At 43.8% G+C, this 144179-nt stretch overlaps 4 protein-coding genes and 1 long non-coding RNA gene across 5 annotated transcripts in view; 4 read left to right on the forward strand and 1 right to left on the reverse strand.

Annotated features, from left to right (window-relative positions):
• Positions 1-15085: 15085 nt before the first annotated feature.
• LOC308394475 (uncharacterized protein F54H12.2-like) lies at positions 15086-16327 on the forward strand (the record flags this gene model as incomplete). The annotated part of the gene is made up of 1 exon (XM_080878832.1): positions 15086-16327. The coding sequence occupies one exon, from the start codon at positions 15086-15088 to the stop codon at positions 16325-16327; it is 1242 nt and encodes a 413-aa protein (XP_080734958.1).
• Positions 16328-28264: 11937 nt separating this feature from the next.
• plcd4a (phospholipase C, delta 4a) lies at positions 28265-92568 on the forward strand (the record flags this gene model as incomplete). Its single annotated transcript, XM_080877192.1, is given in 17 exon segments — positions 28265-28290; positions 28292-28440; positions 41977-42024; positions 42531-42689; positions 42896-43124; positions 50782-50911; positions 51464-51695; positions 51841-52042; positions 59190-59334; positions 63234-63386; positions 63530-63697; positions 84041-84197; positions 84282-84398; positions 89454-89632; positions 89745-89877; positions 90337-90486; positions 92303-92568. Coding segments are annotated over 17 exon segments (2469 nt in total). The 3' UTR covers positions 92395-92568.
• A 6653-nt stretch (positions 92569-99221) lies between these two features.
• Positions 99222-111491, forward strand: slx9 (SLX9 ribosome biogenesis factor). Its single transcript, XM_080876913.1, has 7 exons — positions 99222-99616; positions 100154-100274; positions 103605-103637; positions 107153-107221; positions 109118-109292; positions 110626-110691; positions 110784-111491. The coding sequence occupies exons 1-7, from the start codon at positions 99446-99448 to the stop codon at positions 110908-110910; spliced, it is 762 nt and encodes a 253-aa protein (XP_080733039.1). The 5' UTR covers positions 99222-99445; the 3' UTR covers positions 110911-111491.
• A 3713-nt stretch (positions 111492-115204) lies between these two features.
• LOC308393998 lies at positions 115205-116802 on the reverse strand. The gene is made up of 3 exons (XR_013971077.1): positions 116714-116802; positions 116344-116424; positions 115205-115884 (listed from the first exon to the last, which is right to left on the reverse strand). It is a non-coding gene; the product is annotated as an uncharacterized lncRNA (long non-coding RNA).
• Positions 116803-128242: 11440 nt separating this feature from the next.
• Positions 128243-144179, forward strand: part of LOC308393506 (double-stranded RNA-specific editase 1-like) — a 20551-nt gene continuing 4614 nt past the window's right edge. The window contains exons 1-7 of the mRNA XM_080877313.1: positions 128243-130262; positions 132987-133101; positions 137823-137991; positions 138765-138919; positions 139036-139204; positions 140990-141171; positions 144061-144179. The exon at positions 144061-144179 is cut by the window's right edge and continues 60 nt beyond it. Coding sequence (XP_080733439.1) covers positions 129189-130262; positions 132987-133101; positions 137823-137991; positions 138765-138919; positions 139036-139204; positions 140990-141171; positions 144061-144179 — 1983 coding nt within the window. The 5' untranslated portion in view covers positions 128243-129188. The remainder of the gene's footprint in view (positions 130263-132986; positions 133102-137822; positions 137992-138764; positions 138920-139035; positions 139205-140989; positions 141172-144060) is intronic.

Raw genomic sequence — 144179 nt, forward strand, 5'->3', positions numbered from 1 at the left:
TGCTGACCAGCTAGCAGGTGTGTTCACTTACATCTTCAACGAGTCCCTGGCGAAGTCTGTGGTCCCCACATGCTTCAAAAGATCCACCATCATCCCTGTGCCCAAGAACAGCAAACCCTCATCCCTGAACGATTACCGGCCAGTTGCACTGACCTCAGTAGTAATGAAGGTGTTTGAGAGGCTGCTGAAGAACATCATCTCCTCCTCCATCCCAGACACCACAGATCCGCTGCAGTTTGCCTGCAGATCCAACAGATCCACAGAGGATGCCATCGCCCACGTCCTACACACCACTCTCAGCCACGTGGACAAGAAACAGGGTAACTATGTGCGAATGCTGTTTGTTGATTACAGTTCAGCGTTTAACACAATAGTGCCCTGCAGACTGTTCACAAAGCTCAGGGTCTGTGTGCATGGGTGTTGGACTTCCTCACTGGCAGAACTCAGGTGGTGAGGGTGGGCAGGTGCTTCTCCAACAGCATCACCATCAACACAGGAGCACCTCAGGGATGTGTCCTCTCGCCACTGCTCTGCTCCCTCTACACTTCAGACTGTGTGGCCACCCATGGCTCCAACACCATTGTGAAGTTTGCTGACGACACAGTGGTGTTGGGTGCCATCTCCAACAACGATGAGGCGGCCTACATGGATGAAGTGAAGAATCTGGCATCGTGGTGCCAGGACAACCACCTCCAGCTGAACGTCAGCAAGACCAAGGAGCTGGTGGTGGACTTCAGAAGGGGTCAGCACAGAGACTACAAGCCCATTATCATCAATGGAGCTCCAGTGGAGAGGGTGCAGTCCTTCAAGTATCTTGGTGTCCACATCTCCTCAGACCTGGCATGGGCTGCCCACATTCAGGTCCAGACCAAAAAGGCTAGGCAGCGCCTGTATCACCTACGACAACTGAGGAAGTTCAGGGTCTCTCCAGAGATCCTCAGGATTTTCTATACAGGCGCTGTGGAGAGCATCCTCACACAGAACATGACATCGTGGTTTGGGAACAGCTGTGTGAAGGACCAAAAAGCTCTCCAGAGAATGATCTGTACAGCAGAACGCTGCTGCAGGATTGCTCTCCCCCCGCTTCAGGACACCTACACCAGGAGATGCCGGACTAGAGCAGCGCAGATACTGAAGGACCCGTCCCATCCTGGCAACAAACTGTTCCAACTTCTGCAATCTGGTAGAAGGTTCCGCATCTTCCGGGCAAGGACAGAGAGACTCAAGAGGAGCTTCTATCCCCAAGCCATCCGTGCCCTAAACACACACACCCGCCCTCTCACATTATCTATAATTGACTGAGACAGGACTCTTCCAGACACTAAACCAAGGCACAATGTACATTTCAATTCCTTTAATTTTAAATATGTTTATATTGTCTATCCTGTAAAATAGTCAGATGTCTATTCATATTAATGTACAGAATTCACCTGCTTGCTGCTACTACTGCACATTCACCCAGTGTATATACTATATGTAATGTTCTTCCTCTACACCCCCCCCCCCAATTTTTGCACATGTCAAGGAGCGTGTCAGGCTACATTTCACTGTGTGTTATACTTGTATAACTATGCATGTGACAAATAAAGAACCTTGAACCTTGAACCTTGATTGAAGAAAATAAGAACAACCCCAGGTTTCTCTTCAGCTCTGTAGCCAGGCTGACAAAAAGCCAGAGCTCTTTTGAGCCAACCATCCCTTTAACGTTAACTAGTAATGACTTCATGAACTTCTTCACAAATAACATTTTAATCATTAGAGAAAAAATTACCAGTAATCATCCCACAGATGTAATATTATCTACAGCTACTCTTAGTACCATTGATGTTAAGTTACACTCTTTTTCTCCAATTGATCTTTCTGAGTTAACTTCAATAATTACTTCCTCCAAACCATCAACGTGTCTTTTAGACCCCATTCCTACAAAACTGCTCAAAGAAGTCCTGCCATTAAATAATGCTTCGATCTTAAATATGATCAACCTATCTCTAATAATCGGCTATAATAATGACAACATATTAAACGAACAATATTTGTCTCATATATATAATACAGCTATACATACACTGTCAAAGATACTTGTCTTTGAGTGAAGATTTAAGGTGATAGGAAATATAAATAACTTTAAATAAATAGCTTGAATCTTTGACACAGAGTTCAAGCTCACTGCTGTAATATCTCATAATAATCTGACAATAAATATAATATTGGCCACATTGTATTTACATTACCAAAGTGAGATGATTTTAGTCTCATGAACAACATCAGCTAATTGTTATTTACTAACAAACCTTAAAATGACTGTTCAGTACAGAAATGAAGCCCAACAATCATCTTTTACTAGGGGTGCAACGATACACAAAATTCACGGTTCGGTTCGATACTTTGGTGTAACGGTTCGATATTTTTTCGATACAAAAAAAAATGTTTGTGCCTTTTTAATTTGTCATTTATTAAAATTATAAATATATATTTTAACTCAAAAGTACAGTTTTTAAATTTAATGTTGCTGAAACAACAAAGTAATAAAATAATAAATCTATCTGATTGAGGAATCACTCATCTTTGGAAAAGAGTTTATTACAGAGAAATGCCTCTTTCCAAAATAAAAGCTATACTATACACTTCTTCTGGGCTATATAGGGCTTTGGAGTTGACGTCACGCCGCAATGCATTATGGGAGCGCAGCGCCATTTTCGGGGTCTACGAATCAAAACAAACACACTGTGTTGGAACGACGACTACAAGAAAGATGCTTAAAAGCAGCTCAAAAGAGAATGAACTGTATAGAGACCGATTGCGTCCAAAGGCGAAGCAGCGGTACTTGCAGAAAATAGCGTGCATTGGAAATGTGGACCCGTATGAAATACGGCCGTGGAGTAGAAACCCTGAAGACCAACCGCTATTGACGTAGCCTGACATATTTTCGTACCTTGTCTGTGGAGTCAGCGCGTACAAGTCGTCATTCAAACAAAGGTAAGTCAGCTCGAGTACTGCGAGTAAAATGCGTTTGATTTCCCTGCAAACATTCACATTAGTGCAGCATAAATTCATTCATGAGGGGAAATTACAGTGAGAACATGTGGAGGCTGTTAGGTGGATAACATAATGAGTTCAGTGCATTGATGAGACATTGTCCTGAAGGATTTAGTTATTCTTTATGGTTAAAGAAATTGCAATGATTTATTCATATTTATTATAAATAATCCTAATTATACATCTTGCTTCCATGTTTGTATCCTGTGTCACTAAAAATAAATTTTATTTTAGTTTCATATATTGATTAATGACCTGCAGAATCTCATTATCATATTAAGTGATTCATAATTGTCACTTTATGCTTTCTCCATCTTGAAAGTGATCACATCCTTGCATTACATACTTTAGGTTCATTTTCTGCAGGCAGGTTTCTGACAGAGAACAGGCAGATTTAGAATATAACATGCAGCGTTCTATACAGGGAGTGCAGAATTATTAGGCAAATGAGTATTTTGTCCACATCATCCTCTTCATGCATGTTGTCTTACTCCAAGCTGTATAGGCTCGAAAGCCTACTACCAATTAAGCATATTAGGTGATGTGCATCTCTGTAATGAGAAGGGGTGTGGTCTAATGACATCAACACCCTATATCAGGTGTGCATAATTATTAGGCAACGTCCTTTCCTTTGGCAAAATGGGTCAAAAGAAGGACTTGACAGGCTCAGAAAAGTCAAAAATAGTGAGATATCTTGCAGAGGGATGCAGCAGTCTCAAAATTGCAAAGCTTCTGAAGCGTGATCATCAAACAATCAAGCGTTTCATTCAAAATAGTCAACAGGGTCGCAAGAAGCGTGTGGAAAAACCAAGGCGCAAAATAACTGCCCATGAACTGAGAAAAGTCAAGCGTGCAGCTGCCAAGATGCCACTTGCCACCAGTTTGGCCATATTTCAGAGCTGCAACATCACTGGAGTGCCCAAAAGCACAAGGTGTGCAATACTCAGAGACATGGCCAAGGTAAGAAAGGCTGAAAGACGACCACCACTGAACAAGACACACAAGCTGAAACGTCAAGACTGGGCCAAGAAATATCTCAAGACTGGTTTTTCTAAGGTTTTATGGACTGATGAAATGAGAGTGAGTCTTGATGGGCCAGATGGATGGGCCCGTGGCTGGATTGGTAAAGGGCAGAGAGCTCCAGTCCGACTCAGACGCCAGCAAGGTGGAGGTGGAGTACTGGTTTGGGCTGGTATCATCAAAGATGAGCTTGTGGGGCCTTTTCGGGTTGAGGATGGAGTCGAGCTCAACTCCCAGTCCTACTGCCAGTTTCTGGAAGACACCTTCTTCAAGCAGTGGTACAGGAAGAAGTCTGCATCCTTCAAGAAAAACATGATTTTCATGCAGGACAATGCTCCATCACACGCGTCCAAGTACTCCACAGCGTGGCTGGCAAGAAAGGGTATAAAAGAAGAAAAACTAATGACATGGCCTCCTTGTTCACCTGATCTGAACCCCATTGAGAACCTGTGGTCCATCATCAAATGTGAGATTTACAAGGAGGGAAAACAGTACACCTCTCTGAACAGTGTCTGGGAGGCTGTGGTTGCTGCTGCACGCAATGTTGATGGTGAACAGATCAAAACACTGACAGAATCCATGGATGGCAGGCTTTTGAGTGTCCTTGCAAAGAAAGGTGGCTATATTGGTCGCTGATTTGTTTTTGTTTTGTTTTTGAATGTCAGAAATGTATATTTGTGAATGTGGAGATGTTATATTGGTTTCACTGGTAAAAATAAATAATTGAAATGGGTATATATTTGTTTTTTGTTAAGTTGCCTAATAATTATGCACAGTAATAGTCACCTGCACACACAGATATCCCCCTAAAATAGCTAAAACTAAAAACAAACTAAAAACTACTTCCAAAAACATTCAGCTTTGATATTAATGAGTTTTTTGGGTTCATTGAGAACATGGTTGTTGTTCAATAATATCATTATTCCTCAAAAATACAACTTGCCTAATAATTCTGCACTCCCTGTAGATGGATACATAAAAAAATGAAAAATTACATGTATGTGCTAACTTTCTAAACACTTTGTTACATTTATGATAAAGTAGATAAAACACATTTATGTCGGCCTTGGCTCATAGTTCTTGTCTTTAAATGAACTTTGTGTGTGTTTCAGGTCCTGCACTCTCAAACACTGAATGAACCAGCATTGCAGCCATGGGTCACTGTGAGCATCACAGGAAAGGTTGAAGCCGCCCGCTGCACCTGTATGGCCGGAGTCGCGGAGACCTGCAGCCATGTCGCTGCTCTTCATTTTAATGTAGAAGCAACAGTGCTGATCCATGGCACAAGGACTGTTACAGATGAACCTGCATACTGGGTTTTGCTGGGTAATATGACCAAGATACAGCCAGAGGTTGGCCATAAGATAGACTTCTCCTCTTCAGCTGCCCAAAAAAAGGCTCTTGATCAAAACATAAACAGACCATCTGTAGTGACAGGTAAAAGGAGCCATCCTCAAAACAGAAAAATCCCACCTGCTACTGTGGAGGAGTTGTCACTGCTATTGGATACTTTGCTGGAACGAGCTAACTGCGCTAACGCTCTAGTTCCCACCAATGTAATTGAGCATTGCGTGGCACATCCAACATACTGTTTTACTTTAGTCCATGACGCGCTTACCTTCAGGGTCATACATCACATGAAGACCAAAATAGTTCCAAAGGCCAGATCTGAATGAGGGTGGGGGAGGTTCAGTTTGCCATGTTGCAAGGAGACCTTAGCTTCTGTCTCGCTAGCTTGCCCTGTGCTCAGATCCACTGAGCGCTCAACACAGACAGCATCATCAGAAGGAAAGTTGATAAAATAAATTACAAATGTTGTATTGTTCGATACGAATGCGTACCGAACCGAAAGCACTGTTTCGAACGGTTCAATATCAATACGAGTATCGTTGCACCCCTAATATATATAGATATATATATATATTAGGGGTGCAACGATATGTAGCTGGGTAATTATGTCATTGGCATCGGTGAGCCACTGTCAATATGTGACATATTGAAATCGCGTTTGAATTTGCGCTTGTTTTTTTGCTTTCACTTTGCAATCGCGCGAACTGTGTATAGAGAGCGACAGCACTGATCTGTGAGTGATGATAATTTGCGCACCAATTCCTCTGACATCGTCTTATTAATCGTTAGCTTACTATGCAAACATGACAAGTGAAATCTCCCGCAGCTTAAACATGTGAGAGGTTGATCGCGCAGAGAATCGCTGAGCTTATGTGAGTGCGTGTGTAAAAGCAGGAGGATTTATATTTGACTACAATGACCTGGATGACTGAGAACCTTCACAGACAGATATATATTTTAGTTCTGCTGAGCCAAATAAGACAGGTCAGGGTGAAGAAGTGACAGCCAAAGAAAAGCTTACCACAAAACGGAGAAGTTATGACAAATCAGACTATAAGGCAAAAAGAAAGTGCAGCTTCATGGTTTCATGGACAAAATAATTTCTGTGGCTGCAATATGACGAGCTAAATAACCAGGGCTGCACATAAGTGGTCCGCAGGTGCGCATTCGCTGTCAAAATAAAAAATGCGCACAAGGGTTAGGGTTAAATTTAAAAACTGTACTTTTGAGTTAAAATATATATTTATAATTTTAATAAATAACAAATTAAAAAGGCATGAACATTTTTTTTTTGTATCGAAAAAATATCGAACCGTGACACCAAAGTATCGAACCGAACCGTGAATTTTGTGTATCGTTGCACCCCTAATATATATATATATATATATATATATAACACCCAGCACGCCCCTGCGGGCGGTTTATCCTTCAAGCTCGGGTCCTCTACCAGAGGCCTGGGAGCTTGAGGGTCCTGCGCAGTATCTTAGCTGTTCCCAGGACTGCGCTCTTCTGGACAGAGATCTCCGATGTTGTTCCCGGGATCTGCTGGAGCCACTCGCCTAGCTTGGGAGTCACCGCACCTAGTGCTCCGATTACCACGGGGACCACCGTTACCTTCACCCTCCACATCCTCTCGAGCTCTTCTCTGAGCCCTTGGTATTTCTCCAGCTTCTCGTGTTCCTTCTTCCTGATATTGCTGTCATTCGGAACCGCTACATCGATCACTACGGCCGTCTTCTTCTGTTTGTCTACCACCACCATGTCCGGTTGGTTAGCCACCACCATTTTGTCCGTCTGTATCTGGAAGTCCCACAGGATCTTAGCTCGGTCATTCTCCACCACCCTTGGGGGCATCTCCCATTTTGACCTCGGGACTTCCAGGTTATACTCGGCACAGATGTTCCTGTACACTATGCCGGCCACTTGGTTATGGCGTTCCATGTATGCCTTGCCTGCTAGCATCTTGCACCCTGCTGTTATGTGCTGGATTGTCTCTGGGGCATCTTTACACAGCCTGCACCTGGGGTCTTGCCTGGTGTGATAGACCCCAGCCTCTATGGATCTTGTGCTCAGAGCTTGTTCTTGTGCTGCCATGATTAGTGCCTCTGTGCTGTCTTTCAGTCCAGCTTTGTCCAGCCACTGGTAGGATTTCTGGATATCAGCCACCTCCTCTATCTGCCGGTGGTACATACCATGCAGGGGCCTGTCCTTCCATGATGGTTCCTCGTCTCCCTCCTCTTTCTTGGGTTTTTGCTGCCTGAGGTATTCACTGAGCACTCAGTCAGTTGGGGCCATCTTCCCAATATATTCTTGGATGTTCGTTGTCTCATCCTGGACTGTGGTGCTGACACTCACCAGTCCCCGGCCCCCTTCCTTCCGCTTAGCGTACAGCCTCAGGGTGCTGGACTTGGGGTGAAACCCTCCATGCATGGTAAGGAGCTTTCTTGTCTTTATGTCAGTGGCTTCTATCTCCTCCTTTGGCCAGCCTATTACCCCAGCAGGGTACCTGATCACGGGCAGGGCGTACGTGTTGATGGCCCGGATCTTGTTCTTACCGTTCAGCTGACTCCTCAGGACTTGCCTGACCCTCTGCAGGTACTTGGTGGTTGCAGCTTTTCTAGTGGCCTCTTCATGGTTCCCATTCGCCTGCGGGATCCCCAAGTACTTGTAACTGTCCTCTATGTCTGCAATGTTGCCTTCTGGTAGTTCAATCCCCTCTGTTCTGACTACCTTCCCTCTCTTTGTTACCATCCGACTACACTTCTCCAGTCCGAACGACATTCCAATGTCATTGCTGTATAGCCTGGTAGTGTGGATCAGTGAATCGATGTCTCGTTCACTCTTGGCATACAGCTTGATGTCATCCATGTACAGGAGGTGGCTGACAACTGCTCCGTTCCGTAGTCGGTATCCGTAGCCAGTCTTGTTAATGATCTCACTGAGGGGGTTCAGGCCTATGCAGAACAGCAGTGGGGACAGAGCATCTCCTTGGTAGATCCCGCACTTGATGGTGACTTGTGCTATGGGCTTGGAGTTGGCCTCTAGTGTTGTACGCCACATCCCCATTGAGTTCCTGATGAAGGCTCTTAGGGTCCCATTGATCTTGTACAATTCTAGGCATTCCAGTATCCAGCTGTGGGGCATTGAGTCATAGGCCTTCTTGTAATCAATCCAGGCAGTGCACAGGTTGGTCAGTCTGGTCTTGCAGTCTCGGCTGACTGTTCTGTCTACCAGTAGCTGGTGTTTTGCGCCTCTGGTATTCTTGCCAATTCCTTTCTGTGTCCCGCTCATGTATTGACCCATGTGCCTGTTCATCTTAGCCGATATGATGCCTGACAGGAGCTTCCATGTAGTACTGAGGCAGGTTATTGGTCGGTAGTTGGAGGGGACCGGTCCCTTCTTGGGGTCCTTGGGGATCAGGACCGTCCGGCCTTCAGTTAGCCATTCCGGGTGTCTCTCGTTAACTAGCAGCTGGTTCATTTGTGCTGCCAGACGCTCGTGGAGTGCAGTCAGCTTCTTCAGCCAGTATGCGTGACCCATGTCGGGCCCTGGTGCTGTCCAACTCTTCATACTGGAGACCCTTTCTTGGATATCTGCCACTGTGATGGTTACTGGACCCTGTTCAGGGAGGTCGCTGTGGTCTGCCCTCAGATCCTCTAGCCACTGAGCATTGCCGTTATGGGTTGCATCCTTCTCCCATATGCTCTTCCAGTATTGCTCCGTCTCCAGCCTTGGTGGTGCTGTTCTCTTATTTTCCCTTGCCACTGAGAGTACACCTTTGCTGGTTCTGTGGAGAACAGCTGGTTTATTCTCCTGCCTTCTATCTCTCTGGTGTACCTCCTCAAGCGGCTGGCCAAGGCTGTGAGTCTTTGCTTGGCAGTTTCCAAGGCCTCAGGTATGGACAGCTTGCTGTATTTCTTAGGCACCTTATTTGTCGCACCTTTCTGCAACTCCGTTAGTTGGCTAACCTCCCTCCGTGCTACTTTGATCTTGCCCTCTAGCCTCCTTCTCCATGGAGGGTACTGCCCCTTGTGGCTGTTCAACTTGTAGCCAAGCATCTCACTGATCACTGCTGCCGTATTGTAGATCAGCTTGTTAGTGTCGGTAATCGTGGTTGTAGGTATTGCCCGTAGTGCTAGAGAGATACTCCCATACAGCTTATGACAAAATTTAATCCGAAGTGATTGATGGCCCTAATCATGACCTTTTGACCTCCCCCCTCCCCCCCCCGGAAGTGTGTAATGAGCGTGACGAATTGCATCCGGAGAAGGGGGGGTGAACCCCGGAAGCGCGCCATCTGTTGCTAAGCGTGTCGAATTGCATCCTGAGAAGGGAGGGGGAAACCTCCAGAAGCGCGCCATCTGTTGCTAAGCGTGTCGAATTGCATCCTGAGAAGGGAGGGGGGAAACCTCCGGAAGCGCGTCATCTGTTGTTGGGAAAAAAAAGTTTTTAGAGGGAGGGTCTGCAGCAGGGGAGGAGAATAAAAAGCAGAGAGGAGGAGTCCGTCACAATTTCTAAGTCACAGACACACAAGATGGATTTCCTTCTGCAGCCCAGCAGCGCTCCTGTTTACTTGGACGGCGAAGAAATCTGCTCTCCCTCCGAACCCTCGAGCATGGGGGGCAGCAGCAGCGAGTGGTCCTCGTCGATTATCAGCGATACGCCCGTCTCTGTCTACAGTAGCAGATCCGAAGCAACCGCCACTCCGCGGAAAGAAGGAAGAAGTAAGAGCGTCTTCATGTGCCAAATTCCAGCACCGAGAAACTTGCGGGGAGAATGGACTCTGCCTGCTGAGGGTTGTGGAAAGTGGGGCTACATATTCAAATATGAGTCGGGGGAGCTCTGGCTTTATCAGCTTAACGAAGGGGAGAGCTTGACGGAATCGAGCAGCATTGTGAAGCTGACTCCCGGTGACTGGGCCGTGCTGAAGCTGCTGGTTGCGATGGTTATCGGAGAGGCAAACGAGGATTTTCCCATTCCTGAAGAGGAAGATGTTGCCGCTAAAAGACGCCGGAGAGAGGTAGATTCTCCTTCCCCTCCTCCTCCTTCTCCTTTCGGCTCCGATGATGAAGAAGAAGAGCATGATGCTGCTGATGATGAGAATGATGAAAAAGATCCCCCTTCCCCTCCTTCTGTCTCCTCTGATGAAAAAGAGGATACTGACCCTGCTGTTGAGAATGATGAGGATAAAGAAAAGACCCCCTCTGTAGAGGATGTTTCCTCCCCTGATGAATCAGCTGTTGAATCAGCTGATGATGATGATCATCATCCTCTCTACACAGTTACAGAAGAAGAAGATGATGAGCCCCTGGATGAAAAACTTCCAGAAGACGACGATGTTCCCCCAGCTCCAGAAATAAAAGAGGAGAAAGCAGCCCCTGAGAATAAAGAAAACATTCCCCCAGCTCCAGAAATAAAAGAGGAGAAAGCAGCCGCTGAGAATAAAGAAAACATTCCCCCGGCTCCAGAAAAAGCTACGGAAGAAGAAATAGAAGCTATTCCCCCTCCTCCGCCACGGAACGGGGGCATACGCTTCAATGATGAGCAACTGATCAAGACTAAAACAATCTTGTCAACCGTCTGGTCTTCAGGAACCACAGCCACGGGGAGATGGAGAATGAGAGCCAGCCTGCGCTCAACGGATGAGTCTGATGCGCCTGACATTTTTGTCATGGAGAAATTCAACTCCGACTGCGGATTATTTCGCAGCATGATGGTTTTACCAGCCAAAGAGTGGGTCGTAAGAATGCTGCAAGTGAGGAAGGATATTACAATTCTTTTTCAAACTTGCCGCTGCTGGAGGGATGCTGTAGGAGTAAGGAAATGTCTCAGCTTTTGAAAATCCCCGCCCCTCCCGGACCACGCCCCCCTTCCTTCTGTTTTAAAAAAGGAAGCCCGATCAAAAAGCCTTTTTTAGCTCAGAGAGAGATGGACTCTGCACCCCTGCTTCGCGATGAGGAGACCAGCTCCACCGATTGTTTTTCTGACGAGGGTGAACTGGTACCCGACACTCCTGGCTACTACGGGCCTCTGAAGCGACAGCGGCGGCAGCGGCAGCAGCAGCATGCCGACGAGATGGACGGCTGGGCGTCTTCTTTATTCATCGACACTGTGAAAACGGCTGTGTATCATCTGGTCAACTTGGTGATAAACAAGTACCGCACCGAGGAATGTAACGGCTGTAAGATAGATCATCCCAGCCAGAGACAACACGAGTGTCTGCAAATTCTGGAGGATGATTTTTACTCCGACAACTATTACAACATCAGAAAGAAACTGCTCACCCCTCGCTTTGTCCCTTCCATTCAACGTCTGCTGATTGCCCGCAACATCAAGACTGAGGACGTTAAAGTTGGGATGGTTGCGGAGACTCTGCTTCATGAGCTGAAATCGGTGAGGAAAGTCTTTGACGCCATCACAGACGCTTATGACGATTTGGTGGGGCAAGACGTGGTCAAAATCGGGGAATTCCGTTTGGTTACGGAGTTTTACAAAGGTTGCTGATTCTTATCCTGCATGCTTCCTATATTTAACCTTGGTTTTTAATCATGTATTCTGTTTCTTTTAAAAAAAAAAAAAACTACCTCGTTTTTTAATCCTGCTTTATTTTAATCATGTATTCTGTTTCTTTTTTTTAAAAAAAAAAAAAACTACCTCGTTTTTTAATCCTGCTTTATTTTAATCATGTATTCTGTTTCTTTTTTTTTTTAAAAAAAAACTACCTCGTTTTTTAATCCTGCTTTATTTTAATCATGTATTCTGTTTTTTAAAATCCTACCTCATTTTTTAATCGTGTATGCTTTAAAAAAAAAAGTATCCTGTTTGTTTGTTTGTAACCTTTTAGCATGTTTACCTCATGTTTTTAAAAAAAAGAAAAATAAAAAAAAAGAGTTTTTGTATTCTATAAGTGTGTTTTATCTCAGGGTTTTGAATAAAAATGTATTCCTGTTTTTTGCATGTTAAACCCTCTGGTTTTGAATTAAAAAAAAGAGTTTTTGTAACTTAATTGTATTCCTGTTTGATTCTATAAGTGTGTTTTATCTCAGGGTTTTTGAATAAAAATGTATTCCTGTTTTTTGCATGTTAAACCCTCTGGTTTTGAATAAAAAATATTTAAAAAGCATTCATCTCTGGTTTTTGAATAATGTATTCCTGTTTTCTGCACATTAAGCCCTCTGGTTTCGAAAAAAAAATAAAAAAAATAAAAAACATTCATCTCTGGTTTTTGAATAAAATAATAAAAGCCGACTCCTGCGACGCTATAACGCAGACGGGCTTTTTATCAGAAGACGAGATGGCCGAGAAAAGTGAGATGAAAAAAGTGTATTACGACCCACATCACCCCGGTAGTTTCGGAGGGGTAAATAGACTCCGACGTGCTTTAGAAGATGAAACTGGTAAAAAAGTTGATATCCGCAAGGTGCAGAATTTTTTATCCGAGCAGGACGCCTATACTCTACACAAGCCGGCGCGAGTAAGATTTAAGAGAAATAGAGTGTTTGTGACCAAACCCCTGAAGCAGCTTCAGGCCGACCTGTGCGACATGAGACACCTGTCTGAATACAACGACGGATTCAATTATTTATTAACCGTCATAGACGTATTTTCAAAAAAGGCTTACGCCCGCCCCCTGAAAAAGAAGACGGGTTCGGAAGTGACTGAAGCTTTCGAATCTGTGTTGAGAGAGAGTGAAATACCGGAAAATTTACAGACCGATGCGGGAAAAGAGTTTTTCAACAAGAGTTTTCAAGCTCTGATGAAAAATCACAGCATCTCCCATTTTGCTACCGCCAGTGACCTAAAGGCCTCGGTGGTGGAGAGATTTAACCGCACCCTGAAAACGAGGATGTGGAGATATTTCACCGCGCACAATACCAGACGCTATCTGGAGGTGTTGCCCGACCTGTTAGAAGGATATAACCGCAGTTATCACAGCAGCATTAAAATGGCACCTGCAGAGGTGCGCCCCGAGAACGCGGATCAGGTGTTTCGCAACTTGTATGGAAAGACACCCGCCCGTCCTAAAATAAAGTTGAAATTTAAGAGGGGGGATCTGGTGAGAATATCCAAATTGAGAGGAGTATTTGATAAAAAATACGAACAGAGTTTCACGGACGAAATCTTTACTGTGATCCGGGTCCTTCACCGATCGCCACCCGTGTATAAGCTAGAAGATTATGACGGCGAGCCTATCGAAGGGTCGTTTTATGAGCCCGAGCTGCAGAAAGTGAAACTGACCGAGGACAAAGCGTTTCATGTGGAGAAGATTTTAAAGCGGCGCACAGTCAGAGGGGAAAAACAGGTTTTTGTCAAGTGGAAAAACTGGCCGGATAAATTCAACAGCTGGGTGAAAGCCTCGGAAGTGGTAGGCGTATAAAAAAAGAGACCCCTCGCATCATTCGGCTCATTTTTTAAAATTCATCATGGAGTCCGAAGGGTTTTACGTGACCCTGCCTTCCAACGCCAGCAAGGACTTATTTAAAGATAACACCAGCGGCTGCTACACGGTGGATCTGGCCAAACCCCTCGAGCTGACCGGAGAATGGAGCGTGGGCTTATGCGAATTCATTTATCCGCGCACATGGTACAATCTACCGCCGGACGCCTCCTACTTGGAGCTGATGCGGACGACGGAGGAAGATCAGCCCCTGGTGATTTTAAAATTCGGCAGGGGAGGTCATTACGGACACGTTAAAGATCTATTGGATCACCTGGTGCCGGCGATCCAAAAGTACGACCCCTCCTTCGAGGCCTCTTTCACCAACATCACCAAACGTCTGGATGTCAAAGGAGTCGGGAGCCATAAAATAAAGGTCTTCCCTCCTCTGGCTTACATGCTGGGATTGAAAACGAACGAGTGGTGGACTCTGTCGAAGCGCTCTACTCCGTATCCGTGCGATATGAACGCGGGCGTATATAACCTGTTTCTCTACACCGACATCGTTCAGTACCAGCCGGTCGGTGACAGTTACTCACCGTTGCTCAGCGTCCTTAACGTGAAAGGCGATTACGGAGACGTGATCAGCATCAGACATAATACGGTCCATTACTTGCGCGTATCTAAAAAATACATTAAAACCATACGCGTAGAAATTAAAACGGACCGCGACAGATTCGTGGATTTTGTTTACGGGAAAACGATAGTCAAGCTGCACTTTAAACCGGCTTGAGAATGGCGGCGCGTCTCCCACAGGACCCCCACCGTTTTGTGAGGTATTATGAGGGGCAGGTGGGAGGTTCCCTTCCGGGTTTTTACGGCGCGCCCGTGATGTACGGCAGAGGGATAGGATCCATCTTCTCCAGACTGTTTCGTTTCGTGTCTCCTCTCTTCAAATCCGGGTTCGCCGTAGCTAAACCTCACCTGAAAACGGCCGCAACCAATATGGCTACAGACGCTGTGAAAAGAGTGATGGGTAAGCTGACCGAGCCTCGCCAGGAGGGGGCGGGGGGTATGATGGTCCTCTCCCGCAGGAAGAGGAAACGCCCTCCGGGCAAGCGGATTAAAAATAAAAGCGCCGGAGTAAAAAGTAAATCAGTCAAGACCAGCGGTGGGAAGAGAAGGAAGCCCCAGAGGAGCTCGGACATATTTTAGAAGAAAATAAATAAATAAAAAATGTCTCTCTTACACAAGAAATCTGCCGAATGCACCCTTGCCGAACTGGATCTATTTTCGGCTCCCATGACCCAGCTATCCATAGAGGATAAAAAATATCAAGAATGTCAGCCCCTCTCTGTTTTGAACGACAACTCACCCATTGAATTTTTCATCCCCGGAGACGGGGAAAAGTATCTCGATCTGAACGACACCATGCTCCATCTGAGAGTGAAAATTACGGAAAAGGACGGGAGCAACATCCCACCCGATGCAGGGGTAGCCCTCATCAATTATCCTCTCAACACAATTTTCAGTCAGTGCGACGTTATTCTGGGGGATCGATTGATTTCGCAGTCCAGCGCCACCCATCCTTACAGAGCCATGATCGAGACGCTGCTCAACTTTTCAGAAGACACTCTAAAGAGTCAATTCAGCGCCGGTCTGTTTTACAAAGACACGGCCGGAGACATGGATTCTATAGTTATAAGCAACGGGCCGAACAAAGGGATAAAACAGAGAGCCGTTTTCACGGCCGAGTCGCGAGAAGTGGACCTGCTGGGTCCCCTCCACGCTGATATTTTCTTCTGCGAGAGGCTCCTGCTGAACTCTGTGGATTTGAGAATTAAATTGATACGCAACAGCGACGCCTTCAGTCTGATGGGAACTCGGGATTCGCAGTTTGCCCTGAAAATAACTTCGGCCTCTCTGTTTGTTAAAAAGGTCACGGTCTCGCCGGCCGTCAGGCTGGGGCACGCCGCGGCCCTGATGAAAGGAAACGCCCTCTATCCTCTTTCGCGCGTTTCTGTGAAAACCTACTCCATCCCTGAAAATTCCAGGATCTGCAACCAAGAGAATCTCTTTCTGGGAGCCATGCCCAAATACGTGGTCCTGGGCATGGTTCATCACGACGCCTTCACCGGGAGGAGGGATCTGTCGCCTTTCAACTTTAGACACAACGATGTGGAGTATCTGGCGTTGTGTCAGGACGGCAGGCAGGTGCCCGCCAAAGCTTTCCAGCCACAGTTTGACCGCGGAAATTCGGTCAGGGAGTTTTATCACATGTTTTCCGCCACGGGGAGACACCTCAAAGATTTACCTCTGAGCATCGACCGCCGGGAATTTAACGAGGGGTACGCCCTGTTTGCCTTTAATCTGGAACCCAGCGAGGATGCTGACGCCCTGTCTCCCGTCTCCAACGGGAATTTGAGGCTGGAGATGAGATTCAGAGTTCCTCTGCCTCAGACCACCACTCTCATAGTGTACGCCTGCTACGACTCCATTTTGGAGATTGACTCTAAAAGACAGGTGCTGGTGGATTATTACTAAAAAATATACATGGATAACCTTCAGCTGGAGCACATTCTACATCGCGCCTTGGGAGACGTTTTCTGCGGGGTTTGGGCCTCGGACCAGCTGGCCTTTTTGAGGCGCGACTTTAAACCCCCCGCCTACTTTATAGTAAACACTCACCCCTCGCACTTGAGGGGAGAACACTGGCTGGCTCTGACTCTGGAAAGGGACGGTTCCTCCACTTTTTTTGACTCTTACGGATTCCCTCCCGACTTTGCTCACTATCCCTCGGTCATCTCAGAGTTTCTGGAAGGCCGCTCTGACAAAATACTCTATCACGATCGTCAACTTCAGCACCCTATGTCTGTCGTTTGCGGGCAACATTGCATTTTTTATCTATGTCACAAGGCTCAGGGGTTATCCGTCGGTAAAATACTTTCTCTGTACTATAACGATGTGTTTAAAAATGATGACATGGTGTCTGACTTTCTGAAAGGACGCTGCCCCGCTCGCTCTCGCAGAGGTCATCACGGGGTGTGCTCCTTACAAAAGTTTAAAGATGCGTGTATCGAATAAAGAAACGTAAACAAAAAAAAAGTTTGTTGCAGCGTTTTTTATTTCATTTGTAAAAAACAAAAAACATTTGATTTTACATAGAGGTCCAGGTCGGGGAAAGCGTTATTTTGACCCGAGAAGGTTTTCTCCCCCTTCGCGCAGGTGTCTGTCCTCCCTCCTCCTCCTCCTCCACAGATTTAAGACGCGCATACTGGTCGCGAGCTCTACGGTTATGTATTGAGGATGAGGGAATGTTTGTTTCGACCAAAGTAGTTAAAAACGCGTTCCATCCTTTCGGTCGCGTTTGGTTTTTACTTTTAAAAGAGAGGGAGAGGTTTTTAAATAGATCGATCATGTGCGAACCCCGCACCGCATCCCCCTTGTAAACAAATTCACCCCTCTTTGTCCATCCTCCTCCACCCTCAGCTAATTTCTGCATAATGTAGCGGGCGTTTTTGCGATCTCGAGGGGGTAAGGATTTTAATACTTCTTCCATCATTTCATCATCCTCCTCTCTGGGCCGCTGCACTTGTTGCTGCACCTGCTGATGCACCTGCTGCTGCACCTGCTGCTGCACCTGCTGCTGCGCCTCCTCGGGCGGGAGGTGGAAAGTCACCCTACTCTCCTCGTCCCGGCCCTGTTTAGAGAGTGTGAGATATCTCCGCAGCAGAGACTCGTATCTTTTGATTTTTTCGTACGAATTTAGCCGCGGATCCTCCAGTATGGCTTTCATCTTTTCGTCCAAATCGTCTTTGGCAGTTTCTCTGACGGTAGGCTCGGTGGGTCGGGTCAGTTTTTTCAACTCGTGAGAGGGAACGAGAATCATTTTTTTAAACATCTCAGCGTTTTTGAAATATTCCTCCCAGCAGGTTCCCCAGAATGGGTACGGCTGCGGACAACAGAGGGAAAAGAAACCCGCCCGTTTGTTTCTTTAAAACTTGACGTTTACGGTTTAAACTCGTTTTCTTGTCGGCCAGCAGCCTGATGATCTTTTTCTGGCGTTTCAGTTTTTGGTATTGAGAAGCGGAAAGAGGTATGTTTCCCTTTAAAAGATTTAAAGCTATCTCGCACAGCGCCTGGAGGAAATCCGGGGAGCTGTGAGCGAGAATGTCTTTGCGTTTCTGCGGCGACGCGTGGTACAGAGCTTGCAGTAAGACTGCGTTTCTTTTTATACACTGAGACATGGCTACTTGGGTTTAGGCAGGTAAATGACGGGGTACTGCCCCGGAAGCAGACCGGCGCGCACTCTGTAGCGTTCTGGGCACGAGGGAGTGAGATCGAGGATTAAATACCCGTGGGGCTCCTCGGTGGCGTCTTTGAAACTGTCGGAGAAAAATGTTTTTTGCGAAGGGAAAATCTGACGGGCCAAAATCTCAATCTGCAGCTTGTCTCTGGGGTTTTTAAACAACACCATATAATTGGAGTTTAAGCTGATGGTGCGGCTGTATTTACCCTGATGGAAAACATTCTGGGTCAGCATCATGACCGAGACGTTTTTATGGTGGCGGTATTGAGTGAAAATTTTAACCACTTCCTGGTGATCCGAGGCCTGAAAGATGACGTCATCCAGCACCACCAGAACGTCTCGGAAATCTTCGAAAGAATCAGGCAGCCCCTCGACAAATTTAATGTTTTTATTGGTCTTTGAAAGCTCCTCGTACATGGGTTGAAAAGAAGTATAAATCCACACAATATTCGCGGGCACAGTTTTCCAAAACACACTTTACAAAATGAGTTTTCCCACACCCGCTAGGACCCACAACGAGACAGGAAAAAGGCACTTTCAGTCTGTGATCAGACTGAAAGTGCCTCCATTTTTTTTTTTTTTTTTTTTTTAGAAGAAAACTAAAACAAAAACACTAGTACCCAAAAGGCAGAGTTGTGCCGTCTGGAAAGAGACGTCTCTTGTCGTAAACCACGCGAAACTTTTTCTGAAATGTTCTGTTTTTGAGCACAAAGCCTCTCTTATCCCTCTGAATCCCGTTCTGAGGGGTCTCAAGCTCCGCCTCTTTCATACCAGAAAGGTAACTTTCCACCAACCCGCTCATACTGTCGAAATTGACACGTTCGCAACATTCTCTCGTCTGCGTTATTCCTTTCATTTTTACCACCAGTTTCTTTTTGTTTCTGGTCCGGTAGGCGTAACTCTTTGGACCCGCGGAGACAAATTCCTGGATGGTGTCCCCGTCTAATTCGTCCGTGAGATCCCCTAGATAGTTGCCCAGCTCTAAAGGTTCCTCCCCCTCTTTCACTACGTAGATCAGAGAGTCGGTGTCGGTGTACAGAACGCTGCGCTGCAATTTTTCTAAATACTCGTAGAGTTTTAGACGGGCGTAGGCTGTGGTGAAAGCGGCGATGAAAACGTTATTGGTCGCGCCGGGAGGTATCACGCACCGCTCGTTATAGCTCCACTGAATTAAAGCCACTTCCTGTTTTTTGGTCTTTAAAAAAGAGACGTGTTTAAAGTCGTACTGTCCTGAAAAGACGTAGTTAAAAAACTGACTCGGCTTTCTGACCAGAGTGGTCTGAGTCAGGTTGGTTCTCTGAGCAAACTTTCCCCAGAAACTGTTGAGACACAATTTCGAAACTTGTCTTTTGGCCGGATTCACCTCTATTTTTGACGGGTCTAAACGTATGCCCTGATGCCTGTGGTACTCTTCCACGTATTTGTTCCTCTCATCCTCGTCGCGAGCTTCCGGAGGATAACCGGAGGCTTCCTGTTTGCCTTTGAGAAAAGTGTTAATATAACCGGCGAAAATATCGCTGCTGCGGCTATCAAAGTGCCAGACCTCTGTGATTTTAGCCACTCTGTAACCTAATTCTAAGGCTTTGTTAAACTCGACGGTGACCCAGACCCCGGTGAGAGCTCTGGCCTCGTCGTCGTGAAGGCACGGACCGCTTTGTTGATTAGTCTCGGCGCAGGTGCGACAGAGGGAGAATATTAATTTACCTCCGGGGGTTTTGTACGGTAGAACGGGGAAATAGAGCCCGCGCGGCGGGTAAACGGTGGCTCTGATCAGCCCGAAATAACTGCGAGGGTCTGCAAAATTCTCTCTGATGATTTGGGGGTGATGCAGAGGGTAAGCGCGCTTGGCGTTGACGTAAGGGTACAGGGATGTGACGTCTACGTAATACACATTTTCTCCTGGCGAGGCGCTGTAACGCAGCCTCAAGGCCGAAGTGCGGCCTCCGTAAAGTCCCGAGCGAGGAGTCAGAGGTTCCGGGGCTTCGTAGCTCCGCATAAAATTTTTAACCTCCTCGTTCGATTTTTTCATCTTGTTCCATTCGTGCTCCCACAGAGTGACCGTGCGGACGCTGTAAACGTTTCTCAGCTCCCGGAGCCTCGCCTCGGCAGAGGCGTGCAGGTCCCCGTAAGGAGCGCGGGTCAAAGGGCAGATTTCCTCAGGCCTGTAGCATTTTGGACAGCCGTGATAAAAGCATCCCAGAAATTCCCACACCCGCTTTTCCCCGTTAATCAGCGCGTATCCGTCGACAAAGTACAGGCCTATTTTTTTCTCCCCACCGGTTGTGAGAGCGTGTTGAACGGGAATTTTCTGAGAGCGAGCTACCCACTCCAGCCACTGAATGGACGCGTGCGAATAGGCTTTGAACCTGCGCCCGTAGTTGTCGGGCGAGGGAATGGCCAGACTGTTTTCGGGTAGGAAATTGGTGAGAAACACTTTCATGCAGGCTGAAGCTATAGTGACGCAGCTGAAAGGGTCTACTTTAGTTTCGCCTATAAACCCGTCTCTGAACTTTACGCACGCCTCCCTCAGGATATTAACGTCGTTTCGGCAGTAATACAGGGACTCTTTTTCAAAGTTAAACACTCCCCGGGAGGCCTCGCAGTGCCAACGCAAAAACTCAGCCCGTTCAGGGAGTGACATGCGCTCCACCCCGTAATCTGAAGGAGGAGGGTACGGACCCAAGTATTTTAATCGGTCCCGCGAGCTGAATTTGTGAGGAAAAAATCCCTTGGATTTGTCCTCGAAGCCTAAAGCTTTGGGCATAGCGCTGAGACGCATGGTGAGAAAAGAAAGCGAGTCTATGAATTTGAGAAGGAAATCAGATTCTGTGAAACATATAATTTTACTGCCTTGCATGATGAGAGAGGGCGTCATCCCCTCCCCCACCAGGTGACTTAGAATTAAATAGCTGTCAAACCCTTTCGCGTTGTGCGCAACGAACGTGGTCTCTCTGTATCTTTTCCTTCTGTATCTTTGGAGAAACTTTTCAACACAGTCTACACCGTAAGCGTGCCACTCTTCTCCTTCTAGAGATTTTGTGCACACTAGGTAAGGGACGTGCGCCCCCTCCCTGTCTGGGAAGGTTTCAAAGTCATAAAAGATTATGGAAGCGTTATCAGAGTTTTCATGTTTCAAAGGTTGGATGTAACACAGGTGTTGATCGTTGTCGGGAGGAAGCTCCGCGCGACAGATTTTACATCTGGCGGCTGTGCACCTGTGCTTTTCGCGACGGGAGAGGAGTTTGCAGTCCGGACATTTATACAATTGTTGACAAACGCTGAGGCCTGAACCGGAGTGAATTCTAGGTTGTTTGTGCTTTAAATAACACGCGCGTGTGCGACATGATCTGTTACAATCCGTACAGATTACAGAGTCCAGAAAGTGAGTGGGGCACGCGGGGTCAAAACAGAGGTTGCAGCGGTTTTGACAAAAGTGTTCCTCTCTTTTATAATACCCGCGGTGACACTCCTCGCAAATGTACTGGATTCCTAAAAATGTTTTTAGATTTTTTATCCCGTAATAGTGATGCTGGAATAAGAATAAGTACAGCGGGTGAGGCGTGTTCGGGTAGTCTGTTTCGATTAATGAAAGAGTTCTGTCCTCGGGCGGGCGGTAAAACACGACGATTTTACGATTTAGTATTTGTTCGAATTTACCTATGTCGGTGAGAGTTACCTGAGTGCGATCGCTCAACCCCGCTAAATGCTGCAGCTCTCTGCCGCGTTCCAGGGCCTGTTTATCTGTGAAATGAGGTTGAGTGAGGTGAATCAGGTTGATGGCAAAACACAGATTATCGTTTTTGTTTTTTACCACGTACAGACAGCGACGCTTTTTGACTAGAATTTCATCATCTAACATTTTGCGAATCTTTTTACGCGGGTCATTACTGCCACCGCCTCTAGGATTTCTAATTACTTGCACGACAATTTCTAGGGGAGAGCCTGCGACGATCGCTCCGTTTGATTGTATCAGCCTGGCTAGCAGGTCCTCAAAAACCGGTACAATGTTTTCAACGCTTTCGTCGACGTTAAAAACAGAGTGATTTTGCGCGTGCTCGCTGATGATCTCCAGTTGAACCCGGTCGTTACGACTAACTTCCGGTCTGACCCTATCCGCTAGATCTACAAAATTATCCCTGACGTCGAGGTAAAATTGAGCGAGGTCGCTCGCTTCATCCGGAGAGGGAATGTTAAATACTCGCTTTATTTCGAAATTATTAAATTGTTCGCGGCGAGTCACCGCATCGTTCTGTACCCGAGATCCTCCTCCTTGTTGATGCTCCGCAGGCCGGTCCTCCTCCCTGGGCTGCTGATGATGCTGCTCCACCTGCACCTGCTGCACCTGCTCCTCCCCCTGCTGCTGGTCGTAGAGCTGAAGAGCATTTTCTATCGGCTGCAGAGGGTCAAAGTTCAGTAGACCGGCAAGCCGTTCGTTTTCAATGTTTTGAAGGAGGACCTGCAATGCGTTTTCTAAAGGTTGTAGTGGATCGTTCGGTGGTGGGGCTATATTGTTTTCTATCGGTGGGGCTAAATGTTCATCGTTTCTGTTTAATTCTGCCACGGCTTCCAACAAAGCCTCAGGAATGCTGCGTTCTTCCGACATGATTTTCTTTATTTCTTAATTCACAGACTTTTACATGCGTATGCTTTTACTTTACAGGTCCTTGTGTCTGTATATCGATGCATATGTGCGAACTGTTATGGCGTACATGAAAGCGAGGTCTTCAAGGATTCTCTTCTTATGAAGCAGCCGTCGAGCTGTAAGAAAAGACGGACAGAATGTATTTTAAACCTTACATTTTTTTTTTTTTTTTTTTTTTTTATAGAGCGGAGAAGTTTAATAGGATCGATTCATCCCCCCGTCAATTACCTCTCAGTCTCCTGAGAGGAGGAGCTCTCAGTCTCCTGAGAGGAGGAGCTCTGGACGGTTCCTCCTCCGCCTGATTTTCTTCCGCCTGATTTTCTGTATCGGTCTCTGTCGGGGAAATAAAACAGAAGAGATTTAAGAAAACAATCTCCTCCTTCCTATTTTTTGAGAATGAAAAAAACTTTTTATTTACCTCGCTCCTCCGCCTGATTGTCTTCCGCCCGATTGTCTGTAGCGGGGGATTGGTTAGGTATATCCGCAATCTCGGCTGTCGAGAAATAAAACAGAAGAGATTTAAGAAAACAATCTCCTCCTTCCTATTTTTTGAGAATGAAAAAACTTTTTATTTACCTCGCTCCTCCGCGCGATTGTCTGTAGCGGCGGTTTGTATAGGTATAGTCGCAGTCTCGGCTGTCGAGAAATAAAACAAAAAGAGAAAGATTTAATAAATAAATAAATAAATAAAAACTTTCTAGCACGCTTTATACCACTCCAAGTCGGGAGGGGCGGTATAGCACACTCGGATTACTCCGTCACATCCTGTTATTTATCGAAATGACGGATATTGCATCATATTGTTTATCTTTTGGTTTAAAAGGTATTTTCCTGCAGTTCTCCGGGTATGCGTTGACGAAAATAACGTCGTCTTCTTCTTTTCGCTGCGGCGGCGGCGGGGTCTGTATATTCTCGATTACCTCTGTCGAGAAATAAAGCAAAACTTTTTAAAAATCTGCTCCGGGTCGGGAGGGGCGGTATAGCACACTCGGATTACTCCGTCACATCCTGTTATTCAACAAAATGGCGGATAATGCATCATATTGTTTACCTTTGGTTTTAAAACTTTTTTCTCCGTGGTTCTCCCGGTATGCGGAGACGAAAATAGCGCCGTCTTCTCGTTCTTCTTTTCGATGCGGCGGCAGCGGAGGTTCTGCGGGGATTATGGCGTCTAATTCGCCGCGGAAAACGGCCGGATTTTTGCTGCTACTCTCTGCACTATCAATAGCCTCTGTAAGTAACAGAGTTTGGTTAAATCAAGTCTATCTAAACTTATTTAAAAAATGGTATATACTTATTTAAACGTACCGTAGTCCACTTGCGTGAAATCATTGATGTAGAAATCTAAAAGAAAGTAATCAAATTATTGACATCTCTGTTGATATATAATTTAAAGTCGTAAAGAAAAAAAAACTTACCGGGGTGAGGTACGAACAGTTCTGGCGAGATGGCCCTGGCGCTCTGATCGGCGGCGTTGTTTGAACGGAATGCTGACATAATATTCACGGATTCTTCCTCGCGATTGGTAGAACTGTCACAGTAGGGGCTGAGCAGATATCGACTCCCCTCCCGTTTCTTCTCTCATTTTATCCTAGTCTAGCGAAGCATCTGTTTTTCGCATCTTTCTCTTGACAATACCAATAGTTAGAGAGGGTTGTTTTTTTTTTTTTTGTTTTTTTTTTGATTGCCTTCTTGCGAACGCCGTCTGTTTTCCACATTCTGCAACGGTAAAATATGACTTTGAGACGGGTATTTGTTTTACCAAATGGGCAACAGTTGTCTGACCTTGTTCTTGCTGTTGACAAAACTCGCCTCATGGTTGACTCTTTCCCACAGAGGGGGGTGCTTTAATAAACTTATTCGAAAATGAGCTTTTTTCCGCTAAGGCTTATTTTATTGGGAGATGTACGAAATTATTTACCGGGTTACAAGCAATGATAATATCGGCTGTTGACTCCTCAGCGGATCAACATTTTCTATCTATTGAGAAAACCCATTGTAAAAGTAATGAAGGAAAAAACTCTTCCGCCGTCTCACTCCTCCTTGACCCGCGGTGTGTGTGTGTGTGTGTGTGTGTGTGTGTGTGTGTGTGTGTGTGAAACAAGATCGCCTGTCGCTGCAATTATGGTTTGTTTTTCAGTCTCTCAAAAGGAAAAGTAGTATTCACTAAGGGATATTTATTCATTTTTTACACATAGGCAGCCTGTAGGTTACAAGCGGATAGAAAGTTCTTCTTTTCATCACAAGCTATGGTGTATCTTAAAGGTTTTTTACAGCGTCTGTATTATAGGAAAATAAAATACTATTGAAATCTCTACAGGAAGTCACTCTTTATTTCCATTACAAACGCCGGTGCAGCTTAAGAAAGTAAAATTACACCCGCTATTGTAAAAAAACAGAGAAAATTGTCATAATATCGAAACAGAATTCAGACTATGAGTTTGCGGAAAACTAGCTGCCGCTCTGTCTCTCTATACATCACAGAATCAGCTGCTGCATCACCGCTGTGCTTAGGGAACATGACGCATCAGGTCTGAAAATGACTAGACACTTCCGGAGTATTTCCGGTAGGGTCATAAGGTCCGGATCGAGGCCTTCCATGGTAAATATGCTGTATTTGAATATGTCATATTCAAAGCCTTCTTCTTTGGGAGAGCAGATCTCATCGGACACAGGAACGCTGCTGGGCTGCAGAAGGAAATCCATCTTGTGTGTCTGTGACTTAGAAATTGTGACGGACTCCTCCTCTCTGCTTTTTATTCTCCTCCCCTGCTGCAGACCCTCCCTCTAAAAACTTTTTTTCCCCAACAACAGATGGCGCTCTTCCGGAGGTTTCCCCCCTCCCTTCTCAGGATGCAATTCGACATGCTTAGCAACAGATGGCGCGCTTCCGGAGGTTTCCCCCTCCCTTCTCCGGATGCAATTCGTGACGCTCATTACACACTTCCGGGGGGGGAGGGGGGAGGTCAAAAGGTCGTGATTAGGGCCATCAATCACTTCGGATTAAATTTTGTCATAAGCTGTATGGGAGTATCTCTCTGTGCTGCATTAACATCATCTAGCAGACCTTCTGAGGGTACTTCACGTAATCTTGGTAACCGGCTACGGGGGATCCAGGTTTCAAGCTTGGCCATGATCCTATTTTTCAGGTCAGTTCCTCTCGCACTCAACGATCCTTCTCCTATCGCACTTGGGGCTATGTACCCAATCTCGGGTGGGGGTGATGATATCGCCCCCCTGACCTGGCGTCCTGACTCCTCCTTGCCGTAGCATTTGTGTTGTACCTCGTCAATCTCTAGCTGTGAGAGCAGTCCCTTCTTTCGAATGTTGGAACACTGAGGTACTAGTTGTTTCGCCGTCATTGTGGATGTTGGGTATCGAAGAATCCATAGGTCCCTCATCCTATTCATGTAGCCCCTTCCGCCGGCGTTACTTGCGTAGTAGCATTCCATATATATATATATATATATATATATATATATATATATATATATATATATATATCAAATCAAATCACTTTTATTGGGGCGGCTGCAGCGGGGCGTGGTCTGAGCGGAGTATGTTCATACACTGCTGTCTCTCTGAGACTTGAGTGATCAGAGAAATGTCTGAAAGTCTTATGGGCATCACAGCATTTACTATTCTGAACAGTGACATTTTAAAAAATGGCTCAGACAATTTTTTGTTGACTGGAGAGCCACTGAGTTACAGTAAGTGTAATAACAATAAATTATGTTGCCATATCAACCACCTGAATGAAACATTTGAAAACATTTAAACAGATGTAAGGATTGCAGCGACCCAGAAGGTTTCTGGTTCCAGTTTTTGTGGGTGTTACCTCTTCAAGCAGAAGAATGAGCCACTGTCTGTTAACTTTGCAGAGCTCAAATTGCACTGGAATCTTGGGAATACTGTCCCATAGTTCCTGTCTGAATTCCTCAGCATATAGGTTGTCCTGCCAGTTTTACTCAACAGGTTTTACTGAAAATGGGAGAGACAAAATCGTCACATTGTATCATGTCAATGTCAATTTACTGGTCCAAAGAAAAATAAATAAAGATGATTTTTCAGGGGAAATGGTCCTCCAACTCTCCAAAGAGACTTCAGCCCGCTTGTTCAAGCTTGTGGTGCATATTATCTACATTTGTCTGACAACTCTGGGAACTTTTGTTATAGGAAATCTTCAGTGGTTTCATTTTTTTTTCTTTAATCACTGCCATTAGTATGTTTTGCAACCATGAGATTGCAAAGGTCTTGAGAGAGCTCAGTGGTTTTACCCATCATTTCTCGTGTGACACTTTGGTAACAAGTTACCTTTTTAAGTAAATATATTTCTAAAGATGCTATTGTAGTTATAGTCCATCTAAAAATAAGGTTTTACCATGATGAGAGTCCTGTGATAAGTTGACTCCATGATTCAGTAACTTATGGAACCACCTTTACCAGCAGTAACTGCCAGTTTATTGGTGTATGCAGGAATTTGTTATGCACTGCTTTCTGAATGTAGTTTTCTTTTTGGACTCTACTGATGAATAAACTAGCCAACCCCCTGATGCATAGTCTCAGTTCTTCTAGCCTTCTACCTACTGGGTTCTACAGCTTGTGCTTGATGTGAGGGAGCCCATCCATTTTAACATTGGCTTAGTGAGTGTAATTTGAGGTGAGGAGCTGATCTGAAGCCACAAATTATTGATGCCCCTGAACCTGAGCAGAAACACAGATGAAAAGCACAGAGAGAATATTCATGTTGTAAACTGGCAAATTTGTAATGCAGCTCTCCGTTGCATAAGTAATGTTAGTAATCAGGCAACTGGTAATCTGTCACATTGTTTATTGTTTTGATAGGAAAACATTACCTGATGTATTCTCTCCACAAGCCTGCTGTTAAACTGACTTGATCAAACTTTGATGATTGGGGATCGGTAACATGACGCAGGGCAGAACACATGCTGCACTATCAGTTTGAGTTCTGCTGCTCCTAAACCTGCCATCACAGACAACGTAGTCTGTGTGCAATTCTCTGCCAAAGAGTTTGGGGGAATGACAACAATAAATATTTAATAAAAATAAAACACTGTAATATTTCAACACAAGAGATATAACGAGTCTGGCTGCTGTGAGTCAGTCTCACTCAACAACTTCCTAAATATTGAAAACTTTCAATTAGTTGGAAAATGTTTATTTAAAATGCACAGTAAATCATTTTTGGTAAATAGGCATTGAAAATTCTTAAAATCATTTATTACATTTAAATGTGAAATGAGCACAATCAAGGTGAGTCAAAACTACATTTATGCTCATGGCCAAGGTGCAAGTATTCACATGGATTCATAATGCCAGTGAAACTCACTGTACTGAAACCCTTCCCCACCAAACAATTCAGGCTATTTACGGTGCTTTCAACCCAACTCTGTGCTATTCATGATGTTTTAGGAGCTGAACTTTTGCATCCAAATGAAGTCTTTCTTCAGCTCCACATGTAATGCATGCACAGCTTGCAGAACACTTTAAGAAAGGGGACAGGAAGCAGATGGGGAACAGTGAGGAGGAGGGGCAGCTCACTCACCTGCTCACCCAGGTTTGACTTGTTCTCTTATCAGTGCATTGTGGCATGCAGATACACAGCAGCAGCAGAGGCTCCCAGATTTTATGATCTTTTAACAGCACAGCAGCAGTCAGCTGGACACCGGGATGATCCTGCAACAGGTCAGATTCACCTTCATTTTCCAGTGTTTTCCTCCCAGCCTCAGTTTTATTCTTCCATGGCTTCGTTTACATTCCTTATGTATGAACTGTAAAGGACACATACTCCTCAGAAACGCAGGAGCACGCTCACTTACTTGCTGTAATACTTGAATACTTGAATTGAATCTTTGTCATATTTTTTGTTTTCTAGTAAAATGTTACCTTTTATCACTTGATAAAAAACAACACCTTGCACTTACCAATATGTAACACAGCAGCTTTGTGGTTTTTGCTGTAGTCAGAGTATAGTGTAGCTCTGCCAGTGGTTTAGGTAAAGCAAATGACTTTACTAATGTCAGAGACAACTGTAACTGATTCTGTGAAACAGAAAGAGCTTGGTTAAAGAAATAAATGACTAACGGTAATGAAAAAAAGAGATTTGTCAAGCGTAGCTGGATTAAAGAGCTTAACAAAGACAGTATGAAAAATGTATTATGAGACATGAAACCATGAAAGACCAGCAAAATAACTCCCAGCAGCATAAACAGCACAGGGCAGGAAGCTTCTTCGTGGAGCAGGCATCTCATGAATATGCACTCGGAGAAAGTGAGTCTGCATTCATTCATGAAGTAAAACAGCTGGCTGGTGAATAGGATGTCTTGATCCACGCTCAATCATCCAGGTGAGTAAATCTCCAAAAGCTGATTCTGTTCATCTCGATGTTTTCAGTGGGAGAAACGTTTTGTCACTCATCCAGGTGACCAGCTGACTGCAGGTTTCCCCAATCTTATAAACTGTTCCTTCAGTGGGCTGGTGTCAGTTATTATGCACTGTTTATAAGGCTGGGGAAACCTGCAGTCAGCTGAGACTGAAGACGTCACCTGGATGATGATGAAACGTTTCTCCCACTGAAAACGTCCAGATGAACAGAATCAACTTTTGGAGATGTTATAGGACCTTCTTTCTTTGAGGGGACAACACAGATCTTCCAAAATACAAAACAACTTTGTATCATGGTAAATGGATAAACAAGCCTTTCTTTACACCTTCAGATTGTTTATCTTCAGCATCCACTTTACTGTTTGTTGTTTTCTTTAACAGCCTAAAATGATATGCGGGCCAGGAACTGGTTTGATTTATTTAATAATTTATTTATTAATAATATAAGAAAATCCTACAGAATCGTATTAATACAGTGGTACAAAAACCGATCTTTTAAAAAGTAAAGGGACTGGTTCTTATATAACACGTTTCTACTCTGAGCACTCAAAGCACTTTGAACAACTTGCCTCATTCACACAAGCACTTTCTCTATGTTCTTTCTATCTAATGTTCACACTCCAATGGATGCATCCAGATCCTTATCTAGCCTAAGGATATTTGGCATGTAGACTGGAATCAAGCCACCAAAATGTACCATTTTAAGAAAAAAAATAGGCTAATTTTGAATTCTTTTGGCAGCAACACATATCAACAAAAGTTGGGACAGCGTACCACACCCTGTTCTTTAAACAAGAGTCCATAAATGTCTGAGGAGACCAGCTGCAGGACTTTTAGGAGAGATATGTTGTTGCACTCTTGTCTAGTTGTGAAATGTTTTCAGTTGGTAGAAGGACTGCATAAGCTGCAAACACTATCACAGTCTTTGCAGATTATGCAAGTTGGGAGGATATTTTTAGCTCTAAAAGCTTTTAGGATTGATAGGCACCGTGCACATTTTCACTGCTATGCAGATGACACCCAGCTCTGTCCATGAAGCCAGATAACACACACAAATGAGTTAAACTGCAGGAATGTCTTAAAGACATAAAGACCTGGATGGCCGCTAACTTTCTGCTTCTTCTTTTTTCCAGCAGTGTCTTTATTTATTTTGAACATAGCAGTGTACACATCTATGAAGCGTAACCAAACAAGTAGAATAGAATAGAATAGAATAGAATAGAATAGAATAGAATAGAATAGAATAGAATAGAATTAAACTTTATTGTCATTGCACATGCACAGGTACAGGGCAACGAAATGCAGTTTGCATCCATCCAGAAGTGCTTTAGTGATATAGATATATTACAATATATATTAGCAATAATATAGATATGTAAGTATATAACAGAAATGGGTCTATTATGGTATGTTATAATGTACACGGTATGAAGTATGTTGTGAATATTCTATAACTATAAGTATGTACAGGCTGTAGTGAGTACAAGCTATGTACAGGATATGAACAGGATATAAATATGAAAAACTATACAGAATATGAAATAAATAACTTTACAGAATCTGGGATATACAGCTATACAGAAATGGGAACTATGCAAGTTGTAAACAGTTGTAGGATTAAAAATTATCGAATGTACAGAATGATTATTTACACAGAGCTATACAGTAGTGCAGTTAAGGTAAGTGAGGGTGTAGATAGTTTCTACAGAGGCTATATAAAGTGCTAGTGGTTGTGAGTGGTGGTTCAGTCCATGTTATTATTATGTGTTTGAGGGTACAGTTGTCCATTGTGGGTGTGTGTATGTTCAGTCCATGAGTTAACGTGGGTCAGATGTCAGGAGGCAGAGTTCAGGAGTCTGACAGCTGTGGGGAAGAAGCTGTTCCGGTACCTGGTGGTCTTAGTCCGGAGGCTCCTGTGGCGCCTCCCAGAGGGCAGGAGGGTGAAGAGTCCATGTGATGGGTGACTGGGGTCTCTGATGATTTTCCCAGCCCTTTTCAGACACCGCTTCCTGTAGATGTCTTTTATGGCAGGAAGTGGTGCTCCGGCGATGCGCTGGGCAGTTTTCACAACCCTCTGCAACGCCTTCCGGTCCGAGGCAGAGCAGTTTCCGTACCAGACTGTTATACAGTTGGTCAGGATGCTCTCGATGGTGCAGCGATAGAAGTTCACCAGGATGTCTGAGGACAGGTGGTTCTTCCTCAGAGTCCTCAAGAAGAAGAGGCGCTGGTGAGCCTTCTTGACCAGCTTGGAGCAGTTGGTCGTCCAGGTGAGATCCTCGGAGATGTGGACTCCCAGGAACTTGAAGCTGCTCACACGCTCCACAGCCGTCCCCTTAATGTGGATGGGTGGATGTGGGTCAGCATTCCTCCTGTAGTCCACGATGAGCTCCTTGGTCTTCTCGGTGTTAAGCAGCAGGTTGTTTGTGTCGCACCACTCAGCCAGACGATCCACCTCCTCCCTGTAGGCGGCCTCATCGTTGTCACTGATGAGGCCAATCACCATGGTGTCATCTGCAAACTTAATGATGGTGTTGGAACCATCAGCAGGTGCACTTCAAGTAGCTACACTTACAGAGACTACAAGCTACACATACTGCCTTTATACACATAACACCATATAGGAGAGGATGAGAAAAAAAAACCAGCAACGACAAAACAACAAAAAACAACACAACACAACACAAAAGCAAAACAAACAAGGAGGAAAAAAAAGAAAAAAAATTATGCACCCTCACAGGTATATGTTCAATGTAAATTAGAAAGTAGTTTTTTAATGTCAAGCAATAAACATATTCCCAAATGGACTGCAGAGGGCCACCTATGAATCCTCCCCAAAAATTTCCACCAAGTGGGGCAAGTTTTTATTAGCAAGGAAGTTTTTGAAGGGGCCCCAGATGCTATCAAAGCATCGTTGCTTACCCCTGATTGCGTAGGTGATCTTTTCTAAGGGCAGAGTAGACGTTAACTCTGAAATCCATTTACTTCTTCTTGGTCTATCCACCTCTTTCCAAGTAATGGCAATCACTCACTTAGCCATCAGCAGCCCTATGTCTAAAAATAAGCGATGTTTCCTTGTTATATTACAGTTAGCTGGACAGGTGCCCAGCAGAAAAAGTTTTGGTTCTAAATGCATTTTTATTTCTAATATTTCTTCAGTCCATTGTTTCACTTCTTCCCAGAATTTCCTAATTTCAGGACACTGCCACAAACAATGGAGAAGTGTGCCCTTTTCCTCGTTGCATTTTATACAAACATCCGGGATGGTAGTGTAGAAAGCATTAAGTTTGACTGGAGTCATGTACGTACGCATTAACCAAGAGATTTAAACGCGTGTTCACTGTTTGTGATTGTGCCCTGGCGCAAGCCCTCTCCCTCTCTTCAAGGGAGATGTTCTCCTGTAAGTCTTCTTTCCAGGATTCAAGCTTCTTTACGGACGTTTCTGTAGAGGCAGCCACCAGTTCATTATAGGTTTTGGAAATCAAGCCCCTTCCCCGGCAATCTTTCACCATCATTTCTTCAAGTGTTGATAGGCCAGGAATGGACAAGGGCTGGTTTTGCTGTGCTCTAATAAAATCTCTCAGCTGTAAATATCTAAAGAACTGGCTGCGGACTATGTCATGCTTTACAACCATTTCATCAAAGGACAGTAAATGTTTATTTATTATTGTAAAGATCTCCTATTTTTTGTAACCCCCTCTCAGCCCATATTTTAAATCCCCCTTTCACCCCGTCCTGGGGGGAAATTATCATTTCCCCATATCCACAGTGGCACATTCTCTTCTGAATAGTAAATTAGTGTTCTCAGCATTGCATTGGGCCCGAAGCAGCAATAAATTTTGGTGTATTTCAGGGGACCTTGTTTGATAGTATTCATTTTCTAATTCCTTTATTTTTGTCTCTATCCGTTTTGCCTTTTGGAAAGTCAATCTTGCTTTAGAGCTAGTGATGCTAATTATTTGGCCCCTAATAAAAGCCTTAAAAGCCTCCCATCTTATGCTTGCAGAAGTTTCTATTTTATTCATTTCAAAATAGAGGCTAATTTGTTCATCCAAAAGTGAGACAAAACCAGGGTCCGCCAACCATTTTTGTTTGCAACGCCAAATCCTAGCATCTTTCACAAGCTTTGAGTCCTCAACCAATGAGCCCTGACAGGCTCACCTGTGAGGTGAAACCATATCAGGTGATGACATCATGAAGCTCACTGAGAGAAGGCCGAGGGTTTGCAGCGCTGTCAACACAGCAGAGGGCGGCTACTGTCAGGAATGTAAAATATAAAATATATTTAGAGTTATTCATCAATTTTTTTTGCTATATAATTCCATATATCTTGTTTCATATATTTGATGGCTTCACTTTGTATCTACAAAGTAAACTATTAAAAATAAAGAAAAACCATTAAAGCGAACGTGGCTCAAGAGTTGGGAGTTCACCTTGTAATCAGAAGGTTGCCGGTTCGAGCCCCGGCTAGGACAGTCTCGATCGTTGTGTCCTTGGGCAACACACTTCACCCTACCGCCTACTGGTGTTGGCCAGAGTGGCCGATGGTGCGATATGGCAGCCTCGCCTCTGTCAGTCTGCCCCAGGGCAGCTGTGGCTACAACTGTAGCTGCCTCCACCAGTGTGTGAACGTGAGAGTGAATGAATAGTGGCATTGTAAAGAGCTTTGAGGGTCTCGAAAAGCGCTGTATAAATACAATCCATTATTATTATTAAATGAGAAGGTGTGTCCAAACTTTTGACTGGTAGTGTAGCTCATAACTTGATCTTCAGGCATATTATTGTGGAGCTGATTGATAGATACAGAATGAAAGCATCAAATACTTTCCATTCAGTTTAAATGCTTAAGGCCTTAAAGCTAAGAGTAAAATTAACATTTAACTTGTGCTTGCTCATAATTCAATTCAATTCAATTCAATTTTATTTATATAGCGCCAAATCACAACATAAGTCGCCTCAAGGCGCTTCATAGATACAGAGAAAAACCCAACAATCATATGACCCCCTATGAGCAAGCACTTTGGCAAAAGTGGGAAGGAAAAACTCCCTTTTAACAGGAAGAAACCTCCGGCAGAACCAGGCTCAGGGAGGGGCGGGGCCATCTGCTGCGACCGGTTGGGGTGAGAGAAGGAAGACAGGATAAAGACATGCTGTGGAAGAGAGACAGAGGTTAATAACAGATATGATTCAATGCAGAGAGGTCTGTTAACACATAGTGAGTGAGAAAGGTGACTGGAAAACTCAGTGCATCATGGGAATCCCCCGGCAGCCTACGTCTATTGCAGCATAACTAAGGGAGGATTCAGGGTCACCTGGTCCAGCCCTAACTATATGCTTTAGCAAAAAGGAAAGTTTGAAGCCTAATCTTGAAAGTAGAGATAGTGTCTGTCTCCTGAATCCGAACTGGAAGCTGGTTCCACAGAAGAGGGGCCTTAAAACTGAAGGCTCTGCCTCCCATTCTACTTTTAAATACTCTAGGAACAACAAGTAGGCCTGCAGAGCGAGAGCGAAGTGCTCTAATAGGGTGATATGGTACTACAAGGTCATTAAGATAAGATGGGGCCTGATTATTTAAGACCTTGTATGTGAGGAGCAGGATTTTGAATTCAATTCTGGATTTAACAGGAAGCCAAAACAGGAGAAATATGCTCTCTTTCTAGTCCCTGTCAGGACTCTTGCTGCAGCATTTTGGATTAGCTGAAGGCTTTTCAGGGATTTTTTTGGACATCCTGATAATAATGAATTACAGTCGTCCAGCCTGGAAGTAATAAATGCATGAACTAGTTTTTCAGCGTCACTCTGAGACAGGGTATTTCTAATTGTAGAGATGTTGCGCAAATGGAAGAACGCAGTCTTACATATTTGTTTAATATGTGCATTGAAGGACATGTCCTGGTCAAAAATGACTCCAAGGTTCCTCACAGTGTTACTGGAGGCCAAGGTAATGCCATCCAGAGTAAGAATCTGCTTAGATACCATATTTCTAAGCTTTTCAGGGCCGAGTACAATAACCTCAGTTTGATCTGAATTAAGAAGCAGAAAGTTAGCGGCCATCCAGGTCTTTATGTCTTTAAGACATTCCTGCAGTTTAACTCATTGGTGTGTGTTATCTGGCTTCATGGACAGATAGAGCTGGGTGTCATCAGCATAGCAGTGTAAATGTATGCTATGTCTTCTAATGATGCTGCCTAAGGGAAGCATGTATAATGTAAACAGAATTGGTCCTAGCACTGAACCCTGTGGAACTCCATAATTAACCTCAGTGTGTGAAGAGGACTCTCCATTTACATGCACAAACTGGAGTCTATTAGATAGATATGATACAAACCACTGCAGCACAGTACCTGTAATACCTACAGCATGTTCTAATCGCTCTAATAGGATATTATGGTCGACAGTATCGAACGCTGCACTGAGGTCTAGCAGGAGAAGCACAGAGATGAGTCCACTGTCAGAGGCCATAAGAAGATCATTTGTAACCTTCACTAAAGCTGTTTCTGTGCTGTGATGAGCTCTGAAACCTGACTGAAACTCTTCAAATAAACCTCTGCAGATGATCTGTTAGCTGTTTGACAACTACTCTTTCAAGGATTTTTGATATGAAAGGAAGGTTGGAGATTGGCCTATAATTAGCTAAGACTGCTGTGTCTAGAGATGCTTTTTGAGTAAAGGTTTAACTACAGCCAGCTTGAAGGCCTGTGGTACATAGCCGATTATTAGAGATAGGTTGATCATATTTAAGATCGAAGAATTAATTAATGGCAGGACTTCTTTGAGCAGTTTTGTAGGAATGGGGTCTAAAAGACACGTTGATGGTTTGGAGGAAGTAATTATTGAAGTTAACTCAGAAAGATCAATTAGAGAAAAAGAGTCTAACTTAACATCAATGGTACTAAGAGTAGCTGTAGATAATATTACATCTGTGGGATGATTATTGGTAATTTTTTCTCTAATGATAAAGATTTTATTTGTGAAGAAGTTCATGAAGTCATTACTAGTTAACGTTAAAGGGATGGTTGGCTCAAAAGAGCTCTGACTTTTTGTCAGCCTGGCTACAGAGCTGAAGAGAAACCTGGGGTTGTTCTTCTTTTTTTCAATCAGTGATGAATAGTAAGATGTTCTGGCTTTGCGGAGGGCTTTCTTATAAAGCAGCAAACTATTTCTCCAGGCTAAATGATGATCCTCTAAATTTGTGACACGCCATTTCCTCTCCAGATTACGAGTCATCTGCTTTAGGCTACGTGTTTGAGAATTATACCACGGAGTCAGGTACTTCTGATTAGAGACCTTAGTTTTCACTGGAGCTACAGTATCCAGAGTCGTACGTAGTGAGGAGGTGAAATTATTAACAAGATGATCGACCTCTGTTGGGGTAGCGTTCAGATAGCTGCTCTGCTCTGTGTTGGTACAGGGCATTGAAGATGATAACAGTGGGTGGATTATATTCTTAAACTTAGTTACAGTGCTTTCAGAAAGACATCTACTTTGATAAAGTCTACTCTCCACCGCTGTGTAATCAATTATTGTAAATGTAAATGTTATCAGGAAATGATCAGACAGGAGAGGGTTTTCAGGAAACACTGTTAAATGTTCAGTTTCTATGCCATATGTTAAAACAAGATCTAGAGTGTGATTAAAGTGGTGGGTGGGTTCTTTTACAGTTTGAGAGAAACCAATTGAGTCTAATAACAGATTAAATGCCATGTTGAGGCTGTCATTTTTAGCATCTACATGGATGTTAAAATCACCCACAATAATTATTTTATCTGAGCTCAGAACTAAATCAGATATAAAGTCTGAGAAATCAGACAGAAACTCTGTGTAAGGCCCAGGTGGACGATAGATGATAACAAGTAAGACTGGTTTCTGAGTTTCACAGCTGGGGTGGACAATGTTAAGCATCAGGCTTTCAAATGAATTAAAAGTCTGTCTTGGTCTTTCATTAATTAATAGGCTGGTGTGAAAAATTGCTGCCACACCTCCCCCTCGGCCTGTGCTTCGAGATTTCTGGTAGTTATAGGGGGTCATATGATTGTTGGGTTTTTCTCTGTATCTATGAAGCGCCTTGAGGCGACTTATGTTGTGATTTGGCGCTATATAAATAAAATTGAATTAAATTGAATTGTTTGAGCCAATGTGGACTACATGGGAGACGACCAAGGAGGACACCATTACTGAAAACAAACAATAAAAAAGCCAGACTGGAATGTGCCAACCTACATGTTGACAAGCCACAAAGCTTCTGAGAGAAAGTCCTATGGAAGGATGAGACAAAAATGGAACCTTTTGCCAAGGCACATCGGGTCTATGTTCACAGACTTTGCTTGATCTGGCACAGTGTCTTGAATCTGTGCAGGGTACAATGAAATCTCAAGACTATCAAGGGATTCTAGAGAGAAATGTGCTGGCCAGTGTCAGAAAGCTTGGTCCCAGTCGCAGTCAGGGGTCTTGCAACAGGACAATGACCCAAAGCAGAGAGCTAAAACCCCCAAGAATGGCTAAGAGGAAAACATTGGACTATTCTAAAGTGGCCTTCTATGAGCCCTGACCTCAATCCTATTGAGCATCTTTGGAAGGAGCTGAAACATGCCGTCTGGAAAAGGCGCCCTTCAAACTGGAAAAAACTGGAGCAGTTTGCTCATGAAGAGTGGGCCAAAATACCTGCTGAGGTGCAGAAGTCTCATTGACAGTTACAGGAATCATTTGATTGCAGCGATTGTCTCAAAAGGTTGTGCAACAAAATATTAAGTTGTGGGTACCATCATTTTTGTCCAGGCCTGTTCTATGCATTTATTTTGTAAGTAATTCTGTTGAAGCATGGAACGCTGAACACTGTAGCAATGCTCACAGGTACTAGTGAGACAGCTATTCAGGTGAAAGAGATTAGACAGGTTCTTCCGGCTTATCTCTCAATACATCTGAGGGAGGGCAAAAGGACTTTACATACAGCCTTTTATGATTAAAGTTATATAGAGTGACATACCAGAGTTTATCTGTACAGTGTGTGGTTTTGCTAATAGTTAATTATTCTTAAATCTAATCAGAATATGATAGAATAAGTGGTAAATGGCCTGTATTTGTATAGCGCTTTACACATTCAGTCATCCACACATTCACACACTAAATAGATCTAATCAAAATGTAATCAATAAAGTTAGAATCACCACAATGAAATGTTTCTGATACCAGAGTTCTGGTCTTTTGTCTGTGTGTGTGTGTGTGTGTGTGTGTGTGTGTGTGTGTGTGTGTGTGTGTGTGTGTGTGTGTGTGTGTGTGTGTGTGTGAACGTAATATGGTCAACACCTTGGAGACGCTTACAGCTGCTGTGAAGGCTCAAAACAACACCATTGAGCGTATGAGGGGAAACATCAGAGAGAGGCCTGCTCAAAATGAGACCCTTGAGCGACAGTTGGAAAACATCGCGGAACGGATCACTGCAGTTGTGAGGTCTCAGAATCAAAAGACTGACAACACCACGGAACAGAAGTTTGATACCATCATGGGGAGGCTCGCGGCTCTTCAACGGGAGATCGAGAGACCAGCCTCGGAGTGCTAGAATTCGAGCTGCTCACAAAGGAGAAATCAACAATATTCAACATTTGGACACCACGGCTCCAGCTGCAGGCCCAAGGCTGGAGCCCACCAAAACAACTCCCTGATAACGACTGTGTGATGACTATTCTTCCCGCCCCATGAAGGACACCTGGATTGGCTGGAGGACTGTTTACTTAGCCTGATAGGCCGAAGGACACTGTCTCAGCTAAACTATGGACACGCACACACACACACTTACACTGATAAGCACTCACTCATCCCCCTCCCTTTCCAACGCCTTCGATGCTTGTGCCCTACCGGGGATGATAGCAGTCAACTGGACCAGCACAGATGCTGCAGGACCGGATGCGCTGTCTACGCCGGCTCTCTCTTACCCTTTACTCGCCCCTGTTGCTTGTCTCGTGTTTCTATGGTGTATTGATAGTCATGTGCTTTTGTGCTGAGGTGTTTTTTCTTTTATCAAACTGTTCTCCCACTAGGAGCTCAGTCTGAGTGGAGTTTTTTTTCTCCTCCTCTTACCTCATGTAGTGTATTTTCGTTGTTTTTTTCCTATCAGCCTACCTTCTGACATGTCTGCCCAATGTGATGTTTGTGTAAAGTTGGTCAGAAGGTTCCTTTGTGAGTGCGCATGCGCCATTAGCGTGCTGCCTGCTGTAACCCCTAATTTCCCTCGGGATGAATAAAGTATTCTGATTCTGATTCTGATTCTGAATGCAAACAAACGCTGTTGTGACAGTGATGGACACTGTTCTGATGGTATATATGTATCAATCTATCAATCGTTTGTTGTAAGATTCAGATAATTATTTATTAAAGTGAGACATTTTAAATGAGAATAAGAAAGAAAAGTATTTCTTTGTGCCCCCCTCTCCCTGTTAATGCCCTACCTGGCCCCCTGGCAACACTTTGCTAGACCCGCCCCTGCACAGTTACCAGCTGTCAGCTGCTTAGAAAAGAATCCTGGTGTTATTTGTCTCTCAGAAACAGTTCATAACTTCAACTCATTCATGTCACCTAAAAGGTAAACCTGTTTCTCCATCACAGCTCTGATGATTCAGTAAGGACATCTCCTGGTTTCATCTTCATGTTTCCCTCTCATCACATATCCAAACCATATCATGACCAGCAGCTTTACAGCTGTGGCTCCAGCAAACATCAGCTGATACTAGAAATTAATATTAAATAAATTCTAACAACAGCTGATCAAGCTTAAACCTGCTGCTGTTGTTTAGCGCGACATCTGCTGGTTTCCTCTTTCTGGCGCAAAGTTAGCGATAAACAAACAAGAGAGACGATCAGCTGATCATTGATCAGTTTCATGATTGAAGTAGAAACGGGAGAGGGAGGGGAGAGAATGAGAGAAGAAGAGGCAGCTGTGCAGCAAAGACACAGAATAACTCCAGCTTTGTGCCTTTTTCATTGTAGCTGAATTACGGGACAAACTGTGTTTCTTTTCACCTCAACACGAAACGAATAATATTTTCTCTGAATACGAGATGATTCCGTCGTTTTACAGGACAGTTGGCAACTCTACTACCTAACCTTATGAATAAAATAAAGTTAACTATCAGTAACATCATAGCACCACCCAGCTGTATAGAAACTCCGTCATACTAGCTAGTACCCAGCATAACGAAAATAAACTCCACCTAAACTTGGTTCATATCTGACCCAGATAGACTGCAGGTCATAACTTCTTACCTGAAGTTCAGTTCACCTGATACTCGGACCGGCAGCCGCCTCGGGTCTCTCCTCCTCCTTCCTCCCTTTCTCTCATCCACCTGCTGGCCTCCACCACTTGCTAATGTTGCTGAATCTGTGGAAGCTCCGCGATAGCCACCACACGAAGTAACGAATAACGAGCCTATCAAAATCCCAGTAACGAGTAACGCGTTCCCGGTTTTGGCATAATAACTAGTTACCGTGCTCGTTACCACAATAATAACCTAGTTACTGTAACGCGTTACTTACGCGTTACTTACGTGTTATGACAGACAGAGACACAGACGCAGACTCATAAGCAGGCTTAATGACATCATGGACAGACAGGGGGGGACATGGAAGGAGGGAGCAGGACAGGCACAGAACAGAAACCTAACAAAACGGCGAATAATACTGGGATACCTAATCAGAATAACAAAAGCACAAAGAAACACAAAACACAACACACAGACTCAGGACCATGACAGTGTGTGCTTCTGTGCTGCTATTGTTTGTGTTAACTGAGAACGTAGCAATGGCACAACGCCCACATCTTGTCTGAGGCGGACAAGCTTTTAGTGTATGGTCAGAATGACTAAGCAAACATTTAGGGAATGTCTGACTTTACCATGTATGATTTAATATAAGGAACCATATAGAGTATATTGTGTTTGAACCACAGACCCATGAAGAGAACAAGTATTCCTATGTAACTGAGTTAAAACGTAATCATATTGGAATCATGATATTCATATGGGGTTGCGTTAAAAGGAAGTATTGAGAGATCATACAATCATAAAGAGAAACGGTATATTCATGTCATGTCAAGTATATAAATATATGATTACGCTGAAAAAAAATCATTTGAATCTATCTGTGACTGAGCTAATGAGAGCTGCTTGTTTGAGGGCCTTTCTGTCTGTTCATTGGGTTAATATCAGGCGAGTGACTTGACCATTCAAGAATATCCCACTTCTTTGCTTTAACAAACTGCTGGTTACCACTCCTAATATCATAGCAAATTCTTAGATGTTTTTCTGTTTTCACAGCTCGAGGATGGCTTGTTTTACCTGCACGGGGAGCTCCTTTGACTGCATGTTGTCAGTTTACAGCAACATTTTACAAATGCAAGCACCACACCTCAAATCAACTCCAGGACTTTTATCTGCTTAATTGACAATGACATAACAAAGGAGCTGACCACACCTGCCCATAAAATGGCCTTTGAGTCAACTGTCCAGTTAATTGTCGTCCCTTTAAAAAGAGGCCCAAACCGCTGATCCAATTCGAATGTGGATGAACGCTGAGAGTCTGCACATTATGTCCATGAGAAATGTAACCAGAGTAATAAGATGATTTAAATGAAGTAATCTCTGACCTGGTAGCTGAAAAATGAGAGAGAAAGAGGGTAACAGGGTGTGGCTGGACATCAGGTGATTGGATGTCAATAAAGTTGATGCCAGAGGTCATCTCGGCACATGTGACGTCTAGAAAGGACGTCTAAGAGTTACTTGAAACAAGGCATTTTTTACAGTCAGAGCTTTTCTCCTTTCCTTGCACTGACTGCTATGTTATGCCCTTTAGATGGCAGAGTGACCACACAACAAATGGCTTCCACAGGAAATGGCCTCCGTAAGTCAGCTCACGTCTTGTTTATGCCTGCTGGGGTAACTTTGTTTGATTAATAAGTACATGTTCCTTTTCCCCCCTGACCTTTTTCCTGTGTGTGTACACTGGAACATCTGATTCATTTTAAACAGTTCATTATAGCATCATTCTTGTCACTCTGATTTTAGAAAGATAATCAAAGAACACAAATGATACAAATGTGAGTAGAATATCTGCTTAATATTTGATTCACAGATGAAACAAACTAAATCTTATTTTGCTAAACCTGACTTAAATGAAATGTTCTTTTTTTAAAATTCACATTTAAGATGCACAATAATCTTTTTTGTTTAGCATATCTATTCAGTAGTAGATGTCTAGACAGTGTCATAACGCTTTGGATGTGTGATGGAACTTCACATTAGCCTGTCAGAAACTTGAAATTAAAATTAAACATGGCATGTTTGCATTTAAATTTCTTCGAACCATGCTTTATTTTTTTATTTGTGATGACTGTCTCTTTTACACAGGTAGTCAGGGGGATGATAACCTCCAGGCCATGCTGGTGGGGGCGATGATGAGGAAAATTAAGTCTCGTAACTGGAAGAAGCAGCGATATTTCAAGCTGGAGGATGACTTCATGACCATCTGGTACCAGTCTAAGAAGACTGGCAATGTCCGCTCCACATGTAAGAGAACAGTTATAATTAAAGAACCCGTGGAAAAATGACCTAATAGACCTGATCCAACAGTGGGCGTTTTGCTTACAAGTATATGTGTGTGCGGGTCACAAGCTCTTGGCATTAAGCATGCTCACAATCTGGCACAATTTTTCTTTTTTTTTGCTTTATTTTTGTGTCTAAAACCTCCTAAATTCCACTTTCTTTGTTCCTAGTTTCTGTGAATGATGTGGAAGCAGTTCGAGAGGGGCACCAGAGTGAGGTCCTCCTCAGTATTGCAGATGAGTTCCCACCTGACAGATGCTTCACATTGGTCTTTCGCGGTCGCAGGGGCAATTTGGACCTGGTGGCCGAGTCAGCTGAGGAAGCACAGTCCTGGATATGGGGCATGAGGAAACTGATTGAGAATGTGGAAAACATGGGTGAGAGGGAGAAACTCGATCAGTATCCTTCACTCAGTTTACATACATATGCGGTCAACCTAACTATATATAAAGAATTTGTGTTGGGTGTACATTACATCACATTACATTTTTCAGTAATACAGTAATGTAATGAGTTACTGTACTAAACTCAGTAATCTTATAATCACATTTGCATGTCAGATAGAAAGAGAAAAAAAACAAACATATCTTCTTCTTCTTCCTGCAGACATGTGCTACTCTTTTGTGTGCAGAGAGGAGAACTATAGTGCCGGGTCTACAACGTTTCGGGAGTGGAGATTTGGGGTTTATTTTTATTGCATGAAAACACAGTAATAAAGTATGTCAAGGAAAGAAACTGCAGTATACTGCTATCAAAATGTCAGCTCTTTGCAAACGTCTGAACAGATAGCAGGCGAACACAAAACTGGCGAAAAACCCAGTGTGATCTTACAGCTACATGTATGCTGACCTCAGCCAGCAGCCAGTGCAGGTAACATGGAAGTGATGAGCAGTCGGGTTTACACAAGTAAACAAAATGCAGTTTCTAAATGAAGGTGTTTATTATTAAGGGGGAAACCCTAAAGGGGAAAAACTCCAAACCTGCATGGCCTGGTGTGAAGTGATTGCCCCTAAACCTAATAACTGGTGGGGCCACCCTTAGCAGCAACAACTGCAATCAAGTGTTTGCAGTAACTGGCAATGAGTCTTTTATAGCGTGATGCAGGAATTTTGGCACACTCATCTCTGTAGAATTGTTGTAATTCAACCACTTTGGAGGGTTTTCGAGCACAAACCGCCTTTCTAAGTTCATGCCACAGCATCTCAATCAGATTCAGCTCAGGACTTTGACTAGGCCACTCCAAAGTCTTCATTTTGTTTTTCTTAAGCCATTCAGAGGTGGACTTGCTGGATCATTACTCTGCTGTAGAACCCAAGTGCACTTCAGCTTGAGGTCATGAACAGATGACCGGACATTCTCTTTTAGGATGTTTTATTTGACAGCAGAATTCATGGTTTCATTTACCACAGAAAGTTTTCCACGTCCTGAGGCAGCAAAACAGCCCCAGACCACCATCACCATTTTTTTTACTGTTAATATGATGTTCATTTTCTTTTCTTTTTTTTTTCTTTTTTTTTTGTGTCCCGTTTGGATCTTTAGCATCAGAATTGTTGTCTTAAGGCCAAGAAAGATGCCAAGCGGATTTATTTTACCAAGTGGATCATCATGGCCTTGCCATATTGGTCCATTTGATTGACCTTTATTATAATTATGAATTTATTTTATTTTCAGTTGCTATAAACGGGACAGACATGACTGGGGGATAGGACAGGGAGAAAGAATGAAAGAAAGAGAGGGAGAGAAAGAAAGAAAACCAAAGGGGAGAAGAGACGGTGAGAAGGGGGGGAAGAAAGAAAAAAAAATAAACAAAAAAAAACAAAACACCTGGGTCACCTGTATGGAGAAAAAAAAACAGAAGAGAAAGCAAACAACAAAGAGCAACATAATAAAAAAAACGGCACCATCACAATAAACTAGCTAGCAGTAAATATCAGTAGATACTAAATAATAAACGATATTGTGCAGCACGCAAGATAGACAGCGCACAATGTGCTTTGAGGCAGCAGCCAGGAAAGCTGTAGTCCGCGTTTGTGAATACCCGTGTGTACACCTGTGTGCATACCTGTGTGGATCAGCATGCTTGCATTCCAAAGGTTTCTCCATGTAACGATCTGCTAGGGAGTGTGGGGGAGCCATAGCCCCGTCCTCCAGGGTATGAAGCAGGTATGGAGGAGATCAAAACTCCAGACATCCAGAGGCCCCCAGAACACAAGAGACCAAGGAAGACCAACAGAGGGGCAGACGCGCCACTGTCCCAGTAAGAGCTGAGGAGAGTCCCAGATGAGGGCTCACTCAGCAGCCGCAGAGCAGAAGCCAGGGGGAGTTGCAGTGACGCGCCCGTGAGCTCCGCCGGCAGCCAGCTGTGCCTGAGTGACCGAGCCCCAGGCCGAGAGGCCGGGGGCACCCCACCTCCGAAGTGGCCCGAGCGAGCCCCAGGCTCCAGGCCCCGATAAGTGGCCGCCAAGGAGTGAGCCGGTGTGTACCCGGACGCCCACCCCCAGACACAAAGAACCACCAACGCACCGACACCTGAGGGAGTCCGCCACTGGCAGGGGAAGTGGTGGTGGGTGGAGATAGGCCTCCAAACCTTGGAGGGCCTGAGATGTCCCCAGAGAGGTGGCGTCTGATACCCAACCTGACATATAGACACAGACATACAGGCACACACATATACAAACATCCATTCCCACCCTCATGCTCTCATATGCACTTATTCCACACTCAACCAACGTGGAGACAGACATAAAGAGACGCTGTACACACGATCATACTCCCCAAGCGTACTCTACGAACCGGGTCTAGGTACCCTTGCCCCTGGAGGGGGGAACTGCACCCAGACCCAGGTGGTGTTACCCTTTTCCCTGCGGTGGGGAGAGGCAGACCGCCCCGACTCCGCAGCAGCAGGGAGGCCCCACACTCCAGACCGCAGTCGGACGGCCAACTCCTCCTAGCCCCCCCGCTCCAGCAGGCCGCAGAGAACGGGGGTGAGAGAAGACTCCAAACCTCCCTCCACCCGCTCATTGTAGTGTTGATGCATGTGTGTTCTAAGGTGCATTTAAAACCCAGGAGGGCATGGAGCTACCTGCCAGAGAGCAGCAGGTAAGCGCATGGTCCCTCCTGCTAGCCCTCAATGTCTACGTGTATTTAAAATTGAGAGGTGGGCAACGACGCCAGGGGTGGGGTGTACACCCTGATGGTAATTTGGACTCCGTGTATCGTGCCCACCCCCAAGATCCTATATGTATGAGTAATGAGAGTGTGAGTAATGTGAATGTCTAAGTTGTGGGATAAAATTGAGGCAGAGGCAGCCAGAAGGGGACAGAGGGGGGAGTAGCCTCCTCTGCACCCTGGTGACATACCCCTACTCCAAGGCCCTGCATGTGTGGGTGGTTGTGGTGGAGCAGGAAGAGGGAGGCAGCTGGAGATGGGGAGGGAAGGAAGGGAGGGGCAGGTGACCCCTCCCTGGGGCCAGCTCTCCCGCTGACCCCAGTAGGCACTCCCATACTCCGCGACCCGCCAGGGAAAGGGGGCCCAGGCCCATCCAGACCGGGGCCCAGCGCAGCAGCGCCCCCCGGCCCCACAGAGCCCGGGACAGTCCACCCAACCCCACCACAGAGAAAACTGCACCCACCCCACCATCCACTCATCTTCCAGACTACATGAGACAATAAACACCCAGGCTGAGATCTTCCTCCACCTCTCCTGTATCTCCCCCTCCTGCAGAGAGTTCCTGAGGAGAGGAAAGCTCCTGCAAGGTGTGACAATCTCCCCCACCAGTTGAAGAGCCCCCCAGGTGGCTCGACGCACCGGCAGCACCCTGCGCCAGGGATGGGCCCCCATGCACCCACCCGCCCACAACCCCGGCAACACACAAACCAGGACCCAAGGCCCCGAGGCCCGGCCAGGGCCCCAGCCCAGAGACGGAGCGCCCCCAGAACCTCACGCCCCTCCCGGACCCACCCAGGGGCAGCCAGGCTACCAGGTCAGTAACCCACGTCCGTCAGCACAGACTCTCCCCTAGCCCCGCTACATGCAGCCACGAGGAAACAGTCACTCGAGAGCCAAAAGAGCCCCCAACCGGACATAACCGCTACCCCGGGTTGAGCCCCCCAAGGAAGATGCCTCCGGGGAACCCCCCGACGCCCTAAGCCTGTCCCTACCCCCACACCAATCACAACAGTGAAGGCGGGACCAAACTATGACCCCCCACCCCCATGTTCATTTTCTTAAAAGGTGTGTTACAACTGTGTTACTTTTACCCCAGATATAATGGGGACAAACACCTTCCAAAAAGTTCTGCTTTTGTCTCATCAGTCCAGAGAATATATTCCCAAAAGTCTTGTGGATCATCAAGATGTTTTCTGGCAAAACTGAGGTGAGCCTTTAATGTCCTTATTGGTCAGCAGTAGTTTCTCCTTGACCTGCTCTGACTGCTGCTTTTGATATAGTAGACCAGGGGTCCCCAACTCCAGGCCTCGAGGGCCAGTGTCCTGCAGTTTTTAGATGTGTCCATGATCCAACACAGCTGATTCAAATGGCTACATTACCTCCTCAACATGTCTTGCAGTTCTCCAGAGGCCTGGTAATGAACTAATCATTTGATTCAGGTGTGCAGACCCAGGGTGAGATCTAAAACCTGCAGGACACCGGCCCTCGAGGCCTGGAGTTGGGGACTCCTGCAGTAGACCATCTCATGTCCCATTTAGAATACCATGTGGGCATCAAAGGTACAGCTTTTGAGTGGTTCAGGAGAGAACTTTCTCAGTCCACTTTGGTGACTCTGTATCTTCCTCAGCCTCTCTGGCATGTGGTGTCCCACAAGGAGTCCTTCAGGTGCCTTTTGGGAAGCTGGAACAGGTGGCCTGTTTCAAACTTGTGATTCTTTCTGACAGTCTTGTCATTGCCATAGTATTATTCATATACTCAAGAGTACTACTCCATTTCTCTTCATATTTACACCATGGACGTACTTGAATCCACCTTCAATGCTCCCGGCTTTGCTTTACCTGTACTACTACATTGTCACACATAAGATCCCAAACTTATTTTTGTATTTATACCTTCATGCAATTTGCACATCTCTCTTACAAATTATCAGTCTTACTTTTACTGTTTTTAACTAACTTCATTTCTACCTTTCTTTAATTTTTATCACCATCCATCCATCTTCTTCTGCTTATCTGGGCCCAGGTCAGGGGGGCAGCAGCCTAAAAAGAGAAGCCCAGACCTCCCTCTCCCCGGCCACCTCCTCAAAGAGATATAATCCCTCCAGCATGTCCTGGGTTTGCCCCGGGTTGGACATGCCCAGAACACCTCACCCAGGAGGCATCATTTTCAAATGCCCAAACCACCTTTTCAATGTAGAGGAGCAACAGCTCTACTTTACACTCAGTGCTCTCTTTACCACAATGGACCAGTACAGGATCTGCATCACTGCAGCCGCACCACCAATCCATCTCCTGCTCCTGTCACTCGTGAACAAGACCCCAAGATACTGTCCCGGAGTGGGGACCCTTTTCCAGCTGAGGACCATGGCCTAAAAATTACAAACAGAATAGGTGACAAAGGGCAGCCCTGGCGGAGTCCATCAACCACCTGAAATAAGTCTGACTTATTGCCGGCTATGTGGACCAAGCTCTTGCAACAGTTGTGTAAGGATTGAATGGCAACGCATACTCCTGAAGCACCTCCCACAGGACACTCCGAGGGACATGGTTGAATGCCTTCCCCAAATCCACAAACAACATTTAAACTGGTTGGGCAAACTCCTATGCACCCTCAAGTATCCTCAAGAGGATAAAGAGCTGATCCAGTGTCCCACGACCAGGACAAAAAACACATTGTTCCTCCTGTATCCAAGGACTTTCCTTTCCACCACACCAGTCTGCCGATCCAGATGTACCGCCCCTGAGCTCCACACAACACTAAAGAGGCATGTCAACCAAGACAGCCATACAACGTCCAGATCATTTAGGAACTCATCCACCCAATGGGCCGTGCCACCAAGGAGTTGTTTAGCTACCTTAGTGACTTCACCCCTGGAGATAAGCGAGTTGCCCCCCTCGTTCCCAGATGCCACCTCCACGGAAGATGTGCCAGTGGGATTAAGGAGGTCCTCAAAGTATTCCTTCCTACAATTTTCTCAGTCAAAGTCAGCAGTGCTCGACCCGCACTATACACAGTGCAGGTAGAGCACCACTTTCCTTTTCTGAGTCGCCTGACAGTTTGGCAGAATCTCTTCAAGGCAGTCCAAAATTCTTTTCCATGGCTTCTCCAAGCTCCTCCCACACCCAAGTTTTTGCTTCAACCACTGCCTGAGCCACGTTCCGCTTGGCCTGTCAGTATCTATCAGCTGTCTCCACAGTACCACAGGCTAGCCAAGCCTTCTTCAGCCTGGTGGCTCCCTTCACCTCTGGTGTCCACCATTTGGTTCGGGGGTTACCACCACGACAGACACCAACCACCTTGTGACCGCTGCTCAGTGCAGTGGCTTAATTCAATTCAATTCAATTCAATTTTATTTATATAGCGCCAAATCACAACATAAGTCGCCTCAAGGCGCTTCATAGATACAGAGAAAAACCCAACAATCATATGACCCCCTATGAGCAAGCACTTTGGCAAAAGTGGGAAGGAAAAACTCCCTTTTAACAGGAAGAAACCTCCGGCAGAACCAGGCTCAGGGAGGGGCGGCCATCTGCTGTGATTGGTTGGGGTGAGAGAAGGAAGACAGGATAAAAGACATGCTGTGGAAGAGAGACAGAGGTTAATAACAGATATGATTCAATGCAGAGAGGTCTGTTAACACATAGTGAGTGAGAAAGGTGACTGGAAAGGAAAAACTCAATGCATCATGGGAATCCCCCGGCAGCCTACGTCTATTGCAGCATAACTAAGGGAGGATTCAGGGTCACCTGGTCCAGCTCTAACTATATGCTTTAGCAAAAAGGAAAGTTTTAAGCCTAATCTTGAAAGTAGAGATAGTAGCAATATGCTTAATGCTTAAGCAATAGAGGTATGTCATGCTTTTTATTTGTTCTTGTTTCTAATGTCTCTGTAAAGCACTTTGAATCACCTTGTTGTTGAATTGTGCTATACAAATAAACTTGCCTTGCCTTGCCTTGCCTTACTGTACATATATATATAAAAAAAAAAAAAACACCCAGCACGCCCCTGCGGGCGGTTTATCCTTCAAGCTCGGGTCCTCTACCAGAGGCCTGGGAGCTTGAGGGTCCTGTGCAGTATCTTAGCTGTTCCCAGGACTGTGCTCTTCTGGACAGAGATCTCCGATGTTGTTCCCGGGATCTGCTGGAGCCACTCGCCTAGCTTGGGAGTCACCGCACCGAGTGCTCCGATTACCACGGGGACCACCGTTACCTTCACCCTCCACATCCTCTCGAGCTCTTCTCTGAGCCCTTGGTATTTCTCCAGCTTCTCGTGTTCCTTCTTCCTGATATTGCTGTCATTCGGAACCGCTACATCGATCACTACGGCCGTCTTCTTCTGTTTGTCTACCACCACTATGTCCGGTTGGTTAGCCACCACCATTTTGTCCGTCTGTATCTGGAAGTCCCACAGGATCTTAGCTCGGTCATTCTCCACCACCCTTGGAGGCATCTCCCATTTTGACCTTGGGACCTTGGGATGGATGGATAGATAGATAGATAGATAGATGGATAGATGGATGGATGGATGGATGGATGGATGGATGGATGGATGGATAGATAGATAGATAGATAGATAGATAGATAGATAGATAGATAGATAGATAGATAGATAGATAGATAGATAGATAGATAGATAGATAGATAGATAGATAGATATACATACTGCACTTTGTCATAGTATAGGCCCTTACCAGGCCCCTGTGACTCTTTTAATTGTGGTGTTTATTGTGACTTTACTATTTTTATTCTTTGTCATGATGCTGTTAGGTAACAATTTCCCTTGTGAGATCAATAAGGTATCTGTCTGTCTATCTTTACAGTGACCATTGTACCATTACTGTAGCAAAAAAAAAAGTTTTATTAGAAAGTTCCTTGATTGTTGTACTCAGATGGATTGGTGAATGGTTCAAAAAGGCAGACAAGAACAATGATGGCAGGATGAACTTTAAGGAAGTGCAAGACCTGCTGAAGATGATGAATGTGGACATGAATGAACATCATGCTCACCACCTTTTTACAGTGAGAGACCTGTACTAAATGTGTATACTAACAAAGTATACACATTCCTGTGATTTAAATATTCAGTATTAAGGTTGTTTGGGTTCTGTTGTAATTTTCTTGGTACTAGGATTAGGAGATTATTAAATCCAGTTCTTTGTATTCTTCAACGAACAAGAAAGACACGGCTCAAAGTGGTCTAACTCAAAAGATCTTTAATTTGACATATTCCAGAATATGGAGACTAGGCACACACAGCAACGCCAGCTCAAGTCTCAGGCAAAAACAGGAAGCTTGGTTATTTATATACTTCATCTAGACGTCACACACACTTTAAGTTTCGATCAAACACTCTACTTAGTTTCACTTTCGGCCTGCAGCTCCTATTTTTGCAAAAGCATGCAGTTTCCTGTCAGCCTGCGACCTAGTTTTACACTGAAGTTTGGGCCTCTCATAAAACAATCTAATCAGAAAATAAGCATTAAGAATATATATTTATTTCTCAACAAGATCTTACACTTTGATGCATCTGTCCACCTGGCTACAGTACACATTTTTTGCCTCTTGTCTCAGATGGCTGATAAGTCCCAATCAGGTACCCTGGAGAATGATGAGTTTGTGCTCTTCTACAAGATGTTGACTCAGCGAGAGGATGTACTGAAGGTATTTCAGGAATACTCTGTTGATGGTCAGAAGCTATCCCAAAGCAACCTGGAGGACTTCCTTAGAGAGGAACAGCTTGAGGGGGATGATATCCAACTGCATGCTAAGCAGCTCATTGAGTGCTATGAACCCTCGGACAAAGGTGCACACATTGTAAAGAATACACTGCATCTTGATGTTTTGTTTGAATATAATTTTTATGACATTAGGATCAGTCTATTCCCTCATGAGATTTTATGGTACAGTTAGCACATTACACCATTGACACCATCTTACTGTCATTCCAGCCAAGCGCATGAATGCCATGACATTTGATGGCTTTTTGATGTACCTCGGCTCAGCTGAAGGCTCCATTTTTAACCCACAGCAGAGGGGGATCTTTCAGGACATGACTCAGCCACTCTGTCATTATTTCATCTCATCGTCCCACAACACCTACCTGATGGAGGACCAGCTCAGAGGACAAAGCAGTGTGGAGGGATACATCAGGTAGCAGTACTGGCTTAAAATTACCATGCTTTGATCAAATTCACCCCAACATTATTCTAAAATATGTTGCACATGAAGAGCTGGGGTAGCTAGTGAACCACTCCTTCTAACAAGCGTGTCTGCAATATGCTAGCTTGTCCAGAGATACTTCTAGAGAGTAGTACCTTGAAAGAGTAGGGGTTTGTAAAATTGCACAGTAAGCCAAAACATGGTTGCTCACAGCTAATTCATCAGGTTGAGATTTATCAGTATGTATTCGTAGTCCAAAGTTGGATTATCATCAATTTTGATCATTTTGGTTTGCTTAAGTCACGCACAAGTAAATACTGGACTAGATCATTAATAATTAAATGCTTTCCTTTGTAATCATTTTTGTATATTTGTAATATTCTTCTTATGTATTTCATGCATGTATTATTTTAAGACAGGTGGGGATTATGTCTCCTCCCCCCCGTCTTCATCATTAATGATCTAGGCCAGTATTTACTTGGGCATGACTTAACCAATTAACCAATACCAACCTGTTATATATCAGCTGATTTATCTATGAAGATGTGATTGGTTCATTTGAATTTTTTTCTGTTTTCTGAAGCACACTTCTACTACAGGGAGTGCAGAATTATTAGGCAAGTTGTATTTTTGAGGAACAATGTTATTATTGAACAACAACCATGTTCTCAATGAACCCAAAAAACTCATTAATATCAAAGCTGAATGTTTTTGGAAGTAGTTTTTAGTTTGTTTTTAGTTTTAGCTATTTTAGGGGGATATCTGTGTGTGCAGGTGACTATTACTGTGCATAATTATTAGGCAACTTAACAAAAAACAAATATATACCCATTTCAATTATTTATTTTTACCAGTGAAACCAATATAACATCTCCACATTCACAAATATACATTTCTGACATTCAAAAACAAAACAAAAACAAATCAGCGACCAATATAGCCACCTTTCTTTGCAAGTGGCATCTTGGCAGCTGCACGCTTGACTTTTCTCAGTTCATGGGCAGTTATTTTGCGCCTTGCTTTTTCCACACGCTTCTTGCGACCCTGTTGACTATTTTGAATGAAACGCTTGATTGTTCGATGATCACGCTTCAGAAGCTTTGCAATTTTGAGACTGCTGCATCCCTCTGCAAGATATCTCACTATTTTTGACTTTTCTGAGCCTGTCAAGTCCTTCTTTTGACCCATTTTGCCAAAGGAAAGGACGTTGCCTAATAATTATGCACACCTGATATAGGGTGTTGATGTCATTAGACCACACCCCTTCTCATTACAGAGATGCACATCACCTAATATGCTTAATTGGTAGTAGGCTTTCGAGCCTATACAGCTTGGAGTAAGACAACATGCATGAAGAGGATGATGTGGACAAAATACTCATTTGCCTAATAATTCTGCACTCCCTGTATGTGTTACTATGACCCTGATGAAGGCCACAAGCCGAAACGCGTTGGTCAGTCAAAAAAATTGTTCCTCTTTCCTTTAAGTGTGCTGTCTTTAAGTGTGCTCTGCCACTAAGAGTACTCCTTGGGTGGTTCAGTGGAGTTCAGCTTGTTTTTTTTTTCTCTCTGGCATACCTCTTTAAGCAGCTGGCCAAGGCTGTGAGTCTTTGGTTGGGAGTTTCCAAGGCTTCAGTTATGAACAGCACTTTTTAGGTACCTCTTTTATCATCGCACCTTTCTACAGCTCCGATAGTTGGCTAACTTCCCTCCATTATGGCTTGATCTTGGCTTCTTGTCTCCTTCTCCATGGAGGGCACTTCTTCTTGTAGCTGTTCATTTTTGAGCCAGGCCACATCTTCTAGTAGACCTTCAGAGGGTCTTGGTAACTGGACACTTGCTACGGAGAGTCCAGGTTTCTGTTGGAGAACTTGTCCCCTTGGTGCTCAGAAAATAACCGAAAACTGAACATCCTATCACGGGTAATGGGAAATACAGACTCAGTCGTGAAGCTCTGGATGCAAAGCAGACAGTGAGTTTATTTACAGTCCCAAAAAAACAGTCTTAAACATGAAAAGAAGTGCAATAGTCCAACAGTGCTTTTCTCCAAATTCCCAGTAGTGGTGCAGGTGAGTCTCCCCAGTGGTAATCCTAGCAAGCTTCTTCTCTCCAACCCTCCTCCCCGTACTTTTCCTCCTAAAAGACAAGCAACAACAACACATGAGCAGGTTAACCAGCTAAAGCTACATCACCAATAACGAGCACACTTTACTTACGAGTACAAACCAGCGTCGACTGCCATCCGGACACACCGTTACCTCAGCCCAAAATGGGGGCTGATTAGTGACAGCTGGGTTGAAGATTAGGTACAGGTGTGTTGGCTGCTGAGCGGAGACACTTCCGGGTCAGGGGTCGCCACACTCTCACTCTCCCAGAAGCAGACCCAGAGGGCGGGGAGAAGAAAAAAAGGGAGAGAGCACACAAGCACACCACAAGCAGGTCGTCCAGGGAGGACCTGAAACAACTTATCATGAACTTTGGGAGGCACAGGCAGGTCCACTCCCCACCTTACAAATGGAGAATGGCTTCACAAACACCATCGCCCCGGTAAAGAAGGCCCAGCAGCGGATTCACTTCCTCTGTGTCCTCAGGGAGAATAACCTGTACTGGAAGATGCAACTGGCCTTCTACGACTCCTCAATGGAAAGCGTTCTCTCCTACTGCTATGGTGTTTGGTACACAGGGGTCAAACACTATCAGCAAACACTTTCCTCGCAAAACCCACCCCTGCCCACCCACCTCATCAATATGAGCCATGGTCTGAGTAACTCTCATCACTAAGGCCAATCACACACAGACTCTACTCAGACCAAGTCCTTTGCTCTACTTTCAAGCACTTTGCAACCTTTTCTCCAACGTGTTCCTTTTCTATTGTTTTTAATAGATTCGTCTTGATTGTATATATTTCTCCTGTTTGTTAATTATACCTGCTGTCTTACTATTTATATTTTATTTATCCACAGTTGGTGTGGAGCACCCATAATTTAATTTTACATGTGCAATGGAAATAAAGGGCAATTCAATTCAATTCTTATTACGACACTTAAAACAGAGCAAAGTGGCTTAATGCTTCCCACAACGTCTACTTTTTAAATTTAAATGTAAAATTCTAAATTTTAAAAGTAAGTAGACAATGATTTAATTGATTTCAGAATTTTCTTCTCAATCAATCAATCAATCAATCAATCAATCAATCAATCAATCAATCACTCAATCAATCAATCAATCAATCAATGTTTATTTCTATAGCACATTTAAAAAGGACCAGTGTCCACAAAAGTGCTTCACACAAGTGCCGGAATGCAGGTTACAACAAAAGACAACAAAAACAGTTACAGTTATGTAGCACAAATGCAGACCAGGTGGAAGTCCGAACTAATGTGCTTAAAAGGCTAGATTAAACAAGTGAGTTTTTAAGCGCGATTTAAGTCTAACTCTAGTCTTTCGGCGGAGCCTTGGTTGCACTAAGAGCAGTTGGTTAGAGGATCTAAATGCTCTTATGGGGCTATACAAGTCGATGAGGTCAGTTAGGTAACTTGGTGCCAGGTTATTTAAAATTCTAAAAGTATACAAAAGGATTTTAAAAACGATATGGTATTTGATGGGGAGCCAGTGTAGATTGGCTAGAACAGGGGTGATGTGATCATGCCTTCTGGAGCCAGTTAAGAGGTGTGCTGCAGCATTTTGAACTAATTGCAAGTGTTGGAGGAGAGAGAATTGGAGGCCGAAATATAGCGAGTTGCAATAGTCCAATCTAGAACTAATGAAGGCGTGGATAAGCTTTTCAAAGTCTTAATGTGGAATATAGGGCTTTGCCTTGGAAATTTGGCATAGCTGGTAAAAACTCATTTTTGCAACTGTGGGCACTCACTCGTGCCCACAGTTGACTAGCTTTTCTAACTGGAAAACATTCTTATCACTATACTCCGCTGAGTTTAATAAAATAAAGAGAGGGCCTTGACATCATATTATTTTTAAGTGATTATTTCTCATCCATTAAATGTATCAATGAAAATATTAGAATAACACAAGGGATACCATGAAAGATTTGCTAATAGTCTTAGTTTGGAAATTAATATTCAATTCAATTTTATTTATATAGCGCCAAATCACAGCAACAGTCACCTAAAGGTGTTTTATATTGCACAGTAGATCGTACACTAATAGATACAGAGAAAAACCCAACAATCATATGACCCCCTATGAGCAGCACTTTGGCGACAGTGGGGAGGACAAACTTCCTTTTAACAGGAAGAAACCTCCAGCAGAACCAGGCTCAGGGAGGGGCGGGGCCATCTGCTGTGATTGGTTGGGGTGAGAGAAGGAAGACAGGATAAAGACATGCTGTGGAAGAGAGACAGAGGTTAATAACAGAGAGAGGTCTGTTAACACATAGTGAGTGAGAAAGGTGACTGGAAAGGAAAAACTCAATGCATCATGGGAATCCCCCGGCAGCCTACGTCTATTGCAGCATAACTAAGGGAGGATCCAGGGTCACCTGGTCCAGCTCTAACTATATGCTTTAGCAAAAAGGAAAGTTTGAAGCCTAATCTTGAAAGTAGAGATAGTGTCTGTCTCCTGAATCCAAACTGGAAGCTGGTTCCACAGAAGAGGGGCCTGAAAACTGAAGGCTCTGCCTCCCATTCTACTTTTAAATACTCTAGGAACAACAAGTAGGCCTGCAGAGCGAGAGCAAAGTGCTCTAATAGGGTGATATGGTACTACAAGGTCATTAAGATAAGATATTATGAAAATGTTTCCTCCTTAATTTAAATATTTCTTTTTAGTGTTAGATTAAATTCAAAGTCAGCTGTTTAAATAAGAACAGAACATTTTTCATCAGGGGATTTGATGTGAAAATATCTTAAAAATTTATTTTGTGACCCAGAAAGAGTAATATTTCAAACTCCGCCACTCTGCGTTCCTCCGCAACTGCCTTGTTTAAGTTTAGGACAAAATGCATTCTGGGATATTTGCCTGGGTTTGGCTACAGTAGCTTGCGAGCTGTAAATGTATGTCTTCTAATGATGCTGCCTAAGGGAAGCATGTATAATGTAAATAGGATTGGTCCTGAACCCTGTGGAACTCCATAATTAACCTCAGGCTGGCTGAAACTCTTCAAATAAACCATTCCTCTGCAGATGATCTGTTAGCTGTTTGACAACTACTCTTTCAAGGATGTTTGATATGAAAGGAAGGTTGGAGATTGGCCTATAATTAGCTAAGACTGCTGGGTCTAGAGATGCTTTTTGAGTAAAGGTTTAACTACAGCCAGCTTGAAGGCCTGTGGTACATAGCTGATTATTAGAGATAGGTTGATCATATTTAAGATTGAAGCAATACAGTTTTTTCTGAATGCTTAAACCCTAACTGTGATTCTTATAGCACAATTCCTAAAACTATTAATACTTATAGCAAAACCACTCACTGAGTTTGCAAAACTAAAAGCACAAACACTGCTTTGCACTCAGCTTCCAAATGATCAACACACTCCTAGCAAAACTATACACATTTATGGCTGTTATTTACAGTATTTTGCCAACTGTCTGGCACACTGTCTCATGTGAAAACTGTGTTAGATAATTAGTTCACTTTGCAATCAGCCTACGCACTATAAATAAGCTACAGGTAAGCTGTGCGTGTGGAGTACAATGGAGGGAGCAGGAAGAGTGAGAAGAGTGAGAATTAGAGGAGGCCGAGGAAGAGGACGTGGAGGTGAAGAAGTAGGACGAAGAGGACGACAAGGACAAGGAGGTGAAGTTAGAGGACAAGGACAAGGATGAGGAGGGGGAAGAGGAAGGGTAAGAAGAGTAAGAAATAGAATTACTGATGACATCAGAGCTACAATAGTGGACCATGTAATCAACCGTGGAGTGAGTTCCATTTACCACAGCAGGTTTTCCAGGTCCTGGCAGGCAGCAAAAGAGCCCCAGACCAACACACTACCACCACCATATTTTACTGTTGGTATGATGTTCATTTTCTGAAATGCTGTGTTACTTTTACACTGGATGTCGATATGGGACACACACCTTCCAAAAAGTTAAACTTTTGTCTCGTCAGCTCAGAGTATATTCCCAAAGGACTTGGGGATCATCAAGATATTTTCAGGCATAACTGAGATGAGTCTTTGTGCTCCTTTTGCTCAGCAGTGGTTTTTGAACTCTGTCATGAAGGATCTCTTTCTCATGGTGGAGTCACGAACACTGACCTCAACCAAGCGAGGCATTCGGGTCTTTGGATGTTTCTCTTGGGTCTTTCTAACATCTTCATCGCTGTACTAGATTTTGAGGATCTTTTGGCATACTCTACTTTGTCAGACAGATCCTATTTAAGTGATTTCTTGATTGAGAACAGGTGGTGGCAGTAATCAGGTCTCGGTGTGGCTAGAGAAATTGAACTCGGCTTTCCAAAGATATAATACACCACCATTAATTTAAGTTATAACAGGGGGTTGCAATGATTTTTTCACACAGGATCCTGTCAGAAAGTCAGTAGAAGCAATCCAGAATCCAGAATGTGTGAATAAAAGGCAGTGAGGTCAAGTGAGTGTAGGCAGGGTTGTCTGGGTGGAGAGAAGTGTTAGGGATGATGTGTGACACAGGGATAGCAGCAAGAGTGAAAGGGAAGGTGTACAAGATCATAGTGAGACAGACTGTGATGTATGGTTTGGAAAAAGTGGCACTGACAAAAAGACAGGATGGTAAGCCGGAGGTGGCAGAGTTGACAATGATAACATTTTCATTTAAAAAAAATGAGTGTATTAGAGGGATAGTTCATGTAGAGGAGTTTGGAGACAAAGTTAGAGAAGCAAGGTTGAAATGGTTTGTGCAGAGGAGAGATGGTGGATATATTAGACAAAGGATTATGATTATGGATCTGCTTGGAAGGGGGAACACAGGAAGACCTCAGAGGAAGTTCAGGGATGTAGTGACGGACATATAAAGGGTTGGTGTGACAGTGGAGGATACTAAAAATAAAGTGACACGGAGGCAGATGATCCACTGTAGGAGCAATCAAAGGAAGAAGAAGAAGAAGAAGATGAAGGATATATTCATGGCCATTGTATTTTTTACCTTTCTGTGAACCAGAACAGAATCAATAATAAAGGAAAGATTGTATTTGTCCTTGTTCTTCAGGGCTCTGAATCGTGGCTGCCGATGTGTTGAAGTAGACTGCTGGGATGGTGCCAATGGAGAGCCCATTGTATATCATGGACACACTTTCACCTCCAAGATACTTTTCAAGGATGTGGTTAGTGCAGTTGGAAACTATGCCTTCAAGGTAGGATCACCTGAGTGGGTTATTTTACACTTTTATAAGGGAATAGCAGTGTTTCGGTTGATAGCTGTCCTACAGCTTAAGCAGAATGCTTTGCCTAAAACCTCTGCTCCCTGAGAAACAGAACAACGTACAATGTATTTAGTATAGGATATCACACCCCCATGTGTCCTGGCTGAAGAAACATCTACTCACACCTTTAAAGCAGATGACCTGTAATGGCACATGTGAGGCCCTGCCTGCACATATACATCCCCGTCATCACAGTCATAAACCAACCTCTTTTTTTTTTATTCCAGACCACTCACATGGCTTTACTCCTTACTAATATTCATTACCTCCCTGTCCTTTGGATATTAGAGAGACATCCCTCCGTGCTGAAAGAGAGAGCTGCACAGTAAGCTACATGGAGAATGTAACCCATGGTGACTCTGAACCCATTAAGAGGCTGCAGTGGGCTGTCTGTGGTAGCCACTCCACAATCACTGGCGCACACCCCACTTTGCAGTTATTTATTTGTAAAAATGTTTGGAATCATGTCTGATTTTCGTTCCACTTCTCTCGTGTTCACCACTTTGTGTTGGTCTTTCACCTGGAATTCCAATAAAACTGATTCATGTTTGTGGCTGTAATGTGACAACATGTGGGAAAAGTTCAAGGGGGCCGAATACTTTTCAAGCCACTGTATGTTATACTGTATAACAGATTAATGGGACAGCAGTGCAGTGGCTTCAGAACTTGCCTTAGAAGCCTCTGGTTTAAAATATTTCTTCAACAGTAAAGTAACCCAGTGACAGTTGTCAGTATTTCCACTACTGCACAGCAAACAATAATTGTTAATAGTTCATTTGGCAAATCTCATTTTTCAAATTGTAAACAAATACAGTTTAAAAGATGGTTTCTGTTGCTGCCACAGTATAATTCAGTTTAATGTAACCTGAAATGTCTATCATAGTGGCCAATCATATTAGACCTCGTCTTCCTTTGGGCTCTGCCTCCAGACAGTCAAAAGTAAGTTTATTCATACAAGCAGAAGGTGCAGAGAGCTATCTGTGAGAGCCTAAGAGTATAGCAGCGTGTGCAAAGCAGACACTGTCCCAGGCATGATGGCTTCTTTGTATGCAAGGCTGCTGAATTCTATACGCATGGGTTGTTGAATTGACATGAAAGGAATCTAATTCCAAATTTCATATTTGTTGGAAACTCAATATTGCCCATCCATCTGCTGGTCTTACAGCCAGTCAGGCACAACCCGAGATGATGTGCAGACATTTAAGTTTTCTGTTATCATACAGTGGTGTGAAAAAGTGTCTTTCCAATTCCTGATTTCCAATTTTTTTACATGCTTGTCATATTTAAATGTTTTAGATAATCAAGTAAATTTAAATTTTAGATAAAGATAACACAAGTACACACAAACTGTAGTTTCTAAATGAGGGTGTTTATTATTAAAAGGAAAGAAAACAAATCTGCGTGGCCCTGTGTGAAAATGACTGACCCTCCCTCGTTTTAACATAAACTGACATCTTTGGAGAGCTGAGTTCAGTTTCTCTACGCAGACCTGATTACTGCCAACACCTGTTCTTATTCAAGAAATCACTATACAGGACCTGCCTGACAAAGTGGGGTAGACCAATAGAACCTTTAAAAGCCAGACATCATGCTGTGATCCAAGGAAATTCAGGAATTAATATGAAACACATTTATGGAGATCTCTCAGTCTGGAAAACCATTATATGGCTTTATTATGGCCTTATAAGGCCATTTTTAAAGCTGTGGGAGTACAGTGAACCACAGTGAGAGCCATTGTCCACAAATGGCGAAGAGGTCACAAAGACCCCAGAACAACATCCAAACAAGGCCTCAGCTGCCTCAGTTAAGGTCAGTGTTCATGACTCCACCACAAGAAAGAGACTGAGCAAAAATGGCATGCATGGCAGAGTGTCATGGTCCTGGGTTTTGACCCAGTGTTTTGCATTTGAAGACTTTTGAATCTTGGTTATTCATTATTGTCGTATTCCTAGGGTAACTTATATTTCCTAGTTCAGTTTTCTTATGTGTTTGAGATTTTCTGATTGTGTTTATCCCTTGTGGTTCTGGTCTAGTTCCCTGAGTGTTTTCCTTTCCCTTTGTTTCCTGTGTATGTCAGTCTTGTTCTCATTTCCCACAGTCTTTGTCTCTGTGTTCTGTCTTTACTCCTTAGTCTCCCTGGCCTGTTGTGTCTCTCGCTCCCTCTCTCTTTGTTTCTTAGCCATGTCTCTGTTTCGTCTCCCTTACCTGTTCCCATGTTACTCTCCTTATATTTCTTCCTTTGTCTCCTCTGTCTGTTATGACCTGTGTTACCACCTGTTGCCCATCCTCTCGTTATCCAGTGTATTTAAGTCCTCAGTTTGTATTTGCTCCTCATCACATCATCAGTCTTCAGGTAGTCCTCCGGTCATGTTACCCCTGTGCTGTGTGCTCCATGCTTTGCTTTCTAGTGTCTAGCTACTATGCCAAGAGTTTAGTGTTTTGTATTTTTAGTTTGTAGTTATCGGCAATAAAGCTGCTTAAGTTCAGGTTTTGTCTCCAGAGTCCTGCATTTGGGTCCTCATCCTGGCTGCCACACAGCCAGACCTTGACACAGAGTTCCAAGACAAAAACCACTGCTGAGCAAAAGGAACTTAAAGGCTAGTCTCAGGTTTCCCAGAAAACATCTTGATGATGCCCAAGACTTCTGGGAAAATATTCTGAGGAATAACGAGAAGAAAAGTTGAACTTATTGGAAGGCATGTGCCCCATTACATCTGGCATAAAAGTAACACAGCTGTAAACACATTGTCAGAAAAGGAACATCATACCAACAGTAAAATATGGTGGTGGTAGTGTGTTGGTCTGGGGCTGTTTCCCTGCCTCAGGACCTGGAAAACCTGCTGTGGTAAATGGAACCATGAATTCTGCTGTGTAGCAAAACATCCTGAAGGAGAATGTCCATCCATCTGTTTGTGACCTGAAGCTAATGTGCACTTGGGTTTGGCTCTGGATTCAAAATGGACAAGCAAATCTACCTGAATGGCTTAAGAAAAACAAATGAAGATATTGGAGTAGCCTAGTCAAAGTCCTGACCTGAATCCAACTGTCATGTTCTGGCTTGACCTTAAAAATACAGTTCATGCTTGAAAACTCTCCAATGTTAATGAAATCCAACAATTCTGCAAAGATGAGTGGGAAAAAATTCCTCCACAGTGCTGTAAAAGACTTCCAGTTATGACAAATGCTTGATTGCAGTTGTTGCTGCTAAGATGCTAAGCTGGCCAACCAGTTAGTAGGTTTGGGGTCCAGTCACTTTTACACAGGGCCTGTCTTTATAATAAACGACTTCATTTTGAAACTGCATTTTGTGTTAACTTGTGTTATAATATTTTAATTGGTTTGATCTGAAATATTTAAGTTTGCCAAACATACAAATATAGGAAATCAGGAAGGGTGCAAACACTTTTTCACACCACTGTAGGGGCGATCGTGGCTCAAGAGTTGGGAGTTCGCCTTGTAATTGGAAGGTTGCCGGTTCGACCCCCGGCTTGGACAGTCTCGGTCGTTGTGTCCTTGGGCAAGACACTTCACCCGTTGCCTACTGGTGGTGGTCAGAGGGCCCGGTGGCGCCAGTGTCCGGCAGCCTCGCCTCTGTCAGTGCGCCCCAGGGTGGCTGTGGCTACAATGTAGCTGCCATCACCAGTGTATGAATGTGTGTGTGTGGATGACTGGTTGTGTAAAGTGCTTTGGGGTCCTTAGGGACTAGTAAAGCACTATACAAATACAGGCCATTTACTATTTTTACCATTTCACTGTAACTGTTTCCAGTCTTCAATTACAAAAGGTACTCACTCCCTCCATCTCTCTTCCTCCTCCTCTCCCCCATTCAGGTATCACAATATCCAGTCATCCTGTCCATTGAGAACCACTGCAGTGTTGAACAACAGAGAGTCATGGCACATCATCTAAACCACATTCTTGGTGACAGGTTGTTGAAAACTATACTGGATGGCAAGGCCCCCATCAGACTGCCCTCTCCTGAGGTGAGGGCCGTAATCTATTGTCCAACTCTAATGCCATATCATTTGATAGAAATGCAAATTATCAACTACTAGAATGCTAAATTCAAAGAAACCCCGAACACCTATGGTATATGTTAAAGATGACTTTTTGACCCCTATGTTAGGATCTTAAGGGGAAGATTCTTGTGAAGGCGAAGAAAGATGGTGGTTTAGAGCAGAGTTTAAGTGGGATGGTGGAAGATTCTCTGAATGGGGAGGTCAGCGATGACGATGAGGCAGCTGAAATTGATGAAGATCACCCACACCATGAGAGTATCCATTGCAGACTCAAGGTGGGTCTAGATGTTTGACACAGTCTCACAACTCTCAGACAACCCACTGTGCATGTGCTGATGATCCAGTCTGATATACAGGGTGGGCCATTTATATGGATACACCGTAATAACATGGGAATGGTTGGTGATATTAAAGTCCTGTTTGTGGCACATTAGTATATGTGAGGGGGCAAACTCCTCAAGATGGGTGGTGACCATGGTGGCCATTTAGAAGTCGGCCGTCTTGGATACAACTTTTGTTTTTTCCAATAGGAAGAGGGCCATGTGACACATCAAACTTATTGGTAATGTCACAAGAAAAACAATGGTGTGCTTGGTTTCAACGTAACTTTATTCTTTCATGAGTTATTTACAAGTTTCTGACCACTTATAAAATGTGTTCAATGTGCTGCCCATTGTGTTGGATTGTCAATGCAACCCTCTTCTCCCAATCTTCACACACTGATAGCAACACCGCAGGAGAAATGCCAGCACAGGCATCCAGTATCCGTAATTTCAGGTGCTGCACATCTCGTATCTTCGCACCATAGACAGTTGCCTTCAGATGACCCCAAAGATAAAAGTCTAAGGGGGTCAGATCGGGAGACCTTGTGGGCCATTTAACTGGCCCACAATCACCAATCCACTTTCCAGAAACTGTTCATCTAGGAATGCTCGGACCTGGCACCCATAATGTGGTGGTGCACCATCTTGCTGGAAAAACTCAGGGAACGTGCCAGCTTCAGTGCATAAAGAGGGAAACACATCATCATGTAGCAATTTCAAATATCCAGTGGCCTTGAGGTTTCCATTGATGAAGAATGGACCCACTATCGTTGTGCCCCATATACCACACCAAACCATCACTTTTGTTGTTCCAACAGTCTTGGAGGGATCCATCCAATGTGGGTTAGTGTCAGACCAATAGCGGTGCTTTTGTTTGTTAACGTCACCATTCACATAAAAGTTTGCCATTCTGCAAATTCTGTGCGCCGATCTGGGTCATCCTCATTGAGATGCTGCAGTAGCTGGAGTTTGTAAGGGTGCCATTTGTGAGTAGCTAACATCTGCCGGAGGGATGTTCGACTAATGCCACTCTCCAGTGACATGCGCCAAGTGCTATGCTGTTGGCTCTTGCTGAATGAAGCGAGGACAGCCACTGATGTTTCTTCATTAGTCACAGTTTTCTTGCGTCCACATTTTGGCAAATCCAACACTGAACCAGTTTCACGAAACTTAGCAAGCAGTTTGCTGACTGTAGCATGGGAGATGGGTGGTCTCGTAGGGTGTCTTGCATTGAAATCTGCTGCAATGACCCGGTTACTGCGTTCACCAGATAGCAACACAATTTCGATCCGCTCCTCACGTGTTAACCTCTTCAACATGTCAATGGCTGTGAACAAAGAGAAACTTGTAAATAACTAATGAAAGAATAAAGTTACGTTGAAACCAAGCACACCATTGTGTTTCTTGTGACATTACCAATAAGTTTGATGTGTCACATGACCCTCTTCCTATTGGAAAAACAAAAGTTATATCCAAGATGGCCGACTTCTAAATGGCCATCATGGTCACCACCCATCTTGAGGAGTTTGCCTTACAAACCCAACAGTGAGATCTTAAGAGATCCAGCCTACAGCTCTTCAATGGGTGTCACAGGGTCCCCAGGAAAAAAAATTGTAAATGTAAAATAATAAAATAAATATTCTTCGGTGGCAATAACAAAGTATAACATAAATTATTCAGTAGCAATTACACAAGAATATCCAGAAATGTCCCTGCCTACAATTAAACACATTCACTTACCGAAAATTGGGGGCATCTGCTGCGGCAGCCTTTTACCACAAACTTAGTCACTGCTCGGTGACATTCGTCTATCCTGGCCTGAAAGGAGACGCTACCGGTAGACTGCAGCGAGAACTGCCAGCATCTGAGCCAGACTCTGTCTGTCTCATCATGGTCACCTAAATGCACATAATGGCAGGTTTGTAATAAGGCAGATCGCGCTAACATAATATGCACTGTTAGGTGATTATTTACCTGCCGCATTAACGGGAGAGGACATGCAAACGTTACCGCTGCTGCTGGGTTGAGATTCACGAGTCCGGAGCGAATTAAAAACACGACATTCATTTAATGTCATCGTGTGTTTTGTGAGCAAATGCTTTTGCATATTCGTAGTGTTTCCACCCTTAAATGAAATATCTACTTTACAAGTATTGCAAGTTGCCCTGTTGTCATCCGTTCTCGTAAAGTATAACCAAACTTTTGAGCGTTTGAGCCGCTTACGTGCCGTGTTTCCTGCCAGGTAAATGACGCTCCGCAACGTGGTGACGTCATTTACCTGGCAGGAATCGATAAGGGAATCGTTTGCAAAAATGGCAAACAATTCCAAGGAACTGAAACAGTGGGAACCGGTTCTCAACAAGAACCGGTTTTCGATACCCATCCCTATTCAGGATCATTTGTTTTGATCTCTACGATAAATCGCTTGCATTAAAAACTGTTTCCTGAGGAAGTCAAATGCTGGTTGAACCATGAGTCTTATCAGAAGTAGTCCTTGGGAGAAGTTACAGTGAGCAGAGAGATAGCCTTGCTAAAATCTGTAAACTTTTATTCGCATATCTATATATGATTCCAACCAATTATGGAATAATAGACTCCATAATTAACCTTATTGTGTGAAGAAGGTTCCCTGTTTACATGGGCAAACTGGAGTTCCACAGCATTACGTGCTAACACCAATTTTGTTTACATTGTATTTGCTTCCCACCTGCGGTTTCCCAAGGCATGGGTGTAACCCTATTAATACATACACGATATATAATAATTTACCCTCTCCCAATTGCATCCGTCACCCGCCATTGTACCACTCAAACAGATGACTTTGATGGGAATGGGAGGCAGTGGCTTCAGCTTTCCGACCACTCTTCTCTGAGGCCTGCTCCCAGTCTGGATTTGGATGACAGATACCCTGTCTACTATTAAGATTAGGCTTCAAACTTTCCTTTTTGCTAAAGCATATCGTTAGGGCTCGACCAGGTGACCCTGAATCCTCCCTTAGTTATGCTGCAATAGGTGTAGGCTGCTGGGGGATTCCCATGATGCACTGGGTGTTTCTTCTTCAGTCACCTTTCTCACTCACTATGTGTTAATAGACCTCTCTGCACTGTATCATATTAATCTCTGTCTCTCTTCCACATCATGTCTTTATCCTGTCTTCTTAACCCAATCGGTCAAAGCAGATGACAGTCCTTCCTGAGCCCGGTTCTGCCGGAGGTTTCTTCCTGTTTTTCATTTCCTAAGTGTCAAACACCTCACACAAGTTTGTCACAAGGCTGAAACAGCCATGAGCACTCAATGGAACTCAAAGGCAGACCCACCCAGGGAAACAGAACAGGATTCACAAGGAGGGGGCTCACTAGGAGAGAGGGAAATAGAGTTGGTGTCACTGGTCCAGGGGAAAACCTTCCAGTTACACTGACTGGAGGTGGTGAACTTTGCTTACTTGAGCAGAATAAAGTGATTTTCAGGGAGGGGAAGCAACTGCTAGACTCTCTCAGCTCCAACAATCGCTCTCTCCGATTCCAGTGGGAGACAGGGTCCAGGAGGGCAGACAGGTGAGTAATGAAACAGTGACCGAGCTTAGACCAGTGCGGTGGAGAGAAGAAGAGCAGTGTTGAGTGAACAGGTGAACCAAGCAGGTAAGTGATATAACCTGGACCCAAACTGAGACAGACTGGAAACAGGGAGAGAATATCATTAGCCACGAGAAGTCAAAAGATCTAAGAAATTACATAGAGAAGCCAAGTTACCACTAAAGTGTAGCAGAAAATCTGGCTGGATCTGGACTTGGTGGCTGGAGAAAACACTGGAAAAATCCCAGTATATGACAGTATTATATTTGCATATTATTTAAATAGTTAAATAGATCAAATAGCATTTGCAGATCTTCTTTGTCTCTAGATGTTTTAGGGAGTGACAACCCCTCACCCACCGTGGGCAGCGAGAACTGTCTCAAGGTTAATGGTTACAGTTCTGGGTCAGGCCACCATGTTTCCTCCCATTAACAAACACTCCTGTGGGAGACAAGGCAGCAGCATTACTATGGGAGGAAATAAACACCACCATGATTGGAAGGTCGGGGGTTCGAATCCACTGAATGGCTACCCTGAGGTACCCCTGAGCAAGGTAGCGTCCCTACACACTGCTCCCCAGGCGCCCAATGGCTGCCCACTGATTCACTGAGTGAATGGGTTAAATGCAGAGAGGAATTTCCCCATGGAGATCAATAAAGTTTGGTGACTTTTGAATGCAACTGGCCAGGGAAATTTTCAAAATGTGATATGTGATGGCACAGCACAATGCAAGCTCCATATCAGCTGTTTAGAGCTGCTAGACACTTTTCTAGCTCTAGAGATGTTTCTCTTCAGTTCTAATTTAAGAAAAGACAGTCCAACGGTGGTTACATAGAGCAACGGGGGGACACTCCCTTTCAATCCGAATGTGCTTTTTCTGTCTTGTCTTTTTAGAGGTCAAATGTGATCATAAGATGTCTGCAACCAAAGTGCAAGGGCTCCGTCCACCAAGGGCCTTCATGCTTATGAATAGCAAGTGTTTGCCAGGATTAGCATGTTGTCCTTTTCTAGGGTTGATGTTTTGAAAAGTAATTTTTACAACAAGTGTCATTCACCCAATGACACGCATATTCATGCAAGCTTTTTCCTATACCCGAGTGCCTTCTCTAACATTTAGATACACATTCAAACTCCAGTAGATGCATCAGGAGCAACTCCAGCTTCAGTTGAAGGATACGCCTTTGACTGAGACTCCAAAAGCCAGGAAACAAATGACCATCCTATCCGGTCCTTAAGTCTGTCGTCATTAGCCGTTCCTGGGCCCAAACTCCACTGCAGGTCACACGATCACTGGGGCATCACAGAGAGTTAAAAACTGGCTAAATCCTTTCATCTGTAATAAAATGATCAGCGTTGCTACTTTACCAGGTGTAACATTTAAGTTTAACATCCAGGCATCCATGAAAACAGAATTTATTAAATTTAACGGAGTTAGAAGTTAGCAGGAAGTTAGCTCGCTAGTTTCCACGTAAATATAATATACCATGTCCTGACCGAGAGATTTCGGAAACAAATTAAGATGTACAGCTCTGCTATCTTCTATCTGCTATTCCAACATAAATGAAGACAGAAAACTAAACAGCAGTGACATTTGTAGGGTTACTGAAGTTGGGCTAGCTGGTATATAATAATAATAATAATAATAATAATAATAATAATAATGAATTGCATTTATATAGCGCTTTTCGAGACCCTCAAGGCGCTTTACAATACCACTATTCATTCACTCTCACATTCACACACTGGTGGAGGCAGCTACGGTTGTAGCCACAGCTGCCCTGGGGCAGACTGACAGAAGCCAGGCTGCCATATCGCGCCATCGGCCCCTCTGGCCAACACCAGTGGGCGGTAGGTGAAGTGTCTTGCCCAGGGACACAACGACCAAGACAGACAGAGCTGGGGATCGAACCATAAACCTTCCGGTTACAAGATGAGCTTGTTGGGAAGCATGTAATGATGTGCTACAAGATCGCTAGCGACACAGCTATCTTAGCATAACATAAGCACAGTGAAGCTGGAGGATGAACGCTAACTTTTTTCCACTCGATAAAAGTTAACGTGAGGGTTCCTGATGGTTAGAGACAAATGTAATCACATGGCAGGATGCTGTAAAAGGACTAAACTTCAGCCAGGAGAACAACTGAGATAATCCATCCACAATACGAGGTTAGTCATTAATATACTGCTGCATGCGCTGGGCTGTAGTTACATGACAAGGTTTTATAAACTGAGCTTAAAAATGATTAGCGGTAATAAAAACCGAGAGAGGCTGACAGTGATCACTGACTGTTTTTGGATGTCATGGATAATTCCTCCCAGCTACTCCATGATGTGCTGGCTGGGCACAGGAGCACGTTCACTGAGAGACTGAGATTACCAAAAAGCAACACTGACCATCTTCCATTAGTTTTAATAAGTATGAACACCCAGCCCCCAACTCGAGGATCCCCACAACATAACCTAATAAACCTACACCTTAGTTCACAGATTCGCTTTGTCTAGGCTGTATTTCTGGGGTTACACACAACCCAGGAATGAAATCATGAATACATAATGGGCTTGGATTTACATCATTATGAATGAAATGTGCTCTATTTGGAAGCAGCCGGCCCCGCCCCTTTCGACAGGTTGTGTGAGACTTTAAATCATCAAACTGTAAATTATAAATTTTAAATTGTTATTGATCCTTTACCTCTAGTCCTAAAGTGTATATTTATTTTCTTACTCTTCTTATATTTATTGTTTGTTTACTTGCACTGCTGTAACTGGAGCCTCGTCGTCTCTCTATATACCGTATTTTCACGACCATAAGGCGCACTTAAAAGTCTTAGATTTTCTTCAAAAAGTACGGCGCGCCCTATAGCGCAGTGCGCCCTGTGTGTTGTAAGGAGGACGTAGTAGAGAACACCATGAGAACGCTAAAGGGTGAAGTGTGGGCGTTGATCGTATATACCGGACAATCGCACATACCTGTATAAAAGGACAGGTATGTGCATTATGTGGAACATCGTTGTTTTAACAACCCTGAAAATGGCAAAGAGACACGCTTATGAAGCACAGTTTAAACTGAAGGCCATCAGCTACGCGGAGGAACATGGAAATCGAGCAGCGGCGAGAGAATTTAAGATTAACGAATCAATGGTTCGCAAATGGAGGAAGCTAGAAAACAAGCTCCGGCAGGTCAAGAAAACGCAGCTGAGTTTCCGCGGACATAAGGCGAGGTGACCCGAGTTGGAGGAAAGACTCGAGCGGTGGATCATCGAGCAAAGAACGAGCGGGAGAAGCGTTTCGACGGTCACCATTCGGCTAATAGCAGTTTCACTTTCACTTTTTATGAAACTGTGCCATTTTTCCATCCGGACCAGGACTACGGTAGCGCAGCAACTTCCAGCGGATTATAAGGAAAAGCTGGCCATCTTCCGCTCCTACTGCAGCAAACACATCGGCGACAAAAACATCCAGCCCAGCCACATCACAAACATGGACGAGGTCCCGCTCACTTTTGACATCCCGGTGAGTCACACTGTGGAGAAGAAGGGGACCAGCACAGTAGCGATACGCACAACGGGGTATGAAAAGTCTTCTTTCACTGTTGTGCTTGGCTGCCATGCTAATGGACAGAAACTGCCGCCTATGGTGATAGACTTTGCCTAAAGAGAAGTTTCCAGCAGGAATCATCATTAAGGCAAATGAAAAGGGCTGGATGGATGAGGAAATGATGAAAGAGTGGCTGAGGGAGGTGTATGTAAGGAGACCAGGTGGTTTTTTCCACGCATCACCATCGCTCTTAATCTGTGACTCTATGCGTGCCCATCTCACAGCCGATGTGAAAAAACTAGTGAAACAAATGAACTGTGAGCTTGCTGTCATTCCGGGAGGCCTGACAAAGGAACTCCAACCGCTGGACATCAGTGTGAACCGCCCGTTCAAAGTAAGGCTGCGAGCGGCGTGGGAGCGATGGATGACCGATGGAGACCACAGTTTCACTAAGAGTGGAAGGCAGCGCTGGGCGAGTTACGCCACAATTTGCCAATGGATTGTAGATGCTTGGGCTAACATGTCTGCTGGCACTGTTGTTCGAGCTTTCGCAAAAGCCGGCATCATTTCCGAGGAGCCGCACGGCACGGAAAGTGACTCTGACGGTGAAGACAGTGAACCTGGCATGTTTGATGGAGATTTAGCGCAGCTGTTCAATTCAGACACAGAGGATGAGGACTTCGATGGGTTTGATTGATGATAAAAATGTGAGCACCAAACTCAGTTTTGCTCCTGCTTTATTTTTAAATATGCACACTTGTATGCTTGTGTGTTGTTGATGATGACGATTACTGGTAATAAAAATGTGAGTAAGGTACCGAACTCAGGTTTGCTCCCGCTTTATTTTTAAATACGCATACGGTATTTGTATGCGCCCTATGATCCAGTGCGCCTTATGTGTGTGTTAAATACAGTAATGGCACACATAACTGAGACTGCGCCTTTTAGTACAGTGCGTCTTATGGTCGTGAAAATACGATACTGGACTGTATGTAGCGGAGATGACAATAAAGTTTACTTTGACTTCAGCAGCGAGCAGGCGCACCGAGGGCTCTCGCGCTCAGTTTTCGTGTACAGAATTTCGAAAAAACATCGGTGCAAATTATACGTCTGTATCCTGATGTCTGGTGTTTTCGTGTTTTGTTGTTTTGTTTGTATTTTGTTTTTATTTTGCGAGTTGGTTATTAGACGCTGCTCCAGCCACCAGTGAATCCCCGCCGCCCCGCCCTCTCCTCCCTGTGCCGCAAGCAGCAGGCGCACCTCGCAAACGGAGGGCGTCCTTACTCCCAGGAAATGGGCGATAGAAAACCGATCAGTGCCTATGACATTCCCAAAGTTTGCTGACATGATGTCGGGGCAGCATGAGTACGAGCAACTTTTTTTTTTGCCAATGCCTGTGATGCCGCCCCCATCACGATGCCGCCCTAGGCAACCGCCCATGTCCCCCATATCAAAAGCCACTGCTGGGTATTGGTATGGTGAGTAGCCTTCAGTGATAGTAATAACAGCAGTAGTACATTCATGTAGTTGTAAAAAGCATGATAATATATTAAGTAATCCAAAGTATTCAGAATACGTTACTCTCATTGAGTAACGTAACAGAATACGTTGTAAAATAGATTTTGGGGCATGTAATCTGTAATCTGCAGTGGAATACATTTTAAAAGTAACCTTCCCAGCACAGTTTGTGTCTGGTGTATGCGCTTCATACCTATATTGACCACACTCAGATTATATATTTATTTGATTGCTCTTGCTAATCCAGCCACCTCTGTAAAGCTCTGTCTAATCAGAGGATATCCCACCGGATTGTGGAGGCTTGCAGCAGCAAAGGTCTGGCAACATCACGGTGTCGTGGTCTGGGTGAGTGCTGGGGTTTTTCCACTCAGTCACAGTTCCACCCCAGGGCGGAGTTGCTGCTTTCCTGCATGTCTCCACACCTGCTGGCAATTGAGCTGCCAGTACTTAAGACCAGCGCTCACCTCTCCTCTTCGCCAAGTCTTCAGCTAACCACACTATCCTGTTTGCCACCTCCATCTCCTGGCAATACACACTTTCATCCGGAAGCTGGTTTGTGCTTGGCAGCTCTTTGCGTCACAGCACCTCTCGGATTCACTCACCTGCCTGCCCTCCTGTCACAGTACTCAATCAGACCACCATCTCCTGGAGACCAAAAACTGCTCACTCGGACCACTCACTCCTTCCTTGCCATTCCTCCACCTGCCAAAGTAAGAATGTTTCTTTATGGTTCATACTCACCAGGATTCACAGACTCAGTCACTAAAACTTGTCTCCTCTCATTCTAGTGTTCAGAGCCTCCAGGTCATGTTTCCTGCCCCGTGCCCCTGTACATATCTCCTCATCACAATTCTCTGGTGCTTTCCTAAGTCTAGTATTTCTCATAGTTTAGCGTCACTCCTGTTTACCACCGTAATTGAAGTCCCATGTTATTCCTCATAGTTCACAGTATTTGTCAGGCCCTAGGAAATAAAGTTCTGTTTATCACACTCGTCCGTGCCTCTGTGTGATCTGCATTTGAGTCTGGTTATCGGGTTCCGCCGCCACTGAGGCTGGTTGGTCAGGGCGAGTACTGCAGGGAGTATTCCTGCAGTCATTAAGTGATGCTATGAAGGATCAGCTTGCTACCCGTGATGAGCCTGCTTCCTTTGAGGAGCTGGCCTCTCTCACTCTCCGCATTGACAACCGGTTGCGGGAAAGAGAGAGGGAGAGAAGCCGCGAATCACAGTACTCTCTTCCCCGCACCCCGCCGCGTTCGCTGGCGCCCATGCTTATGGTCTCTCAGCCTCTGGATGCCGGAACGTCCACCTCCGTCGTGGACATTAAGCCCGAACCCATTCAGGGTTACCACTCTCGGTTATCTCCAGAGGAAAGAGAGAGGAGATTGAGCTCTCGTGCCTGTTTTTATTGTAGCTCGCAGGAGCATTTAGTCGCATCCTGCCTCAGGAAGAGATGGAGCGACCCACCTGTAGTTTCGGGGGTACGGGTGGGCGGTTCACACTTCACCAGGAAACCCAGACTGGTGCTGACAGTCACTCTAGAAAGTAATCAAGCTCTCCATTCCCTGCAGGCATTAGTGGACTCTGGTTCTGAGCAGAATTTAGTCAACACAGGCCTTTCCACACAGTTAGGAATTCCACTGACTCGACTGGAGCAGGCCATTCCAGCGCGTGCATTAAATAATCCGATTTTCGCCCAGATCTCTCACATCACCAAACCCGTCACTTTAGTCACCTCAGGTAATCACAGAGAGAGCGTCACCTTTTATGTTCTCCCTTCTGCAGACTCGCCCCTCACTCTAGGCTTTCCTTGGTTAAAACTCCACAATCCCCACCTGGACTGGGAGGGACAGAAGGTGATAAGCTGGAGTCTATTTTGCCATTCAAACTGTCTGACCTGCGCACGTGTGCCCAGGCCCAATGAGGCCACTCCCTTGAGTGAGAGGTCACCCGACCTCACAGGCGTCCCCACCATTTACTATGACTTACGTGAAGTGCTTAATAAAAGCAAAGCTCAGTCACTGCCCCCTCACAGGCCATATGATTGTGCAATAGATTTGCTCCCCGGCGCACAGCCGAAGATAGCGTAGGCCCCGTTAGCTGTTCCCCGGCAGACCCCAAGCAGCTGGGGAAAGAGGGCGGCTGGGTCACGGTGAGGAGGAAGCATAGTCCTAAACAGAAGCCCCAGGTACACCACCAACCCGTTCATGTGTCTAACCGTTTTTCCCCACTCGGCGACACACCCGCCGGGGGTTAAACTCTGGTAATTGGTTATTCTGTTCTCAGACATGTGAAGCTAGAGACACCGGCAACCATAGTCAGTTGTCTTCCAGGGGCAGAGCTGGCTAAGGGTAAACATAAATTCAGTAAGATCATAATTCACGTCGGCAGTAATGACACCCGGTTACGCCAATCGGAGGTCACTATAATCAATATTGAATCGGTGTGCAACTTTGCCAAAACAATGTGGGACTCTGTAGTTTTCTCTGGTCCCCTCCCCAATCAGACCAGGAGTGACATGTTTAGCCGCATGTTCTCCTTAAACTGCTGGCTGTCTGAGTGGTGTCCCAGAAACGATGTGGGCTTCATAGATAATTGGCAAACCTTCTGGAGGAAACCTGGTCTTGTTAGGAGAGACGGCATCCATCCCACTTTGGATGGAGCAGCTCTCATTTCTAGAAATATGGACAAATTTATTAAACCCCCCAAAATATGACTATCCAGAGTTGGGACCAGGAAGCAGAGTTGCAGTCTTACACGCCTCTCTGCAGCTTCTCTGCTCCTGCTACCCCCCAAAAACCCATCTCCATAGAGACTGTGTCAGCTCCCAAACAGACAAAAAACAAACTAAAAACCAGCAACAAACAACTTAAACATAAACAATTACAAAGAAAGAACAATACAGTATCCACATCTGAACCAAAGAGTAAAATGGTGAAATCTGGATTATTAAATATTAGGTCTCTCTCCTCCAAGTCTCTGTTAGTACATGACTTAATAATTGATCAACAAATTGATTTACTCTGCCTTACAGAAACCTGGTTGCAGCAGGATGATTATGTTAGTTTAAATGAATCAACACCCCCGAGTCATTCTAACTATCAGAAACCTCGAAGCACAGGGCGAGGGGGAGGTGTGGCAGCAATTTTTCACACCAGCCTATTAATTAACGAAAGACCAAGACAGACTTTTAATTCATTTGAAAGCCTGATGCTTAGCCTCGTCCACCCCAGCTGTAAAATTCAGAAACCAGTCTTACTTGTTATCATCTATCGTCCACCTGGGCCTTACACAGAGTTTCTGTCTGATTTCTCAGACTTTATATCTAATTTAGTTCTGAGCTCAGATAAAATAATTATTGTGGGTGATTTTAACATCCATGTAGATGCTAAAAATGACAGCCTCAACATGGCATTTAATCTGTTATTAGACTCAATTGGTTTCTCTCAAACTGTAAAAGAACCCACCCACCACTTTAATCACACTCTAGATCTTGTTTTAACATATGGCGTAGAAACTGAACATTTAACAGTGTTTCCTGAAAACCCTCTCCTGTCTGATCATTTCCTGATAACATTTACATTTACAATAATTGATTACACAGCGGTGGAGAGTAGACTTTATCAAAGTAGATGTCTTTCTGAAAGCACTGTAACTAAGTTTAAGAATATAATCCACCCACTGTTATCATCTTCAATGCCCTGTACCAACACAGAGCAGAGCAGCTATCTGAACGCTACCCCAACAGAGGTCGATCATCTTGTTAATAATTTCACCTCCTCACTACGTACGACTCTGGATACTGTAGCTCCTGTGAAAACTAAGGTCTCTAATCAGAAGTACCTGACTCCGTGGTATAATTCTCAAACACGTACCCTAAAGCAGATGACTCGTAATCTGGAGAGGAAATGGCGTGTCACAAATTTAGAGGATCATCATTTAGCCTGGAGAAATAGTTTGCTGCTTTATAAGAAAGCCCTCCACAAAGCCAGAACATCTTACTATTCATCACCGATTGAAGAAAATAAGAACAACCCCAGGTTTCTCTTCAGCTCTGTAGCCAGGCTGACAAAAAGTCAGAGCTCTGTTGAGCCAACCATCCCTTTAACGTTAACTAGTAATGACTTCATGAACTTCTTCACAAATACAATTTTTATCATTAGAGAAAAAATTACCAGTAATCATCCCACAGATGTAATATTATCTACAGCTACTCTTAGTACCATTGATGTTAAGTTAGACTCTTTTTCTCAAATTGATCTTTCTGAGTTAACTTCAATAATTACTTCCTCCAAACCATCAACGTGTCTTTTAGACCCCATTCCTACAAAACTGCTCAAAGAAGTCCTGCCATTAATTAATTCTTTGATCTTAAATATGATCAACCTATCTCTAATGATCGGCTATGTACCACAGGCCTTCAAGCTGGCTGTAGTTAAACCTTTACTCAAAAAGCATCTCTAGACCCAGCAGTCTTAGCTAATTATAGGCCAATCTCCAACCTTCCTTTCATATCAAACATCCTTGAAAGAGTAGTTGTCAAACAGCTAACAGATCATCTGCAGAGGTTTATTTGAAGAGTTTCAGTCAGGTTTCAGAGCTCGTCACAGCACAGAAACAGCTTTAGTGAAGGTTACAAATGATCTTCTTATGGCCTCTGACAGTGGACTCATCTCTGTGCTGGTCCTGCTAGACCTCAGTGCAGCGTTCGATACTGTCGACCTTAATATCCTATTAGAGCGATTAGAACATGCTGTAGGTATTACAGGTACTGCACTGTAATCTGATAAAACTTTTCCAGGTCATCCGCAGGTGTGCTCGTCTTCACTGCAACTATCTAATAGACTTCAGGTTGTTCATGTAAATGGAGAGTCCTCTTCACACACTGAGGTTAATTATGGAGTTCCACAGGGTTCAGTGCTAGGACCAATTCTGTTTACATTATACATGCTTCCCTTAGGCAGCATCATTAGAAGACATAGCATACATTTACACTGCTATGCAGATGACACCCAGCTCTATCTGTCCATGAAGCCAGATAACACACACCAATGAGTTAAACTGCAGGAATGTCTTAAAGACATAAAGACCTGGATGGCCGCTAACTTTCTGCTTCTTAATTCAGATCAAACTGAGGTTATTGTACTCGGCCCTGAAAATCGTAGAAATATGGTATCTAACCAGATTCTTACTCTGGATGGCATTACCTTGGCCTCCAGTAACACTATGAGGAACCTTGGAGTCATTTTTGACCAGGACATGTCCTTCAATGCACATATTAAACAAATATGTAAGACTGCTTTCTTCCATTTGCACAACATCTCTAAAATTAGAAATATCCTGTCTCAGAGTGACGCTGAAAAACTAGTTCATGCATTTATTACTTCCAGGCTGGACGACTGTAATTCATTATTATCAGGAAGTCCTAAAAACTCCCTGAAAAGCCTTCAGCTAATCCAAAATGCTGCAGCAAGAGTCCTGACAGGGACTAGAAAGAGAGAGCATATTTCTCCTGTTTTGGCTTCCTGTTAAATCCAGAATTCAAAATCCTGCTCCTCACATACAAGGTCTTAAATAATCAGGCCCCATCTTATCTTAATGACCTTGTAGTACCATATCACCCTATTAGAGCACTTCGCTCTCGCTCTGCAGGCCTACTTGTTGTTCCTAGAGTATTTAAAAGTAGAATGGGAGGCAGAGCCTTCAGTTTTCAGGCCCCTCTTCTGTGGAACCAGCTTCCAGTTTGGATTCAGGAGACAGACACTATCTCTACTTTCAAGATTAGGCTTCAAACTTTCCTTTTTGCTAAAGCATATAGTTAGGGCTGGACCAGGTGACCCTGAATCCTCCCTTAATTATGCTGCAATAGGTGTAGGCTGCTGGGGGATTCCCATGATGCATTGAGTTTTTCCTTTCCAGTCACCTTTCTCACTCACTATGTGTTAACAGACCTCTCTGCATTGAATCATATCTGTTATTAACCTCTGTCTCTCTTCCACAGCATGTCTTTATCCTGTCTTCCTTCTCTCACCCCAACCGGTCGCAGCAGATGGCCCCGCCCCTCCCTGAGCCTGGTTCTGCTGGAGGTTTCTTCCTGTTAAAAGGGAGTTTTTCCTTCCCACTGTTGCCAAAGTGCTTGCTCATAGGGGGTCATATGATTGTTGGGTTTTTCTCTGTAACTATGAAGCACCTTAAGGCGACTTATGTTGTGATTTAGCGCTATATAAATAAAATTGAATTGAATTGAATTTTCAACATGGATGTATTTTTCAACAGATTCAATACTGCAGTCAGCCAGCACTCCACAGCCGCTCCAGTGTCTCTCCCTCTCTCTCCATATTGTACCATAGCTTCCTGTGAGAGTCCTGACACCCCTCCCCCACCGGTCACTTTTACTCATGGCCAGGTTCAGAGACTAATGAGAAGACTCCAATCAGGCCAGTCTGCTGGACCAGACGGGGTGAGTCCTCCAGGCCTGTGCACCCCAGTTTTATGGAGTCTTTCACAAAGTGTTCATGATGAGTCCGAGCGTCCCAGTGCTGTGGAAGATGTCATGCCTGATTCCTGTACCAAATACGCCACATCCCAGTGGCCCCCACTTTCCACGTCATGAAGACCCTGGAAAGACTCATCCTGGACCAGCCCCGACCCATAGTCAGACCACATCAGGATCCTATTTAGTCTCCTCGAGCTAAGGAGGCTCAATCTACACCCAGCTGAACCAGCTGGTGACCACTGTGAGTGTCATGTTTTTGTCTAGTGTATTGAACACCACCAGCCTGACCCTCTTGGGTGATAAGCTGACAGCGATGCAGGTGGATGCCTTTTCCGTGGCCTGCATTGCTGACTACAATATGTGTCTTCAACATTGTGTGCCTGACAAGGTGATCAGCAACAAGGACTGTCCTCTCCCCCTCCCTCTTCACCCTCTACACCACAGACTTCAGCTTCTGCACAGAGACCTCCATCTTCAGAAGTTTTCTGATGACTCTGCGGTGATTGGACTCATCAGTGAGGGTGAACGAAACAGAGTACCGGGCTGTGGTTGAGTTGGCATTGCACCCTACATTTGCTGATGGAAGTACTGATGAAACTTGCATCCATCTATTCTCTTCTTTATCCTTGTTAGGGTTGTGGGGGTGCTGGAGCTGTCTTAGGGCGAGAGGCAGGGTACACCCTGGACAGGTCGCCAGTCAGTCGCAGGCCTAACACAAAGAGACAAACATTCACACTCACATTCACACCTATGGGCAATTTAGTGTTTCCAATTAACATAACCCCACTAACTGCATGTCTTTGGACTGTGGGAGGAAGCTGGAGTACCTGGAGGGAACCCATGCAAACATGAGGAGAACATGCAAACTCCACACAGAAGGGCCTTGGCCTGAGGGTGGAATCAAGCTCAGGACGTTCTTGCTGTGAGGCAAAAATTACAGCACTGTGCTGCTTTGAGTGTAAAATCAATGATCATAGGCAGGTAGTGCTAGAGGTTTTTCCTGATGTTAGGCTTCAACCTAAACATCATTATGCAAAACATTATCCAACTCTGCTTTGGGGCCCTGCTGCACATTTAGACCACAATAATTGAAGCCAAACATCTTTTTTTTTTTTCAAAAGAGTGGTGCATGACACTCAAACATTTCAAAATATACTTTGAAAACATTGGCAATTAGCCACCAGCAAATCATGGCAAACTCCCAGCAGATAGATTCCTGTCACAATCATCATCATTCTGGGTGTCTGAACTCTCACAGTCAATGTTGTTGTTAAGTGGACTGAAACTATAAATCTCTTGTGAGCTACTCTGAGCTACAATGAGGCTCTCTTCTTTGCAGGATGAGTGAAATGGCTGGCTCTGCAAAAATGTGTGGTCACATGACCAATTTCTTCTATGGTTCCCTAGAAACAGGGGTGGCACAACTTCCCCGCTGGCACAAATCACCCCACTTTGCCCTAAAGCAAAGGTAAGAACTAAACTTACCTTTTTTTAACCTCTGGCAGTTCACCACTTACCTTTGTACCATTTCAAGTTATTCATTGGACGGGAAACGACCTGAATTGCAATAAATAACTGGAAAGATTGGGGTGTTCTAAAACTTCGATAGTGTGCAGATTTAAGAAAGCAAATTTTTGCTGCCATCTGTTTGTCTTTTTTTTTTTAGCGTTTTCGTTGCATCTCAGTTAGAGTACCAAATATCCAGATTTGGTCATCCTTAAAAGTCTGTAAGTCAATCAGAGGGATCCGATTCCAGTTCTCACAACCAGGACAAATATTGGCTGGATTACATGATCCATCATTTACACCTATTCAGGCTCAGACCATAACACTATCATCACGTTTGACTGTTGGTATGATGTTCTTTTTATGAAATGCTGTGTTAGTTTCATACCGGATGGAATGAGATGGAAACCTTCCAAAAAATTCAGCTTTTGTCTCATCAGTCCACATAATATCTTCCCAGAAGTCTTGGAGATTGTTAAGTTGTTTTATTGGCCAATGAGCCTTTGTGTTATTGGTCACCTGTGGTTTTCGTCTTGGAACTCCTGAATGCCATTCTTGCCCAGTCTCCCAGTCTTTCTTATTCATGAACACTTACCTTTAACTGTGTTAACAGTGGGAAGTAGAGGGGCAGTTCTCTGGATATTGTTCTGGGTTCTGTGACCTCCAGGATGAGTCGCTGATGCACTCTTGGAATAATTGTTGTAGGCCTACGAGGGTTCACCTCTGTTCCAGTTTACGCTCTTTGTGGATAATGGCTTTTACCATGGTTCACTGGAGGATCAGAGTCTTAGCAGTGGGTTTGTAAGCTTTTCCAGACTGTTGATCTCAATTACTTTGTTTTATCGTTTTCTGTTCTATAGTTTATAGCTTCTTTAAATGATGACTTGATATGTTGTTTTTGAGATCGCTTAGCCTGCTTTGCTTTGTCAGACAGCTTTTATGTAAGAAATTGAAGTGGTTGTAATTCAACATTGTTTTGTTCTGTCTTTGATGCTGAGACGTAGTGGCCGGGATACAGCAAAGCTGAAACCATGAAACTGCCTTCACCATGTTTCACAGATGGAGCTAGGCTTTTGTTAGAAGAGTAACAGTAGATAGAAATCACCTACATAGAAAAAGCAACTGAAAAAATGCTTGTATGAGTGAGTGTAAATGAATGAATGAGGCATGTTATATAAATAGCTTGAGGTGCTCAGGTAGGGTAGAAAAGGGCAAAATAAGAAGCAGTCCATTTACCATTTATACAGTTTATTTAAGTGTCCTTAGAGATGCTTCTGTAAGCCTTTTCAAGCTTGATGAGCATGAACAACTCACTGTTCTCAGACCTCTTTCGTTTTCCCCATGATATTCACTACTCCAGAAAAAAGAAAAAAGAAAAAGATGAAAAGGAGCACTATTTAAAAAAGTACAGCATCAAGTCAGTTAAACTGTTGGGATACTGACCTGGTAGTTAAGTAGCACAGGAGCTTGCTTCATTTTCTGCTGCTTTGGTGTTAATAAAATTAACAACAAGTGCACCAGAGGAGCAGCAATGAAACACCCCAAAACAGGAAACGTTTCACAGGTGGAGGCAACACATTTTTCCACATCATGGTAAATAAATGGTAAATGGCCTGTATTTATATAGCGCTTTACTAGTCCCTAAGGACCCCAAAGCGCTTTACATATCCAGTCATCCACCCATTCACACACATCATCTTTTCTGGATTTTGGGGTTGTTGTTTTTTTTTTTTCTTTCACCAGTTTTTCACTCCCTGCACAGTCTCAAGAGCATGGAGGAAATTCGAGGAGACAGCAGTTACTGTAGGACAGCTGGGCAGGAGGTGCTGGACCTGCCTCTGACCACACAATCAGAAACAGACTTCACAGAGTCACAGAGGAGAGCAGGTTCACCCTGAGCACAAGTGACAGACATGAAAGGGTCAGGGGAAGCCCAAAGTCATGTAGCCTGTAACGTCGTTCAGCATGAGATGTTTTGTGTTGGGGCATTAATTATCTGGGAAGAAATATGCTTGGGGGGATGCTTAGACCTCAACCAGCTAGGCCTCATGTAGCAGGAGTATCCACCTGAGACTGGGAGCTGTTCACGAGCATGGAGGATGAAGGAATGAATATTGACTGGTTTTTACTGAAACATAGTATTTAATAATGCAAGAGAGAAAACCCAGCAATCATGATCCCTGTTAAACAAGCATTTGGCGACAGTGGGAAGGAAGAACTCCCTTTTAAAACAAAGAGACCTCCAGCAGAACCAGGCTCAGCAAAGAGAAGATGGGTAAGAAAATAGAAAAAAGAGAACATAAGGAGACAAGGATAAAGCAATCTTTAGCAGCATAACAAACAGATGGTTCAGGATCAGCCTGTCCTGTTCTAAGTTTTTTTCAGTCGAATCTTTAATGTAGCAGTTGTGTTTTTCTCCCAAATTGTAACCGGTTCCACAGGAGAGGTGTTTGATAGCTGAAGGCTCCGCCTCCCATTCTACTTCTACAAACAAATAAGCCTGCATCAGTTTTTCCTAGGGTGCTTTATTTGGATAATACAGTGTTTTAGAGTCATTATTCAAGATTTAGTTTGGGAGGAAAATAATCTTAAATGAACTTTACAGATGCCAACAAGGAGAAGTAGCTTCTTCCCCTAAAAGGCTGCTCCTCTTAGGAGTTACTACAGCCGATCATCTCCTTACATCTCACCGTATCCCTGTCACCCTCCTGTAATTCCAAGCCTCTGCATATCCTCTTTCACTACATCCATCAATCTTCTCTGCGGTCTTCCTGTTTTCCTCCTGCCTGCCAACTCCATATTTAAAATCCTTTATTTAGTATATCCATCTTAAACAGTCCCTTCCACTCCTGCTGTTGTTCTTCTTTCACACGTTACCCCTGACACCTGTCTCCACTCACTCCACCCTTCCTGCACTCTCTTCATCTATTGTGCTCTGTGCGTTTCTTTGAATGGGTGACCCCAGGTATTTAAATTCACCTATCTTCCCCGTTTTTTGTCCTTGATGCTCACCTTTCGACCCGTTTCCCTCTCATTCACATACATGTAGTTCCCCTGAAAAGAAACTGACATCAGAGAAATATGGTGATTCTTTCTACACGTAGTTATTACTCTCACTGGAGTGTTAAGGATCAACTTTTAGGCTGATTTTCATTATGATTTTAAAACAGTCTGATAATAAAGTAATTATAGGACTCCAGCCTAGAAGTAGCAAATGCATGAACTACTTTTTCAGCAACACTTGGAGATGCTTCTAATTTTGTGTAATAATGAGGACCCCAACCTATTGCAAAACTAGCAACTGAACAGATGATGGAGATGGAAAGCAGTCCTACATATTTGTTTAATATGTGCACTGAAGGACCAAAATGATCAAAATGACTCCAAGGTTCCTCACAGTGTTCCTCGAGGCTAAGGTAAGGTCATCCACAGTTAGCATCTGGCTACACATCAGGTTGCTAAAAATTTTAAGGCCAAGAACAATAAGAACTTTTGTCTGAATTTAGAAAACTACAGTTTACCCACGGCTTTAAGAATGCTATATATTTCAATTGACTGATTTGTGATAGGTTTCTGGTTTCATATAACGGGGTATCGTCTCCATAGCAAAGACTATATATACCTTCATTCAGTGTCTTACTTCATTTGTCCTTTGTGTTTTTCACAGAAGTCAAAGCAACGCCTCTCTAAGGAGCTGTCAGACTGTGTTGTTTACTGCAAAAGTGTCCATTTCACTAGCTTCAAACACTCACGTATTCACTCCAAGTTCTATGAGGTGGCTTCTTTCACAGAGTCTAGAGCCCGGAAACACCTTAGAGACGCCGGTTAGTTCACTCACATGCTTGTTTTCTGATACAGATTTTGTTTTTGACCACACGAGAGTGTAACTTTTCTGATATCTATTTCAGGGGCTGAATTTGTGCACCATAACTCACGGCAGCTGAGCAGAGTTTATCCCAGTGGTTTTCGAACAGACTCTTCCAATTTTAATCCTCAGGAAATGTGGAATGCTGGTTGCCAAATTGGTGATGCAACAATAAGACAGATTTAAGTCTATATCAAGCATTTTTCAACGCTGCTCTCAGATCATTTACATTAATGCCTGACTTCTCACTGTGATATGTTTTGCTTGATGATATAATTTCACTCTTAATTTGGAATGATTAGGAGTTTTATTTTCATGGTAGTCCAGGTAAAATACAGAAATACCAGGTTTGCTGGCAGGAATCCCCTAAATCAGGCTCCTTTCAGCGTCTTTAGATCTTTTCTGAAGCAAAACTAAAGCAGAAAGTCGGTATTGTCCTTATTTTAACACTATGTTTAGCAGCAGCCACCATCTGTGTTAGGTGTGGCTGTGTGCAGACAGGAATAGGACCCAAGGTGCAGACTCCGGAGACAGAACTTAAACCAAAACAGCTTTAATGCTGAACTCAAACATAACATAACTGGGGAAAAAGGTCAAAAATAAACTAACACCAGCGGATTGACAAAAGACACAGCAAAATAAACGGTAGATCGTGACACGGACACAGAGAAACACAGGGCTTAAATACACAGAAGGAGCAATCAGGGAATGAATAACAGGAGGGAAACACAGCTGGGGCAAATCAGAACTGACGAGACAAAAGGAAGCGTAAACTGAACACACTGAGATAAGACAGAGACCTTCAAAGTAAAACAGGAAACACATAACACAGACTCACATGCAGGCACTACAGAGGGAACAGAGACGTGGGACCAGGGCAGACACAAACACTGACTGAACACGGGGATATAGGAACTAAGGATACATAGAGACGCGAACTAGACAAGGGGATACAGGTGATAGGGGAGACAGAGCAACTAAAGAAGACAGAGACATAAACCATAAGACAGAACTCAAAGAAACCAAAGACTAAAAAGTATAAATAATATAATAAACTCAAATACCCTGGGTCAACGACCCAGGCATCCTAACAGTACCCCCCCCCCCCCCCCCCCTTAAGGGCTGGCTTCCAGACAGCCCAAACCAAAACACCAAAACAAAAGAACAAAACAAAAACAACCCAACCAGGGCGGGCGGCGGGGGAAACAGGATGGAGGGCTCGAAACAAAACCAAACAAGGAGCCAGAAACAAAAAAAAAAAAAAAAGAACAAACAACGGAGCCCGGAAAGCAACAGAACAAAACACAGGAACAAAGTCCAAAACAACAGCACCAAGGCCCAGGCACAGTCCAAAAGCAAACAAACAAAAGAGCTCACGAAAGGCACAGAGGCCCAGGCAATAGTCTCAAAAAAGTTCAGGGGGGCCAGCCCGGAGGCTAACGGCACAACAGTCCAAACCCGGGCAGGTCAGGGGGGCGGCCCGGAGGCTGATGGTCCAAGAGCCCAGAAAACAGGTCAGGAGGCCGGCCAGGAGGCGGGAGGCACCGACGGCGACCGAGCAGATCAGGAGGCCGGCCGGGCGGGAGTCACCGACGGCGACCGAGCAGATCAGGAGGCCGGCCGGGCGGGAGGCACCGACGGCGACGTAGTTCAGGGGGCCGTCCATGACGGCAATGACGTCCAGTCATCGGCCGGACAAGACGTGCAGGACGAGCAGGCCGGACAGGACGTGCAGGACGAGCAGGCCGTGCAGGCCGGACAAGACGTGCAGGACGTGCAGGAACAGACAGCATGGAGACCTCAGGAGCAGATGAAGCTGAACACTCGGAGGCCGGACCAGGCGGAGCTACAGAGGCTGAGGCCGGACCAGGCGGAGGAGCCGGTGGTGGCTGAACGGCCTCGCCAGAACCATCAGCAGACACTGGGACGTGCTGGCTGGGTCCTCCCGGACCCCCAGCTGACGAGGCAAGAGGCTGAACGGGCCCCTCGGATCCTCCAGCAGGAAGAGTCGGCTGAAGCGGTTCCTCGGACCCTCCAGCGGTGACAGGTGGCTGAACGGGCCCCTCGGACCCTCCAGCAGAGACAGGTGGCTGAACGGGCCCCTCGGACCCTCCAGCAGAGACAGGTGGCTGAACGGGCCCCTCGGATCCTCCAGCAGGAAGAGACGGCTGAAGCAATCCGGTTGTTCAGTGATGACGCGACGAATCCTACTTCCGGGCCTAAAGCAGTCTGCGTTTAATATGGCTTTTGTGTTGTTAACATGTTTAATGTTTTGTATTTTCTTCTATTTGATCTCAAAAAGCTCCTAAAACAGTCAGTGGTCCCTGTTGACCTCCCTCGGCTTTTATTACCGCTAATCATTTATTTAAGCTCAGTTTTTAAAACCTTAGGATGTAACTACAGCCCAGCCCATGCAGCAGTATATGAATGACTAACCTCGTATTGTGGATGGATTATCTCAGTTGTTCTCCTGGCTGAAGTTTGGTCCTTTTACAGCATCCTGCCATGCGATTACATTTGTTCCTGACCACCGAGAACACTCACGTTAACTTTTATCGAGTGGAGAAAAAAAAGTTAGCTTGTTTATATTATGCTAACATAGCTGTGTCGCAAGCGGTCACGTAGCACATCATTATATACCAGCTAGCCCAACTTCAGTAACCCTACAAACGTCACTGCTGTTTAGTTTTCTGTCTTCATTTATGCTGGAAGTGATAACAGAGCTGTACGTTTTAATTTGTTTCCAAAACCCCGCAGTCAGGACATGCTATATTGTATTTAAATAGAAGCTAGCGAGCTAACTTCCTGCTAACTTCTAACTCCGTTAAATGTCATAAATTCCATTTTCATGGATGCCTGGATGTTAAACTCAATTGTTACACCTGGTAGAGCAGAACGCTGATCATTTTATTAAAGATGAAAGACTTTAGACAGTTTTTCAACTCTCAGTAATGCCATAGTGATCGTTTGATATATGGACCTGCAGCGGAGTTTAGACCCAGACACGGCTAGTGACGTCAGACTGAACAACCGGATTCCTCGGACCCTCCAGCGGAGACAGGTGGCTGAACGGGCCCCTCGGACCCTCCAGCTGACGAGGCGTGAGGCTGAACGGGCTCCCCGGGCCCTCCAGCTGACGAGGCGTGAGGCTGAACCGGCTCCCCGGGCCCTCCAGCTGACGTGGCGTGAGGCTGAACGGGCTCCTCGGGTCCTCCAGCTGACGAGGCGTGAGGCTGAACGGGCTCCTCGGGTCCTCCAGCTGACGAGGCGTGAGGCTGAACGGGCTCCCCGGGCCCTCCAGCTCACGTGGCGTGAGGCTGAACGGATGACCGAGGAGAGGAGCGACGGTGGCGTCGCTTCCTTTTAGACGAGGGAACAGGAACCGGTGGAGAAACGGAGACCTCCTCCTCATCCTCCGACCACACAGCCGCCAGAAAAAGGCAGGCGAACGGACAGGCGAACAAGGTCCCGGCTGGCGTGAGGAAGGGGAGGAAGCCTGCAGTGGCGATGAGGCAGAGTGTGCGTTGCCCTGCGGCAGCGGTGGGGAAGATGTAGTGAGGGAGAGAGCAAGCTCACTAGCCCTGACTTGCTCTCTCCAGGCAGTTATGGTGTTCCCCAACTCAGTGTCCTTAGCAAACTGCCTAAGCCGGGGATTATGCCGAATGATGGCCTCCACCGCGCTCAGCCCCACTGCCATGGTCCTTAAATCCGAGGACTGGGCGATGCGGTCGAGCAGGCGCACCAGCCGCTCCATCTCGCCGCTGAACTCTGAGAAAAAGGAGTCTGCAGGGTCCATGTTCTGGTCGCGATCTTCTGTTAGGTGTGGCTGTGTGCAGACAGGAATAGGACCCAAGGTGCAGACTCCGGAGACAGAACTTAAACCAAAACAGCTTTAATGCTGAACTCAAACATAACATAACTGGGGAAAAAGGTCAAAAATAAACTAACACCAGCGGATTGACAAAAGACACAGCAAAATAAACGGTAGATCGCGACACGGACACAGAGAAACACAGGGCTTAAATACACAGAAGGAGCAATCAGGGAATGAATAACAGGAGGGAAACACAGCTGGGACAAATCAGAACTGATGAGACAAAAGGAAGCGTAAACTGAACACACTGAGATAAGACAGAGACCTTCAAAGTAAAACAGGAAACACATAACACAGACTCACATGCAGGCACTACAGAGGGAACAGAGACGTGGGACCAGGGCAGACACAAACACTGACTGAACACGGGGATATAGGAACTAAGGATACACAGAGACGCGAACTAGACAAGGGGATACAGGTGATAGGGGAGACAGAGCAACTAAAGAAGACAGAGACATAAACCATAAGACAGAACTCAAAGAAACCAAAGACTAAAAAGTATAAATAATATAATAAACTCAAATACCCTGGGTCAACGACCCAGGCATCCTAACAATCTGAGTTCTGTGTGTACATTTACAAAGATGCTCTTTTTCAGCTTTTTATAATGACGTACTGATGACGTGTTTGAAGGGTTAGAAACAGGGTTGGTCAGCAGGCTCAGCACAGTCTAAAGTATTGTTTGTGCGTCAATGGTCATTAAGTTTCCATAGTAGAAACTCAGCTTTGCAAAATGAACCCTTTATTTATCTTATTGTGTTTTTCTTTGACACCAACAAATAATTGTATTGAATTATTATTATTATTATTATTATTATTTACACAAAACTGTGATTTTCTGAGTTCTAACAAATATGCTTGGATATAATAATTATTTATTTCACATTTTTGTTCAGTTTTTTCATAATTAATATAATTATATTATATTAATATAATTAAATTCACAACTAAGCCTGCTGACAAACAAAACGTGACAGTTAGGCGTCCCAGGAAGAAACTGATACAAATGTAAGGAGACTTTCGTAAAACACTTTTTATTCATTTAAATTCAAATGTCAGTGACAGATGAGGAAGGAGATCCAGAAAGGAAAATTAAAATTACTTTAAGATGAAACAAATATTTTTCCTTCAAATAAAACATAAATAATATCTGTCCACATAATGTCACCACTTATTATACTGAATGATCCTGGCTGAAGCTAAAATCTGTGCAGCTTTAATAATAAAACAACAAAATGCCAAGTGGCCCAGCACATCATGCACTTAATCAGAACTGAACAGACCCAAACATTTCCCCAAAATCCCCACAAAAAATGATTTTTCTCCTCTTCCACTCAGTTGCTTTAAACTTCCAGACAGCAGGGGAGGGGATGGATGTGAACGATGGACTTTTTAGTCAGAACGGCTGCTGTGGCTATGTGTTGAAGCCCAGCTTCATGAGAGAGGCGGACGTAAGGTTTGACCCTGAGATGCCTCAGAAACGGGATCACTACCATCCTGTTGTCCTCACCGTACAGGTGAAAGAGAGATTTTTTATATATATTTTCATTAAAAATTCGATGGATCTCTTTAAAAGTGACGTCTTTACCACGCTGAACAAAATGTGTGTTTTCATTAAATGTAATGAAGGTGATCAGTGGTCAGCAGTTACCCAAAGTCAACATCAAAGAAGACTCTATAGTGGATCCTCTGGTCAGAGTGGAGGTCCATGGAGTTCCTATGGACCAGGCCAAGCAAGAGACGAGATATATTGAGAACAACGGTACATACTCACACTGACTTCAGTTTGATAAGGAGAGATCACTTGGAAGAATTGGACATCATTTATAGAGATAGAAAAGTTAGACTGCGATTACCCATCGTGGCAGAATGGAAACCCAGCCGTGGTAGGTTTAGGACCGGACCCCCCAGGAGCTCTGGCTGAGGTGTCTGAGGTGGAGATGGGGAAGAGGTGGGTCTTAAAGGGAGAATGACGGAGAGCACAGATTTAAACCGTGCAAAGCGGAGGCTGATTGGCTCAGATTAGACTAGTAATGATGTCAGCATTGACACTGACAGCGTGGTACAGCAGTAGTCATGTAAAGAACAGGAAAGCAGGTAGATGAGTGATTACAGGCCTTCTTTACTGCACTTATGTTTAAGCTTCATCAGAAACCATTTTAAATGTGATATATTAGACCCTGTCTGAGCGCTGGTGCTGAGCAGTTCATCCTTTTCACAGGGTTTAACCCCATGTGGTATGACACTCTGCATTTCACCATTCACACGCCTGAGCTGGCCATGGTGCGCTTTGTAGTGGAAGACTATGACAAGACATCTAAGAATGACTTTGTGGGCCAGTACACACTCCCTCTGAGCTGCATGCAGCAAGGTACGGATCAGTTTCTTCTTTAAACTTTGTCTTCATATTCACATTAACATTTAAAACAAATTTTTATTTGTATAGCGCCAAATCACAACAACAGTTGCCTCAAGGTGGTTAATATTGTGAGCTAGACCCTACAAGGATATGTTGGGTCTGTGTTTCCACAAGCCCCGCTAATTCTAGAGACTTATTCATCATGAAGAAAACAAGACAGTCGATCGATCAAACACTTGCGCAAGGGAGGCCTCATCTGTGTCCACCACGAAAATGACCTCGACCACGACCTCCCTCGCTGCCCTTTTTATTGAGACACAGTTCACACAAAACATGTCAGAACAAAGCCACGCCCCCTTGGTTCTGAGACAAAGCATTTGTATGTATATGTGTGAACTTCTGTAAGAATGTGTGTGTGTGTGTGTGTGTGTGTTATGTGAGAATGTGTGTGTGTGTGTGTGTGTGTGTGTGTTATGTGAGAATGTGTGTGTGTGTGTGTGTGTGTGTGTGTGTGTGTGTGTGTTATGTGAGAATGTGTGTGTGTGTGTGTGTGTGTGTGTGTTATGTGAGAATGTGTGTGTGTGTGTGTGTGTGTGTGTGTGTGTGTGTGTGTTATGTGCGAATGTGTGTGTGTGTTATGTGCGAATGTGTGTGTGTGTGTGTGTGTGTGTGTGTGTGTGTGTGTGTGTGTGTGTGTGTCAGACCTTCTGCTGACCAAAGGGTCGTAAACCCTGGAAGCTTACATCAAAAGAAACAGATCTTTCAGATAGGATGTATCTACAATAAAACCTCCCCAGCACAGAATGGTTGGAGAGGTGGTCAGGATCAAAGGAATGGCTTTGATCCTACTGCTTGAACTAACGCTGTACAAATTTAAGAAACACAATGGCAACATTCAACAATTAGACTTATCAGGATACAACCCCCCCCCCCCCCCCCCCCCCCCCCATGTTCTCATTGGGTTTTCATGTGCTCCTCTTTGAGAGTCATCACCATTGCTAAGAAGCTTCAAACACATTATATTCTTTATGCAAACTTACTGTTTGTGATCAGTGTTGCGGTCATTATTCAGAAGCGGTCATATATTACACACATTACATTTGTAATGGAGTACATTAATTAATTAGAGAAGAAAACAATGTTGAACTGCTACTTTGGCGTTTCTCTATAAAATAACCTGAAATGTCTCATAATTAGCATTTAACAATGTGAACCTGAGGCTACAGTTACACACCACATACACACATCCCACGTGTGAGGACACACATGTGATCTTTCTCTTAGTATTTAGCCTGACGGCTCATCACTGCTTTTGTTACCTGTTGAAGTTTAGGATCTGGCTGCTGGGTTGGAGTCGCCATTCACTGAGCCAAGAACCCAGACTGATGTTAAAGCTAACCTAGTGTTAGCATGCTGTGCAGATGCTTGCAAAGAGAAGATTGTGTTAGCAACATAACGCATTTCTTTCTGTCCTGGATGCAGTTTGCGCTTTACCATCGTGCTCTCGTCCTTTTGTGCAATAATAAGTAATTTCCATATCCACACTGTACACTGCACCACTATTTTCCTCCTCTGACACACAAATCAGCTGATTGTAGTGAGAGTGGAACAGATAAGTGGGATCAATAGGCAGGCAGACCAACGATTCCAAGGAACTGGACTACTGGGAACCAGTTTATTTTCCATTATACAATAAGAGTCTGAAAGATGTGGTGAAAACCCTCACTAGTAGAACCATAACATGACATTTGCAGTATTTTGTCTCTCATCTGTCGGCGTGTATAAATATACCTCGTTGCCTCCTAATTGTTTCCTCTTGTGTTCTTAGGTTATCGTCACATTCACCTGTTATCCAAAGATGGGACCAGTATACCTCCCTCCTCCTTATTTGTTTACCTCAGGATCAAACATCTGGAATAGCTGTGGGATTCTTTCTTCATACTATAACATTAATCTGAAAACAGTTCCCACCTGATCCTGTTACATTCAGATCATTTTTTTAACAATCACTTTATTTAATGAAGCTGCACAAAATGTCAAAACATTCATGATGAGAAAAATATGAAGTTACAGGATTTTTGCATTATTCTTACTCTGTCATACTTTTAATGTTTGAAATAAAAAAAAAATCTCAAAATATCGATTTTGTGCAGAATTTTTTTCTATGAACAAATATAAACATCGATATCATGAGAAATCATAGTTTCAGTGGTGGATCAGAACTATTTTGATGTAATAGTACTGTTGTACTGTTTGTTTTTGATCCTTCACTGGAGGAAACATTTCCAGTTCAACTTTAAATGGTCCTACGTTCATGTAATGATGTTGACCACATTATAAAATAGTTGATATGAAAGGAATCATGGATAATATGATGGCTTCACTTTATAGCTGCAGTTATTGTACTCGTGCTTTGATGAGATGAGAGAATACGTCCAAATCATAGAACCATTTGTATTTGTTGTCTTATTTGACATCACTGATACACTGCCCAGTGTGGGTCGTAGGGTTAGTAAGTAAATGTGCATATTTCTTCTTTGCTCCCTGCCCAACATTACTGCTCCTGTTGGGTGGACTGTGTGCACCTGCTGTACAGGTGAATGTGCTCCTTTCTATCAGTGCACTGTAGATTTTTACTTAGACAATCATGACTACTCTCCAGTCCTCAGGTTTAACTCTGGTCAAAGATCAGGACAAAATTATTCGCCCCCCTTTGAAAATTTCATTTTTTATATTATTTTAACGATTATTTTCCTACTGCTGTTATTTTACCATAGTTATATTTTTGTTACTGTATCGTTTTACTTTGCACACAGAAACAAAATTAGTTCACAAAAATAAAATCAAGTTTGCTTATTGCTGATAACAGGTATCTGCAGGTATTTGTTGTGTCTCACACACATCTCCTGAGTAATCCCAGCCCATTCTTCTTTGGTCAGTCATTGCACCAAAGAAGAATGGAAAGAACTTTTAACAGGAGGAAGAGTGAGGGAGGGACAGCCATCTGCCCTGACCGGTCTGGGGGGAGCGCAGGAAGACACAGTGTGAAGCAGAGCTAGAGTTTAATAATGACTGAATACAAAGTGGTGTATAAACACAGAGTGAAAAGAGGCTGATGAAGAAGTGCATCATGGGAAGCCCCCGGCAGCCTCGGCATATTGCAGCACAAGTAAACAAAGGATCAGGGTCATCGAGGATCCTTTGGGAGGCAGCGGCGAGAGAATCACTCTCTGCTCCTGAGCTGCAGTCACCCAGCTCCTACAGGGAGAGAAATAGGGAGGGACGACCTCCCCACACTAAACGACCACCCAGGCATAGTCTCACACACACACACACACACACACACACACACACACACACACACACACACACACACACACACACACACACACACACACACACAAACGAATGACACAAGAACACACAAAGATATTTGAGACCGAGAGGTAGATCACTCCCATGGAGGGAGGGAATCAACCAGGAAACGGGTAACCCTGAACACCAAGGCCCCAGACTCCCCTGCAGCATCCACCAGCACCCCACACCACCCTAGACCTCTTTTATAGATGAAGAAACTCTTTCCTGGCTAAATGAAGATCTTCTGGATTAGTCCAGCACCATTTCTTCTCCAGCTTACAGGTTACGTTTTTAAAGGTGCACATTTGTGAACAGGGAGTCAAGCACTTCTGAACGGAGGCTTTTCTTTCCAGACGGGCAACAATGTGCAGGGTCGTGTGCAGTGAGGATGTAACACTATGACCAATATAATCCACCTCTGTGGGAACAGAGTTTAACCAGCTGCTCTGTCTGTCACACTTTCAAATGACTGTTTTGGTAAATCACCAGAGGTGAAGGGAGCCACCAGGCTGAAGAAGGAGTCCTATCGGGCTTGGTTAGCCTGTGGGACTCCGGAGGCAGCCGACAGGTATCGACAGGCCAAGCGGAATGCGGCTCGGGCAGTGGCTGAAGCAAAAACTCGGGTGTGGGAGGAGTTCGGAGAGGCCATGGAAAAAGACTTTCGGACTGCCTCGAAGAGATTCTGGCAAACCGTCAGACGTCTCAGGAGGGGAAAGCGGTGCTCTACCTGCACTGTGTATAGTGCTGGCGGAGCGCTGCTGACGTCGACTGAGAAAATTGTCAGGCGGTGGAAGGAATACTTCGAGGACCTCCTTAATCCCACTGACACGTCTTCCGAGGAGGAAGCAGAGTCTGGGGATGAGGGGAATGACCCGCCAATTTCCGGGGGCGAGGTCACTGAGGCAGTTAAACAACTCCTTGGTGGCAGAGCCCCTGGTGTTGATGAGGTCCGCCCCGAGTTCCTGAAGGCTCTGGACGTTGTAGGGCTGTCCTGGTTGACACGCCTCTGCAATGTTGCGTGGAGATCAGGGGCAGTACCTGTGGACTGGCAGACCGGGGTGGTGGTCCCCATCTTTAAGAAATGGGACCGGAGGGTGTGTTCCAACTACAGGGGGATCACACTCCTCAGCCTCCCTGGGAAAGTCTATGCCAGGGTGCTGGAAAGGAGAGTTCGTCCGCTAGTTGAACCTCGGATACAGGAGGAACAATGCGGTTTTCGTCCTGGTCGCGGAACACTGGACCAGCTCTTTATCCTCTCCAGGATACTTGAGGGTGCATGGGAGTTTGCCCAACCAGTCTACATGTGTTTTGTGGACTTGGAGAAGGCATTCGACCGTGTCCCTCGGGGTGTCCTGTGGGAGGTGTTGCGGGAATGTGGGGTGTCTGGCCCATTGCTACGGGCCATTCGATCCCTATACAACCGTTGCAAGAGCTTGGTTCGCATTGCCGGCAATAAGTCGGACTCGTTCCCGGTGGGTGATGGGCTTCGCCAGGGCTGCCCTTTGTCTCCGGTTCTGTTCATAATTTTTATGGACAGGATTTCTAGGTGCAGCCAAGTGGCGGAGGGCTTTCGCTTTGGTGGCCTCAGAATCTCATCTCTGATTTTTGCAGATGATGTGGTTCTGTTGGCTTCATCGGGTGAGGGCCTCCAGCTCGCACTGGAGCGGTTCGCAGCCGAGTGTGAAGCAGCGGGAATGAGGATCAGCACCTCCAAATCTGAGGCCATGGTTCTCAGCCGGAAAAGGGTGGAGTGCCCACTCCGGGTCGGGGATGAGTTCCTGCCACAAGTGGAGGAGTTCAAGTATCTCGGGGTCTTGTTCGCGAGTGATGGGAGAAGGGAGCCGGAGATCGACAGACGGATTGGGGCTGCAGCTGCAGTAATGCGGACGCTGCACCGGTCCGTCGTGGTGAAGAGGGAGCTGAGTGTAAAAGCGAAGCTCTCAATTTACCGGTCGATCTATGTCCCTACCCTCACCTATGGCCACGAGCTGTGGGTAGTGACCGAAAGAACGAGATCACGGATACAAGCGGCAGAAATGAGCTTCCTCCGAAGGGTGGCTGGCCTCTCCCTTAGAGATAGGGTGAGAAGTTCGGCCATCTGGGAGGGGCTCAGAGTAGAGCCGCTGCTGCTCCACATCGAAAGGAGCCAGCTGAGGTGGTTCGGGCATCTGACAAGGATGCCCCCTGGGCGCCTCCTGGGTGAGGTGTTCCAGGCATGTCCCACCGGGAGGAGGCCCCGGGGCAGACCCAGGACACGCTGGAGAGATTATATCTCTCGGCTGGCCTGGGAATGCCTTGGTATTCCCCCGGATAAGCTGGAGGAGGTGGCTGGGGAGAGGGAGGTCTGGGCCTCTTTGCTTAGGCTGCTGCCCCCGCGACCCGGCCCCGGACAAAGCGGATGAAGATGGATGGATGGATGGATGTTTTGGTAAATCTATACGTAGGTTTGAAAGACTGCTGCTCCTCCTCCTTTTACAGCATATGTGCTTTAACTGATTCATCCTGGTGTAACCAGGTCTCTGTGAGGCAGAATACATCAATCATTCACTAACAGGTCATCAGAAGACAGAGACATGATGTTTAATTGTCCACATTTAACTGCTTCAGTCTTTGGTTCCCACAGGGTGTCACAAGCCCGAGTCAGCCGGCCTGCAGCCTGGTTCAGGTGCTCCTGTGTTTTCAACTTTTTTCTTACTTTCTTTATTGGTTTGTTTTGAATACTGTTCTCTCTCTAAATTGTGGTGATATTTTATGCTTGGATTGTTTGTGATCATTTTTGGTGGTCTGGGCCCAGACAGTCTCTGTGGGGATGGCAGGAGGCGAGAAGCTGAAAAGAGGTTTTGCATCTCTGCTTCCTGGTCTCAACTCTCAATAATTTTTGGGGGGTTTAATAAGTTTCATCAGATTTCTAAACATCAAATGTTCTCCATCCAATCTTTCCTAATAAGAAGAATTATCTTTTCTTATTTAAGAAGACCGCCAATTGACACAAGTGGGTGTTGACGTGAATTCTGATTTTACTCGATCAGTTTCTGTCCTTAACCAGCAGTTTTGCTGGGTTTGGGTGATCATTGGCTTTGAGACTACAGTTCCTGAAGTCATTCAGTGTTGGCAGCTGTTCTGGAGTCTTTAGATACATCTCTCACTATTTATTTCCCCTACTTCTGCCAGGCTTGTTCTTAATTGTGTGGCTTCCTTTGAGCATCTCAATGATACTTATCAGTTCAGCTCTTGACACTTGGAGACATTGCAATACTTTTGTGTATCCATCTGCATGTTCATATTTCTTTTTGTAAGCAAGAGCAAATACAAAACCTGAGCGAGGTTGTTGTGTGTGTGTGTGTGTGTGTGTGTGTGGATAATAGCAAACACTGAAATACATTTTTTGCACGCAACAATGAATTTTGTTCACTCAGCTTGTCTTCGCTCAAAATAAATTTCTCCTCAAAACGCAGCACTTGTACTTGCAAATTCTTTTCACGTGCGCTCAGAGTAGTAACACAAAAATAACACCATAGGCCAGTATGTCCCAGGCTAACACACAGACAACCATTCACACCTGCCATTGATTTGGAATCACTCATAAATGTGGATGCATGTGTTTGACTGCGGGTGGAAGCTGAAGAGAGCATCTGCTCATGATAAACTGATTATTATGTTATTATATGTTGTAAAGTTGAATATTTTACTTTACACCTATTACTGAAATGCGTGTTCTTAATGTTTTGTCCCCAGTGCCAACATACAAATGTTTAGGAAGACACTTTGTGTAAGTAAAAGCTTTATAACAGCAGAATCATAGCAGAGCTGATCCCGTTAGAAATGCTTCTTATAAAGTAAACGAGTCATTATAAAAAACCTGCTGAATTATTTTATTTTCTATTGACAACAGTAAGTGACTAGACTGAGTTGGTAAAGCTTTGTACTGTCCCACTGTGAACCAGCTGGAGGCTGGAAATGAAGAAGCATGAGCACACCTCCCAACACGGCTGCTTGTGTGCATTTCCCCCACATCCAGCTGCACGAGTTTCTCAGAAAAGTCAAAATGATTGTAGACGATTTGCTTGAGTTCTTATTATCCAGCTGTGTTTCACCATGTCTGTGTTTGTTTACACAGGCACATAATGTACAGTGTAGCACACTAGTGCTGAAAAGACTGGTTATTTTTTATTGCTAAATCCAGCAACAAATAAACATCGTTTCCACGTAATGATGGAACTATTTTATCTTTCATTTTCTTGCATGCTGATGATCTTATTACCTATTAATCCAAGTCTGGGGCATTCTGTTCGGCCCAGAGGAAATATCACCCTGACTTTAACTATGATGTGTAAGTATGTTTGCAAAATCCCTTCTGGTCTCTACTTGTTATTCTCAATAACTCACTTCAGTCATAGCGCTGAATCGATGCTTTTGACTCTTATTACATGAAGGGCCAACTCGCATAAAGCAATGTCCAAAATCATTATTCCTGACAGTGGCAGAGCTGAACAGCCAGAGGTTTACAGGGAAAACCTGCTTCTAACCAAATAAATCCTGAGAAAACTCTAATAAGAGACTCAGGGCAGTAATAATTTGCTTATTTTTCTTTTTTAAATCTTGCATCTTATTTTAGGTTTGTGGGGGCGCTGGAACCTGTCCTGCTGTCATAGAGAGAAAGCACACCAGTCTATCACTGAGGCAGTTAAACATGCTCACATTGACACTTACATGCGTTCAGTCCCTAATCTCTTTCTCCTTTAACCCACAGTTCAAACCATTCCAAAATAGTCATGCACAAATTATTAAATAGGACGTCCGTAACGTATACGCATTTGTACTTTTACTTGTTTCGTGAGCTATATTTAAGAAGACTAAAATTATTCACATAAATAAATGTTTTGTCATACTGAATTTAAATGTGCAGATGATGTGAATATGAATTGGTTGGCTACCTATGTGGCTTACTTCCAACTATTGTATAAATAGAAAATAAAATATAAAAAGATGTATCAGAATAAATATTTTGTGCACTCTCCTCGAGTTGCAATGTTAACTACTATTTGTTTTATTTCATCAAACCAAGTTATTCAGCAAATTTAAGGAAGTAATTATTTTCCCATTTTCTAAAAGGTAAAAATAAATAAATAACATAACTTGGTACTAAACCTTTTTTGGAAATTATACCAATATATATATTAAAGTTTTGGAGAACAACTTTTGGAAATTAGTATCACTAGGAACTTTCACTCCTCCTCGTTTTACACCGAGGCACTAAGCTGGTACACCAGTCGCCTCAGAACTACTATAACTACTTCCGGTAGTTATTACCAAAGTAAAATATGTTCAAGCTTCTTATACGCTCTCTAAGTCAGTTAAAATGTTAACACCGTCGATGGCAGCTGCGATGACAGGGGGGAAGTTAAGTACGCGGCGTGTTTCCCATTAAGGAAATACCAAAACCTTGTTTGAGGCAACATGTTCAAAGGAGAGAAAACACTTTTGAAGGCAAAACAGAACGATTTCCGGTGTTAGCTTGGACGACTTGACCTACATTGCACGCTCTCTAATGGAAATATCAACACGAGGGAGTTCGTGTAAGAAGTGGACTTAAAGTTGGTTCGGCGGTATTAAAATGGTTGGGAAGATAAAATATGTTCGGCAGAAGCTTCACCACGAGGCCGTAAAGGTCGATGGGCCGATCGGCTTCGCGCAGCACGGCTCACTGGTGTCTTCTACTGTACGGAAGGATCCTGGTGAACTACTCACAGCAAATCTAAGACTGGGGAGCAAGCCTCACAGACAGGTGTGTGTTTAAAACCATGGACATAACGAACAGTCCAAATCCGTCACTGCCACTTTCTTGGGACGGACGTGACAATATCAACCTTTACCTGACTGAAACTCTTCATATAAGCCATTCCTCTGCAGATGATCTGTTAGCTGGTTGACTCTTTCAAGGATTTTTGATATGAAAGGAAGGTTGGAGATTGGCCTATAATTAGCTGAGACTGCTGGGTCTAGAGATGCTTTTTGAGTAAAGGTTTAACTACAGCCAGCTTGAAGGCCTGTGGTACATAGCTGATTATTAGAGATAGGTTGATCATATTTAAGATTGAAGCATTAATTAATGGCAGGACTTCTTTGAGCAGTTTTGTAGGAATGGGTCTAAAAGACACGTTGATGGTTTGGAGGAAGTAATTACTGAATTACTGAGTAACTAATTACCAGCTCGAGACCATTACACTTAGAGACAGACAGAATCACACATTAGGCTCCATTCTAGCACAAATGTGGTGGATAGAAGTCTTTGAGTTATAGATGCACTTTCAAACCCTTGCAGGCGCCTGCGTTGGCATCCTTCCCCTCCAGTGTTTTTGCTGGCACCAAGATCTCTCCTGAAGCTCTGGTACAGACACTCAAGTTTGATGAAGCTCCAGATGTGCCCACACCTGTCACGAAAGGTAAGAGACGTTTGTCCATGTCAGTGTGATGGCTTATTTGATTATTGTATTATGACCCACAGAGGTCAGTGAAGCAAATTAAGGTATCAACTGTAAAGACGGTATAAGTGTGGCTCAGGTCTAAAGCTGCACTGAAGCACACAAAGCTCTGTGTCCTTTGCTTCTGTGCCTGAGTCTTAACCTACATGTAAATAATTCAGAAAATGTATTCCTAATCGGGTAAACTGCTACAGTTAAATGAAAACGATTCATTATTTATTTATATCAGTGACATTTGTAAGGTGTCTGATAGGGCTGGGCGATATGGCCTAAAATTCATATTGCGATATAATTTGAAGCATGTGCGGTAACGATATATATCACGTAGGGGTGCAACGATACACAAAATTCACGGTTCGGTTCAGTTCGATACTTTGGTGTCACGGTTCGATATTTTTTCGATACAAAAAAATGTTCATGCCTTTTTAATTTGTCATTTATTAAAATTATAAATATATATTTTAACTCAAAAGTACAGTTTTTAAATTTAACCCTAACCCTTGTGCGTGTTTTTTATTTTGACAGCGAATGCGCACCTGCGGACCACTTATGTGCAGCCCTGGTTATTTAGCTCGTCATATTGCAGCCACAGAAATTTTTTTGTCCATGAAACCATAAAGCTGCACTTTCTTTTTGCCTTATAGTCTGATTTGTCATAACTTCTCCGTTTTGTGGTAAGCCTTTCTTTGGCTGTCACTTCTTCACCCTGACCTGTCTTATTTGGCTCAGCAGAACTGAAATGCTTTTACACACTCACTCACATAAGCTCAGCGATTCTCTGCGCGATCAACCTCTCACATGTTTAAGCTGCGGGAGATTTCACTTGTCATGTTTGCATAGTAAGCTAACGATTAATAAGACGATGTCAGAGGAATTGGTGCGCAAATTATCATCACTCACAGATCAGTGCTGTCGCTCTCTATACACAGTTCGCGCGATTGCAAAGTGAAAGCAAAAAAACAAGCGCAAATTCAAACGCGATTTCAATATGTCACATATTGACAGTGGCTCACCGATGCCAATGACATAATTACCCAGCTACATTTCTGAAAGAATGCAAAAGCATTGATATATATTTTTCTTCCTACAATAGCCCGACGGGCAGGGCAGAGATAGATTTTGGTAGCCCGACTGAAAAAAATCGCTAGCCCCAGGACGTCGGGCTAGCGATATTGCAAGCCCTGTATCTGATTGAGGAATCACTCATCTTTGGAAAAGAGAGTTTATTACAGAGAAATGTCTCTTTCCAAAATAAAAGCTATACTATCCGCTTCTTCTGGGCTATATTCTCAGCAGCATAAGGAGAATCACGTGCTAACAGCTGTCTAAATGACTCGGCTAAAGTTAGTAGCATGCTTGTTGTTTTTGTCTTTGCACTAGGATGATGTCGGTGTAAATGTGCAGTCATATTCGTTGTGTTCCCACTAGTGCTTTCAGGTTAATCTCGTTGAAATGACCTTAACGCCACAACACGGCAAATCTCCGTTAACGAGCTACCGCCGATCGCCCCGTGCATGGGGCTAGACGGCCAACACGTTAATGAGCTAACTGCGCTAACACACTAGCTCCCACCCATGTAATTGAGCATTGCATGGCACATCCAACATACTGTTTTACTTTAGTCCATGACTCGCTTACCTTCAGGGTCATACGTCACATGAAAACCAAAATAATTCCAAACGCCAGATCTGGAGAGCTTAACTTCTGTCTTGCTAGCTTGCCCTGCGCTCTTCCTTCTGACGATGCTGTCTGTGTTGAGCACTCAGTGGATCTGCGCTCGACACTGCAGCCTAGGCGGAGTAGTCGAACGCAGATTCACTGAGCGCTCAACACAGACAGCATCGTCAGAAGGAAAGTTGATAAAATAAATTACAAATGTTGTATTGTTCGATACATATGCGTACCGAACCGAAAGCACTGTATCGAACGGTTCAATATCGATACGAATATCGTTGCACCCCTAATATCACGATATACTCTTTTCTTCTGTATAACGTATTTTTCACACTATAAGGCACACTTTGGTAAGCAGCACTGCTTGATGGATGTCAGAGCATTACGCTGCCGTAGTGAGGAGCTTCGCGAAGTAATCTGGGTCCAAAACTCCGTCAGTTCAGGTCCCAAAGTCAAACGAACACTGAGAGTTAAAAACTCTCTAAATTCTTTCATCTTTAATTAAATCATCAGCGTTGCTGCTTTACCAGGTGTAACAATTAAGTTTAACATCCATGAAAACAGAATTTATTAAATTTAACAGAGTTAGAAGTTAACAGGAAGTTAGCTCGCTAGTTTCCACCTAAACATTTCATACCGTGTTCTGACAGAGATTTTTTTTAACTAATTCAAATGTACAGCTCTGCTATCACTTCCAACATAAATGAAGACAGAAAACTAAACAGCAGTGGCGTTTGCAGGGTTACTGGAGTTGGACTAGCTGGTATATAATGTTGTGCTACGTGACTGCTAGCGACACAGCTATGTTAGCATAACATTAGCACAGTGAAGCTGGAGGATGAAGCCAACTTTTTTTCCACACGATAAAAGTTAACGTGAGGGATTCTGGTGGTCAGGGACAAATGCAGTCGCATAGCAGGATGCTGTACACGGGCCAAACTTCAGTCAGGAGAACAACTGAGATAATCCATCCACAATACGAGGTTAGTTATTAATATACAGTAACAACATGGGAACAGAGCAGCTGCAGAGAATTCAACATTAATGAATCAATGTTACGGAAGTGGAGGAAGCGCAGTTTTTGGCTTCCCCCATATTTCAAAAGTGCTTCATCTCTTTGCCGTGACTGTCGGCCGCCATCATTTGCAGATGATAATGGTTTTAGCCGCTGCCATGCTTTGACCAAAACAGGCGCAGCTTGATGACATCATCAACATGCGCTATCGCGATAGAGCGGTATAGTCAAAATCTCTATCGTTGGCCAAATTTATATAGTTTCTATCGCCCACCCCTTGTGTCTGACTTATTAAAATGAGTGTTATTAAAATGCTGATGAGAGAAATATTTTGTGTTTGGGACCTAACAGAGCTGCTCGATATGGTTACTTAAGAAATGTACAACATTTTAAAAAATGGTGTGACAGGAACAAAATATGCTTGAATCTCTGTAAACTGTTGATGTGATTTAGAAATAAAATGAAATTCAGTCAAGTTGTTGAGCTGACTGAGTGTCTCTCTTGCTCAGCTGTGAAGCCAGTTGCAGTTAATCTTAGGTTTATGTGCTCAGGCCCCGGAGTGTAAATGCTGGTTTTCACTCAGTGTTTTGATTTTATTTCAGCATTTGAGAACAACAGAGAAAAAGCAACAACAGGTAAGAAGACTTCAGAATCTCTGTAATTTGAGAATAGAGCAGTTTCAAGTTTGAACTGTACAGAGGCAGAAAAACAGCATAATTGTGTGTGTCTTTTAGGGCTGCCACGATTTGTCGACTAGTCACGATTATGTCGACTATTAAAATCGTCGACGACTGATTTAATAGTCGACGCATCGTTTGAAGCTTTGTAAGATCACAAAGGACGCAGGAATCAGTAGCAGGATTTAAGAGTGTAATAACGGACTGAAACAGAAGATGGCAGCACTGCATGTACAAGGATGCCAGCTGCCATTAAACCCTGAAGAAGAAGAAGCAGTGTCCCAGAATTCATAGCGCGGCCCAGCTCAGTTTCCAACAATGGCGGCAGCTAGTTAGTTTTAATATTACTCTTATTATTCTTTCTGGGTCACAAAATAAACGTTTAACATATTTTCAGGCGAGAATGTAGCTGTGTAAACCTCAAATATCTGCTCAGTTTATCAGGACACCGCATATTTTCAAAAGCGCTCCGACGTTTTCGGAGACGTCTGTTACCCACTAGCTCGTTAGCTAGCCGGGGGCAAGGCTCACTAGAGCCGTGAGAACACCGGACTCCTGGCAAATCTTTTTCAAACCCACCGCTGTCTTTCGCTACTCAGGTTAAACATGATATATGAGTCACTTAGATAACTTAAAATGTTATTGTTTGGCTTTCTTTAGTATTTTATTTGTTCCTGAGTAAATCGGTTTGGCTGAGATTAAAGTTTTTGCACAGCTAAAACTGTCAAGCAGACAGCTGATTATCAGAAGTGTGAGACGCTGGAGAATTTACTCCGGTGTCCTGTTATATTTTAGATAGTAAGGAGTTTATTAAACTTCACCGAAACAATCTGCAAATTTCATTAAAAATTAATAAACTACCATCTTGTCTTTATTTTTAGTTAGCACATACCTTAAACACTTCAAGCTGTAAGCTAATGATAGTTATATAAGAGCAGATGCTGCTGGTGCAATAAGCTGTACGCTGTACGTCCAGTGGATGATGATCTGATTAGTCGACTAATCGCAAAAATAATCGGTGACTAGTCGACTATCAAAATAATTGTTTGTGGCAGCCCTAGTGTCTTTAATGAGCCTGTTTTGGTTCTTCCGTGTATATGAAGGCCTCCATGAAACTGTTGAAATGCTCGTCACTACTTAGAGTCGTCTAAAGCAGCTGCAAAGCTGTGATGTGCTGAACCAGTCTTCTCTCTCCCTGCTGTGGTGTTGTTTTCTCATTTGCCTTCAGCTGTTCGATATCACTTACTCTGCAGTGTGTGCGGTGTGGTGGATGTACGACGGTTAGGTGGAGAACTCGTCTTCTGCCCACCTCAATCACAGAGATCCATTTCATCTGACAGTGGAAAAATGAGGCTCCCAGTGGGAACAGTGGTGGTAAAGCATGCCCCCTGCCTAACAAACACACTGGAAACCCCCACCTACTTGTGAAAGATTGGATTTCTCCACCTGTGCTCACAGTTGTAGCCAGTGGCAGATGCTTATCTTTGCCTGTTCTGTTGAAACACTTGTGTTGTTTGGTGCTGTGCTGGTAGATAAAGGCCTGCTAGGATGTCTGCACTGTTCACAGTGTGGAGATAACATGCCTGTCTGAACAACACTGGCTGACATACAGTGGGGTAAATAATTATTGGATGAGCAGCAGGTTTGCACACATCTCAGGGGGGATTTTGGCCCACTCCACTTGACAAACAACTCCATGCTTCTGCTCCCTCCACAGATGTCCTGGAGCATTGACGTTTGGAGACTGGGGAGCCTTTAATGGGCCTCTTCCTTAGCCTGTCTGTTGTTGCCTTGGTTGGTATTTTGTCTCTCCATTACATTTAAACATGATAAAAATGATAGACAGCTCATTCTTTGTAAGTGAGCAAACGTACAAGATGTTGAGTTAGGCATGTCTCCCCATCGCTAGCTTAAACAAGTCCTTGGCAGTTCCTGTTATATAAAATATATAAAAAAATTCCCCACTTGCCCCTGTGGGCGGTCAATCCTTCAAGCTCGGGTCCTCTACCAGAGGCCTGGGAGCTTGAGGGTCCTGCGCAGTATCTTAGCTGTTCCCAGGACTGCGCTCTTCTGGACAGAGATCTCCGATGTTGTTCCCGGGATCTGCTGGAGCCACTCGCCTAGCTTGGGAGTCACCGCACCTAGTGCTCCGATTACCACGGGGACCACCGTTACCTTCACCCTCCACATCCTCTCGAGCTCTTCTCTGAGCCCTTGGTATTTCTCCAGCTTCTCGTGTTCCTTCTTCCTGATATTGCTGTCATTCGGAACCGCTACATCGATCACTACGGCCGTCTCCTTCTGTTTGTCTACCACCACTATGTCCGGTTGGTTAGCCACCACCATTTTGTCCGTCTGTATCTGGAAGTCCCACAGGATCTTAGCTCGGTCATTCTCCACCACCCTTGGGGGCATCTCCCATTTTGACCTCGGGACTTCCAGGTTATACTCCGCACAGATGTTCCTGTACACTATGCCGGCCACTTGGTTATGGCGTTCCATGTATGCCTTGCCTGCTAGCATCTTGCACCCTGCTGTTATGTGCTGGATTGTCTCTGGGGCATCTTTACACAGCCTGCACCTGGGGTCTTGCCTGGTGTGATAGACCCCAGCCTCTATGGATCTTGTACTCAGAGCTTGTTCTTGTGCTGCCATGATTAGTGCCTCTGTGCTGTCTTTCAGTCCAGCTTTGTCCAGCCACTGGTAGGATTTCTGGATATCAGCCACCTCCTCTATCTGCCGGTGGTACATACATGCAGGGGCCTGTCCTTCCATGATGGTTCCTCGTCTTTTTTAATTTGCTTCGTATTTCGCCGCATGTCTTCACAGAACAAACGTGGACTCACTCAGCCTTAATGTTAAACAAGAGGGAGTTGTTATGGAATTTAAAACACCAACATATAGTCAGTAGATTTTATTTAAAAGTGTTTATATTGACAGAATACTGCATCTCTAATGTAATTAACCCCAATATGAGCAGTAGTGCACCGTATACCAGAACACACTGACTGGGTAAAGCTGCCTGTGTGGGCGCTTCATGGGTCAGTGTTGACCTAGCTTTTACTTTAGTGCTGGGCACTGCTATGATTTAAAAAAGGGACGTAGAGCAAAGAACAGCATGTTTGAAGCTGCTGCTAAAGCATGGATCAATAAGCTTCAATATATTTCTGATGCTGTTGCAGCTACAGGGACAGGACTGCTCAGAGCCTCTACAGCCTTTTGTCTTCACTCTTTCATTTCCAAAAGGAAAGAACTGTGTTTCTACGTTGGGTTAACCCTGCATGGGTTTTGGTCCTGACACATGCACGGAGTGTCAGCGCTGGTTTATGCAGCACGAAGCTTTGTTTTCTGTTCACGAAGGAAGGTTTGCAGCCATCTTTGATGAGTCACATAAAGCTGCCTCTCATAGGCCCCTCCCACTGTGCTGTTATATCGACTGATATTCCTGTTTGTGTGTGTTTGTGTTTCTACAGGCACAGAAATCAAGAAAATGCAGTCAAAGAAAGAAAAGATGAAGGAGAGGAGGGAGCGGTGGCTCAGCAGTGAGTTCACATGGACACAACAATGTAACCTGCTCTTATTTAGTCTGGCAGCTGTGGTTCAGTCGTACAGCTCCATTTCTTACCAAAAATCTCAGGCCAACACGTATTTTCATCTAAGTGAACAGTCCAAACACACTCTGGAGTCTGCCACGTTGGGACCTGTGTTCATTCTTATTAATGTAATATTTTTGTCAGTGTCACTTCACTATTACACTGTTTTAATTACTGAGTTAGGGTTAGTTTGCAGGGAGGCTGAGGTGAAGGTACTGGTGTCTGATCGCTCTGTGCTCGAGCCCCACTGTGGTCCACAAACTCTTCAAAAACATCAGAAACAACAATGGCAGGTTTCGATCTGCCGTCCAGAGGGACCTGTGTACGGTCCAGGTGTCGCATCAGTGCTGCTAGAACTGAATTCAAAGCTCGTGAAAAAACAGTCGGACGCGTCGTTCTGTGGAGAAGGTGAACCCGTCACACTCCACTCACCGTGGACACGCGTGTTTGGAAACTGTGTGTTTGTGTGATCTTAGTTGTTTTCATGTAACACAGATTATTAAAGGTTTTAAAAACGACATCTTCTTCCAATTAGGAATCTTCTCTCCGTGATCATTTCAGCTAATTGGGATTAGCCTGTAACAGTAGCCCTGTGATGAGCCAATCAATTCGTCAGTAACACAACACGTCTCCTCTTCAGGCGTATAATTAGTTACTAATGGCTTCATGTCTCAGCCCTGCTGAAACCCTAAACCAGCTCCACAGTGGATCGTCCCAGTGTTACAGTCTGGGCTCCACTGGCCAAGGACATCCAGCTTTCACTTTAAATGTACAGCTTGAATGGACACGTTAGGGAAAGAAGATTCATTTCCAGGAATTGCTAAACTTAAAGTAATTCTGATGCTTGGGGAGTAAGAAGTATGGTAAATGGTCTGTATTTATGTAGCGCTTTACTAGTCCCTAAGGACCCCAAAGCGCTTTACATATCCAGTCCTCCACCCATTCACACACACATTCACACACTGGTGATGGCAGCTACATCGTAGCCACAGCCACCCTGGGGCGCACTGACAGAGGCGAGGCTGCCGGACACTGGCGCCACCGGGCCCTCTGACCACCACCAGTAGGCAACGGGTGAAGTGTCTTGCCCAAGGACACAAAGACCGAGACTGTCCAAGCCGGGGCTCGAACCGGCAACCTTCTGATTACAAGGCGAACTCCCAACTCTTGAGCCACGATCGCCCCTGTAATATGCAGTACATACTTTAATGGTTTGTTTCCACATCACTGGGGCTCAGCTGTTTGACAGGAGAATGAATCCTGGTACTTGGTCGTCAGCTGTGGAGAGTTTAGTTGGCATGAAGGTTCCTTTGGGATCAATACTTCTTATTGTTTTGGTAGACACGCCGCTCATTTTCACTGTGATGCCAGAAAATAGTTTGAAAAGAATTAAGTGACAGTAAAATGGATAAAACCCTCCTGTTAAAGTACCACAGAGGCTTTCTTCATGTGCAACGGTCTGCATGTGTGATGTCACAGAGCTGCCATCACAGAGCGGCTGAGAACGCCGTCGCTCACAGGTTCGGCTTGTTGTCGTCAGCCGTCCCTCGTCTTTATTCTGTAGTCTGCGAACACTGTCTGCGTGTGTTACTCAATGTAACATCTCAGTTTAAATCAACTTTGACATGTTTAAGTTCACATGTGAGAGATAACGGTGTCATTGCACAGTCCTACGTGGTACAATAGCACAATGACACTGATAACTGTCCCACGACGGCACATCACAGTAACTTCAGTAATAAAATGAAGAAGAATAAGTGTATGTTATATAGAAACCTCACATCTTGTACTGACATTTCCTGTTACTATATGTCTCACTGTAATAATTTCGCTGCTGTTTCTCAGAGATCAGCTCCATTAAGCAGGCGAAAGAGCTCCAAGCAGCCGAGGTCCGGAGACAGGCCACTCCTGTAGTGGGAGACATGAGGCCGCTGGCTGACGCCTTACCGGATCTCTCTCAGCTCTTCTCCCCAGCTTCCACAGCCCCCGTCGCTTGCCGCAAAAGCAGGAAAATCAAAGTGTAAGTGCCAAGGTGACCGCTGAGCAAGCCAGGCATCAAGTGTCAACATGACAGTTGTTGATTATCAAGTGCAGCGTCCCAAAGTGATCCCGTTTCTTTTGTCCTTGAAGACAGCAAATCAGGACTAATGGCATGTTTGTGGCTGATGAGGCTTCATCTACTGGCTGCTCTCACTTGTGTTCGCTGTCCGTTTCTTAATGACCAAATATTTTAGTAGAAATGAGCAGAGGTTGGAAAAATGAGCTTACTTTGGGCTGATCAGGCCAAAATAAGACGTTTTATTTCAATAATAAAGAGATTTTCTAAGCTTAACTGTTTTCCGCAGGCGTGTCCATCAGTGCCTGCTATACTGACACAAAATGAATTATGGACCATCGCACGAGCACCACTGTTTTACTGCTGACACAGGCCTGCACTTACATCTTTTGCTGGACTCGGATGAGTCGTCAGTCCAGTCAGTTTTTTCCATTGTCACCATGGTTCACCACAGTCCTCAGAGACTTTGTCATCTTTGTACACTGATGTGCTGGTTTTCACATCTTTAGTCTCAATCACTTTCTTTGTATTTTAGAGAATTTGTACTTCACTTTGTTCTGTCGTGTTCATGATGAGTGACAAAAAAAACAAACCTTGAACTGTAAATTTGTTATTCAAGCAGCAGTAATCAGGCCTGGGTTCATCTAGGTCAAAGTTCAACTTTAACACTATTCAGTAATAACAACAACAATGATAAGAAGAAGAATATCAAAAGCAAACACTAAGTGATGCTTTCATTTGGATCAGTGTCAGATATCTCCTAAGTACAGTCAGCTGACTCATGACCACAGGTCTGTCTGAGAGAGGGAACCTTTAGTAATTAAATGAGCTTCAATGTCTGTCCTCGTCTGTCCCCATATGTGCCTGTCCTGTCCCCGACTGTCCCTGTCTGTCCCCCGCTGTCCCTGTCCTGTCTCTGTCTGTTTCCATCTGTCCCTGTCCTGTCTCTGTCTGTCCCCATCTGTCCCCGTCCGTCCCTGTCTGTGCCCATCAGCTCCATTTCTTTTTCCTGGCCTACGTCAGATGTCTTGCAGAGTTTGGGTGGAGCTACCTGAAGGAGCAGCTTCTCCCACAGACTGTGATAAAAACATCTTTAGTTTGATTTACACTCTGTGGTCATGTGACCACCACATACTGATGTCAAAGCAACATTAAAGTAGTGACTGCCTGATAAATAAACCCCGCAGCGTTTCCCTGCTGTGTGGAAGACCAGTAGGAGACACCATTAGAAGAAACTGTCCACTGTTCTTGATGTGTTAAAGTGTCCCCATGTCTCTGTCCGATGTCCTCCCTTTAGCCCGGTGAAGAGACCAGAGCCCACAGATTTCAGTCAGATGAAACGCTCACAGAAACGCAGACTGCTGTAAGAGTTTTCTTTCTTTCTTACAGTGATTGAGAGCCAGACTACACTCCTGTGTGGAAATCCTCTGCCACTCTTCTTTATTGTTTTTACAGGGAGACTGAGACCAGCAGGTTCAGCAAAGCAGTAAGGACGCTCTCAGGTAAAACCAACCCTCTGGCTGATATCGGTGAGCTGCTGAGGAAGAAGATGAGACAGGAGGAAGAACAAAGCTGCGTTTAGCAAGATCCCAAAGCTGGACTGTGGGAGGCTGAAGAGTATCCACACACGAACATTTCTAACTGTCAGCGAACAGCAACAACCCTGATACCTGTGAGTGACACAGCAGGGTTTCTCTGAAATAATAAATCACAACATTCAGACCCAACATGTTCTGTTTCATTTCTCCTACAAGGTCACAAACTTTAATCACTGTGTTCATTAAAAATAATAATAACATCCCAGGATGTGTACTTTCAGCTGCTTGCCTGTGAATAAGGCCGTGACCTGACAGTAGTGTTCAGACTGTCACCACATGCACATACCTCTAACATACAGAAATGTGGATGCTTCTGATAATTCCCCTTTCTCTCAGCCTGGTGTGTTCCCAGGAATGTGGCACATGTCTCCGTGCTGACTCTCCGCTGTAGATGCAAATGAAATAACAGTGTGAAACCCAAGTCTGACTTACAGGAAATGCAGAAATCAGAAGAGAGAAGACATAAGTAATGTCAAGGCAACGTGCTAGCTTTGATGTGTGATTTTAGCTTCTGCTCTTTTTTTAGACTCTTCTTCATTAATTCTTAATAAATGAAATGAACAAATGAAGGTCTGGATTTGACTCCCAAGTATTTAATTTGCAATTAAAGACATTTGTGTGAAGCCACAACATACGATCAAGGCTCTGAATGCACCGAAGGACAAACCAAACATTACAGGAGTGAATGACAGAAAGAAGAAGAGCACAGTGAACAGGAAACTGCCTGGGCAGTGATGCCAGGATTCTGTCTGTGGTTCAAAATGCAAACAAACTCCTACATGTCATTCTGTACACGGCTGTACTACAAACTGGGGTTAATGGTAAGTCAGAGCTTTGCTTTCTGCTTTTATTTAAACAGCTAAATCACATTAGTCGTTTATGCTTAACACTAAACCGGGTCTTAAACGGGTTATATTTAGAGTTTCAATCCAAAAGCACCACCTCATAATTCAATTACATTTACAGCATATGTTCAATGTGCTGCAGAACCTGTGCTGGGGATAAGCGTAGGGATCATGTTGAGAGCCGTCTGACCTCATGTGACCCATATGAAGGCTCTCACAGTATGGATCAGTTAGAGAGACAATGCTACTGTATGAAAGCCATCCAGTTAATAAATGTATTCCTTTGTTTCCAGAGTCATCGACTCGCACCCCACCCCCCACCCGAAGCCCTTTTATAATTAGAGGCAAGAAAAACCTAATCAATACAAAGTCCGGTGCTGCCATTAGAACTCATTAATAATGAATCTATGGGACGAGCGCAGTGTTGAATTAAAGTAACCAGAGCTCATTGTTAGCAGCCTCCAAATGAAGTGAATATATGAAGCACGGCGCTTCCCAGGCTTGTATCTGTGAATCCACTGTTCTCAGATCTCACAGCCTTAAACTGCAAGCACAAATATTTCATGACCAACAGACACAAACGCAGCTATGAAAGAACACAATCGCAATTCAAGTGTGGCAGTGAATGAACTGTGACAACAACAATAATAATAGTGCCTGAAAGGCTACAGATGCTGGGTTCACTAGGACAAAGCAAAGTGATCCAATGCGTTAGGAGAATTTAGTGGAGGCTGGGTCTGTAGCCCATGTGCTAATGACTTATTTTAAAGTTACAGTCAGATTCAGGCACCAAACCTAGTTCAGTTTAGGAAAAGATTTAAGTTTCAGTATAAATACTTTCAGAATATGAAATATCCAGGTGTTCTTACTTCAAGGTTAGAACTCCTGAAGGTACGTTTCTCTCACTACTGCAGTATAACTCTCCACATCAGGGGTGGGGAGCTCCAGGCCTCGAGGGCCTGATTCATTCCTTGCCAGGCCTCTGGAGAACTTCAAGACGTGTTGAGGAGGTCATTTAGCCATTTGAACCAGCTGTGCTGGATCGAGGACACATCTAAACCCTGCAGGACACCGGCCCTCGAGGCCTGGAGTTGAACACCGCTGCTGACACAGCAGAGCTTCTTTCTAAGCCTGTATCAGTGCTGCTGGCCTCTCTTTAACTGTCCCTCGCTCTGATCTTAAAACCAGATGTGCTTTTGAGGTTGTTGCACCCAAACTGTGAGACTGCCTCTCTCTGTTTGTTTCAAGCGATGTGTGTGAATGAGGCACGTTGTATAAAGCGCTGTGTGATTTTACCCTTAATCTTTTCTCTTCATGCATACATGCGTGTGTGTGTGTACAGGGAGTGCAGAATTATTAGGCAAATGAGTATTTTGTCCACATCATCCTCCACATGCATGTTGTCTTACTCCAAGCTGTATTTGCTCGAAAGCCTACTACCAATTAAGCATATTAGGTGATGTGCATCTCTGTAATGAGAAGGGGTGTGGTCTAATGACATCAACACCCTATATCAGGTGTGCATAATTATTAGGCGCAAAATAACTGCCCATGAACTGAGAAAAGTCAAGCGTGCAGCTGCCAAGATGCCACTTGCCACCAGTTTGGCCATATTTCAGAGCTGCAACATCACTGGAGTGCCCAAAAGCACAAGGTGTGCAATACTCAGAGACATGGCCAAGGTAAGAAAGGCTGAAAGACGACCACCACTGAACAAGACACACAAGCTGAAACGTCAAGACTGGGCCAAGAAATATCTCAAGACTGGTTTTCCTAAGGTTTTATGGACTGATGAAATGAGAGTGAGTCTTGATGGGCCAGATGGATGGGCCCGTGGCTGGATTGGTAAAGGGCAGAGAGCTCCAGTCCCACTCAGACGCCAGCAAGGTGGAGGTGGAGTACTGGTTTGGGCTGGTATCATCAAAGATGAGCTTGTGGGGCCTTTTCGGGTTGAGGATGGAGTCAAGCTCAACTCCCAGTCCTACTGCCAGTTTCTGGAAGACACCTTCTTCAAGCAGTGGTACAGGAAGAAGTCTGCATCCTTCAAGAAAAACATGATTTTCATGCAGGACAATGCTCCATCACACGCGTCCAAGTACTCCACAGCGTGGCTGCAAGAAAGGGTATAAAAGAAGAAAAACTAATGACATGGCCTCCTTGTTCACCTGATCTGAACCCCATTGAGAACCTGTGGTCCATCATCAAATGTGAGATTTACAAGGAGGGAAAACAGTACACCTCTCTGAACAGTGTCTGGGAGGCTGTGGTTGCTGCTGCACGCAATGTTGATGGTGAACAGATCAAAACACTGACAGAATCCATGGATGGCAGGCTTTTGAGTGTCCTTGCAAAGAAAGGTGGCTATATTGGTCGCTGATTTGTTTTTGTTTTGTTTTTGAATGTCAGAAATGTATATTTGTGAATGTGGAGATGTTATATTGGTTTCACTGGTAAAAATAAATAATTGAAATGGGTATATATTTGTTTTTTGTTAAGTTGCCTAATAATTCTGCACAGTAATAGTCACCTGCACACACAGATATCCCCCTAAAATAGCTGAAACTAAAAACAAACTAAAAACTACTTCCAAAAACATTCAGCTTTGATATTAATGAGTTTTTTGGGTTCATTGAGAACATGGTTGTTGTTCAATAATAACATTATTCCTCAAAAATACAACTTGCCTAATAATTCTGCACTCTCTGTGTGTGTGTGTGTGTGTGTGTGTGTGTGTGTGTGTGTGTGTGTGTGTAACCAACATAACCAGATCAGGTCATCCCAGCCGGACCTGCTCAGCTCTGATTGAAGTCTGTGTTCACATAAATAAAGTGTTGATGAATCCAGACATAAATATATTTCATTAGCTTAACTCACTTATGTAAAGACAACTTTAGTTAAACCAGTGAAACTTTGCAGCTCACACTTACCTGACTGACACTAGTGAGGCAGTCGCTGGGTTTTATTTTACTAAACCCGTTTTAAGTGGTATAACCGTAGAATATTTAAGTTGACTTACTACACCAGGATATGCCCACAGCTTCCACACAGTGTAGTTAAGTAAACTGAAATGACAGCACTTTAGTGGAACAAACGTTTGTTTACTCTGCTGAGTATCAGTGAACATGTTCTTTCTTCCTCACCGAGCTTAATGTTTAACAGTTTTCACTAAAACTGTTAAACTGTTAAAAATAGAAACACTTTTCCTATAATAAGCAGGAAAAGTGTTTCTATTTCACTCTCACATGAATGCGGTCATAGCTGCCATTTTCTATGCTGCTTTAAATTTGTTACTGTTGTCAAACCAACAACAAATGGACTCGTAGCAGAAAGGAAGTGGAGAGAAACAGAAAATGCATAGAGTAAATATATTTACTTTGAATCTGTTGTCTGTTAATGTGAAAAAGCTAATCACCAGCTTTACCCTTCAGCTCGAACAACCACCAGCTGTCATTAATATTCTAAGATAAACTCCCAGAACCAGAGGAAACACTGGAGTCAGTTTATGAGATTGTAAAAAACTGAATATACTTTCTCTGCCTCTAAATATGATCAAAACATGCAATCAACAAAAACCTTCTGGACTTGTTGGACCTGCACAAACCCAGAGAAACTTTCAAACAGTATTTCAAAGGGTTACACAGTGCTGTGCCACAGGAAATACTTCAGTCAATTCATTTCCTCACTTGCTCCACTCTCCGTTTTATTTCTTTCCTCTTCCCTGACCGACATAAAAGGAAAACCTCACGTGAACAAGTGGAAAGTCTGTTAAAACACATCCAGACATCGTTTCAAAGCGCATTAGTAGCTCAGTGTGTGGATCCATTCAGTTTGTTTTTTACCACCTGAGCTTTCGTCGAGAGACCGTTTCCGTCACAGTTCTTTGTAAAACCTCAGATGTGTACTTCAGCTTTGTGGGGAGGCTCCAGTCCAGTAAGTAAACGAGGCCAAACAAAACAGCGACTGCATCTGCAGTGTTACCAAGGTCATGCAGCATTTCAGCATCTTCAGTGATTACTCCGACATCTTCAAGGTCACCGGTGGGTTCTGCTCCTTCCTTCCTAATGGTAAGATTCCCAGGATCTGCCGCATTGCCTCCTGGTTCTCCTCAGCATCCTCAAAAACAAAAGAAATAAACCTTCAGCCAGAACACAAACCACAGTAAATATCTGGTGTAGCTTTCCAGCTGTGCTAACATCCACTTTTGGCCTGTTGGTATCTGTTCCCAGCCATGGATAAGACAAAGGCTGCACTGGAAAACTCAACAGCACATCCGCTAAAACATTTGTTAAACGTTAGTCTATAAATTCTTAATGTTGGTGAGAAGAGATCTTTACTGCATGCAGTTGTCCTGAGGGAAGAACAGATATTCTGTATTTCTGTGCATGCACCCCAACAGGGTTTATTCTGTGGGCCATCTGTTCTGATCCCAGGAAGAAATGAAAATAAAAATACTTTATTAATATCAATGAGGAAAAGAATGAATAATTAATAATCAATTAAATTAAAAATGTAAACATCATCACAACATTCAAAAAAGCTAAATCTGTGGAAAGCAGAGGTCACTAAACTTACCATGTACGCCTTTATGAGGGTTTCTGGGTCTTCATTGAGATAAACAATTACACAAGCTCTTTTAACTTCGTTGGCATCATCCTGCAGCGTGTAAGATTATTGTGCAGTAAATAACACAAGAAAAAAATAAAAAGAAATAAAAAGAAGAAACACAAACACCAAAACTGACATTTTTTATAGTTTCTGTAGCTGAAACAGTTCACATCTTAATTTCATGGAGTTTTTAGGGAGAAAGACAGGAACAAACGCCAAACAAGCATGCATTATTCAGAATAATAAAAATGAAATGAGTAACAGTTGCATTCACACAATAATTACAGAGTGAATAAAAATATGTCAGTGAACTGAAGTTTGTTAAAAACAAACACACCTCGTCTGCCATGATGTTCTTAATGTTTTGTCCAGCAGCTCCTCCTTTCATTAGCTGCGCGGAGAGGTGGTGTAGCCGCTGCATGAAGCTGGGTGTCAGGGGTGATGCTGCAAACATTTAATCGTTACCATATATGGCGCCGCTGCTGTCCAATGAGAAGCGCAGCCCTGAAGCATCCAGAGGAGTTTTGAACCTTCACGCTCTGCAGGCGCCGTCACACCGAGGAGGCTTCAGCGCCGTCACGCAGCTCGCTGTGAGTAGCTCTCATTAGTTCATTGGTTGGTTTTCCAGCCTCCTGTCAGTGTTGTCAGAGCGCGCGGTCAGTAAACAGGACAAGAGCTTTAGCAAGAAAGCATCAGGTTAGTCATGTTGCTTAAAATGTGTCTTTTATTCTGAACTTTAGGAACCCGTTTTCTTTAATTACTGTCTTTTTTTTTAATCCTTTTACTTTGGCGCGAGTGCTTGGAAGTGCGCAGACGCACGCGGTGCACTAAGCTGGGGCCTAGTTTGATTTGGGCGGACAGCTAAAATATAACAAATCAGTCAGTCGATCAATATTTAGGGGGAGGTCACACGAACCGACCTCTAGCACAGGTTTGGCTCCCTGCTGTGACACGTGTGTGTCTAATTAAATAGCGTTGTAAACAAACAAACAAACAATGGTTAATATTTCGCTCTTTTTGTTCTTTTTGTGGAATATCATTAGAGCTTAGATTCATATTTGAAATATGATCCTTCATATTATTTGAATCTGCTGCATCACAGAAATACTGCCATCAGTCTAAATATGGAGATCTGTGAATCTTCCCTCAAACTCGGGTTTTTCTGTCTACAAATGAAATTAACAAAGTTTTGTGATTTTCAGCCTTTGTTGCCTCATAGAAAAAAATTTTTTTTGACAGGTTTGTGCAGTAAGTACAGTGAGTACTTATGGAAGAAGTAATCATTGGGTTTCATATTCAGTGCTTACAGAAAACGATAGGTTCACATTTTCCCTCAGCTTGCCTCACTCGATGATGGGCCTGGGTTATACAGGGGCTGGCTGCAGTTCAAACAGCTGATGCTATGTGTTGGTACATTCATACTGCAGTGTCTGTGTGTTTCTGTGCCGCTGCCTCCGTCCAGCTTTTCATCCCTGCCGTAGTTCAAATTGAAACTTATGGTTGACGTCAGAATTTCCTGTAAAGCTGAGCAGCTTCTTCTGTGCAGCATCAGTCTGACTTTCACTCTTGCTGTAAAGGACAAGAAATGAAGAGGAAAACGTGACTCTATTAATATCCTACATGTCACATTTATTAAAAGATATTTACAATATTCTTGTAAAAGCAAAAAGAGCCTCAGGATGAATCATGTCTGTCCCTGAGGGTGACAGCACAGACAAAGAAACAGTGCGGAGCATGTAAAGGTTAAAGGGGAGCTGGCAGGCTGTAGCTGTGGGTGCAGCGTTGGTCCGTCCAGGCTGATATGAGCCAGCTGGAATATTTCTGATCATCATGTGAAACATCTCCTCGCTGTCGGATGATGTTAATAAACGTTTTTGGATACAACACTTCACTTTTCATGTGAACGGCATCAAATACGTCACCTCCAGGAGACACTGACTAAGTCTTTATGATCATCCCCACATTCAGAATATTATCACATCTATTTTCTTTGGCTGCACTGAGCCTTCACACTACTGTGGGACACTCAGTGGGCTTGTTTGGAGCGACTCATATTCTGAAAGTTTTTTTAAAAAGGATCTAATTGAAAAATAAAACATAGCCGTCATCAGAAGCATTAAAGTAAGCGCTCATATGACTTCCATGATGCTTCCTCATAATTTCCCTGTTGAAACTAAAAAAAGAGCATGTGATGTATTCAGCCACAGAAGCTAGTTACCTATTAGTTTAGTAAACAAGTATTTTCATTTGTTTTCCATTAGTCCATTGATCAATCGAGTAATCTGATTTCTTTTCCTTATTAATGAATAGTAATAAATATTCAAAAGAAAAAACAGGCATTTCCAAATGATCTGTCGTTGGTTTCAGTTTTTGAAAGTTTTAAACTGTAACTGCATGCAACATCTGTCCAAATAAACTAATACAGCATTTACATTAAAGCCTTATTAAAGTTGTATTTTTTAAAGAAAACGTTTTCTTAATTGTAAAAATAAATATAGTAATGTCAAATAATATGAGCTATACATGCATAACAAGCGTTCTCTGTTAGGAGGCTCACTGGCATTAACCGGAGCCTAAAACTGTTTTCAGCAGTTTGTGTGCTGCTGAAAACAGGACATGATGACGGTGTAGACGTTAATGTGTCCAACTGGACAACGCTCAGAGATTTTCTGTACTTAGATTTTTTTGTGAAAAAATATTTTATTTTTATATTTTTAAAATATGAAACCAATTTAATAACAGAGTTGTTTTTTTTATTTCACTTTTAATCTGAAAAATGTTACAAAAGCCTTGAAATAAATATGGTCTCGTACATCTCTTTAGACTCAGCGCTGTTTCCTGCTTCCATGTAAAGTAGGATGGCTGCTGTCAGCCTTCAGCACGCTGACCTGACCATAGAGACTAACGTCTGGAGCAGCTGCTTTGAGGAAGGGCTCCCGCAGCTTTTCCCCAGTAAAGGTTTAAATTGTGGTTACAGGAACAGGAGCTCCTGCTTTGGATGCTACAAACACATTTCTTTCTCTCAGCCTGACCTCATCATCTCAGTAACAGATGAACTCCACACACACATCTGAAGCACCTGCGATTACAGGGTGACAATGGGACGCTACAGAGCAGCGCATTGAACAAAGAACTGAGCAAATAATTCATGTTGAAGGTTTTTAACGATCACATTATTCTAATTACTGCATGATGTAGCAGCCTATATGTCACACACTCCCACTCAAAGGTTTGGACACCCCTTTTCTTTATTTTTACTATTTTCTACATCGTAGATACAAACTGAAGACATCAAATACATGAAGCAAGATATATGGAATCATGTAAAAAGAAAAGATAAATAACTCTAACTATGTTTTCGATTCCTGACAGTAGCCGCCCTCTGCTGTGTCGACAGCTGCAAACACTCGGCCTTCTCTCAGTGAGCTTCATGATGTCATCACCTGACATGGTTTCACCTCACAGCCTGTCAGGGTTCATTGGTGGAGTTTCTTGCCTTCTTAATGGGGTTGGGACTAGGGCTGGGCCATGTCATACCGTTCACGGTAATACCGGTGTAATGTTGGGCAATGATAAGAAAATGAAATATGGCGATAGAATATGGGTAAAACGCGCATGCACAGTGCCTTTGTTTTCATACGCACACGGTGGCGACGCAGAATGAGGAGGGCGAAAGCGGATCGTTGAATGAAACGATGAACCTGAACTGGTTTGTAAAAATGCTGCAGCTTCACTGGTGTGGAACTGGTTTAGCTTTCGTCCGTCAGATACACAACAAAGCACTATTTTTGGTAGCGCATGCTAGCGGGCCGTCGTTATTACCGTGTTGTTTGGAAAATACGGCGCACTTAAAATCAATCCTTTGATTTTTCTGAAAATCGACAGAGCCCCTTATAATCCCGTGTCCTTATGTATGAATCCTGATTGTGTTTACTGACCTCAAAACGATTTTATGTCAAATATCAAATGTTTTAGTGCGACTTTGCGCTACGAAGCCGCACCGCTTGATGGATTGTCGGAGCGTTACGGCTATCGTAGGCGGAGCCTCGCGGAGTGATACGTACTGTGCTTCAACATAATGTTACCGTATTGTGTGTGTATAACTGTTTTTAAGTTTTGTGGATATTATACATGGTTATGCTGAGGATATGTTGGGTAATTTTATACCTTTTGGTCATATCGCCCTGCTCTAGTTGGGACCATCAGGTGTGTTGTGCAGCGGATGATCTGATATCCTCGTGTTGGTGTTGTTCCCAGACCATCATGAAAATGTTGTTCCAGGTTCAACATTGCAAGTGACCAATCACATTGTTGTGACGTTATTCTTCTGCGCACCAAGCCATTCGTGCATTTATGAAATTCCAGTGTTGCAAGGACAATATCAATTCTGCTTACTGTTTATTAAAGGGTTACGGTTAGGGTCAGGGTCCGTTGATCGGCGGACAGAGGCGGTTTCACGCAGCTTAAGTACAGTTTTTTGTTTTACGCCGGTTTTTCCCGAAGTCGCAAAAGTATGACATCACAACATTCTGATTGGTCACTTGCAATGTTGATCCTGGAACAACATTTAGTATGATGATCTGGGAACAACACCAACACGAGGATATCAGATCAACCGTTGTGCAGCAGTCAGGTTGGTGCACAGCTGACAGACCTATTTGACAACTGTTAGAGTTCATATTATTAAAAGAACCAATCATTGATTTGATTTGATTTTATTGATTAGCATTCAAATATCTCAGTGAAGACAGAACAAAGATCTACCACAAAGCAAGAAAGCATGAGACAAGGCTAATCAAAAGGTACTGGCTGAAGCGTTTGCTTATTACGCCAACCCTTTAACAAAAGATCTTTTTGCGTGTAGCTCCTGTACACAGGGCTCGAAGCAAAGAATAAAACAAAGCAAAAACAAAACAAACAAAAAAAAAAAACCTGTCCACCTTAGATAAGTAACTACATCAAAGCAAAAGAATCAAGAGGGGTTTTTTTGTTTTTTGTTTATTTTTGCTCTTTTCATTCTTGATATATATATTTTTCTAATACTCTATTTTTAAACATATTTTTAAACAAGGAGAATGAACTCCACCTTTTTAAATCACTGTCATAACTATTCCACAGGTTAACTCCTCTAACAGAAACACATCTCTGCTTTATATTTGTCCTTATCTTGTTTTTTTTAAAGAAATCTGTTCCCCTTAAGTCATATTGACTCTCTCTGACTTTGAACAGCTTCTGAGTACTGCGGCAAAGCAAGTTATTTTGTGCTTTATACATTATCTGTGCCATTTTATATTCAACTAAATCATAACATTTCAGGGTATTCAGATTAATAAACAAAATGTTAGTTGGTTCTATATAGTTTGATTGGTGTATAATTCTTATAGCTTTTTTTTGTAACTTGAAAATATGAAGAGTGTTCGTTTTATATGCATTACCCCATATCTCCAGACAGTAAGTCATATATGGAAGCAACAGAGTACAATAAAGTGTGTATAATGTTTTTTTGTTCAGGACATGCTTTGTTTTATAGAGAATATCGATGGTTTTTGACATTTTTGTTTTCACGTGGTTTATATGAGACTTCCAACTCAGCTTATCATCAATTATCACTCCAAGAAATTTATTTTCGTACACTCTTTCAATTTCAATTCCATTAACCCTTATTTTAGATACATTTTTCATTTGTCTAGTGCCAAAAATAATCAATTTTGTTTTCTTTATATTTAATGATAACTTATTTACATCAAACCAGTTTTTTAATATATTTAACTCCTTTTCCGCTGCAGTCAGAAGCTGTTCTAAGTTTTTACCTGAGCAGTACAGAGTGGTATCATCAGCAAACAATACACATTTTAACAGTTTGGAAACACTACATATGTCATTTATATATATAATATAAATAATTTAGGGCCCAGCACAGAGCCCTGAGGAACACCACAAGTTACCTTCAACTGCTTAGATTTTACATTATTGAATTCGACATATTGATATCTTTCATCCAGATAACTTTTCATCCACTTGTATGCTATCCCTCTTATGCCATATCTCTCTAGTTTATTCATTAATATAGAATGATCAATTGTATCAAACGCCTTTTTTAAGTCTATAAAAACACCAACAGTATATTCCTTATTATCTATTGCATTAGATATCCCTTCAACAAGTTCCATCACTGCCATTGAAGTGGACCTTTTCACTCTAAAGCCATATTGGTTATCACTTAGGAGATTATGCTTCTCAATATATTTATCAAGTCTATTAACAAATAACTTTTCTAAAATTTTTGAGAACTGTGGGAGCAGTGATATTGGCCTATAATTGGTAAACTGACATCTCTCTCCGTTTTTATGGATTGGAATAACTTTTGCTATTTTCATTTGTGAGGGAAACACACCAGTTTGAAAGGACAGATTACAAATGTATGCGAAAGGTTGCACTATATATTCTATAATACTTTTAACTAATATCATGTCAATACCAAAACAGTCAGTGGACTTTTTATTTTTAAATGTCTTCACAATGTTAATTATTTCTCTATGAGTTACAGCACCAATAAACATGGAGGACACATTCTGAGTAATATGTTTATTTAGGTCGTTATTATTTCTTGACTCTGGAATTTCTTTTGCTAAATTAAAGCCAACATTTACAAAGAAATCATTAAATTCATTTGCAATGTCTTTAGTTTTATCAAGCACAATATCTTTATCTTTTTTAAAATAATCTGGATAATTCTTATTTTTTGAGCCCTTTTTGATTAGACTGTTTAATATCCTCCATGTTTCTTGTGTGTTACTACTTTGCTCCAATAATTTGTGGTAATATTCTTTCTTACTTGTTCTTATAATATTTACTAATCTATTTTTATATAACTTGTGCTTTATTTCAGCATCCTTTGTCCTCTGTTTTATGAATCTCTTATATAGATTATTTTTCTTTTTACATGCATCTTCTATCCCCTTTGTGATCCATGGCTTATTTGATCTGTGATGCTTTCTAGTGATCTTCATTAAAGGACAATGTTTTTCATATAGTGAAATTACTGTTGATAAGAATGCATGATATCATAGTCATGACAATAAAGAAAAACCATTAAATGAGAAGGCGTGTCCAATAGGGCTGCCACGATTTGTCGACTAGTCACGATTAGTCGACTATCAAAATCGTCGACGACTGATTTAATAGTCGACGAGTCGTTTGAAGCTTTGTAAGATCACAAAAGATGCAGGAATAAGTGGCAGGATTTAAGAGTGTAATAACGGACTGAAACAGAAGATGGCAGCACTGCATGTACAAGGATGCCAGCTGCCGTTAAACTCCGAAGAAGAAGAAGAAGAAGAAGCTGTGTACCAGAATTCATAGCGCGGCCCAGCGCAGTTTCCAATAATGGCGGCAGCTAGTTAAGTTTTAATGTTACTCTTATTATTCTTTCTGGGTCACAAAATAAAAGTTTAACATATTTTCAGGCGAGAATGTAGCTGTGTAAACCTCAAATATCTGCTCAGTTTATCAGGACACCACATATTTTCAAAAGCGCTCCGACGTTTTCGGAGACGTCTGTTACCCACTAGCTCGTTAGCGAGCCGGGGGCTAGGCTCACTAGCGCCCTGAGAACACCGGACTCCCGGCAAATCAGGTTAAATATATATGAGTCACTTAGATAACTTAAAATGTTATTGTTTGGCTTTTTTCAGTGTTTTATTTGTTCCTGAGTAAATCGGTTTGGCTGAGATTAAAGTTATAGTTTTTACACAGCTGAATAAACGTCAAGCAGACAGCTGATTATCAGAAGTGTGAGATGCTCGAGAATTTACTCCGGTGTCCTGTTATATTTTAGATAGCAAGGAGTTTATTAAACTTCACCGAAACAATCTGCAAATTTCATTAAAATTTAATAAACTATCATCTTGTCTTTATTTTTAGTTAGCACAGACCTTAAACACTTAAAGCTGTAAGCTAATGATAGTTATATAAGAGCAGATGCTGCTGGTGCAATAAGCTGTACGTTTTACCTCCAATGGATGATGATCTGATTAGTCGACTAATTGCAAAAATAATCGGTGACTAGTCGACTATCAAAATAATCGTTTGTGGCAGCCCTAGTGTCCAAAGTTCTGACTGGTACATGATGAGTTTTAAGTGATGAAAGTTTTCTGGACAAGGAGAGCTTCTACATACTGAACAGATTTACTCACTGTTTATGGAGGCGGTGGTAGCTCAGAGCGTTTAGTTATATAGCAGACTAACACAGCATGATGTTACATAGTTACAGCTAATGTCCACTTTAACGAGTGAACATGAAGTTCCACAGTGCTGACTTGACCTCCATGAAACAGTTGAAAGAGTGTGTTGCACACCTGGTCTTATCGATTGTTGAAGGGCTGTCTGAGATATGAGCTGCAGGCTGTTAGATTTACATCAGCTTTGAAAGAACGACCCATTTCGCATGTACATTAGTTTACATGGTCTCTGTCGCACATTACTACTGGTCTGAACCTATAAACAATGTTCAAAAAAGCTGAATCTCTGAGGTTTGCCCTCATTTTCATTGTTGCTTGTTCAGTTATTTCTAATAATGAGGTCTCATCTCTTAAAGCACTCAGTAGTAAGAAAGTTTAATCACATATTTGACACATGTAGACTTTAAATGATCTATGATCTATTAAAAGTGTCTCACAGGTTTGTAATAGTGAAGTTAGTGGGCACAATCATTATGTTCACGATCAGACATACAGACATACAGACATACAGTGTGCAAAATCTCACCACTAGATGTCACTAGACTGTAGATTGCAGTCAATGCTACTGTAAGGCTTTTAATCAAACTAGCAGTAACATTTTTGTATTATTAATGGCACACTATTAAACACTAATAAGTGCTCTACTGATCACTTGTAAAGCTTCTTACTCCTTTGAGTACTTCTAATCCAATCATCTGCCTAATTTTTCTTCAGTTACTCGATTAGTCAGCGATTATTTCAATAACAAGTTTACAGATGATGCAGTGGAAACGCTCTGAGGGAGGCTTGAGCTGATGTTCCCAGCTGCTGATGACCATGCTAAAGAGCCTCTTTACAGGACAAGCTATAATTATAACTATAATTAAAAATGTGATGTCCACCTGTACACACAAAAACTGAAGATTGGAGTTCTCAGCATTCGTTCATACCTTTATTAAAAGGTATCCACACCTTCTAAAACAACTTCGATAGAGCATGATATTGATGTGGGTGATGCAAAACCAATCCGGCAGAGGTTCTACAGAGTCTCTGAGGAAAAGAGGAAAATAATTGAGCAGGAAGTTCAGTACATGTTGGAAAACAACACTGCAGTGCCGTCGTCATCAAGCTGAGCTTCCCCATGTTTGTTGGTTGAAAAAGCTGATAAATCACCACGTTGTTGCACAGACTTTCGTAAAGTAAATGCAGTGACCAAACCCGATTCCTATCCTTTGCCTCATATTGACGACTGTATTGACCAAGTTGGTGCAGCAGAATATGTGAGCAAGTTTGTGGCAGGTGCCACTGACTCCCAGAGCTCAGGAAATATCTGCTTTCATCACGCCATCCGGTCTTTATTCATATACAGTCATGGGTTTTGGTTTACGCAATGCTCCAGCTACATTTCAGCGACTCATAAATATGGTTGTTAATGGGCTGAAAGGCTGTGCTGTTTACCTAGATGACGTGGTGGTATATAGTAGCACCTGGGAGGATCATCTGGATCGTATTCGCACTCTGTTTGAACGACTAGTTTGGGGAAATCTGACTATCAACCTGGCATTCCAAGAAGTTCAACTCCCATCAGCTGAATTATTCGGTCATTGAAAAGGAAGCTTTGGCATTAGTTTTGGCCTTGCAGCATTTCAGAGTATATTTGGATTCTGCTCGGCCAATTGAGGTATCTTCTGACCATAACCCTCTCACTTTCTTGAACTCATTGCAGAACCCAAATCAGAGGCTCATGCATTGGCTCTCTTTTTGCAGCCTTACACTTTGGACATCCAGCACATTAAGGGCAAAGATAATGTCTTGGCAGATGCTTTGTCCCGTGCCCCTTTGTAACCAGCAGCTTCACTCCTCATATGCTTTGAAGTATGTCCTCTCCAGTATCGTTTTCCTTCCTCTTAAATTGCTCCTAGGTACCAAGGTTGCTGAGGTTGGAAATGTGCTGAAGATGGAAGGACTTTGAGCATGCAGAAAGGTGTTGCGTGGGTGTACATATGTTGGACATTAATCTCTACACGTTCTTCTAGCTGCAAATTCATAATGTACATGATTGTGTTTGTCGCCTCAGGGTGAAACTCTATTCTATGGGGGGAGTGTGACAGCCAGTGGGCTGGCCTTTTGTTTTGCTTTTTCTGTTACCTGTTTCTTGCAGGTAGGTGGAGCTGACCCAATTATAGATGCAGCACACCTGAGAAGGCCAGTCCCAGTATATAAAGACATCTTGACTGAACCATGGGCGGCTGACTCCATCCATCGTGTTTATTTGAGGCTTCAGTTATGGCTGTTATATCATTTCAATTGTGTTTCAGTTTCTTCACCTTATTTTCATTAAATATATCGTACAGCCTTTAAAAGCCTGTGTGTGGTCTCCCACTTGCTTGTCACTTCCTTTGAGCTGGGTTGTGACAGACCCGGCTCAAAGACAGACATTTTCCAATACAGTAAGAGACAGTCAATCGAACGGCCTCTGTGCTGGTGAAATTCAGCAATGCTCTGGGGACTCGTTCAGTGGAGTGGCTTTACAGATAAAAGCTCCCAACATAAAGAAAAATGGCAGCAAGGAACTTGAGCTGAAGACTGAAGATTGAGGGAAAATGTGTTTATTGCAGAAGATCAAGCACATACCTCAGAATTACTTTGGCTATTTTATTTCTATCCCATAGCTTTAAAATTCTTTGGATGTTCTTTGACATCACACATGACATGAAATACAAGCAGATTCTGGAGTGGCTTAAATGATTTGAATTACTAACTACACTGTATTTTTACACACCAGTGCTGGAGCTCCCACAGATCCCACGAGGCAGGTCAAGTTTGGCTTGATTAAACACTGGGGCATCACATCCACTAAACATTCTCAGGATAATGTTCAAACTGTTCATCACCTTTATGATATTAACTAGAATGCAGAATGTTACTATGGTGCTGATCAGCAGCTTCATGAAACCATAGGTATTTGTATCCATTCTGTGAGGTCTTGTGGATAAAGTCAAGTTAATGACAAGGTGCAATAACAATTTTGGCATCTATGGTACATGGATGTGGTGCTTCTGGCTCCCCATATACAGTATGTATGGTCAACCGATTTGGCTCAGTGTGACACTCTTCGTGTTCAAGCCCATAGTTTCAGAGATTCATTCATTCATTGTGCAACAGCTGCTAATATTTTCACTGTCTGCAGAACTGGAGGGCTCTTAATCTTCACATGAGTTCAGAGTTCAGCTGGCACAGCGATTTAGAATCTTTTACCCCATGTGGGTATATTAAATTTAGTCTATGGTATTCAGAAAGTAAACAGTACAAGGACTGTGTTTGTTGGGCCAAAACCACAAAAGATGATCTCCTTGATGAGGAGGAGTTGATACAACCCCTCTTCTCTGACTCCGCCCACCTCTGCACTGCTGCTTGAGTTTGGTCTGAAGTTCTGCTGACAACCCCGACTCTAGACGATATGAATATAACAGTGCTGGAAAAAAAACAAAAAACAGAGTCTCTTCCACCAAATCCAATATTTACATTTTTTATTAGAAATGGTCAACACCTGTAACATATCTGACTCAACTTTGCATGTTTCCTGCAGGTGAAGGGCTGCTCATCATTGGAGGACACAAAGTAGAAAGCATGAGTGAGTCACTAATGTCTTTGTTTCAAATCCTGCTAAAGATAAAGTCTTCATTTGAAATTTAAAAATAAATGAATAATACATAATATATGTCCAGGTATTTTATGAGGAAACACAATTATTATTTAAATATCCCACATATTCACATAGGATGGTCCTTGAACATGTATCATCTTTAGCTTTTTTTTAGGATTGATCTACTATGAGACTTCAGTCTGATTTGATGGCAGATTATGCTTGTTCCCTTGCTCTTAAAGAAGTTCCCTCTAAAGACCCCTAAGAGTTACGTTCCAGAAGTAGTACAGTACACACTTTATTATTCGTGTTAGACAGCAGTAATCCTGTCCCTGTCCTGTGTAAGCCCAGTGTTCCTCCAGCGTCGCTTCCAGGATATTTTTGGCCAAATATCCAGAATTTACAAAGTAATTAGAATACAATTTCTGTTAAATAAGATAACATTTTAAGCATAATAGTCTGAAAACAGAAGGGGAGATTATGGGTTTACTCCACATTTGTTCAGATGCTGCTGACTCTAATCTCTGGTAACCACATTTCCTTAAAACCTTTGCTACATATATATAAGGTGAATCCTGCATTTTATAGGAATGTTTTCTGTACGTAACACTGGACAGAGTAACCTATTAAGCTGTTGCGTGAGGATGTTATAAATGAAAATTGGCACCAAGTTTGGCTTTGTTGACCGGGCCTTGTGATGTGTGCCCCCAGACTGTTTATGTAGGTTTTCAGTCATCCAGGTCGAAGCAGTGTAGGGACAACCCCCACGAGGGTTTAAACACCAATGACTCTCCACCATTGGGTTTTAGAAATGACGAGGCCTCTTGGATGAGCGGTGAAATGTCTTCACAAAACTTAAAGTCACTTTCTTTCCAAGCTCCTTTTACTGTATTCCCAAAATATAAAATCATTTCGAGAAAGACTTCAGGAAAGATACATAGTGAGTAATGTATAATGAGATACATATTAAGCTTTCCATGTTAAGGAAAGTATTAAATGTTAACGATCTACATCCACAAGATAAAGCAATCTCTAAATTTTCCATTTACAAGATCCTTCAACAAAGGCATAGTGAGTTACTCTTTCTGGGCACTGCAGGTTCATGCAGCGTTAAGGAAAATCAGAACCGGGACAACCACGTCTCCAAAGAGGGAATTGCAGCTGAGGCTGTTCAACTCCCCAGTGGGAATGCGAGGCATGGGCGGAAACGTCCCTTAGAAGAAGGCAATAATGGACATACCAATTCCAGGTACAGGCCCAGGAAGCGTAAGAAAGTCCCTCGGCCCATACCGCCCAAAAATGCTCTTATGCAGCTGAACGAGATCAAGCCAGGGTTGCAGTATAAGCTCCTCTCTCAGACTGGGCCGGTCCATGCACCAGTCTTTGAGATGACCGTGGAGGTCAATGGGCAGGTTTTTGAAGGTCTGGGTCCTACCAAGAAGAAGGCTAAGCTGAGTGCAGCAGAAAAGGCACTGTGCTCCTTCGTCCAGTTTCCTAATGCATCGGAAGCACATGCTGCCATGGGCCGGACCCTGTCTGCTCACACGGACTTCACCTCGGACCATGCCATTCCAGATATGCTCTTTAGTGCATCGGAGACATTCAACCCTACAGAAGACACTTTTTACCTTGGTTCCAATACCAGTTTCTTCAGTTCACTGGGAATAGAGTACCCATTGCCATCCTCTCCTGTCCCAAACCTGGCACAGTCTCCCATACCTCCAGCACCCTCCGCCTTCATCTCCCTAACAGCCGGCAAGAATCCTGTCATGTTTCTCAATGAGGTGCGGCCAGGCCTCAAGTATGACTTTGTGTCAGAAAGCGGGGAGAGTCATGCCAAGAACTTTGTCATGTCGGTGACGGTAGACTCTGAGAATTTCCAGGGTTCTGGGCGCAATAAGAAGCTGGCCAAGACTCGGGCTGCCCAAGCTGCTCTGTCTGCTCTCTTTAAGATACAGCTGGACCAGACACCATCACGACAGCCAATACCCAGAGAGGGACTGCAGCTTCACCAGCCACAGGTGAGCATGGAAGAAATCAGTCTGTCCCTCCGTCTGACTCACTGACAGACTGACGTATGTGTGGCCTCTTCCTGATGACAGCATATTTGTCACACATGTTTCAGATCATCATTGGTGAGGGTGAGATGATTATACAGCATCTTTAATAACTTTAAAAAACAAGTTTGTATTTATTTTGGATTTCTTTTAATACACAGGGCCAGAATTATGCATGTCTGTGCATTGGGACCAGCAAAGACTGTTCAATTCAATTTTATTTAAATAGCACCAAATCACAACAACAGTTTCTTCGAGGTGCTTAGCTGACCGTAACTACATAGAAGAGTAACTCTGCATTTGATCTTAGCTCATGTTTAAATCCTTTATCTAATTTGCTGGCCGGGGTTTCTGATGAACTTCAGCGATGCTCTATTTTGAGAGTTCTTGAACTCTGTAAGAGCCCCTTTCTTTAACCAGAAATGATGGAAAAGTGGAACACGGATGTGTCTTGATGCATGCTCAGTCATCCAGGAGAAACGTTTCGTCACTCATCCAGGTGACTTCTTCAGTCTCAGCTGACTGCAGGTTTCCCCAGCCTTATAAACAGTACATTTGCAGAGTAACATAGTGTACGCTGTTAAGTGCCAGGAGGATATGGCGTTATTTTTGTGCCACTATTCTGAGACACATAAAAAAAAATTGCTGTAAAAGCTGCTGCTCATGATATCGGTTTGGATACGTGGTGAGAGGGAAACATGAAGGTGATACAAATCATACCAACAAGACAGTGTACATCACTGTCACAACAGTGTTTGTTTTAGTTCAAAGGCTTTATGGTTTTTCCTGTAATACCTGGTGGTGTAGTCGGTGATTTTTTTGTCAGTTCAGCCTTTTATATTATGTTTAACCCGAGTGACCACCCGGTCAGCTGGTGGGTAACGGGCATCTCCGAAAACGTTAGAGCACTTTTGCAAATATGTGATGTCTTGATGAATCGAGCAGATATTTGAAGTTTACACAGAAACATTCTCGCATGAAAATATCTTAAAAGTTTATTTTGTGACCCAGAAAGAGTAACATTTCAAACTCCGCCCCTCTGTGTTCCTCCGCCACTGCCTCGTTTGAGTTTTGCATGAAATGCATTCTGTGATATTGCATTTTGTCATTTCGAGCTGATTGGAGACCAGAACAGCCAATCAGGTTTTTTTGCATCCAAGTCTGTGATTGGCTGGTTTTGTGGCACAAATATAACGGTGTAGAGAAAGAGTTGAAGGCACGGGCAGAAATGTTGAGAGCGTGAGCAACACATTGTGATCGAGCGCAAATGCAAAAACTGAGCGAGAGGGGCTGCTGTTGTGTGTGTGGATAATAGCAAACACTGAAATACATGTTTTGCACGCAGCAATGAATTTTGTTCACTCAAATTCAGCTTTTCTTCGCTCAAAATAAATTTCTCCTCAAAATGCAACACTTGCACCTGCAAACTTTTTTTTACGTGCGCTCAAAATAGTGGCACAAAGATAACGCCATAGGAGGATTGCCAGGATTTATGCATCAGGGAAACCAAACAACCTCTGGCTACAACACAGCAGAGCCACCTCGTCAGGCCAGGACTCTGCAGTCTATCTACACCTACAGGCCAGTGGACACTCTTTCAATGATGAGGATGTAACATCCTGGACAGGGAGGAACGCTGGTTTGAGGGCGGAGTCAAGGAGTCCATTTACGTGAAAAGAGAAAGACCATCTCTGAATCGAGGAGGGGCCTAAGGGTACATCTGACCCCATCTTACAATGCTGTGATTGCAGCCATTCCCCACCTCTCTGTGAATCAGAATCAGAATCAGAATACTTTATTCATCCCGAGGGAAATTAGGGACTCATGGTTATTGATCAGTGGTTGTTGATCAATGGTCATGAGAATTTGCATAATTAAGATTAAGGAACTGACCTCCCAGCCCATTGTTGCTTCAGTGGGCTGGTTTCAGTCATTATGCAAATGTCCTGTTTATAAGTCTCAGCAGTCAGCTGAGACTGAAGACGTCACCTGATGATGACGAAACGTTTCTCCCACTGAAAACATCCAGATGAACAGAATCAACTTTTGGAGAATACGGATGTGATTGTGCAACAAATCCATTCCTGTTCTGATGAGGGGGATTTAAAGTGATTACCTGAACCATGTAAGTGACAAATATAAGAAAAAGAAATCAGGAGTGAGGATTTCTTTTGGACTACAGCCTGAGTTGAATGAGGCAGGGCTGTATTGATCATGGACAGATCCTCATTGCTCATGACCACGCTGTCTAAGGCTGATTGAAGATGATAGCTTTAGGAGATAACTTTCATGATGCTGAGAAGCTATATAAACATGCTTCCAATTCCTATATTACAACAAAGCTGCTATGTTAACCCTCTGTGTGCTATTCAAACACTGCAATTTGTTATACCAGCCTTTCCAAGTCATTTGTTGAATTAAAGGATTTGGGTGTTTTTTGAAGCTACTCACATCCCTGCTTGGCTTTCACAGTTATGCAGCATTCCTTAATGAAATAAGGAATGATATACTGAAATATGGATTTAAGCTGCTTTAAGTAACTTCTTATCCTCCTTCACTAACATTTTCTTTTGCTAATGTTTGTTAAATACAATTGAATAACAGTTGCTTCTCTAAAATTGTTGGTTGGATATTTGTTATGTCTTATTTCACATAATTTCACTGTTGCACTTATGTGTCACTCCTCAGGTCCTGGCAGATGCAGTCTCTCATCTAGTTATTGATAAGTTCAGCAAACTGACGGATAACTTCAGGGCTCCACATGCTCAACGGAAAGTCTTGGCAGGTGTTGTCATGACAGCAGGTATTCTTGTAGCCCAGGTCATCTCCTAATTAGAAGGTTGCTAGTCTGATCCCAGCTGCTCCGAGAGTTTAAATGTGTACATAAGGCTCATGCCACCAACCCCCAACCAAATCTGCAGGAGATCTATAGTGAGGTACGCGTACTTGTTCAACTCAATTCAAATGACTTTTATTTATACAGCACCAAATCACAACAACAGTCGCCTCAAGGTGCTTTATACTGTAAGGTAGACCCTACAATACATACAGAGAAAAACCCAACAATCATATGACCCCCTGTGAGCAAGCACTTTGGTGACAGTGGGAAGGAAAATGCAGAGAGGTCTATTAACACATAGTGACTGAAGAAGAAACTCCCAGTGCATCATGGGAATCCCCAGCAGCCTACACCTATTGCAGCATAACTAAGGGAGGATTCAGGGTCACCTGGTCCAGCCCTAACTATATGCTTTAGCAAAAAGGAAAGTTTGAAGCCTAATCTTGAAAGTAGAGATAGTGTCTGTCTCCTGAATCCAAACTGGAAGCTGGTTCCACAGAAGAGGGGCCTGAAAACTGAAGGCTCTGCCTCCCATTCTACTTTTAAATACTCTAGGAACAACAAGTAGGCCTGCAGAGCGAGAGCGAAGTGCTCTAATAGGGTGATATGGTACTACAAGGTCATTAAGATCAGATGGGCCTGATTATTTAAGACCTTGTATGTGAGGAGCAGGATTTTGAATTCAATGTTTAAGTTGTTTGTTGCTGGTTTTTAGTTTGTTTTTTGTCTGTTTGGGAGCTGACACAGTCTCTGTGGAGATGGGTTTGGGGGGTAGCAGGAGGAGAGAAGCTGCAGAGAGGCGTGTAAGACTGCGACTCTGCTTCCTGGTCCCAACTCTGGATAGTCATATTTTGGGGGGTTTAATAAAGTTGTGGGATGGATCCAAGGTGGGATGGATGCATCTCTCTTTATAATCTGTTTATTCACAAGTCAAATGGTGAAGTATTAGTTTGAATGAAAGCCTTACTAGTACTACATGTAAAGCTGGCTTAATGCAGAAAGATCAATCTTACTATAACTACAGCTTAGAATCAAATATGTAAATTAGGCAAATTCAATTACTGATAAACTTTTACACTTCTTACAAAGACCAGACTATTGGGATACTTAATATTCTGTTTCTTCTGGGCTGCACTGTAACTGCACATGTGAGCATATTTTCTATACATGACAGCAGGCACACAAAGGGACACAGGTACAATAGGGGGAGGCATTGAGAGGAGGTATGAAAATAATACATTTACATTAGCTAAGGTAACCCTTACTCCTAGCATGTCAACATCTGGTGGCCTGGCATTGATCTTAATGCATCTAAATCACAGTATCAGCTGAACCATTAGTTCAGGGGCAAAGTGGCCGTTGGTTGGAGGTCAAGCAACTGCTGTTAATCAAATCAACCAATTTGAACTCAGGAACTTCTTAAAACCAGCTGGGGCAGGGATAGCTCAGTAGGTAGAGTGGTCGGCCCATGATCAGAAGGGGGTCGGGGGTTTGAATCCACTGAGCGGTTACCCTGAGGTTCCATCTCTACACACAGCTCCCCAGGTGCTGGATTGGTAGCTGCCCACTAAGTGAATGGGTTAAATGCAGAGGACTAGAAATTCCCCCGTGTGGGACTATATAGAATTAAATGTTTAAAAATTAATCAGCAGTCTCTGACAGTCTCAACAGTGAGAAGACACGAGTGAAACCAAACATGGTGCATGATCATGCTTCAGAACGAGGTCCAACAACAATAGACTGGTATAATGTTTGATGGTCTATATCTGCTTTACAGCTTATGCACATGGGCTACACAACTTGATAATCTTGTGAGTAAAATGGGTAGAGCTCTGTCAGCGGTGGGAAAAGTTCCAAAATAAATGACACCAAATATTTTGAATACATTAGGTTAGTCACAGCTTGATTATTGTGTGGAGGTGTTTCAACTAAAGTAATTAAAAGTTCCAAGTTTAAATCATGCTGCTCATTGTGCATTGCAGTGCTCTTCAAGAACCAGTGCAAATCCGATTTATCATAACTTGGGCCGGCTAATTGTTCGAGGTCATGTCATGATCAGAAATGTACTAGTGAAGAGATTATGGACGATGTTACATCAAAATTGAGTAAAGGTTATAAATAGAAAACACTAATCTACCAAGTTGATAAGTTTCAGTTCAGTGAAAGCACTACTTCACAACAAAAGATGGCTCATGTGAGCAAGCATGAGTGGGAAGGAAAATCTATCTTTTAAGAGGAAGAAACATCTGGTAGAACCATGTTCATGGAGGGACAGTCATCCATCATGTTTGAGGTGAGAGTAAAGAGAAGACAGCAGAGAGAGAGAGACTGGAAATATGGTAAACTAAAGGATTGTTAATGATTAAATACATTAGTGATATATAAACACGCACCAAACAAAGGTGAGTGACGAATTTAGTCCATCATTGGAAGTCCAGTTCAGTGTAACTTGTTCTGCAGCAATGCAGGTTGATCAAGCCTTGAAAGCTGCTGCTACTAATTCCCACAGCTGTTCCAACTTTTCTGGATTACTTCCCCCTCTGTCTGCATAAAAGCAGTGCTGGGACACACTGATGTACCCTCGTGAGCATCAGCTGAACAGTATTGTACTGCAGAAAGTAGTGTGTTGCTACAAACATGGTGAGAAAAACCAATGGAAGAGAGACAGACCATCATAACACTTATAAATGTAGATCTGCAAAGAAAGTCAAGGTGTCAGTGAGTCCAGTTTCCTTCAGCATCAAAGGCTCAGAAACTGTGACAGCAGGGGGTCTGCAGACCCAAAGACACGACTGACTCAGAGGAAAAGTTTCTGAAAGTTAAGAGCTGTGTGATGGCGGCTCACAGGACAACAGCTTCAAGCAGCTCAATAGTGGTCGTAGTGAGAAAGTCTCAATTTCAGCTGTGAAGAGAAAACTGCAAGCTGCCGGTTTGACAGGACGAGTGGCAGCAAGAAAGCTCTATCTGTCCCACAGGATCTTAGCTCGTTCATTCTCCACCTCCTTTGGGGGTATAGGAGCCATATGAGTTGCTCCTTTTTTGATTAAGTGCGTTGGTTTAAATGGACTCACTGTATTGGTGCACTGCTGAGTATGGATATGCTAAAGCTAAATCTTTGCTCCAGGAGAACTTTGGCAATTCGCTGAGAATTGCTGCTGCCTACATTGAAAGGGTCAGTAAATGGCCTCCTATACAATCTGATGACGTGAAGGCTTTGCAGGAATATGGGTTTTTATTAAGGCAATGTTGTAATGCAGTGGGAGACGTTGAGTCCTTGCATGAGTTGGATGTCTCTGCTAATATGCAAGCAGTTATAAAAAAGTTGCCTTATAAGCTCAGGGATAAATGGAGGAATGTTGTGTGCAATCTGCAGGAGAGGTTTCAACGTAAAGTGGTTTTTAGCGATGTTGTTGAGTTTGTCGAAAGGCAAGTGAAGATCGCAAGTGACCCATTGTTTGGAGACATAAAGGATCCTCCAACAGACATCAGAAAAGAGGCGAGGAATGGTAAGTCTCAGTTTTACCCTACGGCTAAGAGGAGTAGTTTTGCTACTACGGTGGCCAAGGTGGAAGGGAAGATTGAGCCAGTGTTGAGGCATTTGAGTGGTTCAGTTGTGACCAAGGCTTGCTTGTTTTGTGGAGCAGGGCATATGTTGGATTTGTGTCCTTCATTTGAAAGAAAGTTGCACTGTGAAAGATTATCTTTTCTGAAAGAGAATGGTGTGTTTTGGTTGTCTGCGCATTGGGCACAGAAGCAAGGACTGCAGGAAACGTCTCTTGTGTAAAGTCTGTAATCAGAAACACCCCACACTCTTACATATCCACTCCAAGCAGAGGGAAAGCGTTTCAATGCAAACTATAGGAGGGAGAGAACCACCAGATGAAGGTCCTTCGTGTGCTGTGCAAAGCAGTGGTGTTACTGGGGCTGGTGAGCAAAATAGTGCTCTGTCCATAATACCAGTTAGAGTGAAGTCCAAGAAAGGTAATCAGTCACTGATAACCTTTGCTTTTCTAGATCCTGGGAGTTCAGCTTCATTTTGTACTGATGGGCTCATGAATAGGCTGAATCTTTCAGGAAGGAAAATTGGCATTCTGTTGCGGACAATGGGTCAGGAGAAAATGGTCAGTAGTTATGTGGTTCCAGATCAGCTGGTTTGTGCTGCCAGACGCTTGTGGAGTCCAGGCAGCTCCTTCAGCCGGCATGAATCATGTCAGGGCCTGATGCTGTCCAACTCTTCATACTGGAGCTTACTGGTCTCCTATAAACAAGCATTTGGTGACAGTAGGAAGGTAAAACAGCTTTTAACAGGAAGTAACCTCTGGTGGAACAAGGCTCAGGTACGGGCAGCCATATGCAGCAATTGGCTGGGGTAAGAGGAGGGAGACAGGGCCATGTTTGGACAGGTATCCTTATTATGCAGATTGGAAGATAAGATATGTGGAAAGATAAAAGAAACAGGGAGATTTTCAGTTGAAGCCACATAAGCAGGCACGTGGTAGCCTGGTTACTCTGAGAGTGGTTTCTCAGCAGGACATCTTTCCTTGAAGAAAAACTGTTCCAGACACTATTCATTTTAAATTTTCTGGATAATAAAATATGCTGAAGTTGAAGCGGTCAAATTGATTCGGCTGAAGTGACAAGATGTTAGGGACCTTATGAACCAGTGCAATGTTTTACCCATCCAGGTGCAGATGTGAAGGAGGCTCAGGTCATCTGCGTATCCACAGGGACAAAGTGCATCGGTCGTGAATACATGAGTAACCGAGGTTTGGCCCTCAATGACTGCCATGCAGAGATTGTAGCTCGTCGGTCTCTCATTAGGTTCCTGTACTCCCAGCTGGAGTACTTCCTCAGGTAAAAGCCTCCCACCTACTTTCAAAGTGCTCCCTACAAACACTGTACATAGAACTGAGTCTACCAAAGCAGTCTTTACCCTTACTTACTGAATCAAAAGAACTAAATACAGTTGGTCTGTTGACTGTTTCTACAGTGGTGTGAAAAAGTGTTTGGGTCCTTGCTGATTTCCTATTTTCTGTATGTTTGTCATACCTAAATGTTTCAGATCATTAAACAAAAATATAAATATTAGACAAAGATAACACAAGTAAACGTGTCTATTATTAAGGAGGAAAAAATCCAAACCTACATGGCCATGTGTGGAAAAAGTGATTGGCGATGGCCCCGAAACCAAATAGCTCTTTGGGCCACCCTTAGCAGCAACAACTGCAGTCAAGCATTTGCAATAACTAGCAATAACTCTTTTACAGCACTGCAGAGGAATTTTGGCCCACTTTCCATAATTGTTGTATTTCAGCCACATTCGAGGGTTTTCGACTATTAACCACCTGTTTAAGGTCATGCCACAGCATCTCAACCGGTTTCAGGTCAAAACTTTGTTTTGACCTTGTTTACTAGTGTTATCTCTTTCTAATGTTTATATTTGTTTGATCATCTGAAACATTTAAGTGTAATAGAAATGGAAAAAATATTAAATCAGGAAGGAGGCAAACACTTTTTCACACCCCTCTAGTGTTTTAACAAATGAGCAATTACTGTCAACCAGCCGTTCTGAACATTTCAGAAAGCACTGCTAGCCTACCAGTCTTTTGTCTGCATTTCTGTTTTAGTAACAGTGAAGAAGAACATCAGAAATCCATTTTTATGCGGTGCGATAACAGTCAAGGCTTCAGAGTAAAGGAAAATGTCCAATTCCACCTGTATATCAGCACCTCCCCCTGTGGAGATGCTCGCATCTTTTCACCTCATGAAGGCGGAGTGGACGGTAAGTGGATTATTATGATCGTTACAAATAGAGATTCATAGTGATGAAACAATATTTGTTTGCCTGAAAATATGTAGGTTACTGTTATGTCATCAGTGATTTTTTACCTGTGTCAGATCAGGGAGATGGACATCCCAACAGAAAGGCCCGTGGGCAGCTGCGCACTAAAATTGAGTCTGGTGAGGGAACCATACCTGTGCACTCCAGTAACACCATCAAGACATGGGACGGTGTTCTTCACGGAGAAAGGCTGCTTACCATGTCTTGCAGCGACAAGATTGCAAGGTGTCTGTTTTGTTTGTTACATGCTCACATGGTGATTAGCAACATCACATGTTGTCCTTTCCTGGGGGCTTTTATGGCCAGGTATAAGGGCATAAAAGCTCTTATACCTGGGCCCTTTATATAATCTTTGTAAAGTATGAAAGTACAGATAACAATCTAAGGAGCTTGGAAACAAAAGCGTCTGGACTTAAGTTTTCTTGAAGACATTTCATCTGAGAAGTTCTTAAATTCTAAGAAAAATTGGTGGAGAGTACCAGATTTTAAGCCCTATGGGAGTGTCCCCCCAAGAAGGTCATGGACCCCCTTATCATCGACTACCTAATCACATGAGGCAAGGTGTGAAAATCGACGTGGGTCACAATCAGCTAAGGTTTCGGGTGGACCTACTGTGAAACCTGGCCCCACCCTATCATGTGATTTCCTGAGGTCAGATGGCCCAGGGTGTGAGTGGGAGTTAAAGCATCTGGGAAGGATCTCAAAACTGGATTATAGATGACAGATAGTTGGTGTCGTAAGCCCCGCCCTCTGTTCAAAGATGATTGTTCACAGTGGACATAGATGCTTCGTTCTAGAACTGAAGAAGCTTCTCGGATGAGAGGTGAAACGTCTTCAAGCAACTGAAAGAAGTCCAGACGCTTTTCTTTCCAAGCTCCTTAGACTACCATGACCTGCATGACCGAGAACCTTCACAGATATACAGATAACATTAAAATTATACCCTCCCCACCCCCTCATATAAATTTGAGAGTTTTGTCAAAAATTTCTGAAGTTCATTTTTAGCTGAGCGATTTTCAACATAGCATTTATAAACATACTAACCCTTTTTACCTTCTTCAATATGATATGTGCCCTAATTACTAACTTTCTAAGGTGGCCTTTGTGGCTGGAAAGAAAATTATACAAGGCACTGCTGAGAGGCTGGGCCGATACAATATGTAATAACCAAGTACATCCATGAGCCTTGGTTTTATTTAATGTTTTATTAAATAAATAATAGTACTCTGGGAATACTATGAACAAGCATCTTATGCTTCCACATCGTGAGATAACATTAGCCAGGCAAACTTAAATGAAATGGGCTCAGCTGTCATCATCATCATTGGACACATTTGGTTTCCTCCTAATTCAGAGTGAGCTAATGGCAAGAAGGAGAAGGAGGAGAAGAAGAAGGCGGCGGCGGAGAAGAAGGCGGCGGCGGAGAAGAAGGCGGCGGAGGAGGAGAAGGCGGCGGCGGAGAAGAAGGCGGCGGAGGAGGAGAAGAAGGCGGCGGAGGAGGAGAAGAAGAAGAAGGCGGAGGAGGAGAAGAAGAAGGCGGCGGAGGAGGAGAAGAAGGCGGCGGAGGAGAAGCGGCAGAGGAGAAGAAGAAGGCGGCAGAGGAGAAGAAGAAGGCGGCAGAGGAGAAGGCAAAGAAGAAGGCGGTGGCGAAGAAGAATTTTGATTGTACAGGTCGTCGAATAGGCAAAATAGATTTTGGTGTGAACTCATTTCTACTAGCCATTGTCTATGCTGTCGTCTAAATGCACAAGTTTAACACTCCATCTTCATATTTATAGCCTTGTACTATCCATTTGTTCTAAATATTAAAACCAGCTCTGCAGAATCACTTTAGTTTGAAGTGTTTTGGAAGAGATCAATGGGAATCCTGTTGATGTGTACAGAGGCTGAATCTAGGAGGACACTAACAGCAGCAGACCCCTCTGTGCCTGTATATTTTCAGGAAATACTAATCTGCTTTATTTCTTTGTTTCTGTCAATTTCTCTGAAGATTTTACTCTGTTCCTTCAGGTGGAACGTTGTCGGATTTCAAGGCTCTTTGTTGAGCTACTTTACTGAGCCCATCTATTTCTCCAGCATCATCCTGGGCAGCCTGTACCATGCCGACCACCTCTCCAGAGCCATGTACCAGCGGATTACTGAGATTGAAGAGCTGCCACAGTCCTTTAGCCTGAACAGGCCACTGCTCAGTGGTGAGAGGCACTGTAGTTTTCCACAGTTCACTGATTTCTCTGATCTGTTCATTCGGACCTGATTGTTCTGAGAATCTGAAACCAGGTCCTGCTCACAGATTTTATGGAAAATTCCCAAACCAAGAGATATAATTTTTGTTTTAATTTTTAACATTTGAAAGGTTGCCAATTAATTAGTAAAATAATCCATGAGGTAATGAAAATGGCTGGCAAAATGTGTTCACATGTTTTGAACCTGTGTACAATACACAGCATTGATATCAAACCCATTTTACATCATGGGCCATGTACAGCCCACTCTGATGTGAAGTGGGCCAGTAGTGTGGATGGCATTCATGGCCGTGGGGGTCTTTATTATTAGAATAATTAGTAAAATGTACAAAAATACAGTTAAAAGTTAAAATCCACACTGTGAAGTATGCGACACACACACCTCCCCCACACACCCCCACCGCACAACTGAGGCCGGGGAGCCATCCAGCCGAACCTACCCCCCCCCCCGAGGAAATCGGCCACAGCCATCTGCGCCCCTGGCCTATGGACCACCTTGAACTTAAAGGGCTGTAAAGCCAGATACCACCGGGTGATCCGGGCGTTGGCATCCTTCATGTGGTGGAGCCACTGCAGCGGGGTGTGGTCCGAGCAAAGGGTGAATGAGCGCCCCAGGAAATAAAGCGAAGGGAGTCAACCGCCCACCGGATAGCCAAGCACTCTTTCTCCACAGTAATGTACCGCCTCTCCCACTCGGACAGCTTCCGGCTAATGTAGAGCACGGGCCGGTCTCTACTTGTGGACGAACCTGCCCGCCCCCCAAGTGGTACCCGAAATACTGAACCTCCCTCCGTCCAACCGCACACTTCTTCGGGTTGGTCGTGAGCCCCGCCTGCCTCAGGGACTCCAGGACTGCAGCCACCCGCTGCACATGCTCCGCCCAGGTGTCCCTATGGATGATCACATCATCCAAGTAGGTGGCAGCATACGCAGCGTGCGGACGCAGCACCCGGTCAATGAGGCGCTGAAAGATGGCCGGGGCTCCAACAAGCCGAATGGAAGCATGATGAACTGGCACAAACCGTACGGAGTGGAGAAGGCGGTTTTCTCCTTGGACTCTGCAGACAAGGGAATCTGCCAGTAGCCCTTGGTTAAATCCAGTGTCATGAAAAAACGGGCCGTGCCTAACCGGTCCAGGAGCTCGTCGACCCAGGGCATGGGATAAGCATCAAACTGTGACACCTCCTTCAGAACCATATGGTCTATATGGTTCTGAAGGAGGTGTCACAGTTTGATGCTGGTGTAGCCCCATCATTCTCATGGTGAAGAAGGATGGGTCTCATCCTTCTTCACCATGAGAACGATGGGGCTACACCAGGCGCTGTGCGACTCTTCTGTTACTCCCATCTTCAGCGTTTCGGCCAATTCCCTCTGAACGATTTGCCTTTTGTGTTCAGGGAGCCTGTAGGGCCATGAACGCACCATCACGCCAGGCTGTGTTTCAAAATGATGCTCAATGAGAGACGTTCAGCCGGGCAGGGGGGAGAACATGTCGACAAAGCGCTGTTGCAGCGCTCTCTGGGCCTGTGTGAGATGGTCATCACAATGGAGGGAGGCGGGAATGATAGAATTTGGCACCTCTGGCCCCAACTCATCTCTCTCCTTAACCAGGCTCACTAGAGAAGCAGACTCGGCCTCCCTCCATGCTTTCAGGAGGTTGAGGTGATAAATCTGCGTGGCCCCTCCCCTGTCCATTCGTGCGACCTCATAGTCAACGTCCCCCACTCGCCGTGTGACCTTAAAGGGACCTTGCCATTTGGCGAGTAACTTTGAGCTAGAAGAAGGGAGTAATACAAGCACTTTGTCTCCCAGTGAAAATTGCCTGAGTCTAGCCCCTCTGTTATACAGGCGCTGCTGACGCTGCTGAGCCTGGAGCAAATTCTTCCGTGATAACCTCCCCAAAGTGTGGAGTTTCCCTCTCAGGTCCAACACGTACTGAATCTCGTCTTTTTGCGGGGCTCGGACCATCCTCCCAGCTTTCTTTAATTAGGTCGAGCACCCCACTTTGAACGGCCGATCCTCGCCAGTCAGCTTGCAGGCACAGAACCGCCAGCGATGGTCTTCCGGGGTGAGGCCCATCCGGTCCAGCATGGCCCGGCACACGTCGTCGAAGCTGCTCCACGAGGCTGGCGGCAGGCCGTGGGCCCACTCCGCTCGCAGCCACTGGCACGTTCCGCTGTAGCACGGAACGCCTCCAAAAAAACCTGGGGATCGTCACCGTCCCCCATCCTGGGCATCACCACTAACAGAGGCGGCGACTTCGGCGACGCAGCACCTTTTGACCAGTTGCTCCAGGACCTTGGTCTGGTGGTCTGAATGTTCCTGGAGCTTCATCAGATGTTCCCGCTGGGCCACGGCCTGGTCCCGGCACATCGTCGCCAACTCCGCCAGCATCTGTGCCAACAACTGCACAGGCTGAGTGGGCGACGCATCATGGGGGTCAGACATCCCACACTGGGTTTTAGCACCACTTGTGAAGTATGCGACACACACACCTATGCACCGTGACAGCTCGTTCCAGTCCAGCCAACCTCCCGCTCGACTCTGCCGTCACTATATAGACACACAGAAGGAAGACACTCATGATACAATCGCCACCACCTGTGGCTCCCCTGCCTCCCGGTACCACCCCCCTGAGCTCACCACTCCACCCCTCCGCTGCAGCTACGCCAGGGACCACACCTCCACCACACACACATTTCCTCACCTTTTCTAAAACTGTCCGGTGGGCTGGATTGGTGTTTTCAATGAGCCGACTCTGAAACTCTGACCTTTTGTACAGCCAAACAGCTATCTCATTCATGTTTTTTAAAATGGTTTAATGTGCCCAATATGCAGGAATAAGTAACACAGAGGCCCGTCAGCCAGGAAAAGCTCCAAACTTCAGTGTGAACTGGACGGTGGGGGACAAGGGTTTAGAGCTGATCAATGCCACCACTGGGAAAGATGATCTGGGT

This window comes from Rhamphochromis sp. 'chilingali' (genome assembly GCF_963969265.1).
Source record: "Rhamphochromis sp. 'chilingali' genome assembly, chromosome: 3".
Taxonomy (NCBI): Eukaryota; Metazoa; Chordata; class Actinopteri; order Cichliformes; family Cichlidae; genus Rhamphochromis; species Rhamphochromis sp. 'chilingali'.

Bases quoted from the DNA above. Each gene is read 5' to 3' on its own strand.
- slx9 (XM_080876913.1), top strand. From the start codon at position 99,446: ATGGTTGGGAAGATAAAATATGTTCGGCAGAAGCTTCACCACGAGGCC. The intron at 103,638-107,152 runs GTAAGAAGACTT...GTGTTTCTACAG, and splicing joins CAGAGAAAAAGCAACAACAG to GCACAGAAATCAAGAAAATG. The intron at 107,222-109,117 runs GTGAGTTCACAT...GCTGTTTCTCAG, and splicing joins GAGGGAGCGGTGGCTCAGCA to AGATCAGCTCCATTAAGCAG.